Source organism: Rhinoderma darwinii, chromosome 1 (assembly GCF_050947455.1).
Source record: "Rhinoderma darwinii isolate aRhiDar2 chromosome 1, aRhiDar2.hap1, whole genome shotgun sequence".
Lineage (NCBI taxonomy): Eukaryota > Metazoa > Chordata > Amphibia > Anura > Rhinodermatidae > Rhinoderma > Rhinoderma darwinii.
The window spans coordinates 150883709-151013022 of record NC_134687.1 but is presented as its reverse complement, the minus strand read 5'-3'; the positions used below and the strand labels follow the sequence as shown (position 1 = coordinate 151013022).

Below are 129314 nucleotides of genomic sequence, written 5' to 3'. Positions count from 1 at the left end.
GAAATGGATAGTTGATGCAAATAACAGCAAAAAAGAGCAGAATCCGAATACTTCAAGGGGCATACCTTCACTTTTAATTTGTTAGCTACATATTTGCAGCTTATATAATAGTGACTTCATCACCCCTATATATATAGTGTTTGGACATTATTAAGATTATACCATCTTACACCATCCTACAATATATCCTACAATAGATTTAATTTAATTTACTTTATATTATATTTTAAATTGAGATGATTACACACACAGATGTGGAGAGCTGCAAGGCTTAAACTCCAGAAGGCATAGTAACCATATCCAGACATGCACACTGTATATGTTTAAATAAATCATGCATAGTTGAGTTGGTCATTTAACCCATCTGGTTGCAGACCATCCTATAGATCCACCATGCTTCCTTTCCTAGGATCAAATTGTCCCAGTCACCACCTGTTTTTGGTGGACGTACCCATTCAATTGCCTGAAAGTACAGGCCGGACCGGGCAGAATGCCATAGGGGTAGGCTGCCATGATCAGGGATGTAGGTAGGGAAAGAGTTAAGGGAGTTAGGAGGCATGGTCAGGAGTTAGTGGGGGCGGAGGTTAATGGGGCGAGGCTAGAGGTATTTAAGGGTGGGTTAGTGTGGGGGGGCGCCATTAAAGGAGCAGACAGCGTTAACCTTGTCACGCTGAGGATGAATATGGAGGCCCTACTTACCCAGCTCCAGGCTGCAGTGGCAGAGCGGGGGATGGTGTGGCTTGCGGAGGGGCTGGGGCTATCCGGCCCCCTGTCATCGGTTCCGAGCTCGGCGGTGAGTGGAGGTGGAGGTGAGCTGGAGGGGCCTTCTGCTCCTGCGACAGGAGACTGCAGCGTGTCGGCGGGTGGATCTGGGACTCAGGCGGTGACGTCATCTCCTCGGCGGCGGTCCCTGAGCCCTGAAGTGTTGCTGTGAGCCAGGCGCAGGGTAAGGAGCTCCTCAAGGGACCCTCCAGGCCGGGCTCCCCGCTCTGCTGCCAGGAGCCTGATGGCCCGGCCTGAGAGGAATCCTGTTAGCCGGCCTGGCTCAGCGGAGGTGGGGGGGCAGGCTCCCTTGCACCTGGGACCGCCCTCTGCATCCAGTAGTTTGGAACGTGAAGTTACGGCGCGCCGTCCGGTCGATGATCCAGTCGGGTGGCCCGCTTGCCAGCTGGATGAGGCACAATGTGGGTGACACGGCATGCAGGAGGGTAGCTACCTGCGGGCCGCGGGGTGGACGAGGCCCCCAACCGTCGGGCGGAGAGGCCCAGTTCTTCCGCACTGGTCCAGAGCGCTTTCGTGGAGGGTTGAATGAAGCTGACGACTGGGAGGTCGGTAGAGAGGATGGGCGTCTGGATGACTCCTTCGTCCCGGCTGGAGGGGACACAGCATCTGCGCAGCCCGGTGAGTTGATATCCCCTACGTTTTCTTTACCAGCTATATTTCGGTCCCCGGGGGTGGGGTGCCTACTTGGGCCGACAGGGGTATCGGGGTGTAGCGAGGTTGTGTCTGGTTGTGAAGGGGATGAGCTTCGGGAATTGTGTTGTGTACGGGAGCTGCTGGCGCGATGCGGCGAGGGGGGAGTCATCGGGGTCCCCTTCTCCTGTCCCAGCGTGGGTTCCGCTGTCGGTTGGGCCTGCGATTGTGGATTCTCAGCCGGATGTGGATGGGGGTGTGGCCAGGGAAGCGGGAGTGGCGGTGTCGGTGCAGATGGAGAAGGATAAAGAGGTTGATGGGGTACGGTTGGATAATAAGGCGAAAGGGGAAGTGTATGTCTGCTTTGAGTGCCCGTTAGGCGCGCATCTGAAGCTAGAAGTCAGGGAGAGAATATGGAAGGACGAATACGTTGAAATATTTTTCTTGTTGCCGTTAGAAAAGTTCAACTTAGATAAGGGCAAGTGGTTGGAAAGTAAAAAGGAGAAGGAGGAGAAGCGACGCTATCGATTGATTCCCCAAACCTTTGTTAATTGGCTGCATGCGTTTGCGATTTTGGCGAGCGTGATAGGTCAGAGGGCGCCAGAGCATTGCTCCGCGCTCTTCTGTTATATGGATGCTATCGGGGAAGCTCATTGGGTTTACGGCGGGCAGACGTGGCTGTGCTATGATGCGCAGTTCCAGCAGCGGAAAGCAGTGTGGCCGGACGCTAGATGGGATAATAAGGACATAGGGTTGTGGTTGCTGGTCATGGCTCCAGTGCGTTATGGCCAGTCCTTTCCTGTGGGGAGGCCGATTCGGCCGGCCCCTCAACACCTTCTAGTTCAGGGTCAGGGGGGGCTGGAGGGAAATCCGGGTTCTGCTGACAGTTTAATGAGGGCCAGTATAAGTTCGGACCGGGTTGTAAATTCAAACATAGTTGTTCCTCCTGCGGCGGGACTTCCCACGGGTCCGCCAAGTGTTTCAGAAAAGCTAAGTGCTGGGGGTGCTAGCCAAGGGCCTGACTCCGGTGAAGTTGGAAGAAATGGAGCCCTTCTTAAATAGATTCGCTGATAGATCGCGAGTGGTTTTGTTGTTAAATGGTTTTCGTGTTGGTTTCCATATCCCTTCCCCCCCTTATGAGGTTCCATTTTCATTGCGTAATCTGCATTCGGCGTTGCAGTATGCCGGGGTGGTTAGGGATAAGTTAAGGAAAGAGGTGGATTTGGGGCGTATGGCGGGCCCATTTGTAGATATGCCTTTACCGAATCTCGTGGTATCTCCGCTTGGGGTAGTGCCTAAGAAGGAGCCGAATAAATTCCGGCTCATACATCATTTATCTTATCCGCGAGGGCAGTCGGTTAACGATGGGATCTCTCCTGAACTTTGCTCTGTGGTTTATACATCGTTTGATACGGCGGTTGACTGGGTGCGTTGTTATGGTGCGGGGGCTTTGATGGCGAAAGCAGATATCGAATCAGCTTTTCGCCTCCTCCCGATGCGTCCTGACAGCATTTGGCTGCTGGGGTGTTATTGGGACGCGGCTTATTTTGTGGATCGTTGCCTTCCGATGGGTTGTTCCTGTGCCTATTTTGAGGTTTATAGTTCCTTTCTGGAGTGGGTGGTATGTGATGTGGCGGGCGTCTTGTTGGTAATACACTACTTAGACGATTTTTTTAGTGTGTTGGTCCAGCAGGTTCCTCGATTTATGATAATCTGCTGGGCACAATTAAGTGGGTGGCGAGTTTGGTGTTCCTTTGGCCCTTGAGAAAACGGAGGGGCATAGCTCGTGTCTGGAAATCACGATTGATTCCGTAAGGCTGGAGTGTCGTCTTCCCGGAGATAAACTTAAGGCGTTGCGGGCGGAGGTGAATTGGGCCAGGCATTTGCGAAAAATTTCATTGCGAGAGTTGCAGTCCCTGTTAGGCAAACTCAATTTTTCTTGTCGAATTATGCCCATGGGTTGGATTTTTAGTAGGCGTCTGTCGGGCGCGACGGCCGGTGGTAAGGCCCCACATCATTTTATTCGGCTGAATATAGAGCACAGGGCTGATGTGGCGGTTTGGTTCGAGTTTTTGCACATGTACAATGGTAAGTCCTTCATTATGTCGCCGGTGGTGGACAGTGTTGATTGGGAGCTATTTACAGACGCGGCAGGGGGAGTGAGTTTCGGTGCTTATTGCAAGAGGCAGTGGTGCGCGTCTCGCTGGCCGCAGGAGTGGGTTGATCTCGGATTGGTGAAGAACCTTGCTTTCCTTGAACTTTTTCCTATTCTGGTTGCGGTGGAGGTTAGGAGCGATAGGTTTCGGGACAGCAAGGTTCGTTTTCATTGTGACAATCTGGGGGTGGTAGTGGCCATTAACAACGTGTCAGCTTCTTCCCCCCCGGTCGTCCAACTTTTGAGACATTTAGTGTTGCGATGCCTGTCCCTGAACGCGTGGATAATTGCGGTCCATGTGCCTGGGGTCCAGAATGACATTGCGGATTCTCTTTCTCAATTGCAGTGGGATCCTTTTCACTTGTTGGCTCCAGACGCGGATTCGGAAGGGATCGCCTTCCCCGAGTGGCTGTGGGGCCTGGCTTACGACCCGCGGGAGGATTGATTCGATCTTCCCTTGCACGCGGGACTTGGTCGGCTTATGATTCTGCGTGGAGAGATTGGGAAGTTTGGCTGGCGGCCCTGGATGGGGTAAGGACAGATAAAGATCATGGTGGTGCTGCTGGTTTTTGCAGGGTCAGGTTTCTGTTTCGGGCTGGTCAGTATCCAGGTTTAGTCGTTTTGTGGTAGCCCTGGCCTTCGGTTTTAAGCTCTGGGGTTGTGTAATGACAGGGATAGGGAAACAGACAAGTGAGCCCTAATCTACCCGCCACTCAGTCCCTGCCTACTTGAAACGACCCGCCCTAGGCGACGGGGTACAACTGGGCGACGGTCCCTACACTCAGTAAGTGCACGACAGACAACCAGACAAGGAAACACAGAACAAAGGGAAACGGGGCAGTTGCCCACGGCAACACCGTGAGCAACAAGAGTAGTAAACGAGCCGAGCCAAACCAGGAGAGTACGAGGTGCGAAACACAGAGCAGGAGAGGAGTGAACAAGCCGAGTCAAACCAGGAGTGTACGAGGTACCAAACGCAGAGCAGAAGAGTAGTCAGTAAGCCAGGGTCAATACGAAGCAGCGACAAGTAGTTCAAGATGCTGCAGCAGGGCCAGGAAACAAACAGAGAAGAATCACAAGCAAGGAGGAACAGGAAAGGCAGGTATAAATAGACAGAGGGCGGGAGCTAGCTCCGTCTGGCCAGGCTGTGATATGCTCTCCCACTCCTAAGCCTGCCATCCTGAGTGGTGGAAGATGGAGTCAGTCTCACAGACATAGGAGCAGGTGCAGACTGATAACCTATGGGCGTGGATACAGAAGCTGTGCCTGGCAGATCCTTAACAGTACCCCCCCTTTTATGAGGGGCCACCGGACCCTTTCTAGATGGACCTGGTTTATTGGGGAAACGAAGGTGGAACCTCCTGACCAATACCCCAGCGTGAACATCCCGGGCGGGTACCCAAGTCCTCTCCTCAGGCCCGTATCCTCTCCAATGGACCAGGTACTGGAGGGAGCCTTGGACCATCTTGCTGTCCACAATCTTGGCCACCTCGAATTCTACCCCCTCAGGGGTGAGAACGGGGACAGGAGGTTTCCTCGAGGGAGCCAAGGACGGGGAGCAGCGTTTAAGGAGGGAGGCATGAAACACGTTGTGTACTCGAAAAGATGGGGGCAACTCCAGTCGGAAGGAGACAGGATTGAGGACTTCAATGACCTTGTACGGCCCTATAAACCGGGGAGCAAATTTCTTGGACGGGACTTTAAGGCGCAAGTTCTTTGAAGATAGCCACACCAGATCCCCGACCATAAACAAGGGGTTAGCAGAACGTCTTCTATCTGCCTGAGTCTTTTGTATGCTCTGGGATGCCTCTAGGTTCTTCTGAACCTGGGCCCAGACTGTGCACAGTTCCCGATGAACGACCTCTACCTCGGGATTGTTGGAACTACCAGGTGAAACGGAGGAGAACCGTGGATTAAACCCAAAATTACAGAAAAAGGGGGAGACCCCTGACGAGTTACTGACCCGGTTATTAAGGGAAAATTCGGCGAGGGGAATGAATGAGACCCAATCATATTGACAGTCAGAGATAAAACACCTTAAATATTGTTCTAGAGACTGATTAGTCCTCTCGGTTTGGCCATTAGTTTCAGGATGGAAAGCAGAGGAGAAGGACAGATCAATCTCCAGCTTTTTACAGAAGGCTCTCCAAAACAATGAAACAAATTGTACCCCTCTGTCAGAAACAATATTGACAGGGACCCCATTGAGACGCAGGATGTGTTTGACAAACAAGGTAGCTAACGTCTTAGCATTGGGTAGTTTTTTGAGGGGCACAAAGTGGCACATCTTACTGAAGCGGTCTACTACAACCCACACCACCGACTTGCCTTGAGATGGAGGCAAATCGGTGATAAAATCCATGGAGATATGGGTCCAAGGTCTCTGGGGAATGGGCAAAGAACGTAGTAAGCCCGCTGGTCGGGACCTGGGAGTCTTGGACCTAGCACAAACCTCACAAGTGACGACATAGGCCTTAATGTCTTTAGGCAACCCAGGCCACCAGTAGTTTCTGGCAATGAGGTGCTTGGTACCCAGGATGCCTGGATGACCAGATAGTGCGGAGTCATGATTTTCCCTAAGTACCCTTAGCCGGAGTTGCAGGGGAACAAACAACTTGTTCTCAGGAAGGTTCTCGGGAGCTGAACCTTGATCAGCAGCAATTTCAGAGACTAAATAAGAATCAATAGAGGAAATGATTATACCTGGAGGCAAAATACAAGCAGGATCTTCCTCCGAAGGAGGGCTGGCCATGAAGCTACGCGACAGTGCATCAGCCTTAATATATTTAGACCCAGCCCTATAGGTAACCCAAAAATTTAATCTGGTAAAAAATAACGCCCATCGAGCTTGTCTCGGGTTTAGCCTCCGGGCCGATTCTAGGAAAACCAGATTCTTATGGTCGGTAAGGACCGTTACCTGGTGCCTAGCCCCCTCCAGGAAGTGGCGCCACTCTTCAAATGCCCATTTAATGGCTAAGAGTTCGCGGTTGCCAATATCATAGTTACTCTCAGTGGGCGAAAACTTCCTGGAGAAGTAGGCACAGGGACGGAGATGGGTGAGGGACCTGGTACCCTGGGACAAGACAGCCCCCACTCCCACCTCGGACGTGTCAACCTCCACGATAAATGGCTCCATTTGGTTGGGCTGAACAAACACCGGGGCCGAGATAAAGCACTTCTTAAGGGCCTCAAAAGCCTGGACAGCCTCAGGAGGCCAGTGGAGGAGATCAGCACCCTTGCGAGTGAGGTCCGTAAGAGGCTTAGCGATGACCGAGAAGTTAGCAATAAATCTCCTGTAATAATTAGCGAACCCCAAGAAGCACTGTAACACCTTCAGGGAGGCAGGTTGGACCCATTCCACCACAGCCTGGACCTTGGCGGGGTCCATGCAGAATTCATGAGGAGTGAGGATTTGACCCAAAAATGGTATCTCCTGCACCCCAAACACACATTTTTCGGTCTTCGCAAACAATTTGCTTTCCCGAAGGACCTGGAGCACCTTCCTGACATGCTCAATGTGGGAGGACCAGTACTTGGAAAACACAAGTATGTCATCAAGGCACACTACAAAAAATACCCCCAGGTAATCTCTTAAAATCTCATTTATGAAATTCTGGAAGACCGCGGGAGCATTACACAACCCAAAGGGCATGACGAGGTATTCGAAATGACCTTCGGGCGTGTTAAACGCAGTCTTCCACTCATCCCCCTCTTTGATGCGGATAAGGTTATACGCCCCCCATAGATCAAACTTAGAGAACCATTGGGCCCCCTGAACCTGATTAAAGAGATCAGGAATCAAAGGAAGGGGATACTGGTTCCTTACAGTGACCTTATTCAAGTTACGGTAGTCAGTAAGCCAGGGTCAATACGAAGCAGGGACAAGTAGTTCAAGAAGCTGCAGCAGGGCCAGGAAACCAACAGAGAAGAATCACAAGCAAGGAGGAACAGGAAAGGCAGGTATAAATGGACAGAGGGCGGGAGCTAGCTCCGTCTGGCCAGGCTGTGATAGGCTCTCCCACTCCTAAGCCTGCCATCCTGAGTGGTGGAAGATGGAGTCAGTCTCACAGACATAGAAGCAGGTGCAGACTGATTACCTATGGGGGCGGATACAGAAGCTGTGCCTGGCAGATCCTTAACAGGTTGCAGGGATATTACAAAAAGTTTTTTGGTTAGCCAGGCCCTGAAGGGTTATAGAAAGGGGAGGGTTTTACCTGATCGTCGCCGCCCAGTGTCTTTTGCATTATTGGAACAATTGTGGGAGGTATTGGTGAGTTTTTGATTTTCAGACTTCGAGGTGACCTTGTATCAGTTGGCATTCTCATGGGTGTTTTTTGGGGCCATGCGGATAGGTGAATTGGTGACGCCTAGCACTAAGAGGGCTGGAGGGTTGCGGACGGAGGATGTTTTGCTGTCAGACAGGATTGTGGAGTTCTGGATCCGGCGCTCTTAGACGGATCAGGGCGGGCGTGGTAAGCGGGTTGTGTTGGGGGTAGCGGCGGGGGCCAGGATGTGCCGGTCGCATGCTTTGCGGGTTATAGGGATGTTCTTCCGGTTGCGAGTGGACAGCTGTTGTGTCACCCGGACGGTTCATTTTTGTCTCGTTATCAGTTTACTTGGGTTTTTCGTCAGTGTCTGGGGCACATCGGGTTAGATGGATCCTTTTTTGCCCCCCATTCCTTTCGTATTAGGGCAGCAACGGAGGCGGCGTCCTGGGGGTTGGGGTCGGACGTGGAGAAGCGGATAGGCCGGTGGGACTCCCGCCGTTTCCAGGTGTATGTGCACCCGCAGTTTTTGTAATGATTATTTGCATGTTGGTGCTTTATCCTCCCCCCTTCTTCCCTTCCTAGTGTTTGTTTTATTACCTTTTCCTTTTATCATCCTAGGTCTCTCTTACCGCTTGGTGTGGATTATCGGGCATTCCTATGTGCATTGGGGGATGAGAGGGCCGATGTTCGTCCTGACTGGCGACAGTTGAGTTTTCGGCGGGAGGAGGTATTGGTTCGGTGGCTGGGCAGGAGAGGTATGGAGGTATAGGTCGTTGGAGTTGGTGGTAAATTGGTGCGGGGAGGATTCGTCGGGGGTATGGGCCCTCCCGAATTTATTATGGTTTAGTGGTCTGGTAAATTTGGGCTCCTGCTGGATGGTGTCCTGGGGAGGAGTTGCAGTTTAGGTCAGCCAACTGCAGGTATGACGGTGCCCCTGAGCCTGTAGGGTGACAGCTGTGAGTAAAATATGATGCAGGTGGGCTGTTTATGTTGACAGACTTTTGTAGCTCCAAGGACTCCCCTTCCATTGTTATTCTTATATGTAAAGTGTTGTTTCCGTTATGTTTGTTTGGTAATAAAATGGCTGCTGTGGCCAAATTTATCCAACACAAGGTGTCCATGTTTTCTTACAGGGGAGGGGTTGGGTAGGTGGTATGGCCATTTAGGGGGGGGGTAGTATTGATAGTAACATTACCCTTAAGAGAATGAACGTCCTCTGCAGTCCCCTGGTCAAGCATAAACATTCTGCCTTCCCTTGGTGTTTCTCATGTACATGTTTCGAAACAGGGTTATCCCTTTCATTTGCAATATCCCCTACCTGATTCCTAATACGGCGACAAAATTGCCAGATGGTCTTCCCCACGTAATTTAGTGGGATTGGGCAGATGATCAAATATATGACACCCATCGTTCTGCAATTAACAAAGTCCCGAATACTATATTCAACTTGAGTGGTCACACTTCAAAACTTCTTTCCACCTTGGATAAAACTGCAAGCTCTGCAGCTCCCACATCTGTGTGTGTGCCCGGGATCTTATGGTCCGACTATGTTCCCACACATGGTGCAAGGTCATAGCAGCTATGGATCACCCTGTCACAAACATTTTTTCCTCTTTGAAAAGTGACAGTGTTTACTTGTGACCCTATCTGCAATGACCCTATCTGAGCTTAGGATGTGCCAGTACCTCGCAGGAACTTCCATTACCTATGGTTGTTTATAATCAAAAGTGCCTATCAATCTAGTAATATTAGCTTCTTCGTTTTTCCTTGGGACCAGTAAGTTGGATCTCTCTGATCCTCTTGCAGCATCACAGGCTCTGTCCACTATCCTTTTGGGGAAGCCTCTCTCTCTGAATCTTTTTCCCAAATCATAGGACTTTCTCAGGGCCCCCTTGTTGGACAAGTCACAGACATTAAACTAGGCCTGAGGAGGGAGGCCAATGTAGAAAATAAAGGGGTAGTTAGGTTAGAGAGGGGTCAGACTATATTGGTGGGGGGAGAAACAGACGGTAGGGAGAGGACTAGGCAACAAGATAAGGAGATCCTTTCGTTACAAAACAGCAGTGAAATTAAAAATGCCCAAATAATGTCAAATAATGTCACATTTCTGATACTGAAAGTGAAAAACTGAAAGGCAAGTTAAAGTGTATGTTCACAAATGCCAGAAGTCTAGCAAGCAAAATGGGGGAGCTGGAGGCCTTGGTACTGGAAGAAAATATAGATATAGTTGGTGTTGCTGAAACATGGCTGGACTCTTCACATGACTGGGCTGTAAATCGACAGGGTTTTACACTGTTTCGGAAAGACAGGACAAATAGGAAAGGCGGTGGTGTATGTCTGTATGTGAGAAGTGATATGAAGGCGAGTGTGAATGAGACATTAGAGGGTGAAGATTGTGAGGAGGTTGAAACCTTGTGGGTGGAACTAGAAAGGGAGGTAAACACTGAAAAAATTACTTTTGGAGTAATCTATAGACCCCCCAATATAACCGAGGAGATGGAAGGTCGGCTATATAAACAGATGGAGCGGGCTGCACAGGCGGGTACTGTAGTAATAATGGGAGATTTTAATTACCGGGATATTAATTGGTGTCATGTTTCGGCTTCAACTGCAAAGGGGAGACATTTCCTCAACCTGTTGCAGGAAAATTTTATGGGCCAGTATGTGGAAGACCCGACTAGAAGTGAAGCTCTGTTGGATCTGGTCATTTCTAATAATGCAGAGCTTGTTGGGAATGTCAATGTTCGTGAAAACCTCGGTAACAGTGATCATAATATAGTTATATTTTACCTATACTGTAAAAAACAAACACAGGCTGGGAGGGAAAAAACACTTCATTTTAAGAAGGCCAATTTCCCCAGGATGAGGACTGCAATTCAGGACATAGACTGGGAAGAACTAATGTCAAATAATGGTACAAATGATGAATGGGAGAATTTCAAATCTACTTTGGGTAATTATACTGCAAAATTTATTCCTATAGGTAACAAGTATAAACGACTAAAATTAAACCCCACATGGCTTACACCTTCTGTAAAAAGGGCAATACATGACTAAAAAAAGGGCATTTGAAAAATACAAATCTGAGGGTACAGCTGTAGCCTTTGTAAAATATAAAGAGCTTAATAAAATCTGTAAAAAGGTAATAAAATCAGCAAAAATACAAAATGAAAGGCAGGTGGCCAAGGACAGTAAAACAAATCCCCAAAAAATTCTTCAAGTATATAAATGCAAAAAAGCCAAGGTGAAGCCATGAGAGAGTATATCCAGGAATGCCTGGCCAAGGGTTACATTCGCCCCTCTACTTCTCCGGTAGGTGCTGGCTTCTTCTTCGTAGGGAAGAAGGATGGTGGTCTTAGGCCGTGCATCGACTACCGGAACTTGAATAAGGTCACTGTAAGGAACCAGTACCCCCTTCCGTTGATCTTTTCTTTTCTGCTCTCGGGCTCATTTATGATGAGACTGACAAGACTGCCTTTGCCGAGAGTCAGCTGGTGACCTTACGTCAGGGTAAGAGACCTGTAGAGGAGTATTGTTCTGACTTTAGGAAGTGGTGTGTAGCTTCTCGGTGGAATGACCCTGTCTTGAGGTGCCAGTTTAGATTGGGTCTGTCGATCGCCCTGAGAGACCTGCTAGTTAGCTATCCCTCTGCTGACTCCCTAGATCAGGTTATGGCTTTAGCGGTACGATTTGACCGACGTCTCAGGGAACGACGACTTGAACGTTTTTGTGCTTTCTCATCTGACTCCCCCATGATGGCTCCCGAGGTTCCGTTGCTTCATTCTTCCACGGAAAACTCGGATGAACCTATGCAACTTGGGGCCTCCGTGTCCCCCCAACAACGTAGAGGGTTCCGCAGGAAGAATGGTCTCTGCTTCTACTGTAGAACAACTGTCCTGGGCGTAAGAATAAGCAGCCGGAAGAACTTCTGCGCCTAAGTGATCATCAGGGAGGTCACATGGGCGCACAGGTATTTCCCGTAAAGATGAAACCTAATAAAATCTTGCTTCCCTTTCAGGTCTCTTTTGGTGGTAGGTCTGCTACCGGCAGTGCCTTCGTGGATTCAGGGTCTTCTGCTAATATTATGTCTGTGGAATTTGCTATGTCTCTAGCTATGCCATTGATTGATTTGCCTAAACCTGTCCCGGTAGTGGGTATCGACTCCACTCCTCTTGCTAATGGTTATTTTACACAGGATACCCCTGTATTTGAACTCCTTGTTGGCTCCATGCATTTGGAGCAGTGCTCTGTACTGGTGATGCAGGGATTATCGTCCGATTTGGTTTTAGGCCTTCCCTGGTTGCAGTTGCATAATCCCACGTTTAACTAGAATACTGGGGATCTTACCAAATGGGGTAATGAATGCATGACGTCATGTTTTTCTGTTAATTCTATTTCTCTCCCTGAGGAGGTGAACACTCTACCTGAGTTTGTTCAGGACTTCGCTGATGTTTTCTCTAAAGAGGCCTCCGAAGTGTTACCTCCTCATAGAGAATACGATTGCGCAATCGATTTGGTACCAGGAGCTAAGCTCCCTAAGGGTAGGATATTCAATCTCTCTTGTCCCGAACGTGAAGCCATGAGAGAGTATATCCAGGAATGCCTGGCCAAGGGTTACATTCGCCCCTCTACTTCTCCGGTAGGTGCTGGCTTCTTCTTCGTAGGGAAGAAGGATGGTGGTCTTAGGCCGTGCATCGACTAGCGGAACTTGAATAAGGTCACTGTAAGGAACCAGTACCCCCTTCCTTTGATTCCTGATCTCTTCAATCAGGTTCAGGGGGCCCAATGGTTCTCTAAGTTTGATCTACGGGGGGCTTATAACCTTATCCGCATCAAAGAGGGGGATGAGTGGAAGACTGCGTTTAACATGCCCGAAGGTCATTTCGAATACCTCGTCATGCCCTTTGGGTTGTGTAATGCTCCCGCGGTCTTCCAGAATTTCATAAGTGAGATTTTAAGAGACTATCTGGGGGTATTTCTTGTAGTGTACCTTGATGACATACTTGTGTTTTCCAAGGACTGGTCCTCCCACATTGAGCATGTCAGGAAGGTGCTCCAGGTCCTTCGGGAAAACAAACTGTTTGCTAAGACCGAAAAATGTGTGTTTGGGGTGCAAGAGATACCATTTTTGGGTCAAATCCTCACTCCTCATGAATTCCGCATGGACCCCGCCAAGGTCCAGGCTGTGGCGGAATGGGTCCAACCTTCCTCCCTGAAGGCGTTACAGTGCTTCCTGGGATTCGCTAATTATTACAGGAGATTTATTGCTAACTTATCGGTCATCGCTAAGCCTCTTACGGATCTCACTCGCAAAGGTACTGATCTCCTCCACTGGCCTCCTGAGGCTGTCCAGGCGTTTGAGGTCCTTAAGAAGTGCTTTATCTCGGCCCCAGTGCTGGTTCAGCCCAACCAAATGGAGGCATTCATCGTGGAGGTTGACGCCTCCGAGGTGGGAGTGGGTGCTGTTTTGTCCCAGGGTACCAGGTCCCTCACCCATCTCCGTCCCTGTGCCTACTTCTCCAGGAAGTTTTCGCCCACTGAGAGTAACTATGATATTGGCAACCGCGAACTCTTAGCCATTAAATGGGCATTTGAAGAGTGGCGCCACTTCCTGGAGGGGGCTAGGCACCAGGTAACAGTCCTTACCGACCACAAGAATCTGGTTTTCTTAGAATCTGCCCGGAGGCTAAACCCGAGACAAGCTCGATGGGCGTTATTTTTTACCAGATTCAACTTTTTGGTCACCTATAGGGCTGGGTCTAAAAATATTAAGGCTGACGCACTGTCGCATAGCTTCATGGCCAGCCCTCCTTCGGAGGAAGATCCTGCTTGTATTTTGCCTCCAGGTATAATCATTTCCTCTATTGATTCTGATTTAGTCTCCGAAATTGCGTCTGATGAAGGTTCAGCTCCCGGGAACCTTCCTGAGAACAAGCTGTTTGTTCCCCTGCAACTCCGGCTAAGGGTACTTAGGGAAAATCATGACTCTGCACTATCTGGCCATCCAGGCATCCTGGGTACCAAGCACCTCATTGCCAGAAACTACTGGTGGCCTGGGTTGCTTAAAGACGCTAAGGCCTACGTCGCCGCTTGTGAGGTTTGTGCTAGGTCCAAGATTCCCAGGTCCCGACCAGCGGGCTTACTATGTTCTTTGCCCATTCCCCAGAGACCTTGGACCCATATCTCCATGGATTTTATCACCGATTTGCCTCCATCTCAAGGCAAGTCGGTGGTGTGAGTTGTGGTAGACCGCTTCAGTAAGATGTGCCACTTTGTGCCCCTCAAGAAACTACCCAATGCTAAGACGTTAGCTACCTTGTTTGTCAAACACATCCTGCGTCTCCATGGGGTTCCTGTCAATATTGTTTCTGACAGAGGGGTACAATTTGTTTCATTGTTTTGGAGAGCCTTCTGTAAAAAGTTGGAGATTGATCTGTCCTTCTCCTCGGCTTTACATCCTGAAACTAATGGCCAAACTGAGAGGACTAATCAGTCTCTAGAACAATATTTAAGGTGTTTTATCTCTGACTGTCAATATGATTGGGTCTCATTCATTCCCCTCGCCGAATTTTCCCTTAATAACCGGGTCAGTAACTCGTCAGGGGTCTCCCCCTTTTTCTGTAATTTTGCTTTAACCCACGGTTCTCCTCCATTTCACCTGGTAGTTCCAACTATCCCGAGATAGATGTCGTTCATCAGGAACTGTGCACAGTTTGGGCCCAGGTTCAGAAGAACCTAGAGGCGTCCCAGAGTATGCAAAAGACTCAGGCAGATAGAAGACGTTCTGCTAACCCCTTGTTTGTGGTCGGGGATCTGGTGTGGCTATCTTCTAAAAATTTGCGCCTTAAAGTCCCGTCTAAGAAGTTTGCTCCCCGGTTTATAGGGCCGTACAAGGTCATTGAAGTCCTTAACCCTGTCTCCTTCCCACTGGAGTTGCCCCCGTCTTTTCGAGTGCACGACGTCTTTCATGCCTCCCTCCTTAAACGCTGCTCCCCGTCCTTGGCTCCCTCGAGGAAACCTCCGGTCCCTGTTCTCACCCCTGAGGGGGTAGAATTCGAGGTGGCCAAGATTGTGGACAGCAGGATAGTCCAAGGCTCCCTCCAGTACCTGGTCCATTGGAGAGGATACGGGCCTGAGGAGAGGACTTGGGTACCCGCCCGGGATGTTCACGCTGGGGTATTGCTCAGGAGGTTCCACCTTCGTTTCCCCAATAAACCAGGTCCACCTAGAAAGGGTCCGGTGGCTCCTCATAAAAGGGGGGTTACTGTAAATGGTTTGCCAGACACAGCTTCTGTGTCAACGCCGGTGGGTAATCAGTCTGCACCTGCTCCTGTGTCTGTGAGACTGACTCCATCTTCCATCACTCAGGATGGCAGGCTTAGGAGTGGGAGAGCCTATCACAGCCGGGCCAGACGGAGCTAGTTCCCGCCCACTGTCTATTTATACCTGCCTTTCCTGTTCCTCCTTTGCCTGTGATTCTTCTATGCTTGTTTCCTGGCTTGCTGCTGCTGCTTGTACTACTCATCCTCTGCTTGTTATTGACCTTGGCTTTCTGACCACTCTCCTGCTCAGCGTTTTGTACCTCGCTCTCTCCTGGTTTGACTCGGCTCGTTCACTACTCTTGTTGCTCACGGTGTCTCCGTGGGCAGCTGCCCCGTTTCCCTAGCTTCTGTGTACCCTTGTCTGTTTTGTCTGTCTTGCACTTACTGAGCGTAGGGACCGTCGCCCAGTTGTACCCCGTCGCTTAGGACGGGTCGTTTCAAGTAGGCAGGGACTGAGTAGCGGGTAGATTAGGGCTCACCTGTCTGTCTCCCTACCCTGTCATTACAACAGAATTATGTGACAATAAATAGTATTATAAGTGACAGCCAAACGGTTTTACTAAGGACAGAAGCTGTCAAAACAACCTGATTTGTTTTTATGAAGAGGTGAGCAGAAACCTAGACAGAGGGGCCGCTGTGGATATAGTGTTTTTGGACTTTGCAAAGGCATTTGACACTGTCCCCCATAGACGTCTAATGGGTAAATTAAGGACTATAGGTTTAGAAAGTATAGTTTGTAATTGGATTGAGAATTGGCTCAAGGATCGTATCCAGAGAGTTGTGGTCAATGATTCCTACTCTGAATGGTCCCCGGTTATAAGTGGTGTACCCCAGGGTCCAGTGCTGGGACCACTATTATTCAACTTATTTATTAATGATATAGAGGATGGGATTAATAGCACTATTTCTATTTTTGCAGATGACACCAAGCTATGTAATATAGTTCAGACTATGGAAGATGTTTGTGAATTGCAAGCGGATTTAAACAAACTGAGTGTTTGAGCGTCCACTTGGCAAATGAAGTTTAATGTAGATAAATGTAACGTTTTGCACCTGGTTACGAACAACCTGCATGCATCATATGTCCTAGGGGGAGCACTGAGGGAGTCACTTGTTGAGAAGGATCTGGGTGTACTTGTAAATCATAAACTAAATAACAGCATGAAATGTCAAACAGCTGCTTCAAAGGCCAGCAAGATATTGTCGTGTATTAAAAGAGGCATGGACTCACGGGACAGGGATGTAATATTAACACTTTACAAAGCATTAGTGAGGCCTCATCTAGGATATGCAGTCCAGTTCTGGGCTCCAGTTCATAGAAAGGATGCCCTGGAGTTGGAAAAAATACAAAGAAGAGCAACGACACTAATAAGGGGTATGGAGAATCTAAGTTATGAGGAAAGATTAAAAGAACTAAACCTATTTAGCCTTGAAAAAAGACGACTAAGGGGGGACATGATTAACTTATATAAATATATGAATCGCACATACAAAAAATATGGTGAAATCCTGTTCCATGTAAAACCCCCTCAAAAAACAAGGGGGCACTCCCTCCATCTGGAAAAAGAAAGGTTCAACCTGCAGAGGCGACAAGCCTTCTTTACTGTGAGAACGGTGAATTTATGGAATAGACTACCGCAGGAGCTGGTCACAGCAGGGACAGTAGATGGCTTTAAAAAAGGCTTAGATCATTTCCTAGAACAAAAAAATATTAGCTCCTATGTGTAGAATTTTTTTACTTCCCCTCTCCTATCCCTTGGTTGAACTTGAACTATGTAACTATGTAACATCTGTTCTTTTTGGCACATTTTATTAATAAATTTGTCTAAAAAGTTTGGCACCTACTGTATTTGTCACCTGGTTGCGTTAAAATCTTCCCTGGCTCCCTAGTGCTGGGACTTGTTACAAACGTATACAGGGACTACATTTTAAAGAGGCTCTGTCACCAGATTTTGCAACCCCTATCTGCTATTGCAGCAGATAGGCGCTGCAATGTAGATTACAGTAACGTTTTTATTTTTAAAAAACGAGCATTTTTGGCCAAGTTATGACCATTTTCGTATTTATGCAAATGAGGCTTGCAAAAGTACAACTGGGCGTGTTGAGAAGTAAAAGTACAACTGGGCGTGTATTATGTGCGTACATCGGGGCGTGTTTACTACTTTTACTAGCTGGGCGTTGTGTATAGAAGTATTATCCACTTCTCTTCAGAACGCCCAGCTTCTGGCAGTGCAGACACAGCCGTGTTCTCAAGAGATCACGCTGTGTCGTCACTCACAGGTCCTGCATCGTGTCAGACGAGCGAGGACACATCGACACCAGAGGCTACAGATGATTCTGCAGCAGCATCGGCGTTTGCAGGTAAGTCGATGTAGCTACTTACCTGCAAGCGCTGATGCTGCTGCAGAATCAACTGTAGCCTCTGGTGCAGACACGATGCAGGACCTGTGAGTGACGTCACAGATCTGCACTGCCAGAAGCTGGGCGTTCTGAAGAGAAGTGGATGATACTTCTCGTCAGAAAGCCCAGCTAGTAAAAGAAGTAAACACGCCCAGATTTAACATACATAATACACGCCCAGTTGTACTTTTACTTTTCAACACGCCCAGTTGTACTTTTGCAAGCCTCATTTGCATAAATACGAAAATGGTCATAACTTGGCCAAAAATGCTCGGTTTTTAAAAATAAAAACGTTACTGTAATCTACATTGCAGCGCCTATCTGCTGCAATAGCAGATAGGGGTTGCAAAATCTGGTGACAGAGCCTCTTTAAACCTTTATGGATCAAGCCTATTTTTGCATCAAAGGGGTTTTCCCATAGTTAACATTTATCACCTAGCCACAGGATACTTGATCAATGCATAATCGCTGGGGCCCCCACCACTGGGACCCCCACCAACCATCTCTAGAACAGGGAACCTGACCCCCATTCCTTCTTACTGCACAATCACAATGAGGGGATCTTCAATGAAGCGGGGGGGGTCGCTTACGTGCATTGCCCCTGAATTCAATGTGAATGAGGTCGACAGAAACAGCCAAGCGTTACACTCAGCTGTCTCCGTCGGCCCAATAGACATTAAATAGAGCGGCAACGCACACATGTGCTACCGCCGATTCATTTAAAACTGATTGTGCAGTGGGGAGGAATGAGGTTTGGGATCCCCGTTTCTAGAGATCGGTGGGGCCCCTGTGCTGGTGCCATCTACTGGAAGTTAAAATTACGACCTATTTCGGTAAGAAGACCGCAATTAGGATGTAATGGTACATCCACCTGCGGCAAGGGGTTAAAAGGAATGCTGTGCTTACTTAGGAAGGCAAACATTGTAAGGCACTATCATATATAAGGAACATACAAACTCCAGGCAGATGTAGCCACAATCATATATGAACCTATGAGTGATGAGCTTTATTCGGATTGGTACTGTCAGTTTTCCCAGTTATATCACTGGTCCATATACCAGATCTTAAATACATATTGCTCTTGCTGTATGGTGAACAAATTAAAATAATTTGCATAAGAAACACATGTTTACAGTACAGTGGCCACTGTTTCCAACACTAATAGGAGGTTCAATCCATCAGGTATTTCTTCTTAAAATAATATATAAAAATATAAGTTTCTGATGTGAAGTCTTATTATTCTGTTCATCTTACACAGGAAGCATGCAGTAAACAATCTTTTATGACAGTCATTATTGAAAACGTTGCCTAGATGGAACTATACGGAGTTGTCGCCTCAGCCTATAGTGTTTAGTTTCTATTTTCTACTTCAGTTTTCCTCTGTGATTTCAAGTGACATGCTAAGATACCAAAAGATGGGAATGGTGCAAGACTGTGACCTTGGACCATTTGTGTTAGAGGGGCTAGAATAAACGGATAGAATAAAAGGGCACCTGGACCTGTGTTGACTTGTCTCCCAGTGGTGCTGTAATGCTCATGTCCCTTCATTCTAATGATTAATATGGTTATCAACTACCAGATCCCCACTGATGACATGTCAGAAGATTTCTAACACTAAGACATCACTCAGTCACACCAGTCTATATGTGAGTTTTACTATATAGATTTTAGAAAGAACTCTCTCTAGCTTATTAATTCTGTATGTGAACAGCGTAGTATTCGTCTGCTTAGCAACTGGAATGTCTGTTTTTCTAAGTTTGCCAATTATTCACTGATAAGCTTGTTGCTGATTAACTGTTTAAAATGTAACTGTCGTTTTAGGTGATGTTTGGGAATAAGCCATCATATGTGTGTACATGAAGAATAACTCTATTTCTAACCATTATATGACCTGTATTCTGCATTTATCACTGGTTTTCCCCATTGTATGCTACATCTATAATTGTCAGGTGTCCCTGAACTCCGCCCCAGAAGGGGCAGAGACTAGCTGCTATTATGTCTCCCACACACAGCAACCAAACAGGACATCCTGCTCCCCTATCTCTCATACACAGAGAAGCAGCATGGAGGGCATTATATGGATGTATTGAACAGTGTTGCTGCAATCCAGTACATGGGTGAGAGAGGATAGAAATACGAAGAGAAATCGTTATAATGTACAACTATATTAATAATTAGAATATGCACAGGTTTAGGAAAGGAACCAGATATATTTTGATGGGGAGCTATGAGTATTTCTAGTTTAAGCACACTCCATCTAGCCAGTGTCACGTACTGAATTCCAAGGTGGCACATGCAAAAGATACAGCTAGCACCAAGCTGTACCATACATCCAGGCCAGTAGGTTAGCCATACCTAATAAAGGGCAATGAAAATCTTGTTTGTTTTCAATACTAGAGAATAGAGAGCGGAGTGACTGATATAGATGACTAGATGAGACAAATCAGTAACTCACATAATTGCTAAATATGTATTACTGCACTTTTCTTTACCAAGATATTTGGAAAATCTCTGAACGGAGACCTCATTCAAAGAAGATATTTAAATTATTTATACACAATATACATATAATTTATACTGACAACTCATGTGCTATTGATTTTGCAAGACCACAAGTTATAAATGGAAGTATAAAGGGGATCTGACAGGAGGTATATGACTGCATACAGTCTGCCCTCCATCACAGGACTAATTCCACTAATCCCTAAATAAGCAATCTTAAAAAATATATCAGTCTAGAGGTCTTCATTCACAGAGGGAAATCATCTCAATGACATATCTTCATGCACCAATCCTAATTAATTACACTCTGTAACATATTTTTAGAGTCAACCACTTGAAATGCTCCCAATTCCTGGCTTTAACGCATGTCTAAAGTTACTGAGAACCATTTGCATAGTTCAATTTTTCAGCCTTGAAATGCAATAATATTATACCACTTAAAAAGTATTACCAAACATTATTCTGCTTATGTTACCCTCTTTATATATCTGTATATTGCTTTTGTACTTTGTGGTATATAGGTTATGTACTGCTCAAACAGCAATGAGTTCATAGTTTCTAATATGATAGCAAACGCTCGTTCATCTGCTGGTCGTATCGTTCTAAAAAAGTAAAATATTATCGTTGTTGGCAGCACATCTCCCTGTGTAAACGGGGAAACGTGCTACCGACATGATAATTACGTATGTGGACGAGCGATTGGCGTAACGTCCACTCATCCCCATCCATAGCTCTGTGTGACAGGAGCAAACGAGTGCCGATCAACAAGCTGTCTCGTTGATCGGCGCTCACTGCACAGGCCAAAATCGGCCGGTGAAATAGGGCCTTAAGTGCCAGGGCTTTGGGGGGAGGAGGGGGGGATTTCAGGGAGAACTGAAAGTGGCATGGGTGGGAGGGTGGCCAGGGGGAGACGCAAACTGACATGGGGTCTGTGGAGGGACAGGGAGGAGACAGGGGCTCTGTGGGGGGCAAAAATGGAAACAGTGTGTGTGCAGAGAATCTGTCGGGGGGCAACATAAACAAAAATGATTGCACTGAAGCTGCTGCCTGTACACAGCAGAGTCACTCACCAAGATGTAGTTCTGGCTGCTGCAGTCCCTAAGATCTCCAACTGCCGCGGCACGCCTTGATGATTTTTTCGCCTTCTCTTCACACACAGCACACACGTCATCTGTGTAGACAGCAGACGACAAAATTAATTCAGACACCAGACCTCTAAATAATTTCAGAGCCCAAGCCAGAAAAAAATTCAGACCCCAGACCAGACCTCTAAAGTACTTCAGACACCGTTCCACCAGACCCCTACCTGACGCAACAGTTTAGCAGTCAAACTTTTATCGGTCTATCTAGTGGATATGGGTGAGGGCTCTATGGGGCAGATGTCCAATTTTCTATGGGTGCCTCTATATAACTACATGGGATTATGTCTCTATGGTAGGCGAGGAGTGACAGAAGGTGGAGGTAGGGAGGAGGTGCGCGGTAACATGGCCGCTGTAAGGGCATAAGGCTGTAGCACAGGGGAGATGCCAAGTGGCAGGGAGTAGACACTAGGTGACAGGAGCAGGGGGGACACACAGATTAAGGGGTTCTGTAGATGAGAGGGCAGTGGGGAGACACGCCTTGGCAGGGGCTTTGTGGGAGCCAGGGGGCACACAGTAGGTGACAGGGGCTTTGTTAGGGTAAAAGAACTTGCCTGGGCTGTGTGGGAAGGGAGATAGGGTCAAAAAAAGGTAAGTTTACAGTACAAAAATAATATGGATCATATTTTGTCCACCCCCCATCGGTTCTATCTCAGTCCCAGCCTCAGGTTTAAAGACTAAGTATACCTTTGAATGTGTTTAAACTTAAATATATATATATATATATATATATATATATATATATATATATATATATATATATATATATTTATTTATAGAAAAAATAGAAAAGCAGCACAGCTCTAGTGGTGGGTGCAACTCCTCCTAGGCTCAGGCTACGAGCCCCTGGAAATACAGCAGACAAAAAAAGAGACGGCACTCCAAAGTAGTGGATGAAAACGGTGATGTGTTTTAGTCACCCCACAGGCAGGCAACGTTTCGATCCAGCTTAATGGGATCTTTGTCAAGCAATGACTGACATTCAGAAGTGGGTTTAAGTACCCCAGTGTTACAGTGTGGCAAGTGAATTTACATAAAATAAAACATACACAGACAAAAAGGCAGAGGATTAATAATGAAATCTTAACAATTATGTCATGTTGTATAAAGTGCATAAAAGGCGTTCTACAAAAACCCTCTAATAAGTTCAAATACATTGGTGATGTGGTGAATACACAAAAACATAATGCAATCTACAGTAAGGGGAAGGTGTTACTCACTGCTGGACGACACTGCTGTAATCGGCGTCTCCGAATCACAACAGCGCATGCGCGCATGTGTAAAAAAATAAAAAAGGGAGCCGGGCGCTCACAATACAAGCGTACTGCGCATGCGCACCGTTCCCTATGGAATAATTAAGCGTGGCAAAGTAAAAAAGGCAAAAAGAAACTGATAACAGAATCATGTATGATCAAAAGGGATATTGATCTACAAAAGGTGGTATAAGTAAACAACGATAAGAAATTATATAAACATATAAGCATATAAGCAAAAGGATATTGGCAACATCTAGTGGTAGAATAGGGAATAGATCTATATTTGCGATGTAGAAGTAACACTGGAGACCTGTGTAATATGAGCCCTAGGGTATACCCAGGGAAGAAGTCCATATAGCATAATATAACATATACCCAATGTCACAAGACACAACCCGTCGCAGGGGCCCCACTTCATGGGGACCACTGCTTGGGGTACAAAAGGTCCGGGGATCCCCTCACCCAGTGTCTAGACCGTAGAGGGATAGTTGTGCTAACATTGTGGAGGTACTTCTGGGATTCAAACGCAAAAACACAGGGACACCAAGTGTAGTTGATAGTCAAGATTTATTAATAAATTGTATCGCCATAAGTATACACATTGTATCAAAGAAAAATCAATAAAGACCATGATTCTGGTATAGCATAAGAGGTAAAGAAAAGAAAATACAGTTGCCAGACCGAAACAAATTCAAAGCATGCGTTTAACAAAAAAAACTAGATGTGTGTCCAACAAGGGTGAGGATCCATCTTCCGACATACTTAAGGGAATACTGAGTCCCTGGAAAAAAACAGAAGAAAATGATTAGTTAACAAATCACAATAATTTAAAAACAAGACAAATAAATGTCAGTACTTGTCTAAAACCTCCAGAAAAGGGAAGGAGATAGACAAACTGCAGAGGACCACAGGGCCACTCAACCTAAGAAAGTCTACATTAAGGCCATAGGGTCTAAGTGTATTGAGCCTGGATATCTACTCAAGCTTCCTTTTCTTGAGTAATGCCACTCTATCACCACCTCGTTTCAGGGGTGGAATGTGGTCAATAATCCTAAACTTTAGCTGTTTCTCAGTATGACCAAATTCAGTAAAATGTTTGGAAACGGTGATTGTTTAAGCGCACTTTGAGTGCAAGTGTAGACCACTCCAATATACCATAATCTACATGGGCATTCAAGTAGGTAGATCACAAAGGAAGAATTGCAAGTAAGGTAGTGTTTAATCTGAGTTTCCCTATCAGAGATGGCATGATTAAAGGAGCGACCTTTGATCATGAGATTGCAATTGATGCAGGCCAGGCAAGGATAACAACCCGTATTACGTGTCGTTAAAAAGCGTTGTCCTGTCTTTTTCCGCGTTTCCATGATGTATATATATATATATATATATATATATATGTGGGTAGTGCAATACATTAGAGTAAAGATCAGCGGTGCAGGCCTTCAAGTTCCCTAGTAAGACAATAAAAATATTTTAAAAAAGTTACTAAAAATGTTGAATAAAAGTGTAAAAATAAAAGTGTCAAGTTAATAAAAATAAATACTGCCTTTTTTCCAATAATAAGTGTTTTATTATAGGAAAAAAAATGAAAACGTTAAAAAAAAGTACACATATTTGGTATCACTGCGTTCGTAACGACCCAAACTATAAAACTGTTATTTTTCCTGCACACCGCAAAAAAACAAAACAATGTCAGAATCGCTATTTTTTGGTCTCCACCCCTCCCAAAACATGAAAATCGCATGTACTCCAAAATAGTACCAATAAAAACTACAACCTGTCCCGCAAAAAAACAAGCCCATACACGAAAGTTATGGCTCTCATAATATGGTGACACAAAAAATAAATTATTTTAAAAAAGTGAGCAGCAATCTTCTAACAAAGTAAGTAAATGATGTCTGTGTCAGAAGACTGCTGCTGCTTGACGCCTCCACTGGACACAAAACTCCCGCTGCCACTCTATTCATGGACTCTCCCCTCCTTGTTTCCTCCACACACGCTGCAACGTCGCTGTAGAAGAGGAGGAGGGGCAGCCACTATGTGAACAGCTTTCTCTTCAACGGACCCTTATTGTTTTACTTTGGTGTGAAGAATGGCCCCCGGCTCCCAGATGGCACCTTTTCCTTTCACCAAAGTGAAATCATAACAGCCCCACTGAGGTGAGCAAATAAATTCTGGAGTGGAGAGTGGGCCACCTTTTTTTCAAATTTATGGTTGGGTGCCAGACGGCAGTACCACCAGTATTGCCCTGCATATGCACCACAGAAGGGTCATCTATGCAAAGAAAGTCAGGGACAAGGGTTACACTGAAATGTTAGTTTAATTAATTAACTAATTAATTGGTTTATGTCGCATACATGGCAACACTCTGTGATATATTACATTCTTGTTGCATGGCACTCTAAGTACTTTATCTTTGATCTTTAAAAAAAATAAATTTAAATTGGCACACAGTACAAAAAAAGTTGCTGACCCCTGCAATAGGGGTACCCGTCCTAAATAAATGAAGTGTCAGAACCCGTTGCTTTCACACAGCTAAGATGCCTGCACCCGGGAGCAAAGGTGGCCCATGCCAGTTTTTCTGCATACCATTTAAAGCTCTATAGTATCAACGTTACTGTTTTGGTAACGTCACCGCTGATGATGCCATCTGGGAGGGGGGTTGTTAGGGACGTTCTTATGTTCACACTGTATTGGCATTGTATGGTGCTATGAAATATATATACAGTGGCGGATCATCATTAGGGCAGTTCGGGCGGCCGCCCGAACCGCACATGACCGCACGGGCCCCCTCATGCCCGGTGGCGTCGCTAGCACCAGAGGGGGTCCCTGTGCTAGCGTCAGCCACATTCATTTGTATCTGAGTCCTCAGGACTCAGATACAAACGAATATTATAGGCTGCAGGCCACGTTAGGCCTGCAGCCTATAAGGCGCTGGGAAAGACTCCCTGCGCTGGCCGGCGGGTTGAGGTACTGCATCACGCCGGTCTGCGCAATGCGTCTAGTCCGGAGGATTCACATGCGTTCAGCTGGAGCTAATGTATATATATATTTTTTAGGTAGGGGTAGCGCTGTGTATATATTAAAGGAGGGGGGGAGTGCTCCGTTACACTATATACAAGGGGGAGTGCTGGGTGGCCCTATATACATGGGGGAGGGTAGCGCTGTGTGGGCCTATATTCAAGGGGGAGTGGAGCGCTGTGTGACACTATATACAAAGGGGGGAGTGCTCTGTGACACTATATACAAGGGGGGAGTGCTGTGTTGCCCTATATACAATGGGGGAACTCTGTGTGCACTGTATACAAAGGGGAGCGCTGTGTGCACTATATACAAAGGGGGAGCTCTCTGTGCACTATATACAAGGGGGGAGCACTATGTGGCCCTAAATACAAGGGGGGAAGCGCTGTGTAGCCCTATATACAAGGGGGGAAGTGCTGTGTGACCCTATATACAAGGGGGGAGGGGAGCGCAGTGTGGCACTATATACAAAGGGGGAGCGCTGTGTGCACCATATACAAGGGGGGAGCACTATGTGGCCCTATATACAAGGGGGAGCGCTAAGTGGTCCTATATGCAAGGGGGAGCGCTGTGTGGCCCTATATACAAAGGGGGAGCGCTGTGTGACACTATATACAAGGGGGGAGCGCTGTGTGACCCTATCCACAGCGGTATGTGTGGCGCTGTTTACAGGGGGGGCACTGTGGCGCTATTTACAAGAGGGGGAGGGCTGTATGGTGCTATCTATAAGGGGCTGTATGTAACGCTCTCTACGGGGGGATGTGTGTGGTGCTAGCTATAAGGGGATGTGTGATATATACAGGGGGCTTTGTGTGGCACTATGTACAGGGGGCTGTGTGTATGTGGTGTTTTACAGTGTATGGAATTATTATATTCAGGCGCGAAGTTTGGTGCTATTATATTTAGGGGCACAGTATGTGGCACCATGATAATTTTATTTTCATTTATAGGTGTGGAAATGTTGGAAAAGTGACGAGCCGGAAACTCTGGCAAATTCTTCAGAAATTGGTCGTCATGAGCTCTGGACCAGATGGAGAAGAAAAGAGGAAAAAAACTACTAGAATCTGAGACGTCGTCACCTGTGAGTCACTAGATTTATAAAGAATCTGTCACCTCTCCTGACATGTTTATTATAGGAAATCCTTGTATTTCACAAAAAGTCTTTCTGCAGTCCAGGACTGATAGACAATTCCCCTTGTCAGGAGGATGTGTCCCAGCACAGTGTGATACTGTCAGTATGTAGGGACACAGCCCTGTGACAAAGGGAATCGTAACACCCATATGTTAATGCTTGTCCAAAAAGGTAGTGTTAACACAGGGGCGTAGCTAGGGGGGGCAGGCGGGGCACGTGCCCCGGGCGCAGCTCAGAGGGTGGCGCCAGTGCCCCCTCCTTCTGCACTATAATTGTACCTGTGTCGCAAGGACACAGGTACAATTAGAAGCAATGAATGACCGGGCACGTTCTGTGCCCGGCCATTCAGCGCCTTCCACGAATGAAGCGACTGGTACCTTTTGTACCAGTGAAGCTTCCGTCGATGAAAGACACTGACAGGGAAAGTCATCCTACCCAGCCAATCAGCGCCTTTCATAGACGCTGTGTTCAACCCCCTGGAGACCTGCTCAGAAGAGCGCAGGTCTCCATGGCTGCCGGACGGCGTGGGAGCGGGAATAAGGTGAGTTTGAATATTTTTTATTTTTTTTAACTGTAATAGAAGTGTGTGTCTGTATCTGCGGGGGGACTATATCTACAGGGGGGCTATATCTACAGGGGGTGGGCTATATACAGGGGTGCTATATCTACAGGGGGGCTATATACTGGGGTGGGCTATCTACAGGGGGACCATATCTACAGGGGGTGGGCTATATACATGTGGACTATATCTACAGGGGGTGGGCTATATACAGGGGGACTATATCTACAGGGGGGCTATATACTGGGGTGGGCTATCTACAGGGGGACCATATCTACAGGGGGTGGGCTATATACAGGTGGACTATATCTACAGGGGGTGGGCTATATACAGGGGGACTATATCTACAGGGGGGGCTATATACTGGGGTGGGCTATCTATGGAGCACCATAACCAGGGGTGGGCTATAGCTACAGGGGGGGCTATATAGTATATAGCCCACCCCTGTAGATATAGCCCACCCCTGTAGATATAGCCCACCCCTGTAGATATAGCCCACCCCTGTAGATAGCCCACCCCTGTAGATAGCCCACCCCTGTATATAGCCCACCCCTGTATATAGCCCACCCCTGTATATAGCCCACCCTTGTATATAGCCCAGCCCTGTAGATATAGCCCACCCCTGTAGATATAGCCCACCCCTGTAGATATAGTCCCCCTGTAGATATAGCCAACCCCTGTATATAGTCCCCCTGTAGATATAGCCCACCCCTGTATATAGTCCCCCTGTAGATATAGCCCACCCCTGTATATAGTATCCCACAAATAGCTCCCCCTATAGTGGTCCACAGAAAGACCACTCCTGTATATAGCCCCCTTGAACATATAGTCCACCCCTGTATATAGTGCTCCACAGATAGCCCACCCCTGTATATACTATATACAAGGGTGGGCTATCTGTGGAGCACTATATACAGGGGTGGACTATCTAGTGGAGCACTATATACAGGGGTGGACTATATGTACAAGGGGGGCTATATACAGGGATGGGCTATCTGTGAAACACTATATACAGGGGTGGACTATATGTGGAGCACTATATACAGGGGTGGGCTATATCTACAGGGGGGCTACATACATGATTGGGCTATCTGTAGAGTACTATATACAGAGGTGGGCTATATCTACAGGGGGCTATATACAGGGGTGGGCTATCTGTAGAGCACTATAGGGGGAGTTATTTGTGGGACACTATATACAGGGGTGGTTTATATGGGGGCACTATCTACAGGGGCTCTATGGCAGGCACTATCTACAGGGGGCTCTATGGCAGGCACTATCTACAGGGGGCACAGTGTGTGTGTGTGTGTGTGTGTGTGTGTGTGTGTGTGTGTGTGTGTGTGTGTGTGTGTGTGTGTGTGTGTGTGTGTGTGACACGGTGTATGGTGCTATTATAATTAGAGGTGCAGTGTATGGCGCTATTATATTTAGGGGCGTAGTGTGTGGTATAATGATAACTTTATATTTATTTATAGGTGCAGAAATGTTGGAAAAGTGATAAGCTGAAGACATGTGAGCGGCAAACTGCAGAAATTGGCTGTGAACGGGAGAAGTCATCATAGAGGTCTGGACCGGATGGAGAAAAATAACTAGAATCTGAGACGTCACCGGTGAGTCACTTAATGCAAATGTTTATTCTGCCTCTAATCAGCACTGTAGTCACTGTAGGATCTGCAGCGAGATGATGGGTGATATGATTATTATAGGATTTATTTTTTGTGAAACGGCATCTCCCAGCATATCCTTATCATTGTTTGGGCCATGCTGGGAGCTGTCGTTTTATGCCGTACACACCTATACGGCAGGGGTTGCAGTAAATTGAGCTATATTTGTGCTGGTGTTGTATATATGTAGTGAGCTTGCTTCTGGGGCTGTATATATGTACTAGGCTTGGTTCTGGTGTTGTGTATAGAACCATATTGCTTGTAAAATGTACAAATGTTTTTATGCTCGCGTTACATAAAAAGAAATGACACGTCGATTGGTAGAGAAAACAAACACGGTGAGGGGGAAGGAGATGTCGGGAAAAAGGTTGGTGGTGGGGGGGGGGGCGCCAAACTGAATCTTTGCCCCGGGTGCTGGAGAACCTAGCTACGCCTCTGGTTAACAATAGTTACGGCGCGGCAAGGCGGTGGTGCGGAAGGGGGGCCCAAGTTTGGGTAACAGCCCAGGGCCTATGGTCTACTTAATCTGCAACTGTATATATATATATATATATATATATTTTTTTATTTTTATATATATATATATATATATATATATGTGTGTCTAAAATTGAGATTTTTGTGGGTGTGGCTAATCGATTCAGAAGAGTGAATTTTTTTTTTATATGCATCATTGTATATTACCAATGTTGAATGCTGATGAGGGACTTATGTCTTAAACTTTACACTTATTTCAGTAAAATCCTCAAGTTTTTTGCATAAAATTTGGGGTACTGTTCACCAACGCTTGAAGTATACATGGTGGATAGACTTTACCCTAATTCTAAATGTCTCAATGGAGTATTTCTATATCTTTTTTACTCAATTAATTTCACAACATTACATTTATATGAAATTTCACTAAGGTTGCGTTCACATCTACGTTGTGGCTTCCATTCTAGTGTATCCGTCAGAGGACCACAAGAACTGAAGTTAATATTTCCATTAAAAAAAACATTGATTTCAATGGGTTTTATTTTTGCATCAGTTGTGCTCAGTTAGGCTCTGTTCCGTCAGGTTTGCGTATCTTTTTTTAACAGAAGACATACCGTAGTCTGCTGCACTATTATTTCCGTCAAAAATTACAGAAACCTGCAGAACAATTCCTTATCTTATTCCTAACTCCATTACCTCACAAATCCAGAAATTGTTTCTCTGTTTCATATGGAATAAAAAAAGGGCTAGGGTGGCGAAGATGTTTTGACATACAATATAGCGAACTATTATGGATCAATTGTAATCTCTATGGCATTCTCCATCGCCTAATCTGTGGTCTCAACTGGAGAATGAAATGATCCCTAACCTTCCTATGAAATCCCTAATGTCTGTCTCTTATCTGGGAGCTCAAGCGCCACATTTGCCTGTACAATCTATGTCCGATTCCTTGAAATCTTGGATGAATTATGCCTGTAAATATAAATGGGTTCATATTCCCCTTGAACATATCCCACTATCAGCTATTCTTCCCTTTACCTTCCATATCTCCATAGTTCATTGGCATGCTGCGTGTATAAAAACCCTTTCAGATTATTATGTAAATGGCGTAATACAATCCTTTGACGCTCTAACTAATAAATATGGCCTCTCTCATGTTCTTTTCTTTCGTTATCTTCAACTGAGACACCTATTGCAATCTCTGTGCTTTCTATTGAAACCGAGTACTTTGTCTTCTTTTCATAAATTTCTATTTAAATAGAAAACAGGGTTTTTCTAAGGGGCTCTCTTGTATTTATGCCCTCTTGTTGAATAGAGACCTGTCTGGTAAATCTTCTTATATGTTGAGGTGGGGGAGAGAGATGGGAGACTCGATCTCTTTAGACCAGTGGACAAAGGCATCTAATTGGATATTTAGACACACTAAATGTATTAACCACTTAGAGCTTATGTGTAGGATTCATCTCCGATTGTATCTAACTCCGTCGAGAGTCTCTCACTTTGAGGGGAATTCTAATGCGTGCTGGAGGGGTTGTGGACATATTGGCTCTGCTTTTTATATGTGGTGGTCATGCCTCACAGAAGTGTTCAGTTTAATTTCCAGATTAACTGGTATACCTTTACAAGCTAGTCCGGCACCGACTGTCCTGGACATAGGCATGAAAGACAATTCCCTCGGTTTTCAAAGTAGTAGCACATCACATTCTTATAGCAACAAGATTGTCAATTGCTAAATCTTGGAAGTCTCCCATGTCTCCTCCCATATCCGAAGTTACCAGAAGGGTCAATAGTAATTGCCATCATGAAACCATCCCTCCGCAGAATATTACTGCATACCAATGTGCTTTAACCCCTTCCCGACATTTGTTGTAAGTATACGTCATGGAAAGCCAGTGCTTCCCGCAAAATGTCATATACTTACGACAAATGCATGGCACTGGCTCAGAAGCTGAGTCGGTGCCATCATCCCCGGATGTTAGTTGTATCTGACAGCTGACATTCTGCTGTAACGGCGGGGACCGAAGTTAGCTTCGATTCCCGCCATTAACCCCTTAAATGCACCCGTCAAAAGCGATCGCTGCATTTAAGATGTTTGCAGCTCAACGACACCCCAGCAATGAAATCGCCGGGGTGTCGGTGGCTGAAATGGCAACCGGAGGCCTAATACTGGCCTCCCGGTGTGTCTAGCACGGAAAACTTCCAGCTCTCGCCTGGAGGCAGGGGGCCTGAAAGGCTTCCGTAGCCGACGGCAAGATGGCGTCGGCTCAGGAGATGAGCCAGCGTCATCAGCGGTGGATATCAGCTGTATGTTACAGCTGACATCCATCTGTAATGGCAGGAACCGGAGCTAGCTCCGATCCCTGCCATTAACCCCTCAGATGCAGCGATCAGGTGCGATCGCTGCATCTTTGTGGTTGCTAGCAGATCGCCAGCTGTGCCCTGCAATCGCACAACTGCCGACTGCTATTATGACATCAGGAGACCTAACAATGGCCTCCTGTCTGCCATTACGGAAGCCGATTAGGCCCCGCCCAGAGGCGAAACCTAATTGGCTTGCTGTCAGTGAATGACTAACGGATCTAATACATTGCACTACGTAGGTAGTGCAATGTATTAGAAAAAAAATCTGACAGTTGGACCTTCAAGTCCCCTAGTGGGACTAAAGTAAAGTGTAAAAAAAAGTGAAAAAAAAGTTGTAAAAAATATAATAAAAGTTTTAAGTAATAAAATAAAACACAATCGCCCTTTTTCAATTATCAAGGCCTTTATTATTGAAAAAAAAATAAACCATACATATTTGGTATTGCCGTGACCATAACGGCCTAAACTATAAAAATACTATGTTATTTATTCCACGCGGTGAACGGCGTAAACAAAAACGTAAAAAAATAATGGCAGAATTTCTGTTTTTTGGTCACCTTGCCATACAAAAATTAAAATAAAAAGTGATCAAAAAGTCGCATGTATCCAAAAATGGTGCCTTTAAAAACTATAGCTCGTCTCACAAAAAACAAGCCCTCATACAGCTCCATCGACGAAAAAAACTAAAAAGTTATGGTTCTCACAACATGGCGACAGAAAAAATACATTCTTTTTACAAAAGTAATTTTATTGTGCAAAAAGTTGTAAAACATAAAAAAGTGCCAAAAATTAGGTATCGCCGGAATCGTACTGACCCACAGAATAAAGTTAATATGTAATTTATAACGCATGGTGAACGCTGTATAAAAAAAAAACAAAAAAAAAAACTATGCCAGAATTGCTGTTTGTTGGTCACCTTGCCTCTCACAAAATAGGATCAAAAGTGATCAAAAAGTCGCATGTACCCCAAAATGGTACCAATAATAACTACAGCTCGTCCCGCAAAAAACAGCCCTTATACCACTACATCTATGAAAAAATAAAATTAGTTAAGGCTTCCATAAGTCAGGAAATAAAAAATATGCGGTTGTGCAGATCAGAGGGGAACATTTTGTCTGTTTCAAGAGGCGATTTATCGGGGCCCTAAAATTAGGGAACCAGGAAGGGTAGGGCCCAAACATATCTGCTAGAAGCGAGGGTGCCCGTATTATACCAGGACAACACTTCCTAGCAAAATTCTGCAAACTGCAAAGGTGCAGAGTGTGGACCAAAACGGGGATAAGAAAGGACGCCATATATCAGTGCGACACTGGCCTGTGCCGAAAGTATTACTTCAGTGTAACACACATCTATGGATTATTTTATTGTTTACCCCATTATTATGCCACCTGACTATGCCCCTGATATACTCTGCCCAGCTTACATGTGCCCCCACATTATAAACAAACACAAGCAATACTCAAACAAATCTACTACCAATCAAAATCTATGATTCAAAAGCCAAATGGCGCTCCCACACATCTGAGCCCTACAGTGTGCCCAAACAGCAGTTTACTTCCACATATATGGCACCGCTATACACGGGAGAACCCTTTTAACAATTTTTGGTGTGTGTGTCTACAATGGCATACTCGACATACTCGCCACTGAATTGGCATATCTGGGGAAAAATGTTAATTTTTACTTTGCACCATCCGCAGTGCATTCATTTATGGAAAAGACCTGTGGGGTGAAAATGCTCACTACACCCCTTAATAAATTCATTGAGGGGTGTAGTTTCTAAAATGGGGTCACTTCTGGGGCGTTTCTTTTATTATTTCCCATCTGAGCCTCTGCAATTGTAAACCAATTCTGTGTAAATCGCCAAATTAGGCCTCAATTTCGCATGGTACTCTCTCACTACTGAGCCCTGTCAAATGTCCAGGCAAAAGATTAAGGCCCCATGTAGGGTGATTCTAAAACCGGGAAACACAGCATAATAATTAGAGAGCTGTCTTGTTATGGTGGCACAAGCTGGGCACCACATATTGGCATATCTATTGAAAAATCCCATTTTCACACTAATTTATGCAAAACACCTGCAGGGTTAACATGCTCACTACACCCCTAGGTGAATATCTTGAGGGGTGTAGTTTCCAAAATGGGGTCACTTTTGGGGGGTTTCCACTGTTTTGGTCCCACAGGGGTTTTGTAAATGCTACATAGCGACCAGAAACCAATCCAGCAAAATCTGTACTCCAAAAGCCAAATGGCACTCCTTCCCTTCTGAGCACTGCCGTGTGCCCAAAAATGAGTAGGAGAAATTGCTTAACAAATGTTGGGGTTCTTTTTTTGCTTTATTTTTTGAGAAAATGAAAACTTTTGCGCTAAAGCTACGTCTTATTGGAAAAAAAATTAATTTTTATTTTCACTGCCCAATTCAAATAAAATCTATGAAACACCTGTGGGTCAAAATGCTCACTACACCCCTAGATTAATTCCTCAAGGGGTGTAGTATCACAAATGGAGTCCCTTTCGGGTAGTTTCCACTGTACTGCTAGCTTAGGGGCTTTGCAAAAGCGACATGGTGGCAAGAAACCAATCCAGCAAAATCTGTGCTCCAAAAGCCAAATGGCACTCCTTCTCTTCTGTTCCTTTTCATGTGCCCAAACAGCAGTTTATGACCACATATGGGGTATTGCCGTACTCCAGAGAAGTTGCTTTACAAATGTTGGGGTTCTTTTTTTCCTTTATTTGTTGAGAAAATGAAAACTTTTGAGCTAAAGCTACGTCTTATTGAAGAAAAGGGATTGTTTTTATTTTCACTGCCCAATTCTAATAAATTCTATGAAACACCTGTGGGGTCAAAATGATCACTACACCCATAGATGAATTCCTCAAGGAGTGTAGTTTCCTAAATGGAGTCTCTTTTTGGGCGTTTTCACTATTTTGGTCCCTCAGGTGCTTTGCAAATGCGACATGGCCTCCGCAAACCATTCCTGCTAAATTTGAGCTCCAAAAGCCAAATGGCGCTCTTTCCCATCTAAGCCCTGCCGTGTGTCCAAACAGCCGTTTATTACCACATATGGGGTACTGTTTTACTCGGGAGAAATTGCTTTACAAATTTTGTAGTGCTTTTTCTCCTTTAGTCCTTATGGAAATGAGAAAAAAATATCTAAACCTACATTTTCTTTGAAAGAATGTAGATTTCCATTTTCACGGCCTACTTCCAATAATTTCTGCAATAAACCTGTAGGGTTAAAATGCTCACTATACCCCTAGATCATTTCCCCAAGGGGTGCAGTTTTCCAAATACCGTCACTTTTGGGGGATTTCCACTGTTTTGGCACCGCAAGAGCCCTTCAAACCTGACATTGTGCCTAAAATATATTCTAATAAAAAGGAGGCCCAAAATCCACTAGGTGCTCCTTTTGCTTCTGAGGCTGGTGCTTCAGTCCAGGAGCACATTAGGGCTACATGTAGGATATTTCCTAAAACTGCAGATCCTGGGCAATAAATATTGAGTTGCGTTTCTCTGGTAAAACTTTGTGTTACAAAAAAAAATTGATTCAAAATGAATTTCTGCAACAACAAAAAATGAAATTTGTAAATTTCACTTCTACTTTGGTTTAATTCCTGTGAAACGCCTAAAGGGTTAAAAACTTTCTAAATGCTGTTTTGAATACTTTGAGGGTGGAGTTTTTAAAATGGGGTGACTTTTTGGAGGTTTCTAATATATAAAGCCCTCAAAGCCACTTCACAACTGAACTGGCCCCTGTAAAAATAGCCTTTTGAAATTTTCTTGAAAATGCGAGAAATTGCTGCTAAAGTTCTAAGCCTTGTAACGTCCTAGAAAAAAAGAAGGATGTTCAAAAAACTATGCCAATCTAATGTAGACATGTGGGGGATGTTAATTAGCGACTATTTTGTGTGGTATAACTGCCTGTCTTACGAGCAGATGCAAATGCAAATTTTTGCAATTTTTTGCAAAATTGTGGTGTTTTTCACATTTAAATACTGAATGTATCAAGCAAATTTTGCCAGTAACATAAAGTCCAATGTGTCACGAGAAAACAATCTCAGAATCTCTTGGATAGGTAAAAGCATTCCGAAGTTATTTCCACATAAAGTGAAACGTCAGATTTGAAAAATGAGGCTCTGTCAGGAAGGTCAAAAGTGGCTAAAGAGGGAAGGATGAACTCTTAATATTATTCTTAATGCTTTGTTTAAATACTATCCTGAGGATTCGGGATTCTTTTTATTTTCATTGCATATGGCACAGTGTGATTGTTTGTATTTTTCTTGTTTTTGGTGGTCTCGAAATGTTTAGAGATAATCCGATTGATATCTTGTTTGTATGTTTCTTGTTTACGAAATTTCTAAAACTTCAATAAAAATTTATTGATTTAAAAATGACAGAAACCTGACGGAAAGGAGCGCTCCGTTCTTTTTTAACATTGAAGTCAATGGATGACGGATACAAACTGACATCCAATCCGTTTTCATCAGTTATGCATTACGTTTAACGGATCCGTTTTTTCTGCACATGCGCAGACTAAGGCTTCATTCACATCTGCGTTGGGACTCTGTTCATGGTTTCCGTCTTAGCTTTCCGTCAGGGGAACCCATGAACGGAATCCAAATTGAAACAAACGGAAACCATAGGCTTCCGTTTGCATCACCGTTGATTTCAATGGTGTCGAATCCAGTGCAAATGGTTTCCGTTTGTCACCATTGTTTAAGGGTTCCTTAGTTTTGACAGAATGAATAGCGCAGTCAGCTAAGGTATTGATCCCGTCAAAACGACGGAACCCTTAGACAACGGTGACAAACGGAAACCATTTGCACCAAATCTGTCACCATTAAAATGAATGGTGATGCAAACGGAAACCTTTTGTTTCAGTTTCGATTCTGTTCATGAGTTCTCCTGACGGAAAGCTCCGACTGAACCCATGAACCGTGCCCTGAAGCAGATGTGAACAAAGCCTAAAAATTAAAGCAAGAAAGATGCAAACATAAAAACTGATGTACTGTAGTATAACTGATGACGAACTCACACAAATGGAAAGAAAAGAGTCAGTGTTTTTGACGGATCCGGTAAACTGATCCATCAAAAACAAACATATTTTACCTTCCGTTGCATTCAGTCTGGTATCAGTCAGTCTGTTAGGTTTTTTTATTTCAACGGATCAGCTAAAACTGATGTCACAACGTAGATGTGAATGAAGCCTAGGAGTCTGAGAATGTTTCATTTGGAAAGGTTAAGGGTTGCATTCCTTTGGGAATACTTCAGATTTCACCCAGGATCATATGAGGCTTTGAAAAAAACAAGATTACAAGTGAAGGAGGCTTTGTAAGCGGCAAGCTCGGGCACTAGAGAAAGAATGGTACAGAGAAGTGAGGGTATTACTATTGTGCAAGGATATACAGCAGTCTTATTGCAGGCTGGGATTCTGTGCTTCCCACTTATTTGGGTTTAGAAAGCTTCCCATTATCCTCACCCTCCATAAGGCCAGGATCACATACACAGTTTTTAATGCAGTTTTTGGCTCAGTTTTTTAAGCCATGCAAAGGAGTGCATACAAATAAATGGCGGTGCATCAGTCTTTTCTTTATATCATTCCTTCCTTTTGGATCCACTTCTGCCTTTGCCAAAAAACGGCACAAAAAAACGACATCAAACTATTTGTGTGATACTGGCCTTATGGTGATTTAACTAGTATTTCTTACTACAAAGAAATGGCCGGTAAAATAAAATAAAACATCAACAGTAAAAATAAGTTGTCCTCTTTGTCAAACAAAATACTTTATTGAAGGGAATCTATCACTTTTAAGTAGGAGCATTTATTAGATGATCTATAAGAAATACAACAGTAGTTACTAGTGCTAGGACCCCTGTTCAGGGTCCTGATTTCAAGTGCTCACTATATATAAATTACCAGAGAGGCACCACATGGTTGCACGGTGCCTGAAAGAGTCATCATGCCCACCACACCCACACTGGCCATCAACCAACTTTTAATAATAATAATAATAATAATAATAATAATAATAATAATCTTTATATAGTGCCAACATATTCCGCAGCACTTTACAATTCAGGGGGTAAATTGTACAGACGATATCAGACATTACATATTGACAAAACTAATTTACAATTCAAACAAGAGGAGTGAGGACCCTGCTCGCAAGAGCTTACAATCTATGCGGAAATAAGGGAGACACAAAGTGAAAAAGTGCTTTTTAAAGAGTCTGTCACCACATTATAAATGCCATATCTCCTACATAAGCTGATCGGCGCTGTAATGTAGATTTTTATTTTGAAAAACGTTCATTTTTGAGCAAATTATGAGCAATTTTAGATTTATGCTAATTAGTTTCTTAATAGACAATAGGCATTTTTACTTTTTACCAACTGGGCGTTGTGAAGAGAAGTGTATGACGCTGACCAATCAGTGACCAATCAGCGTCATACACTTTTCATTGTTCCAGCCCAGCTTCTTTCACTGCACAGTGAGATCACGCTGTGCTATCACTCACACAGAAACTTTACGGGAGTGTGAATAGACATGATGTCCTGGCTGGAGGTGATGTCTATTCACTCTCAAGACACTTCAGTAACGTTAGTTTGTGAGTATGTGACAGTACATCATGATCTAGTAAGATCACAATGTGCTGCTCGCGAGATCACCCTGTGCGGTGAGTACAAATGGACATGAATGAGGAGAAGTGTATGATGCTGATTGGTCACTGATTGGTCAGCATCATACACTCCTCTGTACAACGCCCACTTGGTCATTAAGAACGAATTAGCATAAATCTAAAATTGTTCATAACTTGCTAAAAAATGATCGTTCTTCAAAATAAAAACCACTGTTATCTACATTACAGCGCCGATCAGATTATGTAGGAGACAGGGCACTTATAATGTGGTGACAGAGCCTTTTTAAGTACAACGGTCTAGCCATCTTGCGGTAGTACACATAAAGCTGCATGAGCCGGTCACCAGCCAGTATCTGTATGACATACATGCAGTGTATTAGGGTGCAAGGAGTGTGGGGGATGCTGCTGAATGAGGGGAAATCTTTTCTCTTTTCCTGAAACCCAAATCTGCTTAAAGGGGTAGACCAAGATCCAAAACACATGGCTGCTTACTCCAGAAATAGTGCCAAACCTTCCCACAGGTTGTGTTTGGTATTGCAGTTCAGCTCCATTGGACAGTTAGGGTATGTGCACACGATAACGACCATTACGTCTGAAATTACGGAGCTGTTTACGTCATTTCAGACGTAATTGCTCGTACTCGTATTTTGCGAGGCGTCTTTGACGGCCGTAATTTGGAGCTGTTCTTCATTGGATTCAATGAAAAACGGCTCAAATTACGTCCAAAGAAGTGTCCTGCACTTCTTTGACGAGGCAGTAATTTTACGCGTCGTCTTTTGACAGCGACGTGTAAAATGACAGGTCGTCGGCACAGTACGTTGGCAAACCCATTCAAATGAATGGGCAGATGTTTGCCGACGTATTGGAGCCGTATTTTCAGGCGTAAATCGAGGCATAATACTCCTCGTTTACGCCTGAACATAGGTCGTGTGAACACAGCCTTAGGGCATGCCCAGACGTGGCGGATTTCTTCCGCCACTGTCCGCATCAATGCCGCACAGAATCTGCGTTGCAGATTCTGTTGCGGCTTTGCCTAAAATAGGCATTAAATTGATGCGGACTAGCCGTTGCGTATTGAGGGGAAGAGGGCTTCCCTTCTCTCTATCAGTGCAGGATACAGAGAAGGGACATCCCTTTCCCTAGTAAAAGTAACAGAAATTCATATTTACCCGGCCCTTTGTCTTGGTGACGCGTCCCTCTTTCGCCATCCAGCCCCGACCTCCCTGGAAGTCAATGGAGAAATTCCGCAATGAGTCCGCAACAAATCCGCTACACGTCTGCAACAATCATTGTATGATGCGGACACCAAATTCCGCGCTGCAGCCTATGCTCCGCAGCGTGTAAACGTGTAAACGAACACAACTAAAAAGCTGTGTAAGGCAATGGAGAAACGTGTACGCTGCGGATTTCCGCTGCGGACTGTCCGCAGCCGAATTCCAGAGCAATTCCGCTACGTCTGGTCATGCCCTAATGGTGCTGTTTTTTGAAGAAAGCAGCCTTTTTTTTTTTTTTCTAATCCTGTACAACCCCTTCAAGGACCTTTTACACAGGGTGATTGCCCGAATGATTGATTGAACAACAAACAAACGTTCCCAATCGTTGTCCAGTGTAAACATGCGCAGCGAACGAACAATCAGCAATAACTAACTTGTTTGACGTAAAAATTATCGTTTTTCGGCAGTACATCCACTAGTGTAAACAATCATCTACCTTGCCTGTCGTTTGCAATGGAAATGGCATGAGAGAAGGAAAGACAAGCAATCGCACAAACAATCGCAGTTACGAAAGACACACAATTATTGTAACATATAAATGCAAGTCTTGCCTCATGCCCACTTTAGTTATTTTCTTCAGGGTGCTATCTGTTTTTTTTAACTGATAGCACCCTGACACATTCATTTCTATGGGGACATGCACACTTCAGTTGTTTTGACAGTTTCGTTCGTTCGTTCGTTCGTTCGTTCGTTCGTTCGTTCGTTCGTTCGTTCGTTCGTTTTGTCAAAAGTAGTGCATGTCCTATTTTTGTCTGTCGTTCAGTGACTGTGTGGCCCATTGAGGTCTATAGGTCCGTCAAAAAAACAGACGGCACACGGATGGCATCCGTGTGCCATCCGTTTTTAACGTATCCGTTGCTAAGCAACGGCAGGGCGTGCCAAAGTTCCTTGCATTCAACACACAAGATGGATTTTAACAGACCGTTTAAAACGGAAGCACAGCATCCGTTTACAACGGAACGAACGTGGGTGACAACGGAAACCACACGGATGTCGCAACGAAAATACGGGTCTGTTTTAAACAGACGTGAAGGATGTGTGCATGAGGCGTTAGGAATGTTAACAAATTGCTAATATCTGCGATTGGCGATCCCTGTAGCAATCTATCCGTGTAAAAGGACCATTAGTTATTCTTTTATACATTCATTGATTCAGTCCCTTATTGCTCAATAACTTCGTAGATCTGCCTTTCAGGTATTGTGGAAAGTCAAATGACAATTGGTGTGGAAGTTGCAATTTACGATCAAATTAGTTGTCACCCAGCTTCCCTAGAAAAAGATAGAAAGGAATATTTAACAGCTGCACGAAAAGAGGACGACACCGATGAGATTTATTATGGGTTGAAATGATCTTAAAGAAGGTAAGCGCTAAAGTTCTACATTTGTAGAGAGAAGTAAGCTTGCGATACCTGACAAGCCGCTGTTGGACTAGTCTCTAAGCCCTCACTGGTCTTTTTTCATCTTCCTGAGGTCTGTGAGATGAATGGGGAGTGGGAGGGAGGGCTGAGGCTTTGGTAAGATCACAACTATGAGCTGCTGAGAGACAGGAGAGAGGATGGCAGAGTTTACACACTGCTTTTGCTGATAGCACAGAACATAGGGTCCTTAAAGGAGGAGGGCATAAGGGACTTCTGCTTGACTGTGGCCACTTACTCCTTTGCTGGAACTGGGTTGAAGGATGGGGCACAAAAGGGGCTGCATTACAGAAGCTCCAAGGCTATTATAGCTGTTGAAATGACTTTGTCATCTGAGATTGCTATGTAATCCATCAATACGACACCTACAGGATGAACATGGATAGAAACACCTTCTTTGTGCTATGAGTCAAGCTCTAGGAGGACCATGTTTAACGTTGGTGGTCATATCATCCCACGGGCTGTCAGTAGGAACCTAGATGACCTGGACTCAGTCCAAAGCATCTTGTTGCACAGGTAAGTTACAAAAGTAACTTTTATTTTTTTCGGATTGTCAACTGGGCCTGGAAGTATGAGCAGGTACATCTGGGATACACGCACTTTAGCCATAATATCTAACTTTAACTGATCACAATTGATTCTTAATTATTTGATTACATTTTTTATCATGAGTTGTGTTCTCATTTTTTATGCATAAATTGTGAGCCTAAAATGCAAAGAAATCGGGAATATGTTGCAAGTCAGAGTCCAGAAGGAGTTAATTTGGTCATAGACTTAAGTCAATCGGTGTCAGAATGATCGAAGCTGAGCAATCTTCACCAACAGTCCTCGCATTAATATTCACTTTTGGGCACTTATTCACTTAATAACCCCATAGGCATTAGATTTTTCACTACATATACCACCAATCTCAACAAGATCTGATGATAATATAAAGTCTGGAAACTGGCTAATGGTCTCCTATAGATTTTAACCTCTCCAGTCCTATTGTTTTCCCCAAGATAAGCGGCATCAGTGGTGTCTAGCAGCTACTTTTGTCCCATCCTCCATTGAAATAGCATATACATTTTCCCAAGCCAAACATCCAGTTAATGGTAAGTCAGAGCTTATAGTAGTCAGCCAAAACATATGTTCAACTGACCACTATTGTGTGTCTATGAGCAGCACCTTTTAGTGGAAGAGTTGTGAGCTTGCCAGCAGCTCTTACGAAACATGTCCAATTTAGTTTAACCCGGACAATAAATACCTGATGGTGTGTGACAGACCTCATATCCAATACATTAGTAGATTCCACCAGCTTTATAATTCTTCACAGGTAAAATGTCCCCTTTAACCGCAGCATTGATCAGAATCAAGATGATCAAGGCTAAATATTATGTATAACTTCGGCTTTCCATGTCTGCCCATCTCCAATATTGCCCTTTCAAAAGTGATGGAGCAACAATGTACATGAATTAACAACTCCATCATATAAAAGGAGTACACATAATAACAGATCACTTACTGGCAATCATTATAAAACGCAGCACAGTGAGTGCACTGCTGTACAAGTACCGCCGGGTGCCCTATGTACGGAGATATTCTTCCCTAGAAGCATCACTTCTCGTGGACAAAAACAGTCCGATGTAGCATGTTCTTTTCTGTTGCATTTGTACGGAGGTACAAAAATACCTCTATAGCAGCCCTATTACGGCCCAGTACAAAACAGCGCTGTCATACAGGTGTGTGCATATGCCCTTACCAGAGTCAAATAAATGGATATAATCCTCATGAGTGAGCAGATGAAAATCCTATTTTCTTAAATATTAAGTCTCGGCTTACACTACTGTTAGTTCTTCTGTTGTAGCTGGTCAACCCAAAACAAGCAGGTTGTCTCAGTCTTACTACAGCATTACATGCTGCCATGAGCCAGCCACTAAACTTTATGCATGTGCTACTGGCGAATAAAGTGATTTTAGACCTATCCTTTAAGAGTGTGTTCACACACATCGGAAATTTTCTGCTGCAGATTTTGGTGTGGGAAATCCACCACATATACAGCATGCTGTGGACTTAAAAAATGTGAGGGTTCTGCTACAGAAACCTCAGGAAGCCTAAAACATTATTAAATCTGTAACCTGGGTACAAAAACAGCTCCACTGTTGTCTTTGACAATTGGTGTGGAAGTTGCAATTTACGATCAAATTAGTTGTCACCCAGCTTCCCTAGAAAAAGATAGAAAGGAATATTTAACAGCTGGCTTCTGGTATTGCACTTGAAAGGGGATGAACTGCAATACCAGATACAGCTAATAGACAAGAGTGGAGCCATTTCTGGGAGAAAAGCAGACCCTTTTTTCTGATCCTGGACAACTCCTTTAAGGGCTTATTCAGATGAACGATTGTAAACTCAGACGTGAAAAACTGCAGTTTTTCCGCATTCGAGTTGCACCCGTGCGGGACCCGTTTTCACGGATTCTCCATAGACTTGAGTCTATTGAGGGATCCGTAAAATCGGACGAAAATAGGACATATCCCATTTTTCATGTACCCTTCACACGCTCCGTTAAAACAATGGCCAGATGAACAGCCCCTTTGAATTGCATGGGTCCGTGTCCTGTTCCTTTTTTTTTAATAGACCCCACACGGATGAATAATACGTTCGTCTTAATAAGACTTAAGATTGGTGTAAGAAAATATTTAAGTGTTGCCCAACCAATTCGATACCAGCCTTTATTTCCTGAGAGCAATTAAAAAATTATCTTATTGGTTGCTATAGGCAATACAGACTTTTTATTAGAACAGTTTCTTTGTATGAGGCTAATGCAGCACCAACATTTCCCCCTGATGTCACATATGGGCCAGCCTAAGCTTCAACAAAGTCACTGCTTCTGTGGCCTAATTTAAGGTCGCCAACACCTCCATTATCAGTATATGTAATTTAAAACAAGATTTTTTGAATGCTCATTGGGGGACACAGACTGTGGGTATATACTGTTGACACTATCAAATAAAAAAAGTGACTCCTCCTATAGAATATACGCTGTCCACAGACACTGAGCTATTCAGTCTGTCCACATGCAGTAGAAGAAGCAGATACAAGGTAAGGGCTCATGCACACTTCAGTGTGCTATCTGTTTTGTTTGTTTTTAACGGATAGCACACTGACCCATTCATTTCTATGGGGCGGTGCACACATCTGTTTCATTGCGGATCCGTGTGTTCGTTCCGCAAAGTATAGAACAGGTCCTATTCCTGTCTGTTTTATCGGATCAGTCTCGGCTATTGTATTCATTGGTCCGTTAAAAATACGGACCGCACACAGAAGTCCATGTTTTGTGGATCCGTGTTTTGCGGCCGTATAAAAGGTCAGGCATAAGCCCAAGATAGGTATGTCAAACACGAGAGCGGAATCCCTCAAACTGACAACCATAATGCAAAAAAAAAACTTTGAAAACAATTGTGTGGGAGCTGCGTCCAATAACCTGGACAAGAAAAGGATTTTACTGTGAGTGCTCAAAAAATCCTGTTTTCTTGATCATTACATTGGGGGACACAGACCGTGGGACGTCCTAGAGCAGTCCTCAGGGGCGCGAACAGAACACAGGACATGGTCAGCTATTTCACAGATGCCTGCAAAACCTTGCGACTCAGAGAGGTGTCTGCATAGGCGAAGGAATGCACCTGAGAGAACTTGACAAAAATGTGCAAAGAAGACCACGTGGCCGCCTTGCGCAATTGAAGGGCAGAGGCCTGATTTTGAGCAGCCCAGGCAGCCCCAACTGCGTTGGCCATGACACAAAAAGGGGGAATCTTTCCTCGGACGCGATAAGCCCCGTGAACAATCATTTAAATCCACTGAGCAATGGTGGCCTTAGAGGCCATCAAACCCTTCCTGGGACCCTCTAGAACAGGGGTCTCAAGCACGAGGCCCGCATGCGTCCCCTGGGGCTGTCATCTGCGGCCCGTGGGACACAGAGCATCTAGTACAGACTCTGCTCCGGGACTCTGGAATTCCCTGACATCGCTGTCCACATATGGACAGCGATGTCTGGGGCTTCCCCAGTGCCGAAGTCCAGTGCAGAGTGCTAGTATAGGCTCTGCTCCGGGACTCTCTGGAATTCCCTGACATCGGTATCCATGTATGGACACACGATGTCTGGGGCTTCCCCAGAGCCGGAGTCACTGGCAGAGCGTTAGTATAGGCTCTGCTCCGGGACTCTTTGGAATTTCCTGACATCGCTGTCCATATATGGTGTTGCCAGCTCTGGGTGTTGCCTCTGACATCCATGTCCATATATGGACAGTGATGTCAGGAGCAGAGCTGGAATCCCAGGCAGAGTGCTAGAAGCAGCTCTGCTCCGGGACTCCAGCTCTGGGCAAGCCCCTAACATCACTGTCCATATATGAACACTGATGTTAATGGCTTCCCCAGAGTTCCGGCTCACAGCCCATACTAGTGCTCTGCTCCGGGTCTCCGGCTCTGGGGTTGCCCCTGATATCACATTCCGGTCCAGGAGGATCCCTTGACGTCACTAGAGGGAGTCCCAATGGAGCTATCTACTTGGGGTGTGTGTGGCATTATCTGCAGAGGGCACTGTGGCAGCATCTGCGGAGGGCACTGTGGCAGCATCTGCGGAGGGCACTGTGGCAGCATCTACGGAGGGCACTGTGGCGGCATCTACAGAGGGCACTGTGTCGGCATCTACAGAGGGCACTGTGGCAGTATGTACAGAGGACACTGTGGCATTATCTAGGGGGGTGTTGCATTATCTACAGAGGGCACTGTGGCATTATCTACAGAGGGCACTGTGGCATTATGTGCAGAGGGCACTGTGGCAGCATCTACAGAGGACTCTGTGGCAGCATCTACAGAGGACTCTGTGGCAGCATCCACAGAGGGCACTCTGGCAGCATCCACAGAGGGCACTGTGGCAGCATCCACAGAGGGCACTATCTAAAAAGGGGCTGCCCAATCTTGACATGTGTGTCTGCCAAACACTGCTAACTGAGCCGCCAGACTGCATTTAGCGACACTTAAACTGGAAAACTGGATTGTTGAAATAAGCACGTGGAGAAATGTCTCAAATTTTAAACCTAGCGGTATTATTATAGTAATATAGTATTATTATTATTATAATATAGTGTTATAGTAGATCAAATAACTAATTGATTAAGAATAATTTTTTATTGTATCAAATTTGATAGTAATGCGGCCCGTCAAATTCCCATTTTTTCTATATGTGGCCCACTTACCCGGCCGAGTTTGAGACCCCTGCTCTAGAAGGATGAAGAGGGAATCCGACCGCCAGAAGGAAGCAGTGATAGAAAGGTAAATCCACAGAGCACAGACAACATCCAGGTTGTGGAGGGAACGCTCCCCCGGACGACTGGGAGAAGGACAAAAAGACGGCAAGACAATATCCTCATTCATGTGGAAGGCCGAAACCACTTTAGGCATAAAAGAAGGCACCATGAAGAGCGCCGCCTTGTCTTGGTGAAGAGTCAAAAATTGAGAACGACAAGAAAGCCGCCAAGTCAGAGACCTCTAGTTGCAGGTCACCGCAACCAAAAAAAACATCTTCCATGACAGAAAACAAAGTGAGATTTCTCTCAAGGGTTCAAATGGAGTCGACTGTAAGACATTCAAAACCAAATTCACATCCACGAGGGAATCGGAGGACGATAAGAGGGACCATATGAGCCACCCCCTGCAAAAGAAACAAGATCGAAAGGGCAGACACCTGCCCCTTCAGCTGAGAGCTAAACTGTGAACCAAACCCCTTTGTAAAAAGGATAGAATCCTGGACAAGGTAAAACGCAAGGGGGGAAGCTTGTGATCCTTACACCAACCAGGGTATGCCTTCCATCTATGATGGTAAATGCGGGCTGAAGAGGACTTTCTGGCCTTAAGCATAGTGAAGATAACACGCCCTGAAAAACCACGAAACCTCAGAACGGCGACTTCAACAGCCACGCCGTTAAATGTAGCGACCTTAAATTCTGGTGGAAGAGAGGTCCCTGAAAGAGAAGGTCGGGACAGAGAGGAAAGTGCCACAGGATGTCGGCCAACAGGGACACGAGGTCCGTGTACTAACAGCGGTGAAGCCAATCCGGGTATACCAGAATGGCAGGAATCCCTTCCGCCTTGAGACATCGGAGGAGCAGGGGCAGGAGAGCCAGAGGAGAGTAGACAGAAGTCCGACCATGACTCCACGAGATCCCGAGCATGGGAGAAGAAGCAGGGGACCTGCCGATTGAACCTGGAGGCCATCAAGTTCACGTCCGGACGAACCCACTTGAGACAAATTTGGTCAAAGACGTCTTGATGAAAAGACCACTCTTGGGATCCACCATTTTGCGACTGAGAAAATCTGCGACCCGATTGTCGACCCCGGGAATGTGAACTGCTGTGGAAGCCGGAACATGAGCTTCCGCCCAGTTTTTGTTTTCTTTTATGGAAAGAATAAAATAAAAAGAAAATTATTGGTAAAAACTCTGCTGCTATCAGCAGAAGTGTCTGCCTCCTACGGACACTAAGCTAACACTGAATAGCTCAGCGTCTGTGGGCAGGGTATATCCTGTAGGAGGACTCGCTTTTTTATTTCATAGTGTCAAGCCCCCTAGTGGCAACAGAATACACCCACGGTCTGTATCCCCCAATGTAACGAACAAGAAAGAGCATTTGCCCCAGAAATAATAAAAAAATCACTCGCCAATAAATGTTCTGTCAAACACTGTTCAGCAGTTTTGTTTTTAACTATACTGATTTATGGTTAAACAGAGAATACAGGATCTTTGTGACCGTTTGCACAATGGCTTATGTCAGAGCTGGACAAAAGGAAGTGGCCAGGTTCTCATGTGGACTTCAAAAACAGTCCTGGCAACCAGGTCTTCCTTCCTGTCCTCTATGCATTCAGTTGCGATGTGACTCCACCCTGTGCCAAGCTGTTACTGGCATCAAGTTTATGGAGGGATTCGTGGGGCGCAAAAAAAAATAGGACATGGCTTATTTTTTAACGCACCCTTCACATGGTTCGTTGAAACAACGGCCGTGTGAACGGCTCCATTGCATAACATAGGTCCGTGTGACGGCCATTGTTTTAACGGCCGTCACACAGACGTATTACACGTTCGTGTGAATAAAGCCTAATGCTAAGGGTGCACTCTCATGTGACGTTTTGATGCAGTTTTTTATGCCGTTTTTGAAAGCCAAACTAGAGGTGTATTCATGAAAGAGGAGTAGTAGAATCTTTCCTACAGTATAAACTTCCCTTTAGGATCCACTTATGGCACTGGCTTTATATACTGTATGAACAACTGCATCAAAACGGCACGTGACAAAGCACCCTCAGGGGTAAAATGTCTGTGCTTACTGTAAGGGGTAGCACTGCTATAACTAATGGGGAGAGAGAGTGGAACATATAATAAATTTCACATACAGCACAGGCTTGTGTCAAACCGCTATAACAAAAGTGCATCGCATGAATTATTAAATGATTCCATAAGATAATTATGTTTATCTAATGACAGGCTTTCACCCGTTGGCGCATGTCGCCATTGCCACTATGTTACCTACATAAATGTACGGCGCTGGGATGGTGCGGGTGCAGATGTCAGTTTGCTGCAATGCCCGAGGAATTGCCCGCGGAATGTAAGCAGTTAGCGTGAAGGAGCTCCTTCTGTCACCATCAGTACCCCCGCAATATGATTGTGGTGAGCCAATGGGTTTCCATGGCAGCCTAGGGCCTAATGAAGGCCCCAGGTCTGCCATTTTGGTACTCCTATTAGGTCCTGATGTCTGTTCATCAGCGGTAAAGTGATCGCATGGTCAAGTACCCTAGTGCGACTTAAACGTTTTTTTTAGAAAAAGTTTAACGTTTAAAACGAAAATAAAAAATACACAAAAAACAGCTTTATGTCAAAATACATTTTAAAAAAAGTACACGTAAATGGTATCGCCACAACCCGTACTAAAAAACTTGTTATTTATCCAGCAGGTCGAACACAATAAGAAAAAAATGGCTGGCTTTGTTTTTAATCCCCCCTCCCCCAAACAAATAAGTTATAATTTTGTTTCCATTATATTATTATACTGTATGTATCCCTAAATGGTGCCATTAAAAAAAATTACAACTCGTCACGCAAAAAAACAAACTCTCATACGGCTACGTAAACTAAAGAAAAATAAGTAAAAATGATTGGTCTTGGAACGCAGTGATGCAAAAATGTACAAAACTGCTGTCGTAATTAACCAGGGGGTTAAATAGCCACAACAATATCTTTCCAGCTCCTGTGGGGTTTGTATTTGCCTTCAACACAAGTTTTACTTTATTTTTTTCGCTTTTTGCTTATTTTATAACCACAATGATGCAAAATGATGTGATGTAAAGGTTCCCAGAACAGACCGAGGCACGTACCGTCTGGTACAGAACAACAACCAGCATCATCATCCGTTTATCTCCATAGTAGCCCAATGCATGGGGCCGAAATGAACTCTGGGGAATGTAGTTTATCGGTCTATTGAGGTTCACATACAACTTACCCCAAATAACTACATATACCAGAATCCACTGCGCTGGAAAATATCACATGTTCGATAGAGCCAATCACTAACGTTGTGGTCCGGAAAGAGGCAGCTCTATCAACTTACCTGGGACCGTTGCTACTAACGCTTTGCACTTCAGCAGTGTGGTGTGATGTTACGAGGTGACTGACGGAGTACAGTGACACCGCGCTCCACGTTATTTCTGTGCGTCATGTGCAGCAGTGTGGTGTCAACTTGTAGCAGCAAGTGAGTATGGAAGTGTCGAGGGACACGAACCCCCGTGAGGAAGAAGAAGTGGATGAGGGAGGAAGAGGATGGGACAGCCGCTCATCATCATATACTGACTGCAGTAGCTGCTCCAGGTAACAGCACTACCATTATATATATATATGTATATATGTGTGTATATATATATATATATATATACATACACACACGTACACAGGCGTTTACACTTTTGTTTTTGTTAAACAGGTGACAGACTGAAAATAATTTTACATGTATGTTTACCGCATACACCAAGAACACTTCCCCCATTCCCAAAAATACTTCCTGCATGCCCCGCTTCCCGTATGTGGCAAGAACACTTTTTTTTCCATAGGTGATTTTGCTAAATAAATTTAAAATACAAATGTATAGTTATCTCCATCCCGATTAGGCCCCATTCACATCATGTTATTGCCCTACGTTTGGGTACGTTGGGAAAGCTCCCGACATACATGATAAACGTGTTCATAGGTCTCCATTATCCTGACGGAGACCAAAACAGAGTCCTTTTGGCTTCTTTTGGGCTGGTATACGTAGGTATATAATTTTTTTGAAGTATGGAATAGCGTAATAGACTACGCTGTTCCATCCTGGGGGACCCCAAAAAACAGTTGTCCGGTAGTGTACAACCCTTTTAATGACCAATAGCAAAAAACAAGTCGTTTACTAAGGGTCTCATAAAAATGAGAGGTGGAATCTGATTGGTTGTCGTGGTCAACTACTGCACTGTACCTTTACAACAGTTTTAATATATCTCCTCCTATATGTATAACAATTAAAGTGGACCTGTGCTTTCATAAAGTCCATATTCTGCTCGCTCGGCTTACTGAGAAAAGCCGATCAGAGACTAAGTGGCGCAGCGCTCACCTGAGCACTACTGCAGCTTCTTTATAATGATCGGTGGGGGTCTCAGTGCTTGGACCCCCACCGATCAAAACTTCTGACATGTCAATATGACATGTCAGAAGTTTTATGAAGTATAGTTACACTTTGGGAAAATAATGCCCTATTGGTAAATTTCACACAAAAAAAAACTACGACTAAACTGTGTGTGGTCCAAAATACCTGAACTGGTTAAAGAGCAACCCCAATTTAGGACGATATTTGTTCAAATGCCTTCATTTTCCTGCTGTCCACACCTTTTTGTCTTTTGTTATACCAGCACAATAGCATGAGCGGATGGCTGAAAGGTGAGATGGGGATTCCCCTTTTATGTGATATACCTGCGCATAAGGCGGCATTTTTATGGCCTGTACAACCTACGGTTCAAGTGAACGTTGTACAGTGATCTTAGTAATGTTCACTTAAAGCGTAACTAAACGTTCGATCGACTTTTTGTTTTCTAGCAGCATGTGTAATATAAATCTATTTTGTAATATACTTTATTAATAAATTTGGGCTCCTTTTTGTGTTATGTTTTAAATGGCCACTCTGACATTTTTCTACTACATTTTATTTCTTGTATTTTTCCTGTTTCTAGCTCTGCTGCCCGTGTGTACGAGTGGGTGGTGGCCCCATCATGTCAGATGTGCACACCCCCATCGTGACGTCAGGAAGCAGAAGCGCAGGTCTTGCGGCTCCCTGTCCCCTCTTCCCCCTCTATACACTGCTGTAATCAGCGGCAGAGCGCAGGGAAGAGAATGTGATCTCTGCTGCTGTCCGGTCTCTAGTATGTGAGCTTGAGTAGAAGCGCAGGTCTAGCGAGGGTACAAGAGAGCCGCCGCCAGACCTGTGCTTCTTCATATACTTCACGCCTTTCACATGCTAGAGACCGGACAGCAGCAGAGCTCATCACATTCTCTTCCCTGCACTCTGCTGCTGCCTGCTACGCTATAGAGAACTCTATAGTATATAGAGGCAGAGAGACCTTCCTGACGTCACGATGGGGGCGTGTACATCTGACGTCAGGATGGGGCCGCCGCCTACCTGTACTCACAGGCAGCAGAATCGGTACACCGATACATTCAAACAGTGTACGGATTTCTGCTAGCAACAGGAAAAATACTAGTAGAAAAGAGGCTCTGTCACCAGATTTTGCAACCCCTATCTCCTATTGCAGCAGATCGGCGCTGCAATGTAGATTACAGTAACGTTTTTATTTTTAAAAAAACGAGCATTTTTGGCCAAGTTATGACCATTTTTGTAGTTATGCAAATGAGGCTTGCAAAAGTCCAAGTGGGTGTGTTTAAAAGTAAAAGTCCAAGTGGGCGTGTATTATGTGCGTACATCGGGGCGTTTTTAATACTTTTACTAGCTGGGCGTTCTGATGAGAAGTATCATCCACTTCTCTTCAGAACGCCCAGCTTCTGCCAGATCACGCTGTGACGTCACTCACAGGTCCTGCATCGTGTCAGACGAGCGAGGACACATCGGCACCAGAGGCTACAGTTGATTCTGCAGCAGCATCAGCGTTTGCAGGTAAGTAGCTACATCGACTTACCTGCTAACGCCGATGCTGCTGCAGAATCAACTGAAGCCTCTGGTGCCGATGTGTCCTCGCTCGTCTGACACGATGCAGGACCTGTGAGTGACGTCACAGCGTGATCTGGCAGAAGCTGGGCGTTCTGAAGAGAAGTGGATGATACTTCTCGTCAGAGCGCCCAGCTAGTAAAAGTATTAAAAACGCCCCGATGTACGCACATAATACACGCCCACTTGGACTTTTACTTTAAACACACCCACTTGGACTTTTGCAAGCCTCATTTGCATAACTACAAAAATGGTCATAACTTTGCCAAAAATGCTCGTTTTTTAAAAATAAAAACGTTACTGTAATCTACATTGCAGCGCCTATCTGCTGCAATAGCAGATAGGGGTTGCAAAATCTGGTGACAGAGCCTCTTTAAGCTACAGGGAATCTGGGACTTGCTAACGTAATACTTCCAGATTATGGACGTCTAAAAGCGACCTAATGTTGAGAAGCATACTGCATGTGTGATCTACTGCACTAGTGATGTGGGGAATCAAATTGATCCTTTAGCATTTCACCTATGACAGCACCCCTGGAGAGACATCCAATTCACTGGACAGGAAGCCTGATGATATAAAAAGGACACACCTCTACACACACCCGGTCAGGTTTCCTGGCCTCCAGATGGGATTGACCTGTTGGAAAAGCATTTCTCCCTGGATTGCAGACCCCCTAGTAGGTTCTTACCGTCTCTCCCTAGGGGTGCTCTGGATGATATGTCTCCTCTGGAGGGAGCAACCTTAAGCCTGGGGTAGGTACTCCCTCCTCTCCCGGTTCATCACTTCCCTCCTTGGAGGGGATTCAGGTCCCACGGTGTGGGATCTTCCTCTGGAGGGAGAGCAGTTCTCCCTGGGCCATGTTCAGCTCCTTGGGAGCTGGTACGCATATCCCGGTGTTGGTGGCTTCTGGCACATTCTTGCGAGACTTCCGGTCGCGGTGGCGCGTCACTTCCGGCGGGTGATGTTCCCACATCCCAGGAAGTGGTGTTTCCGGCGGCCCTAATGGGGAGGAGGGGCTTCATGGTGTTCGAAGCCAAGGGCCTCCCCAGCCAGTCCCAGGCCTATTTAGGCCTGAACAAACAGAGCCACAGTCTCCAGCATCTCCTTCCAGAATGGAAATGACAAGAGAAACAGCAGGACGCACTGACAGCTCGGATGCCACAAGATCCTCTAGTCCGGTACTTGAAGAGGTGGCAAGACTTACATAGGGTAAGAAAAAGAAACCCCCCTTTTTTTCTGCTAATACTGTTCGCTTCTCTTGTACACATTTTTTAGGTCAGGGAAACTCCTAGAAATAAATTGGGAAAAAACCTGTAACAAAGAGTGTGCAGTTTGCAATAAAAATCTAGCACCTACCTACCTATAATAAAAGACTATCCCAGATTTGTTTAGACAAAATAATCATTGAAGAGTCTACAAGTCTGGCATCAAGCATTAAGGACATTGTAAGGGCAAAAATTCCTTTCCGTCCCTAAGCAAAAAGGATCAACCATCCACTTCTAGTCTGATGAGTTTATCTGATTCTTCTGCTGAAGAGGATTTTCAGTTAGAAGAAGGAGAACTAAGCTCTTCAGATAGTACCTCTGATGAGGGTGGGGGAGGAAAAAATTTGTTCCTAGCAGAAGATATCGATCAGCTCCTTAAAACTGTAAGAGCAATGATGAATATTGAGGACCCAAAAGTACCCCGTTCTGTACAGGACATTATGTTCGAAGGCTTAGGGCCCAAACTGCAGACAAACTTTCCCCACTATAGGAACGTAACAAGTCTCATCAAGTGGGAATGGAAAAGCCCAGATAGAAAGATTTGGTTTTTCTAAGTTCCTTAAAAGGAAATATCCATTTGATGAAGAGGTCTGCAGAGAATGGGATAATTCCCCTAGACTGGATGCCCCAGCGGCAAAAATATCTAGGAAGAGTGCTCTTCCCTTTTTGAGGATCTAGGTTCCTTATACAATCATGGATAGGAAGGCAGATTATTACCTCAAAGGGGCCTGGGAAGCTTCTGCAGGGGCTTTTAAGCCAGGGCCACTTGTGTCTCTTTAGGTCTCTAAAAATGTGGCTAGCACAATTACAGCTTCACATTAGAGACGAGACTCCTAGGGATCAAATACTCTCCTCCCTTTCAGTATTTTCTAAGGCAGCAGATTTTCTGGCCGACGCCTCGATAGATTCTGTGCGCCTCTCTGCCCAAATCAGCTGCCCTCTCAAGCTCCGCTAGAAGGGCTATCTGGCTAAAATCCTGGAAGGGGACACTGGTTCAAAAGGGATATTATGTGCAATTCCCTGCTCTGAAGATATTCTATTTGGGCCTCTCTAGATGACCTATTAGAGAAAGCATCTGATAGAAAAAAGGGGTTCCCTACACAAGGAAAGCCAATGGATTCCTTTCGTCCCAAAAGGTTAAATAAAAAACTTAAACCCAGGGGACAGGAATTCAGGGCCTCGAAGTTCCCTAAGAACAAGGGCTTCCTTCTCAGGTCTCAAAATGACCCCAAGAACAGAGACCACCAACAATGACACCAGAAGATCCATGGTGGGGGGTTGTCTATCCCTATCTTACAAAAATTGGGGGAAAATCTCGGCAAACCAATGGATCCTAGGAATGGTAGAGTTCAGATCCCTTCCTCCAGACAGATTCTTTCCTACAAAGACCCCAAGGAATTTAGAAAAACAAAAAGCCCTATAGTCAGAAAAAAGGGGTGTTGATTCAGGTCCCAAGTACAGAAACAGGCAAAGTCTTTTATTCCCCTCTTCCTTGTGAAGAAACCGGAAGGGAAATACAGGGTCATAATAAATTTAAAAAAAACTAAATCCATACTTGACAGACAAAAAAATTCTGCATGGAGAGCATTTCCTCAACCATAAATCTCCTCTCCAAGGACTGTGTGATGGCATCACTGGATCTGGAGGATGCATATTATGTACAAATATGCAGTCCTCACCAAGAACATCTAAGGTTAACAGTAAGGGTATGTGCACACACACTAATTACGTCCGTAATTGACGGACGTATTTCGGCCGCAAGTCCCGGACCGAACACAGTGCAGGGAGCCGGGCTCCTAGTATCATACTTATGTACGACGCTAGGAGTCCCTGCCTTGCTGCAGGACAACTGTCCCGTAGTATAATCATGTTTACAGTACGGGACAGTTGTCCTGCAGCGAGGCAGGGACTTCTAGCATCGTACATAAGTATGATGCTAGGAGCCCGGCTCCCTGCAATGTGTTCGGTCCGGGACTTGCGGCCGAAATACGTCCGTCAAATACGGACGTAATTAGTGTGTGTGCACATACCCTTACCCTCAACAGATCCTTGTTTCACTTCCAGTACAGAGTACTCCCCTTTGGCACTTCACAAGCCCCAAGTGTTTTTACAAAATTAATAGCTGAAATGTCGTCCTACATCAGTACGAAAGACATCCTCCTGATTCCCTACATAGACTATTTCCTAATAGTGGTGGAAACAACTCAGACCCTGATTCAGCAGATAGAGGTAATTTGTTCTATCCTGGTGAACCTGGGATGGAACATAAATCTAAAAAAATCAAACTTGATCCCCTCAAACAGATGTCTTTTCTAGGGATTCTTCTAAACTCCTCCAGGCAGATGTCCTTCCTTCCAGAAGGGAAGATCAATCCCCTCATAGATAGGGTCTCAGAGCTATATTTAAACCATACGACATCTTTCAGGAAAGCTGTGTCCGTTCTGGGCCTCCATGATGTCATGCATCCTCAATATTGTGGGCTCGTTTCAGGTCCAGGGCTCTACAAGGTGACATTCTAGACTGTCTCTCAGATGATGGTTAAACAGGGAGAACCTCCGGCAGGGCATTCCATGGGTAACAACACCTACTCTCAACATAACTATGGATGCAAGTCCCTGCTTTTGGGGAGCTCATTACGACGCACAAAGGTCTTCCAACTTCAGGGAGCTGGCAGCGGTTTTTCACAGATGAAAAACTCTATACCAGCAATTTCAGGTCAGAATGTGAAGATATATTCAGACAACACCACTACAGTGGCTTGCATAAATCATCAGGGAGGGACGACATAATTTCCACTGATGAATTTATCTTCCCAAATATTTTCTCTGGCAGAGCGCCACATGTTAACCCTCTCAGCTGTCCACCTAAAGGGAAAGGACAACCAGGTGGCGGACTTCCTAAGCCTGAAGAGGTTACGCCAGTCAGAATGGTCTCTGAATACAGAAATATTTCAGAAGATTGTTTTCAAATGGGGGGGCGGGGTTCCCTCAATAGACCTGTCTACGTCCAGAGAGAACGGAAAGGTCAAAAGACTCTTCTTCCTGGATCCCACAGACTACCCAACAGCGATAGATGCATTTTCCCAGTGTTGGAGTCTGGAGAGCGGTTATGCCCCCCCCCCCCCCCTTTATGTCTTCTTCCAAGGGTGATAAGAAAGATCAGGGAAGACAGGGCTTCAATAATACTAGTAGCCCCCTTCTGGCCATAGAAACCATGGTTCACATGGTTAAGGAGAATGTCCTCCGATCATCCTTTGATTCTCCCGACCATATCAGATCTATACTAGGGCCCAGTAATGCACCCAGAAATACAAAAGCTTCATCTGACAGCCTGGAAACCGAAAGGATAATCCTTAGACACAGAGGGTTCTCAGTCTGTTATTTCCACTCTGCTAGCAAGCAAGAAACAGGTTACCTCTAAGATATATCTGAGAGCCTGGAAGGCATTTATACATTTTGTGGAAATTAATATAGATCCCCTAGCCAAAACTGATATCCCTTTGATACTAGATGTTCTCAACCTCAAGCCAAACACCTTAAGAGTTAAAATTTCCGCATTCAGCTCCTTTTTTTTTTTTTTTTTTTTTTTTAATTTCAGATTGGCGGAACACCCCTGGGTCAGGAGTTTTCTGACAGCCTTTTCTAGGCTTAAACTCCAGATTAGGTCCTCGGTTCCTCCATGGGACTTAAATATTGTTCTCCAGGCTATGACAAATTCACCGTTCGAACCACGAGACTCCAGAACCCTAAAGATGCTGACACTCAAAATGACATTTTTGTTAGCTATCACGTCAGCACGTAGAGTAAGTGAGATACAGGCACTCTCTGCCTTTCCTCCATATACCCTACTATTAGAAGATAGTAATCTTGAAAACTTCACCAGGGTTCCATCCTAAAGTAGTGTCTTTTATTTAATTTAGACCAACCCTCCTTTTGTGATTCCCCTAATAATCCAAGGGAGCAGCAGTTTAACTGCCTGGGCATAAGGAGATGCCTGGTCCAGTGTCTAAATATCACTAAGAATTTAAGAACCTCAGAAAATGTGTTTATTCAGTTCCAGGGTCCTAACAAAGGTTTGGCAGCCAGTAGATCCACTATAGCAAGATGGATCAAACAGGCCATACATTTAGCTTATGTAAATCAGAATTTCCTGCCTCCAGAGTTCTTCAGGGCTCACTCCACCAGGGCTGTGTCCACTTCCTGGGCTAAGAGAGCAGAAGCATCCCTAGACCAGATATGCAAGGCTGCTACATGGAGCTCTCCTCACACCTTCCTTAAAGTTTAACTGTTAGTACATAAATAATTACACATTGTTTTAATTTTTTCACAAGTCAGGAAATATTATAAATTAGGTTCTAATTTATAACAATTCCATGTGCTGGTCACTAGAGGGAGCCATTCCCAAAATTGCAGCATTGGCATGTGGTAAAGCAACCTCATTGCTTTATGCTGCAAATTTGGAGAATACACACTCGCTCAAAGAATCCCCCCTCCTTTATCCTGGCTAGTGCCAGGAGAAAGGAGGGGGTTAAATGTTCAAACCTCCTACACTGTGTGCCGCCATTTTTTTGAGCGAATGCAGAGTGTAGGAGGATTAGATACAATATACACGAACATACACAAACATAATTACCTGCTCCTGCCGCCGCCACTGCCTCCGCTCCTGCCACTCCCTCCGCTCGTAGTCCTTGCTTCTCAACATATGGACGGAAGCCGCGACCGGAAGTCGTCATCTGTCCGGCCGCGGCTTCCGGTCCACATGAAAATGGCGCCGGATGTCGCTCGGCCGAAGACCTTCCTTTTGGACTGTGTGGGAGCGGCGCATGCAAGTTCTCACAATCGGTGGTGGGACCCCCATCGATCAGAGAATTATCAACTATGCTTTTGGGGACTTTCCTGCGAATGAGAGGCGCAATCTGACCGTGTCCCATCTAGGACTACCTAGGAGTAGCTTCTGTGACTGTGAAATATATGGGATGGAAATCAGTCGTCATGGTTTGATCAGGTTTTATTCCGTTTTTTTTTTTTGGTAGGCAAGATGAAAAAAAGCATACACTGTTATACCAATTATGTGTAGTTCTTTTTCCATGAAAAGGCATTTGGTTAGGGACTTGGAGATGCTATCGTTTGATCACGGTGTATTGTGCCTGTCAGTGTAAAGCTGACAGGCATCCTATTAGGGCACTTAGACTAGAGCGCCGTAAAAATTAAGTGATGTAGCCTAAGGCCCTTTAACCCTTCAGTGACCAGGCTGTTTTAGCCTTAAAAGTGTTTTTGGCATGTGAGGAAGAAAGACGCAGAGCTTCGGAGCTCCCGCCAACCGTGATTACTAACGAGATATTAAACTTAACAACGACTTGCAAGAGCCTGGTTTGTCGAGCTATGCCCCGAGGGAAGTCCCTCATGTCTTCTGAAAAGGTTACCCCGGCATCTTTGCTATCCCGCTTCTTGCGGCCATGCATTTCACAAAGACCGAAGGAATCCATCGTGGCGGCCACTGCACCCGGCTCGTCTTCACAGCGGCAGGCTGCAGTCTCTCCTCACCGCTCAGGTGTTGTATCAGGTGCGTCTTCCCCCTTGGATCCACTAGTCACTCCGACTGCTAGCCCTGGTTCTGGGGGATCCCCTATTAGGTGGTCACCTGGCCCAGTTTCACTGGCCTCCATGGATGAGACTCCATTGACTAGACCTGTCTGAGGCCCTTAAACATCTTCCGACCAGAAGTTTTTTTGATAACATGTTGGCCAGAATGGAGAAAATGCTACGCACATGTTTGGAGGAGGTGAACCGTACGGTGGAACAAATGTGTTCTCGTGTCTCGGCCATAGAGCAGCAGACATTTTCTCATGGAGACAGGCTGGACAGGTTAGAGACTCAACTTCGTTCTCATCAGTCGTTGTTACAATCTATGGCCCTAGAACATGACGACTTAGAGAATAGAAATAGGCGCAATAATGTGCGTATACGGGGTTTACCAGAAGCAAAGGAGGGAGACCATCTCCGAGCCATGGTGACGGAAATGTTTAACAAAATTTTAGGGGAGCCACCGGACAACCACATTGAGCTGGAAAGAGTTCATAGAGCATTGGGTCCCATGTCACAAGACCTGGATAGATCTCAGGACATTGTATGCAGTATTCATTATTTCACTGTAAAGGAGCATTTAATGCGCAAGATGCGTAACATGGGTCACTTGGAATTTTGAGGTGCTGACATCCATATTCTCCCTGATCTTTCAGCTCGTACATTACTAATGAGACGCATGATGTGTCCATTGCTGGACATAATCAGAGAGGCTGAAGCGACCTATATGTGGGGATTTCCGTTTCATCTCATTGTTAAGAAAAAAGGGGGTTGTGCGCACGGTGCATTCTCCACAAGATTTGCCTGCTCTTTTTACCTTTGTTGATGCTCCACCGATTGACATTCCAGACTGGATTGCTGCTTCCCTGAACCATCGCCCGTCTAGAAGAAGACAGACCCGTCGTATGGATCCGAGCCAGCCTAGACCGCAACGTCTTAGACCTGCGAGGCAACAACTTCCATAGAAGAGACACTACTTTGTTCAACTTTCTGGATTTGCATGTGCTCATGTTCATATCTGGGAACTGACCTCATGTCCATATTGGTTATTCCCCACTGTATGCTATTTGAATGACTATGTGAACTCATTAGTTGGATGATCTTGGCTTATATGGGGTACATCTTATGGGGCAGTTTACGATTTTTGTACTTGCAAAAGTGTCGGAATCCTCTCCCTTACAGAGGGTTTTAGCGTTATTTGCAAACTAATGGTGAGATGTTTAATGGTTCTTTTCCTGACCTTACATGATGTCATATCCTTATCTGAGAGGTGACCGCATGTTCAAGCCAGTTGTCTCTCAAAATGCGCTATTTGTTTGGTTTATTAGTGGCTGATAAGAGGTCAATGGCTTATATTGCCCATCAAAATGCGCACAACTTGGGATTCTTGTACTTGCGGTGTTTTGGACTTGTCCCACTTACAAAAGGGGTTTGGGCTACTTGCGAACCATTGCAGGGACGCTTACTGGTTCAATTTAGTGACTTTTTATAGGCAGTTATTTCCTTATTAGAGGGTTGGCCTCATGTTCATGTCGGTGGGTTCTGCCAGTGTATTTCTTGACGTGGTTTACTGGTGGCTACTATGACGTCCTTAGTTTATTGTCCAATGCCTATATTGGGCTCATTTTGTTAGATGGCCTATGCACGTACAAAAGAGTGGTAGAGTTAATGGCAAACCATTGCAGGGACGATTACTGGTTCAGTCAATTAGCTGTGCATGTAGTCATATTCTTGTTAGTGGTGTAGCCTCATGTTCAGGCCGGTTGACTCTAACAGTATTTTTTATTTTTTTTAATTGTTTACTGTTTGCTAATATGATGTCACTAGTTATATGTCCGTTGCTTATATGGAGCGCATTTTGCTTGGCAGTTTATGATTATTGGTTTGGGCTTTTCACACTTACAAAGGTTATTCATGTTACTTGTACATTACTTAGTGGGGTAACTATCTGTCGTTGGTAGTATTTTCAACAGCTTTACGGGAGGTGGTCTCCACTTCCTTGGGTGCCTTACTTACTCTCCCCCTAGGTTTATTCCTCGAGTATCTCGCTGGACGAGCTTCTCCGGTTTCTTTTGACTTCCCTAGCGTATTCCCCACTCTTCTTTTCCATTTCAACCGTTCCTTTCTCCTAGGTTTTGTTTTTTTTCAGGTTGCGCTTGCTGACTACTTGGAACAACTTCAGTCTTTTGGTGAGGGCATTATTTATAGTGGGCGGTGTCTTTTTAATGTAGCTTTGGAGCGTCATCTGGATGCCTCGAGAGGTGCTTCTCATCTTTCTTTTTCACAGCTCCGATCCCTTAAAACCGCTATACACGAGCACCAATTGGTGGATGCATGGAGGACTCTATACCCGGGAGCTCGTGATTATCCTATTATTCAGCTACTCATGATATGTTCTCCAGAATAGACTAGACTATTTTTTTTATAAGCCACTTTCATCTTGATAGAGTAGTGAGAGCAGATATACATACGTCTCCTTTTATCAGATCATTCGCCAGTTTCTCTCTCTCTCTTCCCTCTCCCTCTCCCCCTCTCCCCCTTCCTTGACACAGGTCTGCTGGAAACTTATGGAGTTTCTGCTTAATTACTCTGAAGCTCAGTCCGAAATAAAACGAGTGTTGGAAATGTATTTCTCTACTAACTCCGGATCGGTGTCAAACCCACTAACTCTCTGGGAGGCTCATAAATGTTATATACGCGGGTTTTTCATCAAGTGGGGTGCGAGACTCAAGAGGGAGAGGACAGCGAAGGCGAATGGCCTGTTGACATGGATTAGAGAGGTTGAAACCAAACATAAACTATGTCAGTCACAGGACACTAGGAGCGTTTTGATGTCTCTTCGGGAGGAACTTAGATCACTATATGAAGTGAAAGCTAAAGCGGCATTGGTCAAATGCCGTAGAATATTCCATGAGTGTGGAAATAAAGCAGGGAAAATTTTGGCCAACGCCTTGAGAACACTGCGAGCCTCAAAATATGTTCCTCATATCACTTTTTCTGCGGGCACAAAGGTTATCGCCCGTTCCTTTCCGGAGTTCTATTCTTCTCTATACCAGCTAGAGCCACATTCTCCACCCACTCGTGTAGACATAAATAAATACATAACTGAGGAAGACCAGATGAAGCCATCAGCGGAGGCTTGTTCTACATTGGGTCACCCCCTCTCTCGATGAACTTTCCAGGGCATTGAAAGATACCAAATCGGGGAAAGCTCCAGGCTCTGACGGACTAGCTGTTGGCTACTATAAAATGTTTATTGATCAATTATCGGATGGGTTCTTGGAGGCCCTTAATGCAATAGTGTCGAGTAGTTGGGTCGCTTCGGACTCTTTGAAAGCACCTTTAGTGGTTATCCCGAAGGAGGGCAAGGATCCATCCGTCTGTGCTAGTTACAGGCTAAGATCCCTGCTTAATGTAGATTTAAAACAGTTCTCAAAAATTTTTGCGAGATCACGCTGTGCTGAGTACAAATGGACATGAATGGAGAGAAGTGTATGACGCAGATTGGTCAGCGTCATACTCCTAATTCGCATAAATGTAAAATTGTTCATAACTTGCTCAAAATTGATTGTTTTTTAAAATAAAAACCACTGTTATCTACATTACAGCACCGATCAGATTATGTGGGAGATAGGGCACTTATAATCTGGTGACAGAGCCTCTTTAAATGTAAGTTGGCTCAGCTCAGGAGCCGGAAGATGATGATAATGGCGGCGTCGCAGCTGCCGCGGGCCAAGAGGTGTTCGGAGAGGAGGAGGCGGAGACAAGTATTGAGGGTGACGGCAGCTCCACACAGAACGTCCCGACGCTGGCCTAATTCTCACACTGGCCAGAAGCCGAGCGGCGGATGGCCATGGAGAAAACATACTTGAAATAAATTTAACCGCAGAAGAAGGATGGACGGCTAGGCAGCCCAGCGGCCCACTGGGAATCTTCACAGTAATTACAATGGCCAATCCGCCCCTGATTGCCAGTTGGGTTTCAAGATGTTAGTATGATGCTTCTCCGTAAGAACAGCTACTGTGTTGGTTTGTAAACATGATGGTAACAATAGTATGTTTGATGGTGCCATCCTATTTTGGATTTGGTTACTGTTTACACAGTACTGCTTCTGTAACGTCAGCCGCTTCCTCTCCCCTGTTCACTGCTTTCATGGATGTAAATTTTTAATGCTCACATTTGCTAATGTGTATTCAATTGGAATAGATCTTTGGATATTAGTAACTGTGAGCAATTGCCTATCTTAAGGGGGTTTTACACTTGGCAATTATCGGGCAAACAATCATTCATAGAATGCTTGTTGCTGATAATTACCCTGTGTAAACAGGGCAGCGATCATCAGACGGACGAGCAAGCGCTAATTCATCTGCTGATCGTATCGTTTTAAAAAAGAAAAATATTGTGGTCGGCAGCACATCTCCCTGTGTAAACCAGGAGACGCGCTGCCGACATGATGATAATGTATGGGGACGAGCGATCGGAGTAAAGATTGCTTGTCCCCATCCATAGCTCCATGTGACAGGAACAAATGAGCGCCGATTGACGTCTCGTTGATCGGCACTCGCTGCACCGGCCGATTATCGGCTGGTGTAAAAGGGCCTTTAGAGACTTGTCTTCAGATGCTATCTGAGGAGTCTGTGCCTGAAAACCCCATTCAGCTTCACTCAAGACCATGTGATATGTCATAAGATATCAAGTGGATTTTCAGTTAACGTAGATAGAAAATACACAGAAAGCTGCACTCAAGGTTATAGGAGTTTTCTACTTTGATAAAGCGTCTGGAGGCCGTGAAACGGTCGTAGGCCAACTGTCTTATCTCCCGTGTTATGCCTGCCTCTACATAGAATAAAGGAACCTTTTGAAAGCGGTGAGTGCCGTGCAGTCTGTTCTATATTCTGGATATATGCCTATGCCTTACTTTTACGCGCACTGAAAAAAGGTCATCGAGCCACAAGTCTCAGCAGGCATATACACCTGAGACGCCACAAGTGAAGGTAGTGCCAACCATTTCTTTCTTTATATGTTGCACAGTTATCTGCTTTGACCTCTTCTTGGAATGTAGGGGGTCTCACTAATTCATTGTAAATACTTATGCTTCATTTACCTATACAGGAAACTTGACAGCGTGAAGAGATCAATAAGTGTCTAGCTGGTCTATAGTTTTTAAATTCGTGAGCCGAGCTGTTCATGGCTATAACTAATCGAAGCGGACCCAAAAGAGTGCGTCCCACTTGGTTAGCCCTTTTTCACATTATATTTTTGCCCTAAGTCTGATTTATACATGGCATATTGTTAGGATATGCATATTGCTAGTAATGGAATTTCACTTTCTGATTGGGAGGGTCCGACAGCCAGGACCCCCACCATTCCTAAGTATGAAGGGGCCGCAGTGCTATACAGGAAACTACATCACAGCCGCATTCACTTGTATAGAGCGGAGTTCCCTACACAGCAGGTGGCCCTGAGTGCCGCTGTGCAGAAACAAACCGTGGAGGTGTCCTGGTAGTTGGACCCCCACTGTTCAGAAAGTGATGGCATATACCAGTGATTTCCCAGCACTTTCTGTGATAGTAATATCCTTTTAAATGGATCCAAGCTTTTACATAAAGTATAGCTACACATAGAGCTGAACAGGATCCTGTTTATACCGCATTTAATACCTAAAATTGTAGGTATTAATTTAGGCAAATGTTTAAATTAGGCTCTGTTCATATCTGCGTTGTGGTCCCATTCTGACGTTCCGTCGGCGGTTTCCATCAGAACGGGACCCTGAGCAGACACAAACTGACACTGATGGAACCAGAGGTTTCCGTCCCCATCACCATGGTGAAGGAGCCGGTGCCCCTGTTTTCCGTTTCTCTTTTGTGCACTGGACCCGTAGTTTTGCCAGAAGCAATAGCGTAGTCGACTACGTTATTGCTTCCGTAAAAACGATGGATTGTGTCTGCTCAGGGTCCCGTTCTGATGGTGGAAACCTCAGACGGAATGTCAGAATGGGACCCCAACGCAGATGTGAACAGAGCCTTAGCTATTCATTTTTTGTTTTGTTAGAGGAAGTGAGGTTTTTTTTTTTTTGTTTTTTTTTTGCTTTTTTCCCAGTTGGATCACAACACATACCCTGAACACATGCTGTGGCTCTTCTGCACTTTTTTGTTAGGATGAATGTTGTTTTTATGCCTAAACCAGATCCGTCAACTGTACCCTGTTAATGAATCTGGCACATTCTGTTGGGTGGAGTGCCACTATAAGGAAGTCTCTGTATACAAACGACATCTGACATATAGTATAAAAGGAGTCCTAAGACCTCCTTCACACCACACACAGAATTATTTGGGCAATTCTAAACTGCATCAAAAAAAGCTTCTAAAATATTTCATGAGGATTTGGTGGCTTTTTTCATTAAGTGTAATTTTTGTACATGGTTTTTTTGTTTTGAAGTCCTATACAGAAGCCTATGGAAAAAAAATGGCTGAAAAATTACCATATCCGGAGCATACTAATAACGCCACTGACCACAAAAATGATGCAAACTGAAATACAGTTATATGTAGTACATTTTAGATTTTACCATGGACTTTAATGTAAAATTTGGCTGCACTAAAAAAAGGCATCAAACACCATTAAAAACACTCTCAAAAACGCATCTAAATGCAGTGTGAGAATACAGCCTTAAAGGCTATGTAACCTTTGAATGGCGTTTTTTTTTAATAATAGGTTAGTCCGTGTGATTGGTGCTTTCAAAATAGTTTTTATTAAAAATTAGTTTTACTTTTTGAGATACAGCTACTTTGTATTCTCTATACAGAGCAGCTGTATCGTTTGCTAAGTCCTGCTCTTGTCAAGTCTGTAGCAATAAAGGCTGGAGATGGGCTTTCTTGTTGGTGTATTGCAATAAGCGGTATATCATGGCAGCGCAAAGGTTGACCGCACTTTCTTAGCGGTCTGCACATAATAATGTGTTTTTTTTAGTGTTGTGGATCAGCTCTAATGCTAAGACTTCTGAAATCGTGCATCATTTCTGGATTATTTTAGAAATGTTTGTAGCTGTTCAGAGAATCATTTATGTGTTACATTGTTCTTCTTTTTCAAAGAAAAAACATCGAAGTTAGTAATGACTCAAAGTTGCCATGGAAGCAATACATCCAATGTGTGATTTCAAAGTTTTATAGATTTTAATGTAAGCATCAAGATAGATATGAACTAACCTAATTTAAGTATTTTTTTTCTTCAGCAATCGGGCACATTTCCCTGTACATGGAGTTATTGGAGATATGGGATGTGCTAGTTGTTTCAGTTACTACACCCCTATTAGGCCTTGTTCACACTCAGTTGTTTTGCTGCGGAAACCTTGGCCTAACTGCGGCAAAGAACGGCCGAAATTGCCTCCCATTGATTTCAATGGGAGGCGGAGGCGTTGTTTTTATCTATGACGCTAGGTGTCACTGCCTCGCTATTAGGAAAACTTATGTTCTGTAATCATGTTTTCAGTATGGGACAGTAGTTCCATGAAGAGGCAGGGACACCTAGCGTCATACCTAGCGGCTCGCTGCAGTGTGTTTGGTTCAGGAAATGCAGCCGACATACGGTCCGTATATCACGGACCAAACACGCTTGTGTGAATCCTGCATTACAGAGATTACAGGAGATGCAGAGATGGTCAACGAGCTTTTCACATATGTTATATGGCCAAAAGTATGTGGACGCACCTCCTTCCTAATTATTGAGTTTAGGTGTTTCACCCACACCCATTGCAAACAGATACATAAAATCAAGCACACAGCTATGCAATCTCCGTAGACAAAGATTGGTAGTAGTATGAGTTGTACTGAGGAGCTCAGTGACTTTAACCCCTTGTGGACACAGCCTATTTTTTTCAAATCTTACGTGTCCCTTTATAATGCTTTTACATATCCAAGCAATTCTGAGATTGTTTTCTCGTGACATATTGTACTTTGTTAGTGAAAAAATTTGATCGATTTTTATTTTATTTTTTTTTAAATTCAATATTTATTTGTGAAAAACACCAACTTATAGAGAAAATTTGGAAAAAGCTGCATTTTTCTAAATTTAAATGTATCTGCTTGTAAGACAGATCGTAACCACACAAAATACTTACTAGTTAACATTTACCATATGTTCACTTTGTTTGCATAATTTTTTGAACGTCCTTTTATTTTTCTAGGACGTTACGAAGCTTAGAACTTTAGCAGCAATTTCTCACATTTTCAAGAAAATTTCAAAAGGCTATTTTATTTAGGGACGAGTTCAGTTCTGAAGTGGCTTTGAGGGCCTTATATATTAGAAAGCCCCAATAAGTCACCCCATTTTCAAAAATGCACCCTTGGTGGAGGTGAAATTTACAAACTTCACTTTTTTGGGCGAAATTCATATGTAATAAATTTTTTCCTGTAACACGGAAGGTTTTACCAGAGACCGCAACTCAATATTTATTGCCCAGATTCCACCGTTTTTAGAAATATCCCACATATGGCCCCAGTGTGCTACTAGACTGAAACACAGGCCTCAGAAGCAAAGGAGCACCTAGTGGATTTTCAGGCCTCCTTTCTATTAGAAAATATTTTAGGCACGATGTCCGGTTTGAAAAGGTCTTGTGGTGCCAAAACATAGGAAAAACCCTAAAAAAAATATTTTTGGGAAACTACACCTCCCAAGGAATTAATCTAGGGGCATAGTGAGCATTTTGATCCCAGTCTTTTTGCTAAATTTCTTTGAATCAAGCCATAAAAATTGAAATCGAATTTATATCTTTCAAATAAAACTTTTACAATGTTATCATTTTTACAAGGAATAATGGAGCAAAAACACCCCAATATTTGTAAAGCTATTTCTACCGATCATGGAAATACCCGATATTTAGTCATAAACTGATGTTTGAACACACGGCAGCCCTCAGAAGGGAAAGAGCGCTATTTGGCTTTTGGAGCTCAAATTTTACTGGAATGGTTTTCGGTGCCATGTCGCATTTGCAAAACTCCTGAGAGACAAAAACCGTGAAAACCCCCAAAAAGTTACCCCATTTTGGAAACTACACCCCTTATGGAATTTTTCTAGGTGTATAGTGAGCATTTTGACCGCACAGATTTTTAGCAGAATTAATTGGAAGTAGGCCGTGAAAATTAAAATTAAAAATGTCCCCATATGTAGTTTTAGCTTAGATTATTTATTTATTTTTTCATTTTTACAATTTTACAAGGGCTAAAGGAGAAAAAGCACCCCAATATTTGTAAAGCAATTTCTCCTGAGCACGGCAATAACCCATACAGGTCCTAAAAGGGAAGGAGCTTTTTTTTTACTTTTGGAGCTCAAATTTTGCTTGAATGGTTTGCAGCTCCATGTCACATTTGCAAAGCCCCTGCGGGACCAAATCAGTGGAAACCCCCAAAAGTGAACCCATTTGGCAAACTACACCCTGAAGGAGTTTGAGGGGTATAGTGACCATTTTGATCCCACAATTTTTTTTTTGTGTGCAGAATTTAGTGTAAATATGCCGTGAAATTGAAAATAAATTTTTTTCCTGATAAAACATGGACATTTTCAATTTTCACAAGTAATAAATGAGAAAATGCACCCCAAGATTTGAAAAACAAATTCTGCCGATTATGGCAATACCCCGTATGTGGTAATAAACTGTTTGGAGACACAGCAGGGCTCAGGAGGGAAGGAGCGCCATTTGGCTTTTGACGTTCAAGTTCTGTCGCATTTTCACAGCCCATACCTCATTTTAGAAACTAAAGCCTTCAAAGAATTTATCGAGTGGTGTAGTGAGCATTTAGACCCCACTGATTTTTTTTGTAATTTTTTTTGCTGAATTTAGAGGAATTAGGCTGAGAAAATTAATATCAACACTAAAATGTTGAATTTCTACAAGGGATAAAGGAGAAAAAGCACCCCAACACTTGTAAAGCATTTTCTCCCGATTTCGGCAATACTCCATATGGGTTCATAAACTGCTGTTTGGACACACTGCAGGGCTCAGAATGGCAGGAGCGCTATTTGGCATGCAGAGCTTGCTGATTTGATTTTTGGGCGCCATGTCGCATTTGCAAAACCCTGAGGTACCAGAGTACAGTGGAAGCCCCCAAGAAGTGACCCCATTTTAGAAACTGCACCCCTCAAGGCATTTATCATTTGCCTGGACAAATGACAGGGCTCAGAATTGAAGAGCACCATGCACATTTGAAGCCTATTTTGGTGATTTTCACAGCATTGGCCCACAATTGCAGGGCTCTAAGGTCAAATAGTAAAACAAACTCCCAAGTAGTGACCCCTACCTTGGAAACACCCCGTAGGGCATATTAAGGGGTATAGTGAGCATTTTGACCCATGTGTTTTTTCATTCTAATTGAATGTGTAGCAAATGGTGCAAAGTAAAAATTGAAATTTTCCACTGATATGCCATTTTAGTGCACAATATGTTTGTGCCAAGTTTGTGTCACTAAAGACTAATACCTCATAAAATGTTAAGCGGGTTCTCCCGGGTATGGCGATGCCATATATGTGGATGTAAACTGCTGTTTGGGCACACTGCAGGGCTCAGAAGGGAGGGAGCGCCATTTGGCTTTTGGAGCGCAGATTTTGCTTGGTAGTTTTTTTTGTTTGGGGTTTTGCTGGTATTTTCAGTATATAATGTGGGGGCATATGTAAGCTGGGCAGAGTACATGGCATAATAAGTGTATAATAATGCGGTAAATTAATAATTCATACATATGTGGCCGGTGTCGCACTGATAAGTGGTGCCCAATCTTATCCGCTTTTGGAACACTTCTTTCTTTTTTTTTTTCTCCACCAGAACTGTGTGAGGACTTATTTGTTGCGGGACAATCTGTAGTTTTCATTGGTGCCATATTGGGGTACATACGTAATTTATTTTTTATTTTTTTACCGTGGGCTATAAACGACACTTTACTTTTATTTTTCGGGTCGATACAATTACAGTGATACCATATCTATATGTTTTTTTTTTATAATATATATATATATATATATATATATATATATATATATATATATTTTGTGCTGCGTTTGCACAATAAAATCACTTATTTATTTATTTATTTTTTGTTTCACAATATTATGAGAGCCATAACTTTTTTTTTGTTCATCAAAAAAGCTGTTTAAGGGCTTATTTTTTGCAGGACGGGTTGTAGTTTTTATTGGTACTATTTTGGGGTACATGCGACTTTTTGATCACTTATTTATTCTATGTTTTGTGAGGGGTGGTGACCAAAAAATAGCGATTCTGGCATTGTTGTTTTTTGTCTTTTTTTTTTTTTTTTTTTTGCAGTGTTCACCATGCGGGAAAAATAAGATTATAGGTTTACAGTTTGGGTCGTTGTAGACGCGGTGATACCAAATATGTGTACTTTTTCTTTTAACGTTTTCATTTTTTTCCTATAAAAAGACTTACAGGAAAAAAGGCAGTGTTTTTTGTTTTTTTTTTAACGTGAAACGTAGTGCAATGCATTAGAGCCGTCAGTTATTCACTTACAGCAAGCCTATTAGGCCCCGCCTCCGGGCACGGCCTAATGGGCTTTCTTACATGGCAGACCAGGAGGCCATAGCAACGATCGGCAACCTTGTGATCACATTGCAGTGCTGCCGATCGGCTTCAAACTCCGAGTGGGACCTAACAGGCTTCCGTACTTGGCAGACAGGAGGCCATTGTTTGGCTTCCGGTCTGCCAAGGCAGCTATCGGAACCCCGCGATTACATCGCTGATTTCCAATCTAATGGTAAACCCCATAAATGCATCGCTCGCTTTTGAGTGCTGCCTTTAAGGGGTTAATCGGCTGGATCGAAGGCTACCACCGGTCCTGGCCATGTAGCAGGGTGTCAGCTGTAATATACAGCCGAGTCCCGCTGGTGGTGGCACTGGCTTCGCCTCTGAGCCCACACCAGCATCAGAACATACAGTTACATTGTGTTGGCTTAAGACCTTGGCGACCACAACGTAATAGTACGTTGAATGTTGCCAAGGGGTTAAATATAGCACTGTCATAGGACTCCGCTTTTGCCACAAGTCAATTTCTGACTTGCTAGATCTGTTCCAGTCAACTGTAAATGATACTATTGTAAAGAGTAACCGCCTAGCCACTAAGCGGTAGACTGCGCAAGCTCACAGAGCAGGCCGCCAAGTCCTGAATCTTGTGCGTAAACATCACCTATTCTCTGTTGTATCACTCACTACAGAGGTCCAATCTGCAGAAGAACGTTAGTGACAGCATAAGAACTGTGCGTCATGAAATGGGTTTCCATGGTTGAGCAGCTGCGCACAAGCCTAAGATCACCATGTACAATGTCGCACTTCGGCTGGACTGCTGTAAAGCTCCCCACCACTGGACTCTGGGGCAGTGGAAATGTGTTCTCTGGAGTGATGATTCGTGCCAGGAATTCGTAGTGCCTACTATAAAATTTTGTGGGGGATGGACAATGGTCTGGGGCTTTTTTTCAGCGTTTGGGCTAGGCCCTTTATTTCCAGTAAAGGTACAATTGAATGCTTCCAACTTTGTGGCAACCGTTTGTAGAACGCTGTTCCAGGATGACTGTACCCAGGATGTAACGCTGTTCCAGGATGACTGTACCCAGGATGACTGTACCCCAGTGCACAAAGCAAGGTCTGAAAATACATGGTTTGGTGCGGAGTAACTAGAATGGTCTGCACAGACCCCTGACCTCAACCCCATTGAACACCTTTGGGAAGAATTGGAAAGTACATTGTGAGCCAGACCTTCTCGTCCAACATCCGTGTCTGACCTCACAAATGCTCTTTTGGCTAAATAGGCACAAATTCCCACAGACACTCAAAAATTTTTGTCGAAAAATGGAAGCTGTTCAAGTTCCAAAAGGAGGCCCAAGTCCATGGTATTGAAATGGGATGTCCAACAAGCTCCTATAGATGTTATAGTTTGGTATTCACGTACTTTTGGCCATATAGTGTACCTTTGTAAGGCATGCAAGGCTGGCCAAACACAATAGACGACTGTTGGCTAGATGCTCGTTTGGCCAAAAGCTATATATCACAACTCTTTTGTAAACAGGGGTTTTCGGCTTGGCTGAGCATGCATGTTAAACCTAATGTGCAGTGGTAAAAGCCATTTACTGACACCAGCTTAGTTCCAAAGAATTTGTTATGTTGAAGTCCAACATTAGTCGTCTTTCTCCCGACATCTGCGATCTGGAGACTGTTGGAAAGCCGCCATAAGCGTTAGGCCCTTTTCACATCGAGTTTGTAAGGTCTGTTTAGACTGATATTCCATACAATGGTATTCAGTAAAAAAAAAAAAAAAAAAAATTTATTTTTTACAATGGCATTATATGGGTGATGAATGCCACTGTACAGCATCTGTCACAAGCCTCCGTTCAATGGCGCATGCCACTGCATGAGCAGAGTCCTGTGACAGTTGCCAAATACGTTGGGATGCGCCAGTGACGTAACTGTCTATATTTGGTCAGTTATCACTGGAGCATCCCCTGCTACTGGTAGCACATGTGCTAAGAACTTGGGCTCCCACACTCTGTACCTCCTTCTCCTGATGTTCCCACACACTTTGTACGTGCCCTCTACCGGTGTCCCCTACATACAACCGGCCCTCTGCCCATCTGGCGCTCTGTAGAGGTGGGAGGGAGAAGAACAATCTGCTGCAGGGAGCAGTAGAAACTACAGCCAGGATCCCGGTTCTCTGTACAGGGTCTCTGTCTGGTTCAAAGGTAACAATGGAAGCCTGGCATAGCTGGGGACAGGGTGGACTAGATGAACACTTACTGACAGGACAGCGGGATTACTGCACACTGCTAATAGTAAAAAGTAGAAAAAAATCCACGGCACTCACCATTCAGTAGAATTTTCAGTTAATGTTGCGGCAGGCAAACAAAGGCAGTATGGATGTGGAGCACACATTCTTACTGCCTTTGTTTGCCTGCCGCAACATTAAATGAAAATTCTACTGAATGGTGAGTGCCGTGGATTTTTTTCTACTTTTTTACTATTCTACCTGTGCTTGTCTAATCACACTACTGAGCACCACCTGTTGTGGATTCAATTGAACCCGTTTAGTCCTATGTGGTCAACTGATTATTGAGACTTGTAGTGCTCCAAGAGCCAAAGCAGTGCTGACCTTTTTCTCAATTTGAACATTTGATCACTGCACACTGCAGTTGTAAGCGGGAGGCTTCATACGGATGAGCTGGCCAAAAGCTCACAAAAGGCACTGTATCTGTTGTTCGGGCTTCCTATAGCAGGAAAATCAACCTTGGACTTAAAGAGGTTCTGTCACCAGTTTATAAGTGCCCTATCTCCTACATAATCTGATTGGCTCTGTAATGTAGATAACCGTGGTTTTTGTTTTGAAAAACTATAATTTTTGAGCAAGTTATGAACAATTTTAGATTTATGCTAATTCGTTTTTTAACTTTTGATCAAGTGGGCGTTGTGGAGAGAAGTGTATGACGCTGACCAATCCGCATCATACACTTCTCATTGTTCCAGCCCAGTTTCTTTCACTGCACAATCACACTGTGCTGTGGATCATGCTGTGCTGGAACAATGAGAAGTGTATGACGCTCATTGGTCACTGATTGGTCAGCGTCGTACACTTCTCTGTACAACGCCCACTTGGTCAAAAGTTAAAAGATGCCTAGCTGGGCATTAAGAAACGAATTAGCATAACTCTAAAATTGCTCATAACTTGCTCAAAAATGATCGTCGTTCAAAATAAAAACCACTGTTATCTACATTACAGCGCCGATCAGATTATGTAGGAGATAGGGCACTTATAATCTGGTGACAGAGCCTCTTTAAGCGTCTGGGGAAATTTATGTGAGGGAGCAGCTTGATGTCCCAGTAGTTGTTCTTCTGCCTGGGGCTCTCATTGCTGCTACTCAGCTTGGAGGCGTCTCTCACCCTCCAAAAATAGCAAGGACAGGCTAGCCAGTGAGCGGTCAACATGTTCTGGTAAATCCTAGTCCCCGGGTAAGCTTCAATGACGTAACTGTCCATACATGTAATAAGTAGCTTCAGTCCCCAGGCAGGCTAGGCACCGTAGCTCAGGCTGCTGAATTTGCCCCCCCCCCCCATCACACAGTGGTATCCCCACCAATTTCCTACTCCTCCTTTTCTCAGAGCAAGTGTCTCATCACCTGAAGGTGTCTGATTCAGCACGGCCAACTGCACATTACCTGCTCTCCACAGGACTTTTCTAGCGCGTGAGTGTTCTATCTGCTGGTGTGAGGCTGGGGGATAGGTTTGCACTTGCCCCATCATACAGCCAGAACACTTCAATCTACAGATCACCTATCTGTATTGGAGCACTGGCTGCCCAACTTTACTGTGCTGCCGATGCTATTAATGGGGCTATATGGGCAATGTATCCTACTGTATGGAGTGGGATGCATCGCAACCTTCCGTAGGAGGTATATTTCGGGAGTCCTCCTGATGTATACCTTCAAGAGAGCTTACAACGTGATGTGAACAGAGCCTAGTGTCATGGCTATGGGGTATGCGGACACACTAGGCCGCTCCGCCATAGTGCAGTAGCAGCAGGCCAAAGTATAGTCAATAACAGTCTCTAGTACAAGAATACCTGGATAGATGATTTGGCACACACGTGGCGTAGCAGACGACACTTGGCACAGAGGATGAACTCTACTCCAACACTAGACCTTGCTCAGGAACAAACACAATTACTGGATGCGGGATACATGATACGGGAACACAGGATATACCTAAGGTACCATTTGCAATAACGAACATGGTTAGGCACAGCAACGCTCAGGCACAGGAAGGAGGGCAGGACGAACTTATGTAGGACAGGGATAGGCTAGGGAAATATATAGTGGTGCGCGCGCTGGCCCATTAAGAGGCCACCAGGGCGCGCGCACCCTACCGGAGTGAGGCATAGACTGGAGCAGTACATGCAGGCGTCCCCGGGAAGGAGGAGCAGGAAGCCAGCACGAAGGTAATAGATGATGGTGGCCGCTAGGGGAAGCCGGATAGTGGCGAACGGCGGTCGCCAGCGCTACACCTAGGATTGCCTGACCCACCAAAAAGCAATGGTTTGACCGACTTTAATCTAATAATTATGGCAAGCTTAAATCTGCCTTGTCTCAGGGGCGTAGTTATAGGGGGTGGTAGAGGTAGCAGTTGCACCTGGGCCCCGGTGCCTGAGGGGAAGTAAAGGCCCCTCTTACATATTAGAAGGCAACAGTAGTATAAATGGCGCATAGTAGGTGGGGGCCTCATTGTAGATTTTGCATTAGAGCCCAAGAGCTTCAGGATACGTGTATGCCTAAATAGCAATTCCCATCTCGGCAATCACATCCTAAATTGTCGCGGAGGCAAAGTTAAGAAAATATGCAAATATCTTTTATTTATTTTTCCTGCAGCATTCTCCTTCTATTCTTCCTAGCTCCCTTCTGTTGTGTATGTCCGGTTTTCCATTGGCAGTGATTGCGCAGTGGCATCTGTCCATATTTCTATTCGGTTGCCCACGTTCCTGGGAGAGCACATTGTTTATGCGCAGTAGCTTTGGGCCCGTTCACCACATTGAGGAGTTGCTCTGTTTTACTGCTAGTATTGTAATTCTATCTAGACTGGGCTGTAGTAATGGGGAGAGGCACTACAGAGCATTCTGCTACTATTAATGGCAACTGTAATGTAGATGTAAGGCTGTTGGCTCCTGCATTGAGGAGCCTGTACTGTAGTCTCCTCTCTAAGTTTCAGTGCCGAACTGCCCACTGAAGACACTTGCTTCTGCTCCCCCTCTTTGCATGGTGCAACAGCAGTTGAACGCTGTCGATGCCTCTACTGCAAATGGGATTAGAAACGGTTGCCCTGCTTATGGAGTACTGCTTGTTGGCTGTAGCACTGCCATGCCACCTCATTGGCATGCCCACCTGCTACTGGAGCACTGTTGCTCTAAAACGCTGGGTAACTAATTAGTGGTAAGCTCCATCATGGTTGTCTCTCATGGGCACCTATGGGTCGCCATGTTGCGTGCACCCGGGGACACACAGTCACCTAGTCATTGCCTGCTCCAATCCCTCGTAAGGTATCCAGCACGGTTACGTTCTAGATTGTAATATACTGCTCGCTCCATTACTGGTAACAGGAGCATTGTTCGCATTCCACTAAACTGCTGGCTCCTGTCCCTGAAACGGGAGCCATCCGTGTTACGGGAACACTGAAACAGAGCATTTGCCCCCATTCATGTTACTGTAGCCATCACACTCTTTGCAAAACTCATAAAGACTCCTGATGCTGCATACATTACCATATAACCGCATCGGGAATGCGCAAAGCATAGTCCCGCCCACAAAACAGGCACAGTAGGGGGAACAAGGAGCAGAGCGGGAGAGCAATAAATGCTGAAGTTGGAAGGTGGGAGTAACTCTTTTAATGTAATTATTATTGTAATATAAGTGTTTAACAATGGAAATTTACATTCCATTTCAATAACTGGATGGCAATATTTAACCCCTTCCTTCCCCTCTCCGTAATAGTATGTTGCGTTCTGTACCCACACTTGTGCCTGCGCAATCATTTGCGGGTATTTTACTGTAATATTCAGCCGACATCCCACTCTACTGGCCGAGATCAGGGCCAACTCCAATCCTGTCCATTTCACCGAATTAAATGCTATGGTTAATAGCGAATGCGGCACCTATTATAGTGCACTATATGTGGATCGAGTGATCACAGCTTTAAGTCCCCTAGTGTGACCCGCACCTGTCTAGAATGGGGGCCCCGTGACCCCTGTCCTACCTTCTCCTACCGGCCTCTGAGGTACACAATGGCCATGAGTACGAAAACACCTGAGCTACACTGTTTCCAGTACGTAAGGGCTACAGAAACTGGGTAGCTCACTGTGCTACGCCGTTTACTTTTGTCAGAGGGAAATTGTGTGAAGCAAAGCCCTGAAAATATAATTTGGCATATGCATTCCCTTGAAGGAGCACTCCACTTCTTCTTCTTTTTTATTTTTTTTATTTCCCCCTTCATTTGTACATTGGTGTTTCAGTGGGGTGCTGTGTGCAGAAATACTTACCGATCCGTGCATCATGTCGTTTTCGGGTCCCATGCCACCCACGTGATTACATTCTGACCTGGTCTGGAACCTGGTCTGACCTGGTCTCTCACAGTTTGCCTTTTTTAATCTCTAAAACTCTTTCAGGTTCTGCTATTTAATTACTGTTCCAACGTAGGTCGCTCATTTGTTTTTATTTTTTCCAAGAGCCAGTGATGACAAATGTGCCTAGTCATGGAAGACGCCTATTCTTTGTGTGTGCCATGGCACTATCTTTCCTGATTATTATTAAGGAGTTAGCCTGTATTAATGGTTTATTTTACTTAGGCTCCCTTCTAAGCACGTATATTTCTTTTTATCACATTTGTGTGGCTTTCATTTGAGTTCTCCTAACTTCTCAGAAATGCTGGTAGACATGCTGATCTATTGCTAATTTGGACCTGAAGTCTGCATGTTAAAATGAAATTGTATGTTTTCTATGGAAATAATGATGTAAGTCCTATAATTATACAGTCAGGAAAATATGTTGGCTTTAGAATAAATAGGGATGACAATTTTGCTGTCACCCTCTAAACTTATCATCTTTATGGTTCATTGTCTGGGATTCCATACACAAACTTAAACTAAAGCTTTTGTCGGCAGTGGGGCACATTTTACTAAAAAAAAAAAAAAAACCCACATGCATCAGCGGCACACAAAGTCCCTACTGGGGTCCATATAATTGAACCATAGGCGTCCTGTGTGTCGTTTTCACCGCTGATCTCCATAATACAGCATACTTTGAAGCATGTTACAGTTTGGCCCCATAGCAGGCTATAGGCAGTGTATTCTGTATCTGTACAACACATACAGGAGTGGAGAGCTGCTCCGTATCAGTGGCTTCTGCTCTAGTGAACCTGGGCTGGCTTCTCTTCAACAAGGGGTTCTAATAATGAGGCAACACTTTTAAGACAAATTCACAAACATGTTACACGGATGTATGTGAATTTGGAGCAACCACTGCTCTTTTAGAAAATCCATCCCCAATGTAAGATTGGTCCAACCTACCTTCGTATAGCGGATAGTATTGTGACGGAGAACATGGCACTTGCCCTTTAAAACTTAGACCACACCCCCAAACTGAAAACTGTCACTAAAAACCTACAAAAAATACCAGAAGCTTTGATAATGTGACCCTGTATATGTTTTAGGTAAACTGAGAAACTTTGTAGTGAAACTTTCCTCTTCTGTTCTGTGCATTAAGATTTTTTTGAAACCTCAGCGTTTTTAGGGTTTAAGCGGTTGGTGCTTAAGAAAAAAAAAAGGGGGTCTAACTCGAGAAGCTTAGCAGAACAAAACCCTGAATATAGTTGGTCTTTGTGCCCCAAGAAACACAAAGTAAGGTCCTGTCCCATGATTGTAAAGGAGAAAGCTGTAGCAGAATTAGAAAGATGTCATTCATGTTGAACATTTCTAAAGAATAGCCCAGCCCTTGTGGATATGCTTGTTTATTCAGTCTCCGATCTGAAAGCCACAAATGAATGAGGCTGTGCTGTGTAAATGCTGCTTTAGCTGTGGCTGAATACTAAAATGCTTATATGAGCTGTTTCTGTCTCAGGAGGGGGCATCTGTTTTTCATTCCCATGGTTTATTTAAGAAAAAAGTAAGTAACCCTGATCTTTATATGGTATAATTCCTCCACTGTCCGTGAAGTGGGTATTGAGGAGGTGATGAGTGGCAGAGGTTCAGATCAGCTGTACAAGAATATAATGAAATGCAACATACTGGGACAGAGAATTTATGGCCATCCAAGTGCTATTTTGCTGTGATGTGAAATGGTACCTTTAGCTTATACTAGAGCTGAACCAGTGTGACTAGGCTCTCCGCAGGTAGCACGTCTGTTTCACTGCACCGTATTGGTGGTGCTTGGGAGCTGGTAAAGTAAATAAATAGTTTTGCATTTCAAATGGTATTAATAACAACTGTGGTTTATTGCTTTTGAGACCTTTTTTCATACTTTTTTGTTTGCTTAGAATGGTTATTTTGACTAGGTACATACTGCACACTTTCATCCATTCAACCTATAAATCAGGCCAGCAACTGGGAACGTGTGAGCCTAGCCTTATGTCACTCCGTATATCCCCCCCACCAATAGTCATAAATGAGTACCCCTTAGTGATTACATCTGTAACCCCCTTCGTCCACTCTAGTAGTAAAAATTGTGTGTGTGTGTGTGTGTGTGTTCCCCTTCACTTCCCAAGTCATCAGAGCAGGGACCCCCCTTCCCCAAATAGGCACTACAGGCTCTCTTATGTCCCCAGTAGTCAGAGCAGGGCCCTCCTTGCTTCATCAGAGGTCAGAGCAGGGCCCTCCTTGCTTCATCAGTGGTCACAGTAGCCCCATAAGTACTCCCTCCCCCATTCTGTAGTCACTGCACAACACCCCTTCCATTAGTCAGAAGGTTGGGCTTTAGTATCGACTCATAATTGTTCTGTTTTACTTCTACGTATTTATATGGATTCTTTAGTTCTAATCTTTGAACTATTTTTTTATTATCTCTTGAATCTTTTTGTAGTGATCTGGAGCCGGAATGGTTGGAGAGAGTAGAGCAGAATGGGGAACTGTTTTATCTCGAGTTGAGTGAAGGAGAGGAAGAAGCAATTCTACCTCTAAATCCAGGTGCAAACCATGTCCGATTTTGTGAAAAAGTAGCCGAAGTTGTTTCAGAAAATGCCAAGAAGGATAAAACTGAGCCACGTTTTAAAAAACTTGCAAAAATATTGAGGAATAAACACATTAGCAAGAAGGGGTCTTCTAGACTAAATGGACCAACGGGGCCAACTTCCATCCTCAAGCAGCAACCCAGCCACAAGACTGGAATGCTTGTTCACCAACAGTATAAGGATATTTGCCTCTATGTGAATCCAAATAGGTTACTTGACCGTGTACCATATAAGAAACTCTGCCTACTTCAGAGTCTGATAGGGATCGTTCATCAGTCTTCAAAGAACAGCAAGAGATTGGAAAAGCAAGGTGGACCTGACACACCACATCGATGGACTAACCCTGAGAAGCTTGTTGTTCATGGTTTTATTCAAGATAGTGAATCTATCCGCTGTCTCCAAATCCTTATTGGTAAGTGGACATTCATTATAAAACACGTCATATCTTCACTTTTTTAGTTTTTTTGTTTTATGTATTCCGACTTACATATATGGAGTGACTAACTTTTACACTTGTCTAACACTTTCTCTGGCTGTGCGAAGGGAAGCAGGGGCTTTCAATCTCTGTATAGCTAATATTCACACGACCATGAAAGACCATTGTGTGACGGATTTTATTATTTTTCCTAACGGCCATCACGCGATTGGTTTTAGAACAATGACGTTCGATGGATGTATTCACGTGGTCGGTTTTTTTTTTTTTTAACGGCTTGTGAAGAAAATAGAACAAGTCACTGGATCAGTTTTTAACGGTCGTTTTTCAGAAATCAACCCTTGTGACGGCTGTAAAAAAACTAATTCTGGCCCTCACGAGCGACTCCCCAGGCACAGTGCTGCTTATGGGCTGAGTCCGGGAAAGCCCTTGACGTCACTATCCTTGTATGGACAGTGATGTCATGGTTTTCAACTATAGAGTCCCCGGCTAGAGTATCGCAAGTTCTCTGGCCGGGAACTCCTGTTTTGGGAAAGCCCTTGATGTCACTGTCCATATATGGGTAGTGACGTTATGGGCTTTGAGATGCCGGAACCCCCTGCCAGGGCGCTGTCAACACTCTGGCCAACGATTCCGCTCCTCGAGTTAGGCCAAAAAGCAGTAATTACAGTGGGGGGGGGGGGGTGTTGCGCGATCTATATGGGCACTGTGGCACTATCTCCGGCTTACGCTGGCGCTATCTGCATCGGTACTGTATGTGGCATGACCTATATGGGCACTGTCACTATCTGTGTGGGCACTAGGGCAAATTATATGGCACCTTATATGTAGACTGGCACTGTGGCACTATCTAAATGGGCACTGTGGTGTTTTCAGGGGGTTAGGACAAAAAAAAAACTTGACGATTGAAATTCATTAGTTTTGTTGTTTCTTTTATGGCCATGATGGCAAACTGATGACAAACGGCTACTAAAAATTGTCAGCAGGTCAGGAAATAGATGGAAATTTGGAGACAGTTGATCCGTTTTTAACGGATGTATTCTATCACTGTCGTGTAAATATAGCCTAAGGAAAACTGAGGTTTGACGCCTATAAAGATATCTTGATAAAGCATCAAATTTTTCTTTTAACTCCTTCCCACTCAGCTCAGTAATATTACATCGAGCTGAGCGCATCGTTCGCGCTCCGCTCCGTAAATACTGACCTGAGTAAACACAGCGCCATTTATTCCCGGCGCGTGTTTGAGCTGTGATATCTGCTGTTTCCGACAGCAGGCTATCACAGCTCAATACTCCAGGACCAATTGCGGTGGTCCCGCCCCGGCAATCGCTGCCATTGGTTAGTCAGTGACTACTAATTGCAGCGATCGCATAAATAATTTCCTGTCCCAGACCTCACATCCTCCCGCACCCGCCCTGAACTTCTCTGTTGGCGTCAGAGAGTAGTTCAGAGCTGTTGGGTCAGGAGAATTGTGCTGAAAAAACTTTGAAAAAGTAACTTTTTGTGTTTCCCACCTGCTAAATCCACTTCCCATTCCTGTCCTCCTCCTCCTTGTGTTCCTTGGGTCACCCCCGTTTTTGGTCAGTGATCTTCTATCACTGACCACTTCTTAGTCTTCAGGGCCACATTTCTTGGTCCCTGTGGATTATTTTTTTTTTCTCTTTTTTTTCTTTATAAAATACAAAAAACAAATTTTTTTTTAAATTAAAATTAAAAAAAAGTTAGTTTAGAAAGTTATCATGTAGCTAATTTAGTAGTAGGGTTAGTGTCCGGAAACCGTCAAAAGCGTAGTTCTGTTTAGGGTCAGTGAATTTAGTGTCAGGAATCCGTCACCGTAGTTGGTTTTAGCGTTAGGGATCCATCACTGTAGTTGGGTTAAGTGTCAGGGAAGCTCGGAATAATCTAGTTAGGTTTAATGTCAGGGAATTGTCGTCGTAGTAGTTAGGCTTCGCGTTAGGGAAGCTAAATATTTTTTTATTGTCCCCATGTTGTAAGAACCATAAGCTGTATGATGGTGCCATTTTTGGATACTTGTGACTTTTTGATCACTTTTTATTCCAATTTATGTAAGGCAATGTAACCAACAAACAGAAATTCTGGCATTGATTTGAATGTGTTTTTTTTTTTGTTTTTTTTTACGCCGTTCACCTCGTGGAATAAATAACATATTTTCATAGTTCAGGCCGTTACGGACGCGGCGATGGCAAATATGTATTTTTTATTTATTTTTTTCAATAATAAAGGACTTGATAAAGGAAAGGGCGATTGTGTTTTATTTTATTACTTCAAACGTTTTATTTTGTACAACTTTTTTTTTTTTTTTTATTTATTTATTTATTTTTTCACTTTTTTTTTTACACTTTTCTTTAGTACCACTAGGGGACTTGAAGGTCCAATTGTCAGATGTTTTTTTTTCTAATACATTGCACTACCTATGTAGTGCAATGTGTTAGATCTGTCAGTCATTCACTGACAGCAAGCCGATTAGGCTTCACCTCTGGGCAGGGCCTAATCGGCTTCCATAATGGCAGAGCAGTAGGCCATTGTTAGGCCTCCTGTTGCCATAGCAGCAGTCGGCAGCCCTGCCAGATCTGCTACCAACCACTAAGATGCAGCGATCGCTTTCGATTGCTGCATCTAAGGGGTTAATGACAGGAATCTGAGCTAGCTCCGGTTCCTGCCGTTACAGGTGGATGTTAGCTGTAACATATAGCTGACCTCCAATGCTGATGACGCCGGCTCATCTCCGGTCGGGGCCTGAAAGTCTTCCGTACTAGGCATACCGGGAGGCCAGTGTTAGGCCTCCAGTTGCCTTTGCAGCCACCAGCACCCCGGCAATTTCATTGCTGGGGTGCCGATGAGCTGCAAACCCCTTAAATGCAGAGATCGCTTTTGACCGCTGCATTTAAGGGGTTAATGGTGGGGATTGGAAAAAACTTCAGTCCCCGCCATTACCCCAGGGTGTCAGCTATAAGGTACAGCTGACATCTGGGGATGGTGGCACAGACTCCGCTTCTGAGCCGGGGTCCACCATTTGTCGTATGGATACGGCAAAATGCGGGAAGCACTAGCTTTCCATGATGTATCCATACGACAAATGTTGGGAAGGGGTTAAAGTTGGCCTGGTAATCAGTTGGTCATCCGATATCAGACTCCAAAAAACCCAGGCGATCAGCTGTTATTGCTGTGGGAATATGTGCCTGATCTTATGGTAGTATTACTTAGATTAGATCGGGAACTACCAGTGTGTGGCACTGGTGGTGACTGTTCCTTGGAGGCCATGGAGCATGCTCTGACAACCCTACAAAGCTGGAGGTCTTTAAAAGGTCAACATAGGCCCAGGTTCTGATGTTTGCACACAGCATGGGGACCTTGTCTTAGGTACTGATGTCCTTGTATGGGCCCAACAGTAGCAACGTTGGAATGGCCTTTAAGGCCTGCACGGTCACTCTACATCTTTACTCCTGCATTGCCTAATGGTTCCCCAGTATATATCTGTCTTACAGATTTTTGCTCCTGCATTGTTCTTATTTTAACAGGGGATGTTCTGGTTGCGGTTAATGATGTAGAAGTCAACACTGAAAATATTGAGAGGGTGCTGTCTTGTATACCGGGGCCCATGCAGGTAAAATTTCAGCCTTTTTATTTATAGGCTCGTTTTGCAGGCTAAATAAACTTTGACAGTTGTTTTAATAGGTCATGTTCACACATAGCACTAAGGGAAAAAAAACACACCACAAATTACGTTTATGTAACATTTGACCGCTGAGTGTTTTTTACACTGCACATAAAAAAACTGCGGAAAAACTACATCTAAAAGCCAAGTGTGAGTTTAGCTATACACGTTTAATTTAATTCTTCTGTATCTTATGTACAGCAGTCGGGCCTTGATCCTTTTGTAGGTTAGGTAAAGAGGTTGACCATAATAGATACATACTTTTTTTTAAAAATATGGTAATAAATCTTTATCTAGGCTCAATGTCTTTTTTGCTTTACAATCTGAGACAGAAGTCTGATGGATTTCTTTTAATAGTTCCATTGATAGTTTGAAAATATAAGTCTACTTTTTAACCTGCGCTTGTAGACTTCATTTTTTGGAAAGCCCAGAATTTGTAGCTGAAACATAAAGGGTTAAATGGGGTTATTTAGGTTGTTTTACGTTTTCATTTGTTTCATCTTGGTTTGTGGAAATAACATTAGCACAAGTTGACCTACAGTATAATGTCTACATAAAATAAACACTTTTTTTTTTTACCCTGACAGTTGAAGCTGACGTTTGAAACAACTGTGTTTGATGCTCAAATTCCATCTCAAAATATAAATTGTGTGTCGCAGCCACCCGTGAACAATATGACAAAGCTGATCTGGGGTGAAGAACATATCAACCACCAGCACATCTTTCAAGACATGCCTCACATAGTAATGTACCTGACACTCAGGCTTGACTCTGACACTTCCAAAGAAGAGGTTAGTGGCTTTCTATTCGTTTTTAACTTTATACAGGCCAGCTATAGATGTCATCTTCGACTGGACAGTGTCCGTCACAGGCAGGTTTCACTCAACTTGAGCAATGCCATTTTCCCACTTTGAGTCCATATGTAATAGCCATGAATGGTGACAGTTGTGCAGATTGTCACATGTCTCTTTCAAGCCATGCTGAAGGTTTGGTCAATACGCAACTTGGCGTGCAGTTCATTGCATTGCTATGGATACAAATGTTGGTTGACTTCAAAAGTAGTGCGATGTCCTACAACTAAAGTTTTCGTCTAGCTCAGACCTTACTTGTACATTTCCATACAGACCCAAGTAGAGGGTAGAAAAGTGTTCTTTCTTTCCTTGGATCTGTTACACTACCATCTCGCCCGTGACGGCACCCCTAGAGAGACCTCCTTTCATTTCTCCATGCTCCAGTTCTGATGTTGTAGGTGCTTTCGGCAATGGACAGCGGTCCGCATGGGCACTGTGATTGATCTGCGAGTACGCAGTCCCATACACAGAAAGCTGCAATGCACTGTGTGTTTTGACACATTTTCTATCGTATCCAGCATTATTTTTATTTTTTTAAACAATTTGTGCTACAGTAGCTCTTCTGGGGGATGGGATTAGACTGGCTAGCCTTTTCTTCCCATGTGCATCAATGTAGCTGGTTCACCATTTGTTGTTCCTTCACCCACTTTTGCTGGGAACACCCCGCTAGTTTGGCGATGCTATGACCGAGTCGTCTAACCATCATAAATTGGTTGTAGCGAAGTTGAGCGCCCTACTCATATAGTGAGCGCACTCTCAAATGTTTTATCTCCAGCTCCTTGCATTTGTGTGTGTGTTTTTCAGTACTAAATTTGTTAATAAATCCCATCTGCCTACTGGTTGCCATTTTCTGCATACAGACTTTTTTCTGGACGATTAAAGTTTATGTAGGTGCATGACAGATTGAAGTTTGTCCTACATTAATTTATTAAATAGGTTTCGTATTGAGCTAATATCTTTTCAATCAGTTCCTGTGCCGCACAATCCTCTTATGGTAGGGTATTGGCCAGCCGTCTGCTCAGCACATGTGTGCACTAAATGCAGAGTACAGATAATGAGGCACGTTGACAAAAAGGGCTATTTTGCTAGCTGTAGGCAAAAATGGCGCCATTTTTAATTTTTTTAAAATCATATTTGTGGTCACAAAGTGCAGCAGTACAATACAAAGCTTGACAATGAATGTTGCAGCAACTTTGACAGATATGTGTGAGACGTTCATACAGATGTATCTGAATACAAAGTTTACTTCTTTGTTGCAAAATACCAAAAGAAATGTAAAAAAAACAAAATAGTAATTGTCCTTTAGAAAAACCCTTCTTCAATGTTTGCCTGCTGTTGGCTGGCTTCGGTGTTCAGAGCTTTGTCTGTGGTGTTGGCGTGAAGAAGAATTGCAACAAATTAAGTAAGGATCCATTTAGATGTTTTAGATATCATGAGGATTCCACTCCGAAACCTCCCTGTAAATTTCAATGGGAAATCCGCGTCTATGTGGAAAAGACTGCGAAATTCATTGAATGGGGCGAATCCATGTGCAGATCTGCCGCACATCAAACTGCAAAGCCGTGGCAGAAGTCTGTGATGAGCCCAGGGATCCTGCAGTAAATAACCGAACACTTCAAGCTAAAAACTGTTGACTACAAAGATAACTTGAAAAGAATAGAGGTCCGACACCATATAAATGACGTCCTCTGTGAGCTAAATACATCCGCAACAAAAATCTCTCTTGTCTTGATAGTTTCTTCAATGTGTTGGTGTCCAAACTGTTGAGCTCACAGGCTGGATTCAGTAGTTGCAAACTCTCAACTGTGAGAAGTACAATGAAATATCTGATAATCCGGCAGAGGGAGAAAAGCAGTATAATGTGGGATTTTACAAAACCAGAAGACGAAACCGAGAGAATCCATTAGAAATTCTCCTGATTAAAAAGGAACGGCAGATTTCATGTTAACGTTGCATTTTGGCCCCCTTCCTGCAGGTTTTGGGCCGTTACTAGTGAGTTTTCTATAGTTTTCAATCTGGAGTGGGATTGAAATTTTTACTTGTCTGGTTGTTCTATGCAAAGTGTGCCGCAGCAGATTGTTCCTCTATTTCTAAGAAGAGTACACCCTAGCAAAGGAAATTTGAACGGATTACCCTGCAAGTCACAAACGGTTTCGATTATGAGAAAAATGTCATAGTACAATGTGTCCATTACAACCAATAATACCCTAATACAGTATTCCATACAGTGTTTATTAATACTCCCTATTCTACTCAATTCCACCGTAAAGAATGATCGATTAATACACCTGCAATATCCAACGAATACACATACGCTACGCACATAGATATACCTGCTGTGGGCAGTGTGCAGCAGGTGGGAGATGCAGCTTCCCAAGAGGGGGCTGTCTGGGTGCATTATCCAGTGGCGCAGAGGAGCGGGAGTTGCATTAGATGTCCGCCTCGAATAGGCTAGATAGGGGGCTGATGTCTAATTCAGGAGACTGGCAACTGTCTTGAGTATTCCTGCACCTGGGGCAACTTGAAGCAGGGGAGCATGCTGGATGTGCCCAATACTCCTGTCCGTAACCTCACACCCTTTTAGTTCACCAGTGAGATTTGGCCAGCAATTGGTTCTGCAATGCGGTTGTGGTTTTAACAGATTACGAGAATAAGCTGTATCCCAGCCCCGCTTTCTATACCCCAGAAAATCTGCCAATGCTGTACCTGTCAGGTCCCATTGATGTCAGATTAAAGAAGACCTGTCAGCCCCTTTTAAATAGCAGTTCCTTTCTACAGTAGTTGTCTGACTGTCTGCTGGTTGTAAGGATCTCCCTAGCTAGCTGTTTAGGAAGCTTACTGCATGTGTGCAAGTCACAAACCAGCCAAATTAGGATACAGTTCCTCTCTTATTTGTCCACCATAACCTCTTCCCGCCGCAGCCATTTTTTCCTCCCCACGTTCCAAAAGCCATAACTTTTTTTTTTTTTTTTTTTCTGTCAATATAGTCCTATGAGGGCTTTATTTTTGCGGGACAAGTTTAAGTTTTTCATGGCACCATTTATTGTACCATATCATGTACTAGGAAACTGGAAAAAATTATTTGTGGGGTAGAAAATAAAAAAAACATCTATTCCTCCTTTGTTTTTTTGCGCTTTTGTTTTTACAGCATTCACCATGCAATTAAAATGACCTGTTAACTTTATTCTGCTGGTCAATATGATTTACGGTGATAGCAAATTTATATAGTTTTCTTTTTATATATTTTACTACTTTTACAAGGAAAATACTAACTGTAAAAAATACAATCTTCTTTTCTTGCCAAATACGGCGAGCCTTAACTTTTTCGATTTTTCCGTTACTTGAGGGCATATTTTTTGCGGGACAAGCTGTAGTTTTTAATGGTACCATTTTGGTGTACATGCGAGGTTTTGATTAACTTTTTATTCCATTTTATTGTAGGAGATAAGGTGACAAAAAACGGCGACTCTGGTGTTTTACTTTTTTAATTTTTTTTTTTACAGTTTATTCTGCTGGTTAAATAATGATATATTTTAATAGTTTTAGACTTTTACAGATGTGGTGATACCAATTGTTGTGTTTTTTTTACAATGCTTTAGGGGGAGAAGTTTTTATTTTTTATTTTTTTTGTACATAAAAAAACTTTAACTGATTTTTCCTTTTTCATTAGTCTTTGAACCAGCGATCGTTGGATCGCTTGTACTATATACTGCAATAATAATGTATTGCAGTATATCGTCTTTCTGATAGGCTTCTATTAAACCGTGCCAGAAGCGCGTCGGGGGGTGGGTGTGATGGGCTTTTAGAATGGGTTGCCCCCTCGTCCTAACGATTTAATGGGTTAAACGAGCGGGATCGCCACTCGAGAGCGATCCCTCTCCTTACAGTGAAGTTTCGGCTGCAGAATACAGCCGACACCCGCTTTGTATGGAGCGGGCTCAGGCTGTGAGCATGCTCCATACTTCCCCTACCTGGCTATGACATAATTGTGTCATATGTCGGGAAGGGGTTAATGGAACGTGATCTCACCAAGGTATGGACAGCTTGAGAAAGGTTTTTCGCAACCTAATTGGGGTTGATACATGTTTGTAAATAAGGCCTAGTTCTTAGATACTATTACATCCTATTCGCTTGATGTTGCCTAGAGACCCAATTCTGGCATTTTCATTGGGATAATGTATCTTTTGTGCTTCTATAAGAACTGATGTAACGTACTCGTTCATTGGGCTGACATTCAGAGGCTTAATTAGATTACAAGAATCGGCTTTGACAATCTCCTCAATAGAGGGAATCTTCTCTCCTGTCTCAACTGCAATTTTCTTTAGAACTTTTGCTTTTATATGATGAATTTCCATCTCTTTTGCTGTTTAAATACCATTTACATTAAATACAATATTCAAAGTGATTTTTTGACCTGTTGAAAGTAGCTGGGGCAACTTTGTGGAAAGAAGAAAAGATCCCTAATCTCCCTGTAGGCATAGTGTGGTGTTTTGAAGAATGTTGATCCATGTTAAACCTTCAAACGTTCTGTTTAAAACCTTCTGTCAAGTTGTTAAAAATGTATTGTTCGCGAAAAAGCTGGGTGACCATAAATATGGGTGGCATTGCAGACTCCACCCAGCTTTGCTGGAAGTCTGAATAGTAAATCTGCCCAGATATGCAGAGATGTGATCACCAGGAATTCATCCCCACATATATATACTAGTCCTTCTCAATGAATTAGAATATCCTCAAAAAGTTAATTTATTTCTGTAATTCAATTCAAACAGTGAAACTCATATTATTTAGATTTATTACACACAGAGTGATCTATTTCTATATGATGAGGATTATGGCGAACAGTTAATGAAAACGCCAAATTTTGTGTTTTCGAAAATTTGAATATTAAACCAGTCAGATTTAAAAAATGTATGCTCCATACTTCCCCTACCTGGCTATGACATAATTGTGAAAATGATTTTTAATACTGAAATGTAGGCATACTGAAAAGTATGTACAGTATATGCACTCAATACGGGGCTCCTTTTGCATGAATTACTGCATCAATGCGGCGTGGCATGGAGGCGATCAGCCTGTGGCACTGCTGAGGTGTTATGGAAGCCCAGGTTGCTTTGATAGCAGCCTTCAGCTCGTCTGCATTGCTGGGAAGCATGAAGTGCTTTCAAATGTCCTGGTAGACGGCTGTGTTGACTCTGGACTTGATATAACACAGTGGACCAACACCAGCAGATGGCGCGGCTCCCCAAACCCTCACTGACTGTGGAAACTTCACACTGGACCGCAAGCAACTTGGATTGATGTCTCTCCACTCTTCCTCCAGACTCTGGGACCGAGATTTCCAAATGAAATGCAAAATTTATTTTCATCTGAAAACAGGACTTTGGACCACTGAGCAAAGCAACAGTGTTGGTCCACTGTGTTAGATCAAGTCCAGAGTCCGCGCAGCGTCTAGCAGGAAATTTTCGAGCACTTCATGCTTCCCTCTGCTGACAAGCTTTATGGAGATGCTGATTTAATTTTCCAGCAGTACTTGGCACCTGCCCACACTGCCAAGAGTACCATTACCTGGTGTAATAATCACAGTATCACTGCGCTTGATTGGCCAGCAAACTCGCCTGACCTAAACCCCATAGAGAATCTATGGGGTATTGTCAAGAGGAAGATGAGACACCAGACACAACAATACAGACGAGCTGAAGGCCACTATCAAAGCAACCTGGGCTTCCATAACACCTCAGCAGTGCCACAGGCTGATCACCTCCATGCCACACCACATTAATAACACCTCAGCAGTGCCACAGGCTGATCGTCTCCATGCCACACCGCATTGATGCAGTAATTCATGCAAAAGGAGCCCCGAGCAAGTATTGAGTGCATATACTGGACAGACTTTTCAGTAGGCCAACATTTCGGTATTAAAAATCATTTTTGCATTTTTGAATCATTTGGCTTGTTTTAATATTCTAATTTTTTGAGACCCTAAATTTTGGGTTTTCAATAAGCGTTCGCCATAATCATCAACATTAAAAGAAAAATAAATGCTGGAAATAGATCACTCTGTGTGTAATAAATCTATATTATATGAGTTTAACTTTTTGAATTGAATTACTGAAATAAATAAACCTTTTGATGATGTTCTAATTCATTGAGAAGAACTAGTATGTATATTTTTTTCTGTTTTATAAATCGGGTTCAGTAGGAAAAGTGTTTATTACAAGAGTTTGATTTTGAACTGTTCCTTAAACGCCTAATCTGTCTAAATATACAGTGCTTTGCGAAAGTATTCACCCCTGTGGTGTGTCCCCGTCCCATCTCCCCCCGCTGTTTTAAACCCTGCAATTAAAATGACTTTTTGGGATTTCGTACCATTTGATTTACAGAACATTCCTACCACTATGAAGGTGCGAAATATACGGTAATTTACAGTGACAAACAAAATTTAAGAAAAACACAGAACTTTAATGTTCATAAGTATTCAACACCTGAAAGTGAATACTTTCTGGAGCCCCCTTTTTCTGCAGTTACAGATTCTAATCTCCTGGGGTATGTCTCTATTAGCTTAGCACATCTAGACACTGGGATTTATGTCCTTTCTTCCAGGGCAAACTGCTCCAACTCCTTAAAGTTAGATGGGTTGTGTTGGTGTACAGAAGTCTTCATGTCATGTCACAGATTCTCAATTGAAATGAGGTCTAGGCTATGACTCAGCCGTTCGAATATATTTAAATGTTTCCCCTTAAACCACTTCACTGTAGCTTTAGCTGTATGTTTAGGGTCATTGTCATGCTGGTAGGTGAACCTACGTCCCAATCTCAAATCTCTGGCAGGCTGTAACAGGTTTTCCTCAAGAATTGCCCTCAATTTACTGCCGTCCATCTTTTCCTTCCATCATGACCAGTTTTTTAGTCCCCGCCGATGAAAAAGTCTCCACGGCATGATACTGCCGCCACCATGCTGCTTTGTGGGAATGGTGTTCTTGAGATGATGGAAAGTGTTGAGTTTGCGCCACACACAGCGTTTCCCATGATGGCCAAAAAGTTACTTTTTAGTTTCATCTGACCAGAGAACCTTCTTCCATGTGTTGTTTGAGTCTGCCACATGCTGTTTGGTGAACTCAAAACGTGTTTTCTTAAGTTTTTCTCTAAACAATGGTTTGTTTGTTTTTGACCACTCTTCCACAAATCTGCGCTCTGTGGCGTGTACGGCTTATAGTGGTCCTATGGACAGATTCTTCCATCTCTGCTGTGGATCTTTGGAGTCAGTGATCTTCAGTGTCTTTGTTGAATCTCAGATTATTCCCTTCTTGCCCGGTCTGTGCGTTTTGGTGGTCGCTCTTCTCTTGTCAGGTATGTAATTGTGCCATATTCTTTCTGTTTTGTTATAATGGATTTGATGGTGCTCCATGGGATGTTGGAAGTTTGTGATAATTTTTTTTTTTTTTTTTTTTTTTTTTTTTTATATAACACAACCCTGATTTATACTTCTCCACAAGTTTTGTCTTTGACATTTTTGGAGAGCTCCTTGGTCTTCATGTTGCTTAGTGATGTTGTAGACCAGGGGTCTCAAACACTCGGGCCGCATGCGACCCCTGAGGCTGTCCTCTGCGGCCCGCGGGACACAGAGCCGCTAGTATCGGCTCTGCTCCGGGACTCTATGGAATTCCCTGACTGTTTAGGGCTTCCCCAGAGCTGGACAGTGATGTCAGGAGTACAGCTGGAGTCCCAGTAGGAGCGCGGGACTCCAGCTCTGGGGTTGCCCCTGACATCTCTGTCCATATATGAACAGTGATGTCAGGAGCAGAGCTGGAATCCTAGGTAGAGTGCTAGAAGCGGCTCTCCCCCGGGACTCCAGCTCTGGGCAAGCCCCTGACATCACTGTCCATATATGGACACTGATGTCAGTTGCTTCCCCAGAGTTCCGGAGCAGAGCCTATACTAGTGCTCTGCTCTGGGACACCGGCTCTGGGGTTGACCCTAACATCACATTCCGGTCCAGGAGGAATCCCTGACGTCACTGTGTATGTTGAGTGACATCAGGGGCTCCTCCAGCAGAGGAATCCCTGGCCAAAGCATCGTCAACGCTCTGGCTGGGGATTCCACTCCTAGTGGGAGCCCCAATGGAGCTGTCTAATGGGGGTGTGTGTGGCACTATCTACAAAGGGTGTGTGTGGCACTATCTACAAAGGGTGTGTGTGGCATTATCTACAGAGATCACTGTGGCAGCATCTACAGAGGGCACAGAGGCAGTATCTACAAAGGGCACTGTGGCAGTATCTACAGAGGGCACTGTGGCAGCATCTACAGAGGGCACTGGCAGTATCTACAAAGGGCACTGTGGCAGTTTCTACAGAGGGAGGGCACTGTGGCAGTTTCTACAGAGGGAGGGCACTGTGGCAGTTTCTACAGAGGGAGGGCACTGTGGCAGTTTCTACAGAGGGAGGGCACTGTGGCAGTTTCTACAGAGGGAGGGCACTGTGGCAGTTTCTACAGAGGGAGGGCACTGTGGCAGTTTCTACAGAGGGAGGGCACTGTGGCAGTTTCTACAGAGGGAGGGCACTGTGGCAGTTTCTACAGAGGGAGGGCACTGTGGCAGTTTCTACAGAGGGAGGGCACTGTGGCAGTTTCTACAGAGGGAGGGCACTGTGGCAGTTTCTACAGAGGGAGGGCACTGTGGCAGTTTCTACAGAGGGAGGGCACTGTGGCAGTTTCTACAGAGGGAGGGCACTGTGGCACTATCTAAAAAGGCGCTGCCCAATCTTGACATTTGTGTGTCTGCCAAACGCTACCAACTGAGCCGGCGGACTGCATTTAGCAACACTTAAGCTGGAAAACTGGATTGTTGAAATAAGCATGTGGAGAAATCTCGCAAATTTCCGTTAAGTTTAAATTTAGCGCTATTATTATAGTAATGTTGTATTATAGTAATAGAGCATCATTATAGTAGTTCAAATAACGAATTGATTAACAATAATTTTGTATTGTATCAAATTTGAAAGTAATGCGGCCCGTCCACTTCCCATTTTTTCTATATGTGGCCCACTTACCCGGCCGAGTTTGAAACCCCTGTTGTAGACTCGGGCCTATCAGAACAGGTGTATTTATACTGACCTCATGTGACAGATCATTTTGATTGCACACAGAATCTTATTAAACTAATTATGGGAATTGACTTAATTGGTTTGACCAGACCTTATTTAGGGGGTGAAAAAGGGCTAGTGTAATGGTGGAATTCACTTGCTTGTGTCCGCCACCATTACTACTTCCTTTATAAACAGGGTCACTAGGGTTATGCCTAGTTCCCCTAACTTTTCTTTATACTAACGTTAATCTATTTTCTTTGCTGCTACGTAAGTGTATGCGACTCAGTAAATACAACTGTGTAGTAAATAAAGGGTAGTATTTATTACTAACAATAATCACACTTACATATAACATACACCAAACAAAGAACACAGTAACTGATCACGGTATAGTATCAGTATACCCCAGTACATATAACACGTTAATATATACTGAGTATACTCACACTATACGTAGTACAGTATAAACACTGTATCGCAATCCTAATTATACCGCCACCCACTTATCTAAACATACATATGTTACGTTACAATGCAATGCACATGCTCACTGTTTCTGTCCCACTCCCACCTAGCAATAACTATCCCTGTACAGTAAGGTTTAACTTAGGAACTCAGGAGGAAAAAGGGATAACAAGGGGAATGGGTTGCTGTATACCAGGGGATAGCAGTTACTGCAGGGCTAGCAAGTTACTGCAGGGGTTACTTAGGGATAACTATGGTTCCTGCATGGGTTACTCAGGGCCGCAAGCGGTAGTAGGGGAACTCAGGACTGCAAGGGTTACTTAGGGAACTCAGGGTTAACAGGGTATGGGGATGTGCAGGTGAGGGGCTGGAGAGAAAGGGTAACTTGAAGTGTATAGGGGAGAAGATACTTAGCGGTTCATGTGGTCCAAGTTGGTGTGTCTTCAGGGAGGCAGGAAAAAGAAGAGCAGAGCCATGAGGCAAGAGCAAACCAGGAGGGAAGGGGCTTCCGTTGGGAGCCGGAAAAGAGAGAGAGGTGTGGGACCGTTTGTCCTTTTAAACCCTCCCGTGCACATCTGTGTGACATCACATGCTCATGCACGTGTAAGGGGGGAGGGCATGGGCTTATGGCTATCTCATGGAATACCATTACCTGGTGAGGGGGGGAGGGCAGCTCGTGTGAATGCATTGGATGTGTCTAATGTCTTCTCTCCCAGAGGGCAGAGAGACACACCCAACTAATATCTGACAGAAAACACTTCACTTTACAGGGGATTTCATAGCAAAGGGGGTGAATACATATGTACTCGGCACTTTTCAATTTGGACTGTTAGGTCCATTGCATTAAATAAACTTTTAAAATCCATTTTAATTCCAGGTTGTAATGCAATAAAACCGGAAAAAACACCAAGGGGTTAAATTCTTTTGCACCGCATTGTAGTGATATTGCTATTACTTGGCAGATTTGACATTCAGGAGTCCAGAAAGGCCGGGGAACCATATCGTCTAGTGAAAGTTGTTCAGAACTGCTAATGACTTCGGGCCTGTTCACATCTGCGTTGTGCTTCCGTTCATTGGTTCCGTAGACCTTTCAGTCAGAGGAACCGATGAACTCAAAGCCAAATGGAAACCAAACCTTCCGTTTGCATTACCATTGATTTCAAAGGTAATAGTTCCGTTGCAGTTGGTTTCCGTTCCGTAAAGTTTATTTTGCGGAAACCATAGCGTCTGCAGCACTTTTGCTTCTGTAAAAAAAACGGAAACCAATGAACAGAGGCAAACAGAATCCAACTGAAACAAAAGAATTACCATTGAATTCAGTGAGAATTCAAACCGAAGCAATGCTTTCTGTTTGGATTTTCAGTCATCTCTTCCTCTGACGTAAGAGACCTAAATGGGAGACCACGGTAGTGTGAACTTCGCCTTAGGTGTAAAACAAGTACAATACTCCATGATCCACACGCTATTTCATAAGTTACGTTTTTTAGATACCCCTCCCTGTACAGGAGCCTCCGTGACCTAAAGAATAACTTTTTAAGACTTTAATTTTTCTTGCACTTTGGTAAACCACAAGAAGGTATGTACTACCACACATACTATAAACGCTGACAGCGATGAAACTTACTGCTACCAAAGCTTATATTGTGGGGAATGGCAGTTTAGCTTCTTGAAGAACATGTGCCACTCATTGGATTGTTATTCTAGTTTCTAAGGGAAGTCCGGGTATATGCTGAGCATACATACAGGGATTATCCAGTGGTAAAGCCAGTGCCTTTGAAGTGTATACATCTGGTTTGAATCTTTACTATTTTGGTCAAAGCCACGTCAATCCCCAAGCAGTGATTTGAAGAAATAAAATTATATGTGGTCTGCAAATCAAAAGTTTATTTTTCAAAAATATGACCTGAACAATGTCTGAAATAAAAATGTTCGCTAATTGTATGTGTAAACGTAAGAAGGTAAAGGCATGTAAACTGTGAGTAGCAAACTAAAATACAAACATACTGGGGGGGGGGGAATTTATTAAGACTGGAGTTTCATACGCCAGTCTTAATATGAAGAGCAATGGAGTTAAATGCCCCTATTTTTTTTTAAAGAGGCGCATGACTTAATAAATAAGGTGCATCTCTAGCGTTCTGTGCGCCAGAAAGGAAAATCAATGCCAGCCACGAGCTGACCTAGTTTTCCGATATAATTTCTTCCGGTGTCTGGCGTAAATTAAAGTGACTTGTCAGGCCATGGATGGCTTTACCCACGTTTTTAAAAAGTATCGGAGGTGGCGTAAAAATGTAAAAGTCGCAACACTTTTGCGCAAATACAACGTTTTTGTGCAAATTGTGACTTTTCTGCGTAGAGTGCTTAAAGGGAATGTGTCAGGAAATATTATAAATTAGATTCTAATTTATAACTTTTCCATGTGCTGGCCACTAGAGGGAGCAGTTCCCAAAATTGCAGCATGGTCACTGTGGTAAAGCAACCTCATTGCTTTATGCTGCAAATTTGGGTTGGACACATTCTCCTCTAGTGTCCTCACACAATCCTCCCTCCCTTCTTCTGGCTAGTGCCAGGAGAAGGAAGGGTTTCAATGTCTACAAACCTCCTACAATGTGTGCCGCCATTTTCTGAGCAACTGCACAGTGTAGGAGGATTAGATACACTGCTCAGCAGACAGTATCACATGAACATAATACACACATCACATACACGAACATAAATTACCTGCTCCTGTCGCCGCCTCCGCTGGTCTACGCTCCTATTCCTTGCGCCTTCGCTGAACATACGGCCGGAAGTCGTCATCCTACTGTCCGGCAGCGGCTTCCGGCCCACATGAAAATGGTGCTGGATTTCGCTCTACGAATGAGCTTTGTTTTGGTCTGTGTGGGAGCGGAGCATTATGCGCCGTTCCCACACAGACGGCGTACGCTTCAGAGAATTGAACGGCTACCGTTCGCATTCTCTATGGGGTTATATGTGCCGTATTCCATCTCTGTATGTGTCGTTAATCGACACATACAGAGATGAAAAAAAAATGGCAGCCCCCATAGAGAAGTAAAAAGTAAAAAATGAGAACACAATGAAATAAAAATTTTGTTAATATATTAAAAGCAATATAATAAAAATAAAAAAAAATCATGACACCTTCCCTTTAATGGTCTCTATCTTCACGGAGGAGAAATACTCTCAACAACAGGATATTACAGTTCAAGTACATTTCTGGTCTATGTGATCAAAAATGTATTTAGGTGTTTTATTGTTGTGATATTTTTATGTAAATACCTTTTATGTCAATACCTTTTACTATGCTTTGTAAGGCTAAGAGCACAGTATAGTGCACTGTATATTTGCCATACAGTTATGGTTGACATTTTTTAACCCATTATTTAAAAATGGACTGAAAACATATGTGAGCTGTATTGAAATATATGCTACAGCCTGTTTCTGAGAAGTCTCATTGACTTGCATGGGAAGATAAAGGAAAAACTAGGTTTCAAATCCATTTTTTTTCCTGTACAACAGACATCGGTAGGCCTGACATATAGTACAAGTAAAAAATTGCAAAAATGAAGACCTTTGGCATGCATTTTGCACATAGAATGCTTTTCTCACGTTTTGGATGCGTGCTCGGTTCGTTCGTCGTCCTCATACGTATATTGTAATGTATTGTGTGTGTGATTGAAAATGTGTTAACTGAGCGTCATTTAACAGCAGGAAATTCTCTACCAGTATCCTGTGTCTGAAACCTCGCAGAAGCTGAAAAACTTACGAGGATTATTTCTAACATTAAGTGATATGCTGCAAAACGTGACCGGAGCCTCTATTGTTAGGTAAGGGTAACCATAGCTCCCGGCATTACCTTTATCTGTCATATCCGGGAATTATTCTCTTCTTTCAAATGAATAACCATTTCTATTGGTCCGTTTCTTAGATTTATTTCAGGAAAAGATGGCTATTCATCAGTATGGCCACCATTGGTATAGCCATTGGGATTTATTTTCTTGAGTCTTAACAGCAAATCTGTCTAGTAACGTTACAAAACCAACAATATATTACTGTACATTTAGGGACTGACAACCCTTGTAGGCGTCATATAACTTACAAATAGCAGTACTGAATTTTTAACATAATATCCACCTTTTGTAAAGGCTTTATTGGCGAGTAAATCTTCCATGGTGGCTGCTAAGAGGTAACGCTGAGCTCTGCTGACACGCTCGGCTTGTCACTGTTAATAATTGCACTGTGTAAACTCCTCTCCATAGGGATCAATAGCGTTTCACCAGTGTGAGGCTAGATCAAAAGCTTATGTTTACTTGTGACTGGTTTCATCAGAGGGAAAATGTTCTTAATATTTGGCTACATGGGAGAATAATCCTCTGAAACTTGCCCACCTGCTTTGGTGAAGAGGGCTATTGTACTCAGTCCTCTGCATGGTGCAGTGCCTCGACATTACTTCTATTTTTTTGTCCTGAAGAATATCGAAAATAAATAAAAGTATATATGTACACATATCTATATGAGGGTTGTATGGGCCGCTGGCCATGCACAATCGCCCACTGAGCAGTATATAGCACAACCCGTAGATGTAGGCAGGAATCCTGCACTTCCGAACATCAAATTCTAACCAATTATTCTCTTCCATCACTTCCAAACTGTTATTTTTACTTACATTGTTCTCCTTTTTTTATTTTTAAAGCACATCTCTTATTTTGAACAAGAAATTGGTCCACGTTACATACTGGAAAGAGTCTGAACATTTATTCCTGATTTCTCTACCTGCGGAGAGGTGAAGTTTAAATTACTGGTATTCATTGCTTTATGTTAGAAATTATTACCCATAACAATCCATTTTGAGAAACATTATAAAGTTTTTCCCCTGGAAACGACAACTTTTTAGGGGGAACATATACGCTATAGGGCTCAGATTTTGTGGTTGACTCTTGGGTTATGTCACATTTTTGCAGAAAATCGTTGGAAAAGCTCCAAGGTTTTGCAAAACTAGATTTTACCTGCATTGTGTGGACACAGCCTAACTGACACGGTTATTTCCAGACTTAGGCCTCATTCACACGAGCGTATCAGATTCACGCGCGTGAAAAACTTGCGTGAATCTGGTCTGTGTGTTTTGTGTTATGCATCAGTGAGCTTTGCGAGTGGCATGCGTCATTCACGCACTCGCAAAGCACATCTTTTGTTATTTTTATTTTTTATTTTCAATCGAATTTAAGCTCAAATCACGCACCTCACACAGATGTGCATCCATGTTCAGTGCGTGGTTTTCACTCACCCATAGACTTCAATGGGAGCTTAGGTGTGTGAAAACGCACCAATATAGGACATGCAGTGAGTTTCACGCAGCGGACTCTCGCTGCGCGAAAAAACCCACGAATGTGCGAACAGCCCTATTGAAATCAGGTCAGTGTGCTGCGCGTTGTTTCAATGCACAGCACGTGGATGTGACTCACGCTCGTGTGAATGAGGCCTAACAGGTGTGATTAGATTTATATAAATCCCTATACAAAGCTGGTAAGAATACTGCCATGAATATACACTGGGATTCTAATTTCATATTATGGCACTGACCTCTACGCGGTGCTTCAGTATTACACTTTAATGGGATCATGTTGGTTTGTGGTGAGATAGGAATTGCCTAATTAGCTATCATAAAATAAAAAAACGAAGTCCTGGTAGACCATTTTCTGTGACCTACTTCTAATCCAGAATACTACAATACCTTAGGAAAGTATTCACCCGCTTCCCTCTTGGCGGTTTTCCTACTTTGATGCATTACAGGCTGGAATTAAAATGGATTTTTGGGGGTTTTGTACCATTTGATTTACACAACATACCTACTATGAAGGGGCAAAATATTTTTTACTGTGACAATTACGACCAAGAAAGAATTGCCCTGTATTTACTTGCATCCATTTCCCTTCCGGTGAAAAGCATCTCCACAGCATGATGCTGTCACCACCGTGCTTCACTGTGGGAATGGTGTTCTTGGGGTAACGGGAAGTGTTGAGTTTGCGCCACACACAGCGTTTACCATGATGGTCAAAAAGTTAAATTTTAGTCTAATCGATACAGAGAACCTTCTTCCATGTGTTTGGGGAGTCCGCCACATGCTGTTTGGTGAACTCAAAATGTGTTTTCTTATGTTTTTCTTTAAACAATCCCTCTTTCTGGCCACTCTTTCATAAAGCCCCATTCTTGGAGTGTACGGTTTATAGTGGTCCTGTGAGCAGAAACTTCCATCTCCGCTGTAGATCTTTGGAGCTCCTTCAGTGTTCTCATTGGTGTCTTTGCGTCTCTGATTAATGCCCTTCTTGCCAGGTCTGTGAGTTTTGGTGGGCGGCCTTCTCTTGTAAGGTTCATAGTTGTGCCAAATTCTTTCCATTTTGTTATAATAGATTCAATGGAGGTCCGTGGGATGTAAAATGTAGGATATTTTTTTTATAACCCAACCCTGACCTACACTCCTCCACCCTTTTCTCTGACCTGTTTGCAGAGCTCCTTGATCTTCATGTTGCAGACTCCGGGTCCTTTCAGAACAGGTGTATTTATAGGGACATCATGTGACACTTTGGTTGCACACAGTGGGACCTTAATGACTCCTGAACGTAATTGGTTTTACCAGGCCTTATTTAGAGGGTGTCCTAGTAAAGTGGATGAATACATATGTACTGCCAACTTTAAAGTTTATAGTATTTTTATTTTTTTTATAACCAAGATATTTATTTTTTTCATACCAATGTAACAATTTGGACTATTCTGTCAGGTTTATTACATCAAATCAACTTTAGAATCCATTTTAGTTCCAGGTTGTAATACAACAAACTAGGAAAACCACCACGAAAGGGTGTGGGGTTAATAATTTAGCAAGGCATTGTATATAGCCGGGCTTCTATCAGGTCTCATTGATACCGCATTTTAGGGAAGATCAATACTGCTCTAAAAGTGTTTTGAGAATGAATTTTTACTTCTAAAGTACTCCTTGTTTTGTCAGAATTTCGCTTCTACATTTGAAGAACATGACGTCTGATGTAGTTAGAACACTTAAGTTCATGTACAAGTCCTTGGATAGGTAGGTGTAACCAAGTTCTTTATGGGTATGTGATGTGAAAAGCAGGAGCCTTTTGTCATGCTAAATATGTTGGGATTGTGTGTAATTACCAAGGCAGTTCTTTGGGGTCCCTCCTACGGTGTTTTTGTGCATGCCACGTGGTGTACGTCCAAATGAATTTTTCATAGTGAAGTGTTCTCCTTCCAGTATTACGTGCCTGTCATTGATTTGGGTTCCCCTTTGTGTTGCAGAGCCTTCTGTCAAGCGGAAAATGTGCCTCGCCTTGACCATTTCTTTAGCCTGTTTTTCCAGCGAACAGTTAGGCTGTCTATTTTAAGTGCAAACACAAGCCAGAGACCAATGTTCTATGATGCCTGTAGCTCCCACTTTACTGATAACCTTCCAGGGGTACGATGGCTGTCCTTGCCTGAAGATATCAAGGTAACTTTTTTTTTCTCCCTTTTATTTTTTGTTCAGCGTGAAAACAATATTTTGCAGAAAGCTGGACTGTACAAGCACATGGGAGCATTCACGATTTTGATGAATTACTAAAAAACATAGATTTAGAATAATTTATGAAAATTTGAATGGGGGAAAGTCATCCTAGCCTAGAAAAGTATTATATAATTGATATTGGAATAAAGGATCTTGTAAACAAAGCAAGCTGGTCAATAATGGAGTGCTGTCAAATCAGGGGGTTATGTGCTGGACTGCTCATCCACATTGTCTACTATCACCTGCTGGATATTCACTAGGCATGCGTCAGTCAGCCATTATTGAGGATTGGTACATACTGCAGTGTGTGATTGGTTAGTTCTGAAAATACATCATATTTGCAGTTGCATTTTAAGATTTGATTCAACTTCGCTTTAAATTGTCAATAGCCTTTCAATGAACTTTGCATATATCAATAGTTCAAGCGAATATAAGAAACATTTTAGACATAACTGTATTATATCTTATAAGCGAAAAATGCCTTTCTCCACTTATCAGGCACTTCTCCTGCTCTTCCTTGCCTCATGCATTGATCCTTCACACTCAATTCACTGGTAAAATCTGTCTTGAGAGACAAGATGGATTATCTGCTTACTGAGGGTTCAGGTTACATGCCGCCCATAGAGGTCTATAGAGCAGAAAGGGTTATGGACCTGCTGGAGGGAGACATAGGCAGAGATAGATACAGAGACACTGCTTCAGGTTCTAGTAAGTGTTCTATCTTACCCCAGTGCTGGATTCACAGCTACTCTGCTCAGTACTGCTGTATAATGTCCTCCATGAATCTGCTTCTGAGCGTATTCAACAGAAATATAGCATACAGAGGGGGAAACTGGTGAAAGATGCCATATATGAGTCATATATTGGCCAGAAATAGTGTTATTGCTCATGTACACACATGACCGCTTATTCAAAAAAGTCACCACAAACGGTACACTTTAAAGGAATTGTACAAGATAAGAAAAACACAGCTACCTTATTCCAGAAACGCCACCACTCTTATCCATAGGCTATGTTTGGTATTGCAACTCCGTGTTAACCCCTTAAAGACCAGGCCAATATGAGTTTTTCATTTTCGTTTTTTCCTTCCTGCCTTCCTAAAGTCATAACTTTTCTATTTCTTTGTCAAAGTAGCCGTATGAGGGCTTGTTTTTTGCAGGACAAGTTGTATCTTTTCATGGCACCATTTATTTTACCGCATAATGTACTGGGTATATGGGAAAAATTATTTGTGGGGTAAAATGGGCAAAAAACAGCGATTACACCATTTTATGGGGGGTTTTGTTTTTACGGCGTCCATCAGGCGGTACTAACTACATATTCACCTTATTCTACAGGTTGATACGATTATGGCATTACCAAATTTATATATGTTTGTTTTTATGTTTTACCACATTTAAAAAAAACAAAAAACTATTTGCTAACAAAAAAATAAATGTTTGGTGTCGCCATATTCTGAGAGCCATAACTTTTGTATTTTTCCATCAATTTAAAGGTGGGAGGGCTTAAATTTTGCGGGGTGAGCTGTAGTTTTCACAGATACCATTTTTGGGTACATGCGACTTTTTGATCGCTTTTAACTCCTTTTTTTTTTTTTTTTTTTTTTAGAGAGAGCTAAAGTGACCAAAAAACATTTGCATATTTTATATTTTTTTTTTTACGTCGTTCACCGAGCGGGTTAAATAACGCTATATGGTGATCGTTCTGACTTTTACGGACGCGGCGATACCAGTTATGTTAACTTTTTTTTTTTTTTTTTCAACATTGCTTTAGGGAAAAAATGCAAAAAGGGGGGTTTTTTGAACTTTGACATTGTATTTATTTTTTTATAAAAAACTTTATCTGTTTTTTTTTCTCTGACACGCAGGATCCACCTGTTATCGATCACATCTAACTTAACCCGTCAGCCCCGCTGACCTGACAGATACAGGCTTCAGCGCTAGATACAGCTATACAGGATAGAAAGCAGCTGTAGCTCAAAAAGTAAAAATAATTTTTAATAAAATGTATTTAGAAAGTCACAGCAAACACAGACTTTTTTTTTCTTTCTATTAACTCCTTAACCCCTTCAGGACCCAGCCTGTTTTGGCCTTCAGGACACAGCCGATTTTTTCATGTTACGTTATGTGGTAATAACATCGGAATGCTTTTACCTATCCAAGCGATTATGAGATTTTCTCGTGACATGTTGTACTTTATGTTAGTGAAAAAATTTGGTCTATAATTTTGGTATTTATTTCTGAAAAACACCAAGATATAGAAAAAATGTGCAAAAATTTGCATTTTTCTAAATTTAAACGTATCTGCTTGTAAAACATATAGTAATACCACGCAAAATAGTTACAGTTAACATTTCCCATATGTCTACTTTATGTTTGCATCGTTTTTTGTACGTCCTTTTATTTTTCTAGGACGTTAAAAGGCTTAGAACTTTAGCAGCAATTTCTCATATTTTAAAGAAAATTTCAAAAGGCCATTTTTTCAGGGACCAGTTCAGTTCTGAAGTGTCTTTGAGGGCCCTATATATTAGAAAATCCCCATAAGTCACCTCATTTTGAAAACTGCACCCCTCATGGTATTTGAATCAGCATTCACAAAGTTTTTTAACCCTTTAGGCGTTTCACAGGAATTAAAGAAAAGTAAAGGTGAAATTTACAATTTTTTTTTTTTTTTTTGCCAAAATTCATTTCTAATACATTTTTTTTTTTTTTTTTTTTTATTAACACAGAAGGTTTTACCTGAGAAATGCAACTCCATATTTATTGCCCAGATTCTGCAGTTTTTAGAAATATCCCACATGTGGTTCTAGTGCGCTAATGGACTGAAACACAGGCCTCAGAGGCAAAGGAGCACCCAGTGGATTTGAGGCACCTTGTCAGGTTTGAAGAGGTCTTGTGGTGCCAAAAAAGTGGAAACACCCCAAAAGTTACCCCATTTTGAAAACTACACCCCTCAAGGAATTTATCTAGGGGTATAGTTAGCATTTTAACCACACAGGTTTTTTTGCTAAATATATTATAATTAGTCTGTAAAAATAAATCTTGTTTTCTGAAAAAACATAGAAATTTTTAATATTTACAAGGAATGATGAAGAAAATGCACCCCAACGTTTGTAAAGCAATGTCTCCCGATTACGGCAATATCCCAGATGTGGTAATAAACTGCTGATTGGACCCACAGTAGAGCTCAGAAGGGAAGTAGCGCTATTTAGATTTTGGAGCACGGATTTTGCTGGATTGGTTTTTGGTGCCATATCGCGTTTGCAACGCTCTGGAGGGTTCAAAACCGTGGAAACCCTCCAAGTTACCCCATTTTGGAAACAACCCTCAAGGAATTTTTCTAGGGGTATAGTGAGCATTTAGACCCCACGGGTCTTTTGCAGAATTTATTAGAATTAGGCTGCGAAAATGAATATCACAATTTTTTTTCACTAAAATGTTGAATTTTTTCCTTTTCACAAGGGATAAAGGAGAAAAAAACAACCAATTTTTGTAAAGCAATTTCTCCCAAGTACAGAAATACCCTACATGGGGTCATACATTTTTTTCATTAGAAATGAATTAACACTTTCAGGACTGATATTCTTTGCGGGCGGATATAGGGAAAAAATCGGATTACATTTTTTTGGGGGTTTTCGTTTTTACAGCTTTCGCCGTGCGGTGAAAACTATACTTTATTCTGCGGCTCAATACAATTACGGTGATACCAAATTTATATATATTTTTTTATATTATACCACTTTTACAAAGAAAAATCTATTTGTTAAAATAGAATATGGTGAAACAAAACAATTTTTTAGAGCCGTAACTTTTTTTTATTTTTCGGTTGATTGAGCGGTGGGAGGTCTTAGTTTTTGCGGGACGAGCTGTAGTTTTTATTGGTACAATTTTTTGGTACATAAAAAGTGATCAAAAAGTTGAATTACTTTTTTTTTTTTTTTTGAGCGCTAAGGTGACCAAAAAAACGATTTTGGCGGTTTAAATTATTTAAGTATTTTACCGTGCGAGTTTAAGAATGGTATATTGTAATAGTTCGGCCTTTTACGGACGTAGCGATACCAATTTTGTTTATTTTTTTACATTACTTTAGAAGAAAAATGGGAAAAGGTTTTTTTTTAACTTTAAACTTTTTTCTTTCCCACTACTAAGAACTTTGAGTCTTCTACACCTTTTATTAGTCCCCTTAGGGGACTTGAACCAGCGATCATTGGATCGCTGGTACAATATACTGCAATACTAATGTATTGCAGTATATTGTTGATTTTACAGGCTTCTGTAACCGCACGATCGCTGTTCCTGTCCGTTAGTCCCGGGAGTCAGCTGTAATACACAGCCGACACCCGCAGCGTATGAGCCCGCTCCATACATCAACCCCTGCACCATGACGTGCTATTAAGTCATAGTGCGCTAAGGGGTTAATGCACAGCGGATGGTGTGAATATTGCAAATTTCCACTGATATGCCATTTTAGTGCATAATATGTTGTGCCCAGTTTGTGCCACTGAAGACAAATACCTCATAAAACAAAGCGGGTTCTATCCGGTATGGCGATGCCATATATGTGGGCGCAAACTGCTGTTGGGGCATGCTGCAGGGCTCAGAAGGGAGGGACGCCATTTTGCTTTTGGAGTGCAGATTTTGCTTGGTAGTAGTTCTGTTTGGGGTTTTGCTGGTATTTCAGTTTATAATGTGGGGGCATATGTAATCTGTGCGGAGTACATCAGGGCATAATAAGAGGGTATAATAATGGGGTAAATAAATAATAATTCACAAATATGTGGCCGGTGTCGCACTGATAAATGGCGCCCGATCTTATACGATTTTGGAACACTGCACATTTTTTGCATCGCCATATTCTGAGAGCCAGAACTTTTTTTATTTTTTCTCCACCCGAGCTGTGTGAGGGCTTATTTGTTGCGGGACAATCTGTACTTTTCATTGGTACCATGTTGTGGTACATGCGTTTTTTTTTTTTGTTTTTTTTTTATTTTATTGATTTTTTTTATCACTTTTTATTCCATTTTTTTGCAATTCGGGTGACCAAAAACAAGCAATTCTGACAATGTTTTTTAGTTTATTTTTTGCGGAGTTCACCGTGTGCTATAAATGACCGTATTACTTTATTTTGCGGGTCGGTATGATTACGGCGACACCATATGTATATAGGTTTTTTATGTTTTGCAGCGTTTGTGCAATAAAATCACTTTTTTATAAAATAATAAATTTTTTGTGTCCCCATATTCTGAGAGCCGTAACTTTTTTTTATTTTTTCGTAAAAAAAGCTGTGTAAGCGCTTGTTTTTTCCGGGACGGGCCGTAGTTTTTATTGGTACTATTTTCATGTACTTACGACTTTTTGATCACTTTTTATTTACTTTGGGAGGGGTGGTGACCAAAAAATAGCGATTCTGGTGTAGTTTTTAATTAATTTTTTTTGTTTTTGGGGTGTTCATTGTGCGGGAAAAATAAAATTATATTTTTATAGTTTGGGTCATTACGAACGCGGCGATACCAAATATGTGTACTTTTTTTTAACGTGTTGCTTTTTTTATTATAATAAGGCTTTCAATATAGGAAAAAATTGTTTTTTGTTTATATAACTTAACTTTTATTTTTACACTTTTTTTAAAACCTTTTTATAACTTTTTTTTAAAACTTTTTTTACTTGTCCCACTAGGGGACATTTAGACTTGCAGCTTTGATCCCTGCTAGAGTACATTATACTACCTACGTAGTGTAATGTATTCTAACTGTCATAGTGACGTGAGGCTGCTCCTCCGAGGCTTTCGTACATGGCAACCCGGAGGTCATTGTCTGGCCTCCGATTGCCACGAGAAGCATCGGCAGCCCCCACAATCAGTTTGTTTTGGCTGCCGATGTGCTTCAAACCCCCTAAATGCGGCGATCGCAATCAGTCGCCGTGTTTATGGGGTTAATTGCCTAAATCAGCAGAGATGGTCTGCTGACCGGCAAGACCGGAGTGTCAGCTGACCTCCCGGTTCCCGGACACTGTCCGTTAGGACAGTGTGCGCCGTGAACCGCTCCGCAACTGTACGTCCTGATACGGGAAGCAAGCCCTCTGCAGGACGTACCGTTGCAGCGCAGCGAGTGAAGAGGTTAAGGACTGAGCCTGTTTTCACCTTATGGACCAAGCCATTTTTTTCAAAACGGACGTGTCATTTTGTGGTAATAACTTTGGAATGCTTTCACCTATCCAAGCGATTCTGAGCTTTTCTCGTGACACATTGGACTTTAAATTCGTGGTGAAATTTGGTCGAAACATTCAGTGTTTATTTGTAGAAAAACACCAACATTTTGAGAACATTTGTAAAAATGTGTATTTTTCGAAATTTTAATGTATTTGCTTGTAAGACAGATAGTAATACCACACAAAATAGTTACTAGTTAACATTCCCCACGTCTACTTTGTTGGCATCGTTTTTTGAACATTCTTTTCTTTTTTCTAGGACGTTACAAGGCTTTAGCAGGAATTTCTCACGTTTTCAAGAAAATGTCAAAAGGCAATTTTTTTATTTTTTTTTAGGGTCCAGTTCATTATTAAAGTGGCTTTGAGGGCCTTATATATTAGAAACCCCCCATAAATCACCACATTTAAAAAACTGCACCCCTCAAAGTATTGAAAACCTCTTTTAGAAAGTTTATTAACCCTTTAGGTGCTGTACAGAAAAGTGGAGGTGAAATATACAAATTAAATTTTTTATTTTTTTTGCAGAAAATCCGTTTGAATCAGTTTTTTTTTTCTGTAACACAGAAGGTTTTACCAGAGAAACGCTACTCGATATTTATTGCCGAGGTTCTGCAGTTTTTAGAAATATCACACATGTGGCTCTAGTGTGCTAATGGACTGCAGCACCGGCCTCAGAAGCAAAGGAGCACCTAGTGGATTTTTGGGCCTCCTTTTTATTAGAATATGTTTTAGGCACCATGTCAGGTTTGAAGCGGTCTTGTGGTGCCAAAATAGTGGAAACCCTCCAAAAGTGACCCCATTTTGGAAACTACACCCCTCAGGGAATTTATATAGGGGTATAGTGAGCATTTTGACCCCACAGGTTTTTTGCAGAAATTATTGGAAGTAGGCCGTGAAAATCTACATTTTTTTTTTTCATTTCCACAAGAACTAAAGGAGAAAAAGCACCCTAACAGTTTCTCCTGAGTAAAACAATACCCCATATGTGGTCATAAATGGCTGTTTGGACACACGGCAGGGCTCAGAAGGGAAAGAGCGCCATTTGACTTTTGGAGCTCAAATTTAGCTGGAATGGTTTGCGGATGTTGCATTTGCAAAGCCAGAGGGGAAGAAAACAGTGGAAACCTCCAAAAGTGACCCTATTTAGAAAATTACACCCCTCAAAGAACTTATCTAAGGGTATAATTAGCATTTCGACCCACAGGTTTTTTGTCTGAATTTATTTGAATTAGGCCGTATTTACTGGTATTTCAATATGTAATGTGGGGGCGTGTGTATGTTGTGAAGAACAAATCAGAGTATAATAAAAGGGTACATAAATAATGAAATCAATAATTCATAGATGTGTGGTAAGCACATCCTTTATGCACAGGCCAGCTTTTTCAGGGCAGGTGTCACACTGTTAATTGGTGTCCCTTCTTATGCCCCTATTGCTACACACTCTGCACTCTTCCCTTCTTTGCAGTTTGGGGAACGATTCTGGCAAAGTGTTGCCCTGGTACAATACGGGCGCCCTTGCTTTCAGTAGATGTGCTTGGGCCCACCCCTGCCTGGTTTTCAAACACAAGCAGCTTGATAATCTCCTCTTGAAAATTAAGGAATGACCCTGTCCGGCTTGCACATTTGGATAGCACGTAAGCGTTATACAATGCCATCTCTACCATGTGCACGGTCACCTTTTTGTACCACACCCTTGTTTTTCTCATGGCACTATAGGGCTTTAGCACTTGATCTGAGCGATCAAACCCCTCCCATGTTCTTGTTCTAGCCCACGATTGTGGGTCACTGAGGTGGTACCTCATAAAGGGATAGGGCGGCTGCCGTTCCCATGTATTGTGGTCAAGAGAAGGACATCTCTTCCACGTTCTCGCTGCATAATGCCCTGCTCTCACCCATTCTGACACGTTGGCCAAGCAGTGTTTTAGAGAGGCCTCTCTGTTTTTTGCGCACCGCGCCACATGCTGCAGTATTTCTGGTGGAGAGGCGTTTAAATGGAGGAACGCTGGTGTAGAAGTTATCCACGTAAAGGTGATAACCCTGGTCCAGCAGTGGGTGCACAAAAAGCCACACTATTTTTCCCACTAACTCCCAGGATGGGGGGCATTCTGGGGGGTTAATCTGGGAGTCCTTCCCTTCATGAACCCGAAACCTGTAGTTGTACCCTGAGCTGCTCTCGCACAGTTTGTACTTTTTTATCCCATACCTTGGCCTCTTGTTAGGCAGGTATTGGCGGAATTTTTGCCTACCCTTAAAATGTACAAGGGACTCGTCTATTACAATGTTCTTTTGGGGGTATACGCTTCTTGAAATTTAGTGCAGAAATGATTAATGACTAGCCTGATATTGAATAAGCGGTCATATGTGGGGTCATCACGGGGCGGGCACTGAGCATTATCATTAATAGCAAAAATTTAATAATTTCTTCAAAGTGTGTCCGGGGCAGTACCATGCGGTAAATTGGGGTGTTTTACAAAACATCTGTACTCCAGTATTGACTGATCTGTAGCTTCTTTACTAGCCCCATATGCAGCACAAGGCCCCAAAATTTAAGCATCTCCGCTGCATCTACAGGTGTCCACTTGAAGGGTCTAGCATATGATGACATGGGGTTCTGGGCAATAAATTGCTGGGCATATATATTGGTCTGTGCCTCATTAAATTCACTAAATCCTCAATACAAAAAAAAAACGTAAAAAAACATCTTTTTCTGTGAGGCCTTCAGACTCAAAATGAGTTCCTGAGCTGCCTATGAATTCAGGGATCTGAGTTTCAAAATTCTCGTGGGGTGGGTTCCACACACGATCACTTATCTGGGGGGTTGCCTCAGCTGATGTCCTGGGTCGCCTTTGTGGGGGTTCCTCATCAGGGAGGAGGAGAAAGGGGACAAGATGTATGGGGCGAATTCCTCTTCTCCCTCGCTGGTGGAATCTGTGTCAAAGGCCAGGATGGCGTATGCCTCCTCTGCTGAATAGACCCTTTGGGATGATTGGGACATTTTTATTACGGGGGTGTGTAGTGCGTGAACACGTGTAACACTGACTTTATTTTTACACAGGGGGTTGTGTGTGTTGTGCTTTTACACTTGTATTTCAAAATTGCTGAATAAAAAGTAACAAAAAATTATGGCAATTTAAAACCAAAGAATTTCCTGTCTACCTGACACTAAAATTTAGTGACGTTGAATCTGCTAAAATAAAATAATATTTTGAAACCATAAAGCTACGCTATGTAAAATTTAGTGAACGAACTTCAGTAAAAAAAAAACGGCATGTCCGTCACTAACTGACACTAAATCTGTAACGCTATATATAACTGCTAAAAAAAACTAGTGTAAAAATTATACGCCAGTAAATTTAGACTAAAACTATAAAGCTACAGTAACCACTGACACTAAATGTAGCACTATATTTTAGAAAGAACTGTAGACAATTACAAAATCGATATTGGTATAAAAATGCAGAGACCCCTCCCTATTTCTGCTTTCTAAGGGACAATCAGTCCTAGTATCCAGTAGATGGCCAACCGTACTGTACTATGGTCGTCTCGTAACAATTAATTAACTGTTGTTGGTATAGGTACCTTGTGTGATGGAATATATAGATGGCACTTTTACACGCCTAAACTAAGATAAGAGCACCTTGATCTACACTTGGTTGTATAATATGTGGGCCTGAAACTAATGTACTAAGAATAATTAAAAAAAAAAGATATAGTCTAATAATCCAAAAAACGACATGGTTTTTAATAATCAATATTGGCTTCCAGCCCTTCAACCTATAAATGAACAGTGCGTCTCACCTCGAACTTCAGTCCGACTTTCACTCAAGCCGTCCGGCTGTCCCCGCTCTGCACACGAGCGGAGTCAGCACAAAGTAGGAGAGCAGTATCATACACAGCTCCTATCTAGCCTGCAATTCTCCACTGGTCTCTCGCTTTCTCCGCTCAATACACGAGCTGAGCCAGCACAGAGCAGGAGAGCATTCTCATACACCGCTCTCATCTAACAGTCCTTCCCCACTGCTCTCTCGCTCCCTCCGTCTAGCACGCAAGCGGAGTCGGTACAGAGAAGGAGAGCAGTATCATACACAGCTCCTATCTAGCCTGCAATTCTCCACTGGTCTCTCGCTTTCTCCGCTCAATACACGAGCTGAGCCAGCACAGACGAGGAGAGCATACTCACACACCGCTCTCATCTAAGGGTATGTTCACACGACAGCGTCCGTAACGGCTGAAATTACGGGGATGTTTCCGCCTGAAAACATCCCCGTAATTTCAGCCGTAACCGCATGTGCAGGCGCTTGAACGCCGCGTCCATTACGGACGTAATTGGCGCTGTTATTCATTGGAGTCAATGAATAACGGCTCCAATTACGGCCAAAGAAGTGACAGGTCACTTCTTTGACGCTGGCGTCTATTTACGCGCCGTCATTTGACAGCGGCGCGTAAAATACGCCTCGTGTGAACAGACAAACGTCTGCCCATTGCTTTCAATGGGCAGATGTTTGTCAACGCTATTGAGGCGCTATTTCCGGACGTAATTCGGGGCAAAAACGCCTGAATTAAGTCCGTAATTAGTGCGTGTGAACATACCCTTACAATCCTTCCCCACTGCTCTCTCGCTCCCTCCGTCTAGCACGCGAGCGGAGTCGGTACAGAGAAGGAGAGCAGTATCATACACAGCTCCTATCTAGCCTGCAATTCTCCACCGCTCTCTCTCGCTTTCTCTGCTCAATACACGAGCTGAGCCAGCACAGAGCAGGAGAGCATTCTCACACACAGCTCTCATCTAACAGTCCTTCCCCACTGCTCTCTCGCTCCCCCCGTCTAGCACGCGAGAGGAGTCGGTACAGAGCAGGAGAGCAGTAAAACACACAGCTCTCATCCAGCCTGCTTTTTCACACTGCCCCATCGCTTCCTCTATTCAGCACACGAGCGGAGGAAGTTCACAGTTGGTGAGCAGCGCTCGGTGACCAGGCACAGGCTGCAGTATCTTTACAGCAGATATTCATAGAGGTTTATGGATTTAACTGCAACTCTATTTGCCTTCTCCAATTTCATATAAGGTTCTAATAGAGCATCTGCGGCAGTGCCAGCGGTACATACCAGGTTTAATTCAGCACTATTCCATGCACTACACTATTACTATCATCGAGCAGCAATTTTGAACCAGCATTCTGCATATGATTATTCTTAGTACATTAGTTTCAGGCCCACGTATTCTACAACCAAGTGTAGATCAAGGTGCTCTTATCTTCGTTTAGGCGTGAAAAAGTGCCATCTATATATTCCATCACACAAGGTACCTATACCAACAACAGTTAATTAATTGTTACGAGACGACCATAGTACAGTCCTGTTGGGCATATGTTGGATACTAGGACCGATTGTCCCTTAGAATGCAGAAATAGGGGTCCCTGCATTTGGCATATTTATACCAATATTGATTTTTTAATTGTCATTAATTAATAAAGATGATTTTTTTTTTTAACTGTAACATACCCACACCTTTTTTTTTTTTTCTATGTTTTTTCCCTTCCCCTTACAATTTACTGTCCATTGATTGGTGGTGTACACCTTGTGTGGTTTCTTGTATTATTGCATTTACATTTTTGGAGGGTATTTGCTAAGTCTTCGTGTAAAATACTAGCTACCCCTAAACTACCGCTACCCTAACGTCCTACCTATGCAGGTACTCGCTACACCTAACCATATATTTTATTTAACTTTTTTACTGTTTTATATTTATATATATATATATATATATGGCCCCAAAAAAACCTGCGTCAACAAATTACCACTGAGGCTGATTATAGAGTCAGGGCAGGGCGCACACGAAAAGATGGTGCAGTAAAAACAGACGCAAAATTAAAAAAAATACGCCAAGAAATGAACACTAATGCCGATCAGTGGTAGCCACACACACTGCTTGAAAATGCTTCCATTGAGGAAGTGAAACGTTGCATGTGTTTGGTGATTAAATTCCCCACTTTTTTTGCGTGCTGCTTCCGTGCTTTTTATTTTGTGAACACACACATATATATGTATGTGCGTGTATATATCATTATTATTTTTATTTTTTAACTGTAGTTATCTGCACCGATTCCACTCTCCCCATCCCTTCGCATGATGCTGTGTAAATTCACAATCGGTCTTCATAGTCCTCCTGTGCTTGTTGCTAGGAACCTGTGGTTAGTATAAGGATGCAAAATTGCGGGTACTCAGTCCTGAAGAATGCGGAATCCTGTGCAGACTGCGGGTTTACAACATTTACACAATATTTTGGGCGTACTTATCTGGCATATGTTTTTTTTCTTAACTTTTAATGTAAAAAGAAAAAAAGTAGAGTATAGAAATTCCGCTTACATTTTTTCTGGTGAACTGAGACTTAACTTTTATAGAAAATAAAAAATGTTGTACTCTTCTCATTCTTGGCAGGTAGATAAAATAAATGCGTGTGTTTTCTCATAGTAAATAGAAATCAATTCCTCGGAGACTGCTTAATGTGCATTAGACCTGAAACTGCTGCGCTCCGGATGCCAGATTCTGCTGCTTGTGCTCTCTTCTACAGCAAAATGTGCTTGGCCCTCTCTCCTGCCGCCTGGCAGCTCGATGTGTTTCCTACAACACCTCCACTGGAAATAGACCTGCTTCATATCATGTACAATTCATCTGAAATCACAAGTTTAACCCCTTTTAGTCTCTTGGGAGTTTAAGATCTTAATTAAAGCTGAGGGGTGGTCGTGCTGGATGGGTACTGGAAGGATTTCTTCCTATCTTGGCTCTTTCGGAGGCAAAGTTTGATCCGCTTTAATTTGAGCTGGCGGTGTAACTACAGTCTCTTAGTTTGTATTGCAGGATAAATGTGCATTGTACGGTTTATCCAAGCTCAGAATGTATGACCTTACGGGAAACTGGTCCCAATTTGTTCACTGCCAGCCAGGCAGAAATACTTTTGGCACTCTAGGAGTTGCTTTGTGCTAAACCTTTCAGTTCATTGAGATATTATGAGCCAATATTCTAAATATTTTTCTTTTATCGCAGTGTCTAACACTAGCGCTCTGGTATAATCACACATTTATTTAATTTGGTTAAACCCATTTATAAAGACTAAAGTCAAATTGATGACGGACAATGATGTCAAAATGGGAGCCCTGTATTAAAAGCAGATAGACCCCTCTAATAACACAAGCGCCTCTGATAACACATTCACCCCCCAGAGTCTGTAGCACTGTAATAAATGGGTTCCTGTGCAGTATTGGAAATGTTGGCATGCCGGTTACCCCACATCAGTCACATAAATGAAAAGACAGGCACAAAATCTATTCCTTCTTTATGAGTAGCGCTATAATTCAAATGTAACCTCAATAATGGCGGCACCAGGACACAGTAGCTATGTAGTTTACATCTCCTGCTGGGAATCAGTGTGGGCGGGTCTAACTCAGCCAATCATAGCAAACCTTCTGCAAAGCCCCTATTGTAATTCATACTCTAATGCAACAGAGCCAGAAAGCAGCCAACACTGCGGTAAATAGCAGGTAAGCACCTCCCATAAGGAGGGGCACATTATTTTAAGGCCACAGCTGGACATCTGACTTTTTAAAGGTGCAGGTCAAAATTGTCCAATAATGCATTCAGCTCTGCAGGAACAACTGTAATATGGTTTACTTCTAAATCCCATTAGAGTGAAAACCCCAAACTCTGGAAGCTAATGGTACTAGTCATAGGGTAACAGCAATTGTATACACATGTATGTGAAAGTGTATGAAGTGCACTCGTATGGGTTATACATGTTAGCAGGTCACGGGTATGTGCAAATAGCTGTGATTGTCTCGCTCCGTGTAGTGTGCGGTATGTAACGGCACTAGACTATAACAAGTCGGTACGCTGTTTTTATCATTGCCATAGACTCTTTAATGCACATTTAAGTAAAACTTATTGTGTGGGGGTTTAGTCGCAGTTAGTGAAATGGAAAGTAATAACTTCAAGAAACTAGAGCTCGCTCGGTCCTAATTCTCTGTATATAGAGGACTTGACATTACTTTCAGGTCAGAGTATAATGTTTCTAGGAGACACCAGAGCAACTAATCCTTTTTTTATTATTAATCTGACCCTAGCAACGTGTAGAATTTGCTCGTTTGGTTTCGCAGGTAAAATGTAATTGTCTTGTGGGAGTTTGTTTTATATGACTGACTGAAGATCTGTATGGACATAAAGGCAATACATATAATATATACTCTGTTATACTTATCTGTGGCTCGGCTGGGAACAGGTCTTTGCTTTTCATTTTGTGTGAAATTAACCCTTCGTGTTTTACATGTTTAGTTAACTAAAATCACTCTTTATAGATTATTCCAGTGTCATGCACCAGACGTGGATCCTGAAATATCTTGCAGATGGAAAAATAGGATTTGACCTAAAGGCTATGGACACCTCTGGTTGTTTTTTTGTTTTTTTTACATTTACTTACTGATAAAAAAAAAAACAAACACTTTTGTAGTTTAATTTTATTCAAATAAATAGAATTGCATTGTTTCACTTTGACAACTTTTATCTATCACAGTACATAGAAGCAGCAGAAAACAGCAGAGTCGAATCTGTTAGTGAGCAGCACTGATGGCTTGGCTGACAGGGGCTCTTGCATGCTCCTAAGTGATTTTCTAAACTTCGTCCTCATCAAGTGAAAGTGTGTTTGTTTGTTTGTTGTTGTTGTTGTTGTTGTTTTTGTAATTTTTGAGAAGTCAATTACAAAAGTTGTTTTTATCCCTAAGTTAATGCATTTCGATAAAAAAAGAAAAAGACCTCAAGGTGTCCATAGCTTTTAAGCTTCCCATACACGTTCCGTAGAATTCGGCCAAGCCCACCGACTATCTCTAATGTGTCTGAGGGCCTGCCTACTCTCCATTGGCAGATGTTGGAGGTGGGTGGTAGAAGAATCGGGGATGTTGGATTTCAACATGCCTGATTCTTTTGTTCCAAAAGCAGATATGCCATTGCGAGAGATGTCTGGCAGTAGATTATTGCCCTCTTCCCATTAAAATATACATTGCTGTTCGGCTGAGTGTGCATGTTCATGTGGGAGTATGGAGAAATAATGGTCGTCCAACAATCATTTGATCCTTATGGCCTTTTTTTTGTAATTTGTTGGTTACAGTGTATATACCATAGAAGCGGCCAATAAAAAGGAGGGAGCTAGTACTTGCTGGGTCCCCTGTTTGCAGGGGAGGAGACCTGACCTTTGGTGAACAGCATGCTTCTTTTCCACAGGGGCCTCTAGGCCCTCCTGTCCGACTACTGGGAAATATGGTGACATGCACAATGTGAGGGGTTCAGGTTCTGTTGTCTATTGTTTTCAGGTTGATGTCCAGTTTACTCAGAGGCAAGTATGGTATATATGTATGTAAGTAGAACTTATATTGCTTCTTTTTAATATTTCAGACAGAGATTGATACAATACTGAGTGATTTGGAGGCACTAGATTTTGCAGAACTGGTAAGTGTTGTGGAAGAAGTAGTCTGAGGCTACACATAAGAATAGACACTATATATTGACGTGATGAACAAATATTGAGTTAACATTCACTCCACAACTTCTAGCATTTTGTTTTTTAAATGAGTTGAAAGTTTTTCTGTTGAGGGTGGTGGAAATTGAACATCTGATGAAATGATTTGCCAACGAGTAGTAAACGATGCCATACACGTCTGGTACTTTGGTTGTGGAAACACTTGTTTTGTATCATTTCTGGTAGACAATTACTGTATATTTTTATCGGATCTTGTAATATCATACGTTATTGTTCCACATAGAACCCACTTTGGATGTGAATGTGGTTAGTAAGTGTTTTCTATCATTGTGTTTTCAGTCTGAAGATTACTATGAGATGAGACGCTTGTACATGATTCTGGGGACTTGCCTGTTTTACAAGGTAAATTATTATTTATTTATTTTTTTTAACTTTTTATTCAACATAAAATGAAATACAATTTGTACATCAATAAAAGCAGTATCATCACCGCATGTATACATATACATAATGGAATAGAGGACAGTAACAAGAGACTGAGTATCCGGTCACACTGGAAGCAATACTCAATCACACATGTATAAATCAAGATGATGCATATAGTAGAATATACACAGTTGTTGATGAACTGAAGTAAACAAAGAAATTTAACAGAGATTTGCACACAATAGTAAATTACCGCATATCGGGTACTCCATAGAGTGATGGACATGAAGTGTTAGACCTCCAAATTTCCCATTAATAACCATCCACAGCGACGGGACTAAACATCCCATTATCAGTAACCTCCAGAACCACAAAGATCTGAGGAGAGACCTGCTCGAATCAAACTCGGGGAGGAGAGAGCCAGAGGTGACACAGAGAAGTCAGCTTGTGTTGTAGAACATCTGTGACATCGGGATTCTCCCCATTTTCTGAAGACTTGTCGGAGATAAGTAACATAAATGCAGAAAGTATAATTGAGTCATGCGGTTGTTAATCGCAGGAGATACATAGAGTGGGGACGCCAGTGCCTCCTCCCAATCATCTAGGCACTACATTTTTCTTTTTAAACCGTTTTTATTGAAACCAGCACAGGGACAGCTGACCTTGTATCGGTCATTACACAACAGTGTGGGTCACTCATGACATCATGAGCGGTAGGTAGACCAAGAAACGAGAAGGTATCACATAATATTATTGTACTGTGAATATTTGTATTTTTTTTAGATTATACAGAGTTGTTTTTTCCCCTTTTTTAGGGTTATCTGTTGACTAATCACTTTCCCAAGGAAGATCTGATTAATGTTGCTTTGTATTGTCGACACTATTACCTGTTATCGTTAGCTTCAGAGCGGATTGGGCAGCTTGTGGTATGGAGGGAGGTGTATCCCTATTCTCTAGAAAAGCATGGATCTCTGAATAGGGATGAATACAGTCAGTCTGATGCAAGGCACTTCCTTCTCATCGTAGGCCTGGTAAGCATTTTCTCACATTTAAATGGATCTCCTATTTTTTGGGAATAATTCTGCTCAGTATACATGTAGAAGTAATATTCCTTTGATCACAGATGTTTGCTTCTAGTTTATAATAATTTTATTCTTGTAATAGATTTCTTCTTAGCTTGTATTGAGGTGTGCTTATACACATGAGCCAATAGGCAGAGATGCAGTGTAGGATAGGGCAGCAGCCTCTCGTGGAATTAGAGGTGGGCTTTAGACTACTTCAAACTCCCATAAGTCAATGTAACCAAATAGTATAAACCTTAAAGTGTAAGTTCATCTTCACTGAGATTTCCTGCTTGACATTTAAAATTCCAAAGCTTGGATCTGTGAATGTCTACAAAGTGCCAGTGACCACAATGTTTAACCTTTGATTTGTTTGACTCATTCTGTTTGACTCTTTCAACCACAAAAGAAGAAAAAATATTCCTGTATTTTCTTGTACCTACATGTGTAGATATTTACATCGCATGACTTTCATTGACAGAAACACTTCATGCTGTGCACACTACTAGAAGCTGGCGGCTGCACATCTAAAGCAATTGGAAATCCAGGGCCGGACTACATATATGTAGATCAACTGAAAGCCTGTCTTCTCCAACTGGAAATGCTGGATACAAGTATAGAAGAAAGGATGAATGCTTCTCCAAACCCCTGCTTATCATGTGCGGATTGGTTTCTTCCTTCTGCCCGGGACAAGTTCCACAGCGTTGTCAATTCTGTTATGATGAATAAACTGCAGACTCCCAAGAAAGCCAATCAGACCTTGAATAGGAAGAGTCTGATTCCCGATTCTCAGACGTCTCGAAGAACTCGTAGACCAAGCCCTTCTCGGAGTAGTGGTGGATCTGATAATGGTAGTGAAGGTTTAGGGGAAAACACTGGTGTTGGATTCCACTCCACTCCAGACTTGACCCGAAAAGGTGGAAGGAGAGAATCGCAAGGCTCCGGAGGATCAGAAGGCAGTGGAGGGAGTGATCTTAAGGTATGTATTCCTTTTACTACAGGGAATTGTCCATGACATTGAGTTCAGAACAGCCAAGAACTGTGTATGAATTTGATGACACTTAGACCCACCCCATACTTCACTACTCGATGTCCCCTTTTCTATTTTCTGTTCTGATTTTTGCCTTTTGTGTGAAATCTATTTACTCTCATTTTAGTGGAATCTAATGTGCAGAAGTGTGAAATATTTACAGTTAAATTTGTATTTTCAGATTAGCAAGAAAAAATACACCATTCCAAATCCATTTAATTTGGGAAGCTTGAGAAGGAACCTTTCAGAGAGAGAGGCAGAAGATCTATATAACACTGTGAAGTAAGTGACAAGCGGACTTTTTCAAGCCTAACCTTATTGGCAGCAGGAAAGATTTTGGAGCTCATACATCCTCTATACATCTATTTATAATCTGATGAGTGGTGACCACTATCTTTGCATGGTCTAAACAAGGGCTTCTCAAACTTTTTCTACTGGGGCCACACTAGCCAGAACTTGGTGACACCTGGGCCTCACCAGTGGTTGTAATCCATGACAAATATTAATCTGTTTATTTTTCTCCTGAACCCAGTAAAACATGAAGTCCATTATGTTGCCAAGTTAGAGATTGCTGCTTCCAGATTAAGGGCCTGTGCAGCAAGAACGAGTGGCATATGCCAAAACTGCCTCCCCAGCCATACCTCCCAACAGGAGGATGTCTCGCCAGTGAAAAACATCGGTCTAGACCTGGAAACCACTCTATGTAGAACTGGCGCAATTTGCACAAAAACTCAAACTGCCAGTATTAATGAATTTCCCATTATGTTTATTTCATAGGGTAAAATGTGGAGACAGGTTCTCTTTAAAAAGCCAATATTGTGTTCTCTTTTATGACTTCTAGTCACTTGATGCACTGTTTACACATTGACATAAAATCCGCATTTACACCGCATGATTTCCTTTTTCTCTTGTAGATTAACATCCGGACCAGATAATACACTTTTTCATTACATATACCTGGAAACTGTGCAGGGAGTATTCATTTCTCCAACACACAAAGAGGTGGAGGACCTTAGCGGTGCCATTCACCCGCTGTTGATCAAGAATTTCCATTGCTGTTGTCTATCAATACGTTCTGTGTTTCAGCAAACTCTCTTGGAAGAGGTAAAGTTTTCATGAAAAATGGCTGTAATGTCGGTTGGCAATCTTATTGCTGCACCACCAGTGTGTGGTTCCGTGTACAATCCTATTTCATGGATTGTTAGCCTGTCCATATTGTGGCTGTTGCTTAGCTGGTTATACCTGATCTAGATGATCTTTATGGATGGTCTTCATTAATATTGCTTTAAAACCTTTTTCAAACCTACAGAGAGAAAGCGATTCCATGGCAGACGTGTGCAGGGACTTCACAGGGCTCGGTCCTGTTAAAGAACATGGTGTCTTATTTGAATGTTCTCCTGAGAACTGGACTGATCAGAAGAAATCGCCTCCCAAAATGTCTTACTGGGTGATCGGGTAAGAAGGGAAACCGTGATGTTTTATTTTTTTGGTTAACAGGGGAGTCCTCAATATAAAATGATGCGGTGCCTCAAATTTTCCTTCAAACCTAAATATTAAGAAATGAATGTAGCCCCACTGGTTTGGTTATAGCTGAGCTGAAGCAGTTTAGTGAGATGCTGCTATGATCACTGAAAGGCCGCTGGTTGCTATGTGCACTATGAAGAGGGGGAAAGTATGTATTTTTAATAGAGTGCCGTGTTAGTGATTCAGTACAGAACAATGAGACTGCTTACATGGCAAATCACTTATGGAGCGCACAGCGGTTTGTTGAATCCCCCAGAATGACTGCTTCTTCTTTCTTCCAGGAGGCTTTTTCTGCAGCCCCAGCCTCAGGAGTTATACGTATGCTTTCACGACTCTGTGACCGAGGTCGCTGTGGAGCTGGCCTTCAAGCTGTCCTTTGGGTTGCCACTTTAGTGCTGGCCACAAGCAAGACTTGAGCTACATTTTCTTAAACAGCACTTGATATAATCCCTGCGGTTTGCCTTACGCTGGCACTTGTGACAGATTTTTACGGGTGTTTCTTGTTGTTTTTACAGAATTGTGTATGTTGACATTTTACTAGTTTTAAAGGAAATATTTAAAATTAAATATTTTTTGTAATGAAGGATTTTCATTGCTATTGTTTTCTATCGTATATTTGTTACTGTTTTCTATCGTGTATTTGTTACTGACTAAACATACAGGCGATTAATGTTTATGTTCTACTTGAAAGTTGCATTGTCAAAAAAATAAAATGTTTGCACTTGAATGTAAATTTTTCATGGAGTCTGAGAGAGTGGCTGATTTCGTGCAGTTACATTATGTACACCTAAAAGTAATTCCCATATAGGTCACTCATCACACTAGCTAGACCCCCCTCTCGCACAGGCTAGAATTCAGCTATTCACGTATATGCCAGCATTTATGTATTCAACAGAGATGACCACTGAATTGTTCTAGGCGCCCCCAGTCCTTCTAACCATCATATGAATGCCTGAGGTTATGATCCTATAGCATCAATAGTCCTATCCCCTAAAGATAATAAGGTAAAGTTGTTATCAGTATATACAAACAACTAATTATGGTTCTATCAGCATCATTATCTGCATCAGATACTCGTGGAAAGAACAGTAAGGTCAAATTTTTCTCATCTATGAAGATATTGGTTTTATGGATTATTTGGACAAAAGGGTCATAAAAAGTACCTTTAAAGAAGAACTCCCATGAAAATTTTCATTGCTTTGCCCGTTTGTAATTGGCATCTTCTACATGATGAGCAAATAAATAGCATATACAAGCATCTAGTTTTCACAAAACCGGCTCCGTTCGGCTCCACCTTGTGGTCAGGTGATCTCTAATCTGGCTGGCCGATTCACACAACGTTTTATGTGTGGACCGAAAGCCAGTTTCTCTATGCAAGTCTGAGACTCAATATGAGTGTTTCTTTAAGGATCAGAAAAGTGTATATGGGATTGCAGCTCTTGTCTGTTTCTGAGTTGGTGGCACATTTAACTAAAACAAGGTTTCAGAATAAAAATTATATATATATATATATATATATATATATATATATATATATATATATGCAGAAAGCAGCAGCACTCACAAAAAAACTGGTACACGGGTGCCCAGCAACTCGTCCTGATCCTAGGACGAAGTATTATATAAAAACAGAAAACTTGGAGCACTACGATATGAAAAAAGTGATGGTTTATTCAGTCAAACACTATATATATATATATATATATATATATATATATATATATATATATATAGGCAAACAAATAGATCCAGCAGCACCGGCAAACAGTGGGTGCAAATCCTCAGGAACAGACCACGTTCTAAACTCAGTAGTATTCAAAAAATAGGCAGCACTCCGCAGTAAACGTTTCAGCTCTGTCCTCTAGAGCCTTTCTCAGGCTTGAGAAAGGCTCTAGAGGACAGAGCTCAAGCGTTGCACACGGGGCAATAAAAGTACCCTTTTTTTCACTTTTATGCGTAGTGCTGCCTATTTTTTGAATACTTATATATATATATATATATATATATATATATGTGTGTGTATATGTGTGTGTATATATGTTTTTATGTGGAGCACATTTACCAAATTTATTCTGAAAGTTTTGCTGTACTGTCACAATAGACCCCGTTCTTGCAAATTTCCACACGCTAAAAGCTTTTTCTTGCTCCCATGCCGCACTCTTATGTCACATTATGTAAGCACATTTAAAATTTGGCTCTTGAAGCTGTGCTGTGATTGGTTTCTATGGGCACTAAACCCGTTTTTCTTTGATTTTCAATCACTGGCCATTTACCACTGACGTTATTTTAACTATAGGCCTCTTCTTTTGCCCTAGCCTTTTTAAATCTATGCTGTATAATCTATGCTGACTAGAGTGGGGCACTAAACAAGTCATCAGCACTAAACAAGTGTCCAAAATTCAACAATCCTAAATTCCGAATTCCAGAAACACCACATCCGTGATCCTTTCAGCCTGACTTTTCTTCTCTAGTAGAGTTCTGACTGCAGAGTTTGCCACAAGAAGAGTTAACTACACTTAAGTGGCAGGTGACTGCATACCTAACTTTTCAAGTATTGCAAAGAGGGACAACTGATGCGACGCACATAGCGACAATCTTTTTTTCCTTTTAAGCCACTATTCTAACCCCGCCGAATCCCTTCCCTGTTCAGCCCACACATTCTCGCCCCCATAGTTCCTCCCCACAGTATAATGCCCCCATAGAACCTCCACTTGGTATAATGCCACTATAGCTGCCCCCCACAGTATAATAGCCCATAGTGCCTCCCACACAGTATAATGCCGAAGAGCTGTCCCTGCACAATATAATGCCCCCATAGATGCAGCCATACAGTATAAAGCCAACACAGATGCCCCATACAGTATAATGCCCACACAGATGCACAATGCAGTATGCCACACAGTGCCCACATATAAAGTGCCGCAGTGCCCATGTAGATAATGCCACACCTCGCCTGCGGATAGCGTTACCCCCCCCCCTGCATCGACCATGCTGTGGCCGGGGATTCCGCACCAGGAGTGGCTCCTGTCGTCGCTGTCCATATATGGATAGTGACGCGAGGGGCTTCTCCATTAGCGGAATCCCCAGGCATCTCGTTGGCAACGCTCTGGCCGGGGATTCCCCTTCAGGAAGAGCCCCTGACATCACGGTCTATATATGAACAGTGACTTCAGGAGCGGAATCCCTGGCCAGAGCATCGGCAATTCTGCTCCAGGAAGAGCCCCTGACATCGCTGTCCATATATGGACAGTGATGTTAGGGGCTTTAAGATGTCGGAATCCCCGGCCAGAGCATCAACAACGCTCTGGCCGGGGTTTCCGCTCCCGGAGGAGCCAATGACATCACTGTCCATATATGGCCCGAAACATCGAGATACAGCCTGGAATCCAGAACTGTCCCGCTTAATCCGGGACAGTTGGGAGGTATGGCTGACTGACTGCTTTTCATCTAGATTCCTGTTGGGGCCATTGAGTAGGTAAGTGTGGGGAACGATGTCTGGTATATTTTATGGACACTGCCAAAGCAGGCACCTTTGTATGGGCAAATCTCCGATTGGCATATTTTTATGGGCATTGTTGTACTACTACTACAATTTTATGAACATTGCATTGTTACTGACATAATATGGGTAATTGTGCCTGGCAGGCACGGGGGGAGACTCTTTTGCCTTCAACTGAAGCTATCTTTTGTTGTCTTATATCAATTTTAACATTTGTAAGGCTTCATTCCCATCTTCGTTCGGTATTCCTGTTGCTCTGCTCCGTCATAGGGGCAGAGCAACGGAAATACCGGAAGCATCGGACACCATCAACAACCGATGCAACCCATGTAAAGCTGCGCTATTTTGTCTGTCATTTTTGACCGGATCTTGTACATAGACCCCTAACAGAGCCTCCAACGCAGACGTGAACAAGGCCTAAGAAATTCAGGGGACTTTAACATATAACATCATGAGTCTTGATGAACAAAATGAAGAGATTTCTTCTTGGCAGATACATATTTAATATTCTTCATCTTGAGTTCCAGTAGTTGTATGTAGCAATTTCTGCGCTGGTTGGTCTTTATTTGGCTCTGCATCTGGTACAACCATGTATTTTCATTGCCACAAATTACTGCTTTGACCACAAAATAATATATATTTAGATCTAGATGACTGTATCAAGCACTGTATAGAGTTTTGGAATAAAACCCTAATGCTCAAGAGAAATGGCCATCTTAAGAACGTTCCCATATGTCCTGGAGAGGATAAATATTTCTAATGGACACATTCAATTAATTGAAGTTCCACACAAGGTATTTTTTACTTTACTATAATGACTAGTGCTTGACATGGTCAGCTCTAATCACCATGTTGTAAGTCCAAGAGCCAGCATTTAGCCATAACATTAAAACCACTGAGAGGTGATCTAGATGACTGGGTCAGAACAGCTCCAAAACCAGGGGCATAGCTAGGAGGGGCATGTGCCCCGGCACAACTGGGCCGAGCGCAGATCCAATTAAATACTCCTGGAGCGGAATACACCCTGATGTCACTATCCATATATAGACCGTGACATCAGGGGCTCCTCTAGGAGAGGAATCATCCCTCCCAAACTTATGTCCCGCAGTCAACTGTATCTGCGTCTTCAGGACGCAGATTTCAGTTGTACCTAATGCTGAAGCAAGGAACGGGTCAGCTCCCTGCTTCAGCATTAGTTTAGAGCAGAGGGAGTTCCTCTGCTCACCTTCTAGAAGCGGAATCCCCAGCCAGAGCATAAGCCGGGGATTCCGTTCCTAGATGCTACTGTTCATACATGGACAGCGATGTCGGGGGCTTCTCCTGGAGCGGAATTCCCTGCCAGAGTGTCGGCAACGGGGATTCCGCTTCAGATGAACCACTCACGTCACTGTCCATATATGAAGCGGAATCCCCGACGCTCCGGCAGGGGATTCCGCTCAAGTAGTAGCCCGTGACGTCGCTGTCCATGTATGAACAGTAGCATCTAGGAAAGGAATCCCTGGCTTATGCTCTGGCTGGGGATTCCGCTCCTAGAAGAAGTCCCAATGGTGCTATCTTCAAAGGGGGCATGGCACAATCTAAATGGACACTGTGGCACTATCTACATGGGCACTGGCACGATCTATGTGGGCACTGGTACTAGGGGCATTATACTGTATGGGGGCATCTAAGGGGGCATTACACTGTATGGGGCAGCTGTGGGGGCATTGTACTTTATGGCGGCAGCTATAGGGCATACTGTATGGGTACAGCTATGGGGCATTATGCTGTATGGGGGCCTATGAGGGCATCAAGCTCTATGGGGGCATTATGCTGTATGGGAGCAGCTATAGGTGCATTATGCTGTATGGGGGAATTTGGGCATTATACTGCTTAGGAGAATCTATGGGCACATTATAATGTATGGTGGCAGCTACTGGGGCATTCTACTGTGTTATGCGTGCCGCATCGGTTGTCCCCCTATGTGATACTTGAAAGTTGGGAGGTATGGAGGAATCCCTGGCCAAAGCGTTACCGACGCTCTTCCCGGGTATTCTTCTCCTGAAGAAGCCCCTGACGTCACTATCTATATATGGAGAGTGACGTCAGCGGCTCCAATGGCGCTATATACAGGGAGTGGGGGTTTAGTGCTATTTACAGGAGGGTGTGTGTTTCAATATCTACAGGGGGCTGGCAGTACCTACAAGCGGACGTGTGTGGCATTATCTACAAGTGGGCATGTGTGGCACTATCTCCTGGGGGGCAAAGTGTGGCAGTATCTTCTAGTTCATTATGTCACCATATATTCTAATCAGCCTTAGTTATACAACCTGTTTTAGTCCGGCACTGACCTCGTTACAGGCCTAGCAGATGCCTGTCTGTTTTAAACGGACAGGCAGTAATACACTGTAATACAAAAGTATTGCAGTATATTATAAAAGCGATCGGATGATCGCATATTAAAGTCCCCTAGTGGGACTAGTAAAAAAAAAAAAGTTTAAAAGTGAAAAAGAAAATGAAAAACCCACTTTTTTCCCTTACAAAATGCTTTAATATTAAAAAACAAAACAAGCGAGACATATTTGGTATCGCCGCGTCCGTAACTACCCCAACTATAAAGCTATTACATTATTTAACCCGCACGGTAAACGCCGTAAAAAATAAAATAGAAAACAATGGAAAAATTGCTGTGAATCCTGACTTAAAAAAAAATGTAATAAAAAGTGATCAAAGAGTCGCGTCTACTCCAAAATGGTACCAATAAAAACTACAAGTTGTCCCGCCAAAAAAAAAGCCCTCATACAACCGCATCGACGAAACAATAAAAAAAAGTTATGGTTCTTAAAATATGGAGACACAAAAACAAATAATTTTGAAAAAAAAGGGTTTTACTGTGTAAAAGTAGTAAAACATACAAAACCAATACAAATTTGGTATCGTTGCAATCGTAACAACCCACTGAATAAAGTTGTTTTGTTATTCATAACACACGGTAAACGACGTAGATTTAGGACGCAAAAAAATGGCCAAATTTCAGGGGTTTTTTTTCTATTTCCTCCCAAAAAAAGTTAATAAAAGTTAATCAATAAATTATATGTACCCCAAAATGGTGCTATTAAAAAATACAACTTGTCCCGCAAAAAAACAAGACCTAATGCAGCTATGTCGACGCAAACATAAAAAAGTTATAGCTCTTGGAATGCGACGTTGGAAAAACGTAAAAAATAGCTTGGTCATTAAGGTTTAAAATGGGCTGGTCATTAAAAGGTTAATGGTTTTAATGTTATGGTTATGGAGATATATTTATTTATTTCAAAATTATAAAAAAAAATCACCAAATAGCCTCTGTCTCATCAGGTTTTCATATTTTTGGCGGGCAGAATAGCTTAGCCTCCTACAGTATTCTACCCAGTAAGGAAAAAAAAACAACTATAAAACGCAATGCTATCCATTAGGATCCGCTTTAAAACTGTTAAGAACTGGGAGAACCTAAGTCATGCTGTTTGTTCATGATACAAATGGTAGTAATTCACAACCACTACTTTGATGCCACCTAGTGGAAACTGCTGTATATTTATTTTTTAAAGAGCAGGAGCAGATACATTATTTAATCCCATCAGAGACATTTATGACATATCCACAGTATATGTCATAAATGTCAGATAGATGCGGGTCCCACCTCTAGTACCCTCACCTATCCTTAGGACCATATAGTCCAGAAGTGGCCGGGAGGCAGCGGGAGCAGAAAAAGGTATAACGGGGTTTAGGGGTCCCTGTTCTAGAGAGAGGTGCAGATCCCAGAGGTGGGACCCGCATCTATTTTACATTGATGACATATCCTGTGGATAGGTTATAAATGTCTCTGATGGGAAAACCCCTTTAGAGTCCATTTCTGCATTTAAACAATATAAATCCAAAGCCAAATTTTATTTAAAAAAATAATTCTTTAAAGGCAAAGCATTAAATGTAGCTTTATTAAATAAGGAGTAAGTACATGCACGTGCTGCAGAAACAACCCCATTCACATGTATGAAACAGATTTTCAGTTGCAGGTACAATGTACTTCAATGGAGTTAGCTATTAAGCGAATAGCATCACTTATTTACTGCGGATTCTTATCATGTAAACATTGACCAGGATCATAAGAAATATTTCTAGCACATTG

At 43.1% G+C, this 129314-nt stretch overlaps 1 protein-coding gene across 2 annotated transcripts; it reads left to right on the top strand.

Annotated features, from left to right (window-relative positions):
* Positions 1–49571: 49571 nt before the first annotated feature.
* Positions 49572–122398, top strand: INTU (inturned planar cell polarity protein). 2 transcript variants are annotated; one of them, XM_075860473.1, is made up of 16 exons: positions 49572–49884; positions 79701–80260; positions 83821–83906; positions 84617–84748; positions 98058–98176; positions 99043–99132; positions 101353–101430; positions 101661–101850; positions 117546–117599; positions 117970–118032; positions 118872–119087; positions 119599–120096; positions 120329–120429; positions 121062–121251; positions 121457–121602; positions 121953–122398. In XM_075860473.1, the coding sequence occupies exons 1-16, from the start codon at positions 49775–49777 to the stop codon at positions 122062–122064; spliced, it is 2745 nt and encodes a 914-aa protein (XP_075716588.1). In that variant the 5' UTR covers positions 49572–49774; the 3' UTR covers positions 122065–122398. The 2 variants fall into 2 exon arrangements, with proteins under 2 accessions (XP_075716588.1, XP_075716587.1); XM_075860472.1 differs by having other exon boundaries at positions 84545–84748.
* Positions 122399–129314: the final 6916 nt, after the last annotated feature.

Coding starts and splice junctions, on each gene's coding strand:
- INTU (XM_075860472.1), top strand. CDS start 49,775: ATGGAAGTGTCGAGGGACACGAACCCCCGTGAGGAAGAAGAAGTGGAT. Junction 84,749..98,057: donor CTGACACTTCCAAAGAAGAG/GTTAGTGGCTTT, acceptor GTCATTTAACAG/CAGGAAATTCTCTACCAGTA. Junction 121,603..121,952: donor ATGTCTTACTGGGTGATCGG/GTAAGAAGGGAA, acceptor TCTTTCTTCCAG/GAGGCTTTTTCTGCAGCCCC.